This window comes from Ursus arctos, unplaced genomic scaffold, assembly GCF_023065955.2.
Source record: "Ursus arctos isolate Adak ecotype North America unplaced genomic scaffold, UrsArc2.0 scaffold_25, whole genome shotgun sequence".
In the NCBI taxonomy this organism is placed as follows: Eukaryota; Metazoa; Chordata; class Mammalia; order Carnivora; family Ursidae; genus Ursus; species Ursus arctos.
This window is the reverse complement of record NW_026622930.1, coordinates 31,152,892-31,274,787: the sequence shown is the minus strand read 5'-3', so window position 1 is coordinate 31,274,787 and position 121,896 is coordinate 31,152,892. Positions and strand designations below refer to the sequence as shown.

At 53.9% G+C, this 121,896-nt stretch overlaps 1 protein-coding gene across 3 annotated transcripts; it reads right to left on the bottom strand.

Annotated features, from left to right (window-relative positions):
* Positions 1-13,386: 13,386 nt before the first annotated feature.
* Positions 13,387-106,159, bottom strand: ACTN1 (actinin alpha 1). Of its 3 annotated transcripts, XM_026519667.4 has the most exons (22): positions 105,664-106,030; positions 55,384-55,498; positions 51,157-51,276; positions 43,863-43,949; positions 41,894-41,981; positions 41,247-41,325; positions 38,529-38,610; positions 37,144-37,229; positions 29,614-29,706; positions 28,070-28,300; positions 26,182-26,329; positions 23,072-23,222; positions 22,488-22,596; positions 22,024-22,164; positions 21,043-21,225; positions 20,625-20,759; positions 19,306-19,485; positions 18,464-18,610; positions 17,401-17,481; positions 16,868-16,933; positions 15,536-15,694; positions 13,387-14,121 (listed from the first exon to the last, which is right to left on the bottom strand). In XM_026519667.4, exons 1-22 carry the CDS (start codon positions 105,766-105,768, stop codon positions 13,963-13,965), a joined length of 2,745 nt encoding a protein of 914 aa, XP_026375452.1. In that variant the 5' UTR covers positions 105,769-106,030; the 3' UTR covers positions 13,387-13,962. The 3 variants fall into 3 exon arrangements, with proteins under 3 accessions (XP_026375452.1, XP_026375453.1, XP_026375455.1); XM_026519668.4 differs by lacking the exon at positions 16,868-16,933 and having other exon boundaries at positions 105,664-106,159; XM_026519670.4 differs by lacking the exon at positions 17,401-17,481 and having other exon boundaries at positions 105,664-106,051.
* Positions 106,160-121,896: the final 15,737 nt, after the last annotated feature.

Below are 121,896 nucleotides of genomic sequence, written 5' to 3'. Positions count from 1 at the left end.
GTTCAGGGCAACATCGGGTTTCTATATTAAGTCCAGTTTCACAGCAGGGTGGCCACTGGGGAGCACAGGCGCCATCTGCTGGCCCAAAACAGGATTGCGGCAAGGTCCTCCCAGCTGGGCTTGATTTTTCTCATTTTAAAAGCCCGGTAACAACAGTGATGTGTAATTTATTGGCCCCCCACGTACGTTAATTGTGTGATTTCCAGGTGTGGAGAGACTTAAAAGGTGCCAGACACAAGCGCATCAACTTGTATACATTAAATATCCACAGCTTTCTAATTATCAATCAGACCTCAATAAAGCAGTGTTTTTAAAAAGCCCCAGGCACCCGATTTATAAACCTTAGGCAATGAAAAGATTATGTATTTGCATTCACACATATACAAATATGCTGACATCTAATTGGTGATGATCCCTACCACTTCATATATCAAATTAGTTATGCAGCTTTTATCCTATTAGATTGTCTTAAGCTCATCTTTAAACAAATGGGGTCTCAGGGCACCTGGGTGGCTCAGTGAGTTAACTGTCTGCCTCCGGCTTAGGGCATGATCCCAAAGGGTCCTGGGATTGAGCCCCCCTTTCTGACACCCTGCTCAGCGGGCAGTCTGCTACTCCCTCTCCCTCTACCCCTCCCCTCCAACTCGTGTTCTCTCTTGTTCACTCTGCCCTCTCTCGAATAAAAATAAATTTTTAAAAAATCCAAAAAATAGACGTAATCAAATGAGCTCTCTCAAACATTAAGGTAAGAACATAAATGAAAGGTAATTTCCAGCCTATCAAATTATAAAAGCGCAATCTCATCAATACAGCAATCCCATTACTGGTAATGAGCCTAACAGACACATCCACATTCACGGGTATAAAGATAATGTTCAGGGGTTTCCTCTGTAGCCTCATTCATAACAGCAACACACCGGGAAGTGTCCATCTAATTCCAAAACTCCAACTCTGCAATTAAAAAAAAAATCCTATTGTACATTTTCCAAAGAAAACCACTTTTCTCGGTGTCCAAGTACCCAGAGTAAACTGGGGTCGGGGTTAGGGTTTCAGAGTACACTGAGGAGCTCGACGATTGGTCGATAGGTTTTGGAATGCAGATATGACTTTCATACAGAAACCTACCAACTATTTCGCCAAGATATCTCAAAACAACAACAACAAATCTTTGGAAACCAATTTTGGCATCATAGCCATCAGCCTCACCTTAAGAGTGTAGCAAAAGGGAAGTAAGTCGTGAGTTGTGCATTAAAAGAAGACATTTGACGGGACAGAGAGCTGAAGGGGAAGCCAAATCGGGACGTGTGCCCGGGTGGCATCAGGCTCAGAGACTGCCACATGCCGGAACCAGCCCCTGGGGGACACATGGTTAGCATTGCAGCTCGAGGGAGCCTGTGGCCTGTCTCACTGCGTCCTACACTTCTGCATGCCACAGCTGGGAGCAATCAGACCGGCCTGTCAGCCTCCCAAAAGATGGGACACCCATGGGGACCAACATCCACAGCCCTGGGAGGACAGAAAGTCCTGGACACAGTGCGAGCCACTGCAGACCCTGACTTCCTGGGCCCCTTGAAACCGAAAGGACGCACATCCCCCACCCCCAAGCTCCAGTGGTGGGAGGGCAGCAGCATATGCAAGGGAAAGAGAGGGCAAGAGGATCGGAAACTGTCTTCAGCCAGGCGGGGGGCGGGGTGCTCAGTGAGGGGTTATGACACTCTACAATATTCCAGAGGCAGAAAAGTCCAGAAGCATAAAAATCACAAATGAGAAGGAAAAAAAAAAAAAAAAAAAAAAGAACTACAGCATGTCTTCAGTGCTAAGGGGTACTTTTTTTCACATTTTATTATCTCTGAAATCTGGATATGTCTTACAATTGATGGCAGGTCGGTTTATTTGGCAGCTTTGTTTTCTTTCTTAGAAGAGCATAAAATAAAGATGATTTTATTTATTTATTTATTTTTAAAGATTTTATTTATTTATTTGACAGAGATAGAGACAGCCAGTGAGAGAGGGAACACAAGCAGGGGGAGTGGGAGAGGGAGAAGCAGGCTCATAGCGGAGGAGCCTGATGTGGGGCTCGATCCCATAATGCTGGGATCACACCCTGAGCCAAAGGCAGACGCCCAACGAGGTGCCCCAGATGATTTTATTTTTTAATTGAAGTAGAACTGACAAATAACATGGTGAGATATGTAAAGTGTGCAAGATACATGTTGTAAAAGCATTCTCCCCCAAAAGGTGCCTCTTAAAATTCGTGGCATTCAATAATATCTCAATAAACTGAGAAATAAAAATTGATGACATGTTAGATTCAGTGAAATCCGGTATTACTTACTGAACCCTAATCATATTGCTGGCACCGTGTTGGTCAGCTGGCATACGTTATTATACAACCCCAGGAGCCTCACCTCACAGGTGAGGAATGAGACCCAGCGTGAACAGCCTTCCCAAGGTCACAAAGCTAGTAAGCAGCAGAAGTAGGATTCAAACCCAGGTTCGCTGGCCCTATGCTTCCCACTGTGTCGTCCGAGTCTCTCGCCTTCTAGAGAAGGTGAGGGGGGCAAGACCAAAGCCAGTTTGTCCTTTCTGTCCTCGGGCCCAGGCTAATTCCCCAGAGTAGGTAGGTCATTCTCATCTGCTCTATTTGAATCCTTAATCTTCAGCTCCAAGCTCAGAAGCTTCTAGAAGGCCTGGTTCATGGCTCCCAGCTCACCTGGTTCTGCAGCCACTCAGTGAACTTGGCCTCCCTGACCTATCTCTACCTCCCATCCTCCCAGCTCTCACTGTGGGTTCCCTGTTGCCTTCCCAGCCCTACTGGGTCTTTACTGACCCAGCTTGCTCCCCGCTTCTCTCACCAGGCTCTGGGGAAAGAGGCTGCAGGAGCTCGCAAAGGTAGCAGTTTGGGGAAAGACACGAATTGCAAGTTCTCTTGTCAGACTGGAACTGACTAACAGGATGGCCAAGTCAGGGCTCCCATGTTCAAAACAGCTGGTGGGCCACTGGCAGGCCTGCCTGGCTTCTGGCCTGGGGGGTTAGGGAGGGCCAGTGGGATAGCAGATCAAACCAGAGCCTCTGTCCCCCAGAGGCAGAGGGACACCTCTCCTTTCTCCTCCTCTATGCTGCAGTCACCTGCTTCCCAAAGTCCTGACATTCCCCCACATGCCCTTTAACCCCATTTGGGCTTTATTCTTGCTGACGCCTGGGTGTTCAGTTTCTCCCTGCCGGGTCTGGTGGATTCGAAATTTGTGCTCAGAGACTCAGGTCTCGGCCAGAAGACGACCTCCAGGCAGGCTTTGGCTCTGCCAGGCCCATGGGTCCCTTCTCCTCCGCCCAGACACACCTTTCTGGCAGCTGTTCTCAACTCTACTACCACTTTGCTCCTCTCATTGGCTCAAGATATATTGGTATCGAGGATGAGTGGGCGCTGCTGAGTGCTAAGACGACGGGACACCGCAGAGGGACGCGGAGCAGGGGCAGACACTTACAGTAGCGCGTGCTGGGTGTCACAGGGGTGGGGCCGTGCCGAGCCAGCTCACCCCACCCTGAGAGCCAGCAGCGGGCACCCCCTTTCTACGCTGTGGGCAGGGACATCAACTCCGTCGATGGACATCAGCCACGGTGGGAGTACTCACACCCAGAAATCAGCAAATACTGCAAACCAGAGCTTTGCGTATTTGCCAGTCAGCGAGATCTTACATGGAGACCAGCGTGCCACCAAAGGAGCAGCCTGCCAGGGGCTCGGGGCCCAGGGAGGGCCACCGGCTTGGTTTGCGTTTGCCCTAAAAACAGACCCTCAGTCAGGGATTTAAGAATGAGTGCTTTATTTGGAAGACAATGACAAGGGGCCGCAGAGGTAGGGCCCCCAACTGAGAGCAAGTTGGCCTCCCTCCTCCCAGCCTGCTGGGACTTGTCACGCTGCCCTTGCCCCTTGGCCTGCCACACAGGACCTCTTCCTCGCAGACGATGTGTCCTGGTTTGATGGCGCTCTGCGGGCAGCCCCACAGTGACCAGGACTTGGCTCCCACCTGCCCCTCCCCAGGGCTTGTCCCAGGGATTAGCTCCTCCAGATCCCAGGACTGATGCCCCCCGGTGACCCATGCGGCCGCTGCTCCCTAGGCCTGGCAACGCCTCCCCAAGCCTGCTCCTGGCAGCTGGGGCATTTTGGCACAACAGCACTACCTGCACTTACTCTGGGCCCCTGCCAGACGATGCAAATGTCCCCAGCAACATCAAGGTGCTTAATTTCCACGGGGGTGTAGGGGAAGGAAAGAAAACCTTTTTTTTCCTCTACTCATCTCAGGTTCATTGGCTGGGGCACTGTCAATTAGACTAACAAAAGACAGATTTCAGAAGTATTTTCCACTTTATCTAGAACTACTTCCATAATAGCAAATGTAATATTAGACCAAAAATTTTCTTCTGAGTTTTGTTTCCGTAGGTATTTGGGCTCAGATTCTCGAGAAAAAAAATTAACAAATAATTTCACAAATTTGGGGGAAAAAAAAGGTTAACAAATAGTAGATCTTCTAGAATGATTCAGATATTTGTCTATTTATTTATTTATTTATTTATTTATTTATTATCTTAAATCAGCTCTATGCCCCATGTGGAGCCCAACATGGGGCTCGAACTCATGACCCTGAGATCAAGACTTGAGCCGAGATCAAGAGTCAGACTCTTAACCGATTTAAGCCTCCCAGGCACCCCTGTCTATTTTAAATGGTAGCTCTTCCTTAAATCAGATGGATGATTATTGACCCAAGCCATATTTCTCTGTGAAAATCATAAATCTAAAATAATGATCATTGTACTTCAGAGGAAAAGCCTCAAAACAGAAGGAAGTCACTTACTGCTTTAAGAGGTAGATAAAGAAAATTGAGATAATTTTTAATCTTCATTAACTTTTTAATATACCAAGTTATCCTTCATTTTGAAGTACCAAATGAGGTAAACGTCAGTTAATGACAAAAGGTGGAGTTTTGATGAAAAAAGGACAGATCAACAAGCGAAAAACAGAAGTTTTTTGACACGTTCCTCCCACATTCGCACAGGAGTGCTGAGTTGAATAACTCAAAAGGGTGGTTAGAACTTGGGCTTATACAGCATCTCGACAGAAGAACAATACGTTTTTAGAGAAACAGCACGACAAAAAAAAAAAAAAAAAAAAAGACTGAGTTTCTAGGGCAGCAAATTGTGGGAAGGCAAACGGGGAAATGAATGCTAACAAAGGGCCGGTTTTAGCAAGGTTTGTAATGCGGGTTCCTCCGGTGCCATCGTGGGCTGATATGGGGATAGAGTTCTCTCTGGTGACCAACTTCTGTCTTCCCTGTAGAAAGGGGAGAAGGGGACGCTTTCACAATTGCGTGTCCCGCTTTCCAGCAAATAGGAGGAGAACAGGGAGCCTTTCTTATATCTGCTTCTCAGTCACCTTCAGTTCAAGATAATCCCTATGCAGCAATGGCCTATTTTGGAGGGCATCACAGGAGACCCACTGTAAACACAGAGTGGAATGCTGACTGAAAGGAACCTCCAAGTAGAAGAAAGTGGGGGGGGGGTTGTTCCCTCTTGGGAGGCATCGTCATCTGCGCAATGGGGACACGGAGCCCCCAGAGTTACCAGGGAGGGGGCTGAGACCATGTTCGTGAGAGCACCTATCAAAATGCTTGGCATGCAGACATGAATCGAATCCGCATACATGACTAGAAAGTTCTTTCTTGGGGCACCTGGGTGGCTCAGTCAGTTGAGCATCTGCCTTCAGCTCAGGTTATGATCTCAGGGTCCTGGGATAGAGCCCCTTGGCGGGCTCCCTGCCCCGTGGAGAGTCTGCTGCTCTCTCTCCCTCTGCCCCTCCACCCTGCTCATTCTCTCTCTCTCTCAAATAAATAAATAAAATCTTAAACAAACAAACAAAAAAAAGGAAGTGCTTTCTCGTATCACCCTCCTGGCAATGATGAGATTTTACTTCGGTGTTTCCTAAAGTGTGGCCCGTGAACCTGCTTGGAGTACTTGCCGGGTTCTACCCGGAATGTCCTAAGGACAGACGCTCAGGTGTCTTTGCTCCTCTTAGACCCACTCCATCACATTCTCAGGGGACAGAGCCCTGGATCTGCATCCTTGACAAACTTCCAGAACAATTCTTGAGCCCAGCAGGGTCTGAGAACCACTAATAAGGTGAAAGAAATGCAGTTTCTGCTTCTGGGGATTAGAGGGACCTGGGTTCAAATCCCGGTCACTAACTTAAGATTTCTGTGCCTTGGTTTCCTGGTTTTTAAAGGGATAATAATAGTCTGTGTGAAGACTGAATGCACATAAATGGCTTAAGACTTGGGCCAAAGGAAGTGCTCAACAAATGTTAGCCCTTGTTTTTCTCCTGCTAAGCGTGCCCGGCTGCTCCCGCCGTCCCTCTGTGGCACAGGCCAAGGGCCCTCGCCATCCCAGAAATTCCCTGGTTGAGACACGTTGGTAGCGGAGCAAATGGAAGCAGGGCAGGATGTCGCGGTGAGAGCTCTGGTTTTGCTCCCTGCCACTCTCCCCCCGCCACACGCTGTTAGGACGCGCTTGGCCGCTGGAGGGCAACATCCACCCAGCTCGTTTTAAGACCGGCCTTCTCCAATGGCATTTTCAGGTGGTGGGTGAGGAGGGTGGGGGGGCTTACTGGGCTCTGGGTTAGTAACCCAACGTCAGACCTCCTCCGGGCAGCACTTCATGGATATAAGTGTCGTAAATATAACATACAGTGAAAAGTTTTGCATACAGAACTGTTTTCCCATTGCCTTGAATTATGGGAATTTTGCTCCTAAGCCTGGAGTCTCCCACAGGTGCCCAGGGACAGTTTTCTGAGTGCCCACGGGCCTGACACCAGGATGCCCCACTCCTCTGCAAGCCCACCGGAGGCACCTTATTTTCCTGGCCACCAGCTGCCAGCTGCACGTGAAGAAATACGGGCCTGCGGCCCAGAGAGAGGAGGCTGCCCCCTCCCGGCACGCTTGGTGTTTCCTTCTCAACGGGCCGCAGGCGGAGACTCTTCAACCAGCAGGTCCACGTGTTCTAGGACGGTGTTTGGACGGGGCCTGGGACTCCCCTGGGACGCATCTCAAGGGTCTGGATGGAGGCTCTCAGGGGGTCACTCTGGGGCACTTCCCTGCGAATGGGCTGTGTGCTCATGTGGGGTATCCCCAGAGCCACCTCCCGGGGCTGCCTGTGCCCTAAGCTCCATGGGCAGCTGGGCTTAATCCTGTTGGGATAACGCTGTGAAACCGTGCCAAGCCTGAGCCTCCCAGTAATGTCATCTGAGGGGGGAGGGAGCTGGCACACATTCTCCCTAGAAGCTGCCTCAAGTGGCCTGCTCATCCTCGGGCAGGGTGGCCTTCGGTGGCTCTGGGAGGAAAGTTCCCGGGCACAGAGGTGCAAGAACGGGAGGTGGAAGTTGGCTGCGTATGAGCAGGGCGGTGAGGGCAGCGGCCTGTGATGTGGTACCGGCTGGCCATCGTGCCAGCCCCAATTCCCCTTGCCTCCAGCCACAGCCCCTGACCTGCGCGAGGACTCCGTTCCTTCCCGCTGTCGTGGAGGATGTCGTTTGTTGGCTGGCCAGCATCAGCTTCTGGAGAGCCCACCCCTTACGTGAGTTTTGTGGGGAGGCAGCGTCTTGTGGGTCGCTTGCCAGAAAGGGCCCTGCCACCCCCACTGCACGTCCAGGTGGCCTGGCGGGGGGCTGCACCCTCCCCTCTAGGGTGCACACACAGGCCAAACGCAGCCAGGGAGCAACCCCGTGGCCCTGGCTGAGGCCACCATATTGCACACCTCCGGGGGATGTTGCTCGCTCCTCGAGTCTCTTTGCTAGACTCGAAATTGCAAGGTGGTGAGCCTGGAGCCCCTGGCTGTTTCGCCCCCTGGGAGGGAGAGCCTACATGAGAATGGGGTCAATCCAGAGAAACCATGTCCTGCTGGCGTCGTGGGAGCCCCTGCTTCAGGCACCTGGGCAGCCAGCAGGAGCCCGCACACTTCGGTTATCCAAGCCGGTAAAACCAGCCTTCTGGCTTCAGCCGTGCAGCTTGCGTTTTGTGACTCCGGCAACTCACTACAAGTGTCCTAATCAGTACATGCCTAGTAGCGACCGAGCTTCATCCACAAATGACACCGGGTTGGGTAACGAGTTATTACATCTGATGATCTCAGGCTGATTGTGTATGAAAACGAAATATCCTCCTCTCTCTTTCTCTTCCTGTCTCTCTCTCCTCCCACCTACCTTGGCTCCAACTTGGCTGTTCTGCACAGAGCACTGGGCTGTGAGTCAGGAGACCTGGATTCTCCCGCAGCTCTGCCTCAACCTGCCTCTGCGACCTCGAGCAAGCGTTGCTCTCAGGCTGTAGTCTTCTCTGTCACATGGAAAGATTGGACTCCATGACCTCAACCGTTTTCTGACACTAACATTCTGTGGACATTCTTGTCCTTCGTCCCACATTTAGCCCGTCACGGAGGCCCATGTAAGCTTCCCGGGAAATGGTTCACCCATCCCTTCTGCACTCCCCACGCTATTACCTTGTCATGAGAATGGCTCCTTCCTCTCTTCCTGAAATGCTACGCTCACCACCGGGTCTAAATTTGGAACTAAAAAGAATTTTGCAGTGAGTAGAGACTGGGAGGGTCAGAAAATTCTGAAAGGACAAGGGGACATCTCCATTAGGTCTGACCCACAGAGACTGAAAATGAAATAAAACCTCAGCTCCTGATGTTCTCAAACAACTTAGTGGCCTAGGTTGTGTCCTGCCTGCAGCCCTCAGCCCCTCAGCCATGCTGCTAACCAGCTCCCCAGTCTCCTGCAGGCCCAGCCATTCTGGCCCTTTTGGAGTTTCAGGCTGTAGCTTCCATCTCCCTTCTCTGTGGGCTAGCATGTCTAGGGCTGGGGCTCTGGTCCGACAGCCGTGGCGGCCTCCCAAGCACCAACATTGCCAACTTAGGCCTTTGAAGCTGGAGCGGTTTCTCCAGAGCCTCAGGCCTCTAACCTGGGCCACTGACATCAGGGAAGCAGCCAGACTTCCCAGAGGCCTGGACGATGGAGCGTATTAGTTTCCTGCGGCTGACACAATAAATTACCACACACGTCGTAGCCGAAGACAACACGGATTTATTATCTTCTACGGGCATCTAGCTCGGAGCTATTGCAGATTCCATTCCCCACCACCGCAACAGAGCAGACATCGCAGTAAAGCAAGCCAGGGGCGCCCGGGTGGCTCAGGTCATGATCCCAGGGTGCTGGGATCGAGCCCCACATCGAGCTCCTGGCTCAGCGGGGAACCTGCTTCTCCCTCTGCTTCTCCACCTGCTCGTGCCTTCTCTGTGTCTCAAATGAATAAATAAAAGCTTTTAAAAACAATAAAAAAATAAAGCGAGCCAAAGGGAGTTCTTGGTCCCCCACTGCAGGTAAAAGTTGTGTTGGCACTATACCACGGCCTATTACATGCGCGATAACATTGTGTCTAAAAGAAAAAAGAAAAAAAAAAAACAATGCATGGGCCTTAATTTTAAAATACTTTATTGGCACAGAGACATAAAGTGAGCAAATGTTGTTAGAAAAATGGCACCAAGACTTGCTCCACTCAGGGTGGCCACAAACCTTCAATTTGTAAGAAACACGTGATCTACCAAGTGCTACGTGAAACCAGGTGTGCCTGTGGTTCTGGAGGCCAGGAAGCCAAAGTCAGTCAGCAGGGCTGCCTTTCTTCTGGAGGCTCTAGGGGAGACTCCGTGCCCTTGCCTGTTCTAACTTCTGCAGGCCGTTCGCATGCCTCGGCTGACGGCCTACAGCGCTCCAACCTCTACCTCCATCACTTCTTCTTCTCTGACTTTCACACTCTGGCCTACCTCTTTATGAAGGCCCACCCAGATCATCCAGAATCATCTCCCCATCTCCAGATCCTTAATTACATCTGCAAAGTCCCATCTGCCACGTAAAGTAATCGCAGGCTCCAGGCGTTAGGGCGTGGACTGTGGGGACCAGTATTCAGCCCACCACAGAACTCAAATACGGGAAGAGGACTCCCCTTACCAGTATTTTTCTAGAGTCAGGCCTTTTTGCCTTAAGAATATATTTTTTTAAAGATTTTATTTATTTATTTGACAGAGATAGAGACAGCCAGCGAGAGAGGGAACACAAGCAGGGGGAGTGGGAGAGGAAGAAACAGGCTCATAGCGGAGGAGCCTGATGTGGGGCTCGATCCCAGATCGCCGGGATCACACACTGAGCTGAGGGCAGACGCTTAACCGCTGTGCCACCCAGGCGCCTCTTGCCTTAAGAATATTTAAAATAGCTTAACAAAGCATGGCTAATTAAAAAAGAAACTGTATTAATACTTATTGTCCCCTATTAACTGCCTACAACGTGCCAGCACAGATGTGGCATTGGTGACGCCATGTAGGGAGGTGATGTGCCCAGCTGGGAAGTTGCAGGGCACACCTGAGCCCACGTGTCTCCCTTGAAAGGCACTGATGTCGCGAGAGGTTGTATTTCTTCCCTAGTGACAGGAAGGCAGACCCTAGTCCTGGGCTGGGTTTAGATGGGGCAGCTCAGAGGCACTCCCCACCACGCACGCCACCCTGGGACACCGTCCATGCCACAGCCCCGCCCTGTGGCACAGGCCAAAGAACTGACAAAGCCTCTGATGTCCTTACAACCTAAGGAAATCTTATCTGTTCTCAGTTCTGGTAACTCACTCACCCTACTGACTGTACCCTTCGGGCACTGGTCCTTATCCAGGGACAGTTCTGAGTGGGCCCAGGGACAGAGGACACAGAGGTTCCTGAGACAGGCCTGGGATTTGCAATGGTCGTAGGATTTCACCAAAGGCTTGACAGGCCAGAGAAAGAGGAGCTGTATTTCCAGACTGGCTTTCATCAGGCTGTCAGCAAATGCCCTCCAAAGGTATGGGCAGACGCAGATGAGAATACAAGAGGAACGCATGCCCTAGCTGGGCAAGAAAGAGACTCGATGCGTTCCTCCCACGGATGCAGGAACAATCAACTGCCCCCTTCGTCAGGGTAGAAAATTCCACGTACCCAATCATTTAGAGCAAACTGGAGTGGTTCACGATGAAGAGCGGCCCACGGTGAGATACAAAGGATGACCAGCAAGGGAGTGAGGCGACGGGCTGCTGACAAAGCCCCAGAGGAGGGGCCTGGGCCCAGGGACCCTGGTGACAAAGCAAACAATGCTGGACTCTGGAGTCCACGCCATGAGCTCCCCGGTGCCTTGGGTGGAACCTGGAAGCGGGTGAGCACCTCATCCTGGGTCCTGGTTCGGACTCCCCACTGATGCATGTCACAGTTCTCAACCTGTGACCCGAAAACCCAGCAATGAGTGACAGGGGGACTTGAGATCAGCTATGTAGAAAGAAGTGCATGGATGAAGGAAAACCAACTCTCAGTATGAAGATTTTGGGGGTGTTCAGCGGGTTTATACGCATGACAACCTGTGGATTAATTTAAGGACCTTGAACTCGTAAGACAATCTGGCATATATTCGCTTGGGGGTTTTTATCTGGAATGTGAAATTGAGATGAGATGTGTGATTTTCATTTGGGAGGCGGAAGAGAACTGTTAGTAAACAGCTTTGAACTGCTCCAGAGACTCTGATTTACATTTCTAATAGTTCAATTGTTTTGTGCTGAGCAAGAATTTGCAGCCTCGATTTGAATTCGCCTCAGTGGGGAGTCTGATGTACCAGAAAGAATTATTAAAATCTGTCAATATGTTTAAAATATTTACAGGAACTTAATTATTTTGGGAGATTTAAATGGGGTTGTTTGGGATGGTTAACTGTTACATGTATGAATGATTAGGACAAGCAAGAGTGTTTTTATTTTTACAGAAAAAATGACGTTATCAATATAGTAAGACGTGTGTGATCACCTAAATAGCTTCAAGAATAGATTTTAAAATGCTTTCTCTTTAGCAGATTGAAAATTTAAAGCAACTATCGTCATCTGCAGACAAACAAGCACACTTGAATATTGAGACTATCAAATAAGGACATTGTCTACAGGACGTGCAGTTAGTAAGCGTACTGTGGTTCAAATGACTCTTACCCTTTTCTAATGTGAGCAGTGGAAAGGTCGATTGATACCTCTAGAAACTGCGGTATGGTAAAGTGCTGGCACCTTGGGTTTGGGAAACTTTCTGCTTGGAACAATTTCCCCTCTCCTCGACTCCTGTACCACCACGCCCTCGGCTCGACTTGCATGTCAATAGCGAAAACAGGGTATCCTGTGCCCTACCCTCTGTCAAAGGACTTGACCCTCTGAGACGAGGCTCTGGCCTTGTTCCACGGTTTTCCCCCTTGGAGCTGCACCCACTACAGACCCACACCGAGCATTTACTGGACTTTTCACCAGCCGGTGGTAAATCCTACAGGAATGTTTCCAAAGCAAATGCCGACCTCTACCCCATGTCCTTCCTTCTGAACAGTCCTCTTGCCTCTTTCCTGGGCAGTGAGTATTCTAGAACGTTCTAGGATTCTAGGAGCTCTACGTGTTGCCGCACTGGCTTTCCAATAGCACTGTTATTGCCACGTAATAGCTAAGGGAACTCTGGTGCAGTTTCCCCACTTTGGAAATGGCAGTCTATGGGGATCTTATTAAGATGCAGATTCTGAAAGTCTGGGGTGGGGCCTGAGACTCTGCATTTCCAGCAAGCTCCCAGGTGATGCTGGAGAGCTGCTTTCTGCAGGACACTGTTTTGTTTTCTTTTTTTAAGATTTTATTTATTTGAGAGACAGAGAGCACAAACAGGGGGAAGGGCAGAGGGAGGGGCAGAGGGACAGGGAGAAACAGACTTGGGGCTCGATCCCAGGACCCCGAGCTAAAGGCAGACGCTTAACTGACTGAGCCACCCAGGCGCCCCAACTGCAGGACATTTTGAGTAGCAAGGGGGGGGCACACAGATGCTACAGAGCTGTCTGATGCCATTGAGAACAAAGGTAGGACTTATTACAGAGTGCCTTCCTTACACGTCTGTGACCTTATCTTCAACTCATACGAGCCTTCTGAGGAAACCACCTTTCCTTTTTTAAAATAAAGATAGTGAAGTGTAGGAGGACGGCATTGTGCCAGGGTCGAAAACCTATTAAGGTTGGGTACAGGTGGCCCCCATCGTCCTTGACCTCAGGCACCCTTCTGGAAAACAGTAAGCAAGGAGCAGGCCAAGACTAGTCATGGGAGTGCTGTTGCTTTAATATGATGTGTGACAAGTATTATCAAAATTGTCCACACTCTCCAATCTTGTTCGTTTTTAATCGGCAATAGTAAAACTAAAGGAAAAAAAACTGTGCTAACCACACCTCTAGACTTATAACCGAGAAGACAAGACACATAAATTCTCTTCCTTAAAAAACAGCCATTTCAAAAGATTTTCTTTAATATCATAAAATATTTTCATGGACAAGTGAGCTAGCAAACACACATGCACCAATGTGCCTTCTGACGAGATACCCCCCTACCCCACCCCCCCAACTCCCACATCAAGGTGGACATGAGATTGGAGAAATGAATACAGCAGATGATACAGAGAGAAAAAAAATCGATAAAAAGTACAGAATAGAACATTGTGCTTGGTTATTGTCCTATGTCACAACAAAACAAAACATTTTGGTGCAAACAGTTAATTTTTCCTCTTTTCCATTTAAGTCTGGTGGAGAAAAAAATACTTTTTCTATAATAAAATATGTGGTTTTTTGGTTGTTTTTTTTTTTTTTTACTTTTTTTAACGTAACTTTTTTTTTTCTTTTTTGCAGAAAATAATTTTGTAAACTGTCACTTTGCGGGCAGGGAGGCTCGATGCCACGTGGGTCCCGGCTCGCCCGGTTGGAGCCTGAGCGAGGAGACCAAACCTGGGCGGGAGATGGGGCAGCAGGGGGCGCAGGGCAGGGGATGCACAGCGGGCAGGGCGAGGGCGCTGGCCTGGGCGGGCGGGTTAGAGGTCGCTCTCGCCGTACAGCGCCGTGGAGAAGGACATGTAGTCCAGAGCACCCGGCACGGCGTCGTGGCCGGTGTAGGGGGCCATCCGAGCGATGCAGTACTCGGCCTGGTCGGGCGGCAGCTCTCGGCGCAGCTCGTCCACCGTGATGTAGTTCTGCAGAGAGAGCGGGGCAGGGGGGCCGGGATGTCACTGGGGGCGGCAACACCCCGCTCCGTCCCCTCCCTCCTGCTTCTGGATACAGACACGTGCACAGGCATACGTACCCACATGTGTATCATGTATACGTACGGATACACGCACGTGTGCATATACAAAATACACGTTCATTTCCGATCTCCTGTTTGCCATTTCCATAACTACTCTGGCCTGTTTCCATGCTAATTCAAGTGCTAACTGCACCTGTAATTTCATGGATCGCTCTTGACTGCAGGCACCACGGGCTGGAGCAAAACCAGCAGGGGGTCTGGTAACAAAGTGGGACCCTCGCCCGCTCAAGCGAGCGCTCTGCAGGTCATGTAACTTCAGCCAATACAGTGAGCACCCAGGTGTGACGTGGCTGTGGCTGACAGCTATCTCTACCACATTTGCAAGACGTGGGTCTGCCCCCCCCGCCCACGCCTGGTTCCCAGCCCAGGTCTCTGGGTGCCTGTGACAGGTCTACTGGGAAGCTGCTTCTTTTGGGGGTTTTAGGCTCCAGAACAGCTCACTTGGAGGCTCTGACCCACAAGGCAGGCCCCCAGCCCCATGCCCTACCTCTGCCAGAGTCCCCTAGGAACTGTTTCGAGGAGGGCGGGGTCACCCCCAGGTCACTCCGAAAGTCAGGAGCCCAGGCCCCTTTCTGGACCTCAGAGACCCAGAGTCACTTCAAGTGACAAGATGCTAGGACTCTAATAGGGTGTCCTTAAACTTTAGGAACCGACCTTTAGGAACCTCTGTGGGCTCAGTCTTTTTCCCTTATAGACCGAGACATTTCAGAAATTATGCTCCCCATTGGCTTTGGCTTTTTATAACTCAAATCTTTTCAGTCTGAAGGAAGGATGGCAGAAGGATTATCCTATGGATTTTATAGAAAAGAAATCTGGCCTCCAGACATCCCCCTCTCTGCCAGTTCCCCCTCGTGCTCCCACTGTTCCATTGCCAGGCAGGGCATTGCAGGGAACTTGGGAAATTTGGAAACCAGAACTGACTGCTGCCCAGGGTAGACCGAAACGTGCTTGCCTCCCACTCCCTGCCCACGCTCTGCGCCTGCGCCCAGAGTGATGTAACGGTGAAAGTCTAAGTTCTCAGCTGGCCCTTTCATCACTCAGCCACACCCCCCACCCCACTCTACCCGTCTCTACCACTCATCACTCTTGCCCAAGTGCTAAGGAGTCCCACGCCCTGGCAGGAGACCCCCTTAAGCTCATATTGTGTCCTAACACCTTAGCTGATCCCAAAGCATTACAGAAATAGGTAGAGATGGACAGCAGGGGGAGCTCCAGTGGGAGGAAGGGGCCACAGGGTGCAAGTGACCTCCCCTCCAGATCGGAGTGGCCCCGGCACAGTGCCCACAGCATAGCAGACCCACCTTGTCCCCAGCCAGGATCTTGAAGGAGGCCATGACTTGGTCTGCTGTGTCTGTGTCGGCCGTCTCCCGAGACATAAAGTCGATGAAGGCCTGGAATGTCACTACCCCCAGGCGGTTGGGATCCACGATGCTCATGATACGGGCAAATTCTGCCTCTCCCTGGAGAGAAGAGCCAACCCCAGGCCTGTCAGCCTCTCAGCCACAGGCTGCTGGGAATGTCTCATACGGACCAGAAGGCCCTGGGGGCTCAGAGTGGCCTGAGGCTGTTAGAGGGGGGCACAACGGCCCCCTGACCTAAACTGGGCTGTCCTAAGAGCATCACAGGGACATCACACCCAAGAGCGAAGACCCAGTTCAGGCTTCCCACACCCCACAGTTTCCCGTCGAAGCAAACGGCGACAATGCTGACAACAGTCGTCATGGCTGAGAGCACGGGGCAGGTACTCTTCTAACGGCTGGATGCATTTCACCTCATTTCACCCTCCCCACCACCATATGGCACAGGTTGTTATTATTTCCATCTGGATTCCAGAAGGGCAACCGGAGGCCCAGACAGGCTTGGTGACTTGCTCAAGGTCACACAGCCAGCAGGTAATAGAGTTGGGATTTGAACTTGGTCTGGCTCCACAACCTGTGTTCTCCCCACCACACCGTACTTTCCCTGTGTCAGACCCGTGCACAACACTCACAGAAGCTCCTTCTGCAGGGGTCCCCTCACCTCATCCTGGGCCCCAAGTTGCTGATGGCAGAGCTGGGATTTGCTCCTGGGCTCCCTGCGTCTAGAGCCCTTGCCCTTCACGGGGCAGCCCACAAGCTCTGCCCTTTGTGCCGTGGCCCGGGAGCTGCCTGGCTGCCCAGCTTAGGCCCCCGCTCTACTCAGAAGGCCTGCATGAGGGCACACAACTGGGAAGGCTGGGAAGGCCAAGGGACGACAGGCGTGGCTGGAGCCACCAACAGGGCGAGGCAAAAATCTCTGCGCTTCCTGAGAGATGAAACCCAACCCAGGAAGTCCAAACCTCCAGTCCTTCCTGCTAGCCTTGGGGTCAGCCCCACCATCCACCATGGGAGTGAAAAAGCCCCTCTCCACAGTAAGTACCAAAAAATACGCCAGCACAGAGACCGAGGTGAGAAGGCCAGACCTCTGGGACACACACGCGCCATGAGGCTGGGCCCAGCCATCAGGGCGCCATCTTCCCCACGGACGGGAACTGTGAGGCCCCTCCAGGGAGAGCAGCCCCCAGCCTGAGGCCTCGCAGCCTGCCCTGGCCAGGCCTCGGCTTCTCTGGCCAGCTGGCGGGCCCTCGTCAGAACAGAGGGCGGGGTTTACATTACCATGTTGTAACCCATGGAGATAAGGCAGGCGCGGAAATCATCCGTGTCCATCATGCCTGTCTTCTTCTGTGGGGGCAGTGGCACCAAGACACAGGAGGGTCAGAGGCCGGAGGAGGAAGGGCCGGCCCGGGGCCAGGAAGACAGGGCGCAGACGGCCAGAAGAGGAGGTCGAGGGGTACGGTTGGGGGGTCAGGAAGGGAAGAGGAGCACAGAGGAGACACGTCCACGGGGAGGAGAGAGAACAGGGATAGGCCAAAGTCCATCCACAGGATGGAGAGAGACGAGGAGAGAGGAAGGGGGGCCCCGAGCAGGTTCCCATGAAAGATGACCGAGGGCAGAGGGCAGAGGTTGGAGCAGTGGGAAGAGGAGCCCGACGTGGGCCAGGCAGGGACAGCAGGAGAGGACGAGCCCCGAGGCCCACAGGAAAGGGGAGACAGGGAGAGCCAGACAGAGAGAGAAAAGAAAAAGGAGAAACGCGTTATTTCTCGCCCCGGACGCCACCCCTGAGCGTGCTGCGTGCAGGAGGCGAGTACCTGCGGGTCGTTGCCAATATCATAACCCAAGCTGATGAGGCAGGCTTTGAACTCCTCGGGACCCAGCGTGCCGGAGTGATCCTGGGGCCGACGTGTGCCAGGCAGCCAGCCATGCGGTGCCAGGGAGGTGGAGGCCGTGAGGGGAGGGGGGTGGGCCATGCCCCGGGTGGAGGGTGGCGTGTGTGGGGAGACACGGGGACGAAGGCATGCGGAGGGAGAGGGTGGAGGGTGGAAGGGGCAGGGGAGGAGGGGAAATAAAAGTGCACACAGTTAGACACACAGACGAGGTCCAGAGGGTGCCCTCTCCCTGGCACACGCAGCTCTGCTCCGGGAAGCAGGCCAGAGGGGGACACGGTGAGCCACGGGGGTGAGAAGCTCCCCCAGAAGGGCCCGGCCCACCCAGCCCCAAGGCCCCGACCCGGCTTTCCCAGAGGGCTTCACACACCCAGGAGGCTGGAGGACAGGGAAGCAGGCAGGGTGGTGGGCAGCACCAAACCCCATGCTCCCACCCCTCTGGCTACCCAGAGGCCCCAGGGCACCGGGAGGGATGGCCCATGTACAGCCCAGCCCGTCCCAGAGCTAGGATGAGAACCCAGGGTGAACAACGCTGACGCCCCCACAGAGTCTCCCAAAGGCTGCTGGGGGTGGGGTGGGGAGGGAGCCTTTGCTCCTCTGTCCTGAGACAGAGGCGAGCAATAGTCCCCACAGCCAGGGGACAGCAGGCCGGCCCCTGAGGCTACGGTAGCCTTGCTCCCAAGGGCTGAGTCCTCGTGGCAGGAGAGCAAGTGTCAGGGGCCAGAGATCCTCTCTCCGCTCGCTACATGAGCTCTTGCTCCAGAAAAGCAGGGAAGCTCACAGCACACCGGGACAGGCTTTCTAAGGCCAGCCGTGAGGTGCGGAAAGTCAGGGCAGGCTGACTTCCTGCTCTCCCTCCTCCTCTTCCTCCTCCTCCTCCCTTGCCCAGGAACTGGCCCAGCATGGCTGCCCACCTCCTAGGCAGTGCCCCCCAGGGCCCTGGGACAGGGGTGGGGACTGCTCTAGGTGCGGGGGGTGGGGCTCTCACCCGGTCAAAGTGGTTGAAGGAGGCCCGGAACTCATTCATCTGCTCCTGGCTGATGCCCTTGGCATCTCGGGTCAGGATCTGGTTCTCCACTTCGTTGATGGTCCTGGCGATGGTGGTGAGCAGCTGCTCCCAGCCCACACGGATGTGCTGGGGGGGGGATGAGGAGCCTGTCAGCAAAGGGGCACCACGCCTGGGCCTTGGCTGCTCCTGGCTACTCCTTCCCGCAACTATCGAAACGGCCCAAGTAATCAGATCTGGACTTTGAGCCAGACTGACAGCATCACAGGACAAGGACAAAACACCAGGACAGAGGACCCAGATGATGAAAGGGAAGCACAGGAGGGCGTGGCCTCCACGGGGGGGGGGGGGGGGCAGCAAAGACCAGAACTAACGCACGGCGTGAGTCAGGCCAGGAAGGAGGGCCCTGCACACCCTGTTCTCACGCCACATGCACACACCCTCATGGTCCAGACCATTCACCACCTGGAAAGCAGGTGCCTAAGCCCGTGTCTGGAGACCACCTGCCTCTGAATCACCAGGGCGCTGGTTCAAAATTTAGATTCCTCGGCCTCATCCCAGACCTAGTGAATCAAACCCTGGAGCTGGAGCCTGGACGTCTGCATTGTCCACAAGCTCCCTGGGAAATTCAGAAGGGCCCGAGGACCCGGAGCTCCGGAGCGGAGCGGCAGCGAGTACCCCCTCACTCCCAAGTGAGTTTGTCCTCCCACTCTGAGCACTTTCCTGGGGAGACTGGTAACTGGCCCTGTGCCAGCCCCAGGGGGTGGGGAGCAGAAGGGGCTCCGGGGCGCCCCTCCTGGAGAAGCAAGGTCGGCGCCGCCCACCTCCATGGTGTAGTTGGTGTGCTTGTTGTCGAAGATGAGCGCCTCCTGGATGAGCTGGTGGTCGCCCTCCAGCTGGTCGATCTTGGGCTTGTAGTTGACGATGCTCTTCTCGTACTGCCGCAGGTGGCTAAGCTGGTCCTCCAGGGTCCCGTGCATCTCAATGGAGATGCGCCCGATCTCCTGCTCGGGGAGGAAGCCCTTGTCAGACCGCCCCACTCCGTCCCTGGGGTAGGGACTGGGGCACCCAGGTCATCATCGTCAGCCCCTCAGATGATTCTCGGTTCCCATCCCAGCACCAGGGACCCCATCAGTGGTCATCAGTCAACCGAGAACAAGACACATTCAGCAGGGACACACCTTGGTATGGAAACAGCACCATAAAGGGGTATGAGAAGCACCGTCACCACCAGACGACATACCTCCCGTCCCCCGGGTGCCTCTCAGCCTCAGAAAGGGGCTGGAAGGTCAGTCCCCAACCTAAATGTCCACTCCTCTGCTTGCCATTCAAACTCCCAGCCCAGGTCTTGTTCCCAACTACCCCCCACCTCAGGGACTCTCCGCTCACAGAGCCAGCTTCCTCACAGCCTCACGGCACCAGACGTGCCTCCTCGGTGGCCATGCACCTGCCGCCCTGCCCCCAGGGTGCCTGCCCCAGCCTGCCTCAGTCCCACCTGCCCCACGGGCCAGGCCTCATCCCCCCCTTTCTGTCTGTACTTCATCTCTGGAAACAAACCTTGTTTGTAAAAGCCTTTTCTGTGCGCTCAACTGACCCAGCAAGTCTTTCTTAAGCAGCTACTATGCACAGTGTGCCAAGCAGGTGGGGGTGGGGTGCAGGAGACACACAAACACAAGCTCGAGCGAATGGTCTCTGCCCTCAAGGAGCTCAGAGGGACACCATGCCCAACAATTCAACAAAAAAACTCCACTCTTGTCCGAGACTCAGTTCTCTCTCTCTGGAAAGATCCTCCTTTTTGACAAAGCTCTCTGCTCGGGAGGAAGGGAGACCTGGTCAGGCAAATAAGCCACAGGATAAATAAGCTAGTCAGTTCCCGGGCACTCATCCTTCTGTGGGACTTTCTCATGTGGCTCTTTAATGACCCCTGGGTGGGTCTTTGCTCGCAAACCAGAGATGGGGATCAACCCACTGGCCTTCCCTGACAGGCTCCACGCCCTCTGTAGGGCAGCAGACCAATCGTGGGCTTGGAACCAGCATTCCTCCCGGGGTCCCACCTGGGAGGAGACAGGGCAAGCCTGACTGGCTGGGACGGTGCTGGGAAGGGGTGGAAGCCCCCATCCCTGCCTCCCGTGAGGGGACCCACCTCCATCTTGGTCTGAATCCAGGGCCCGATGACGTTGGCCTGGGCTGCGAACTGCTTACGTAGCCTCTCGTTGTGCTGTTGGCGGGCGTGCTCCTCCGTCAGGGCCTGGTCCCTCCGTGGCACCAACTGTCGCACCTGGGGTGGGGACGATCATGGACATGGGGAACGGGCCAGTCACCTGCCCCGTACTTCACATGAGGAAATGGAGGAGGCATGAAGGGAAGGGGCCAGTCAGTTACAGAACAGGAGTGAACATGGACCTGTTCCAGAAACTCCATCGTTCATTAACTGGACAGATGAGTGCTTACCGTGTGATGATGAAAAAAATAAAATCAATGAAAATCAATAAAAATCAACCTAAAAGGGGGATAAAACTTTCAACGGCCCAGCCAACGCCCCACCCAGCCCTTGGACTCACATGGTCCCATTTGCCATTGATCTCCTGAGGAGTGATGGTTGTGTAGGGGTTGGTGCCCGCCATGTTGACGTGGTAGGTCTGGACAATCTTGGACACCTCATTATGGATACCCAGGATGGCCAGGCGCTCCTTGTCGGCATCAGGGAGGGTGGCCTTGAACTGCTCGTGGGCTGTGGTCAGTCCCTGGATGCAAGAGAAGCATGGTGACTGGTGCCTCCTGTGGGCAAGACGAACTAAGGGAGCCCTACAGGTCCCAGGGTGGGGGGGCACGGGAGGGCCCCTGAAGGCCTGGCCCCACACCAGCTGGGAGACCCAGAGGCATCAAGCCAGGATGCTCATGGCTGAGAACCAGGAGGCCGGGGCTGGCCGTGGGGAGGTGAAGGCAGGGCCATCTAAGCAAGAGCTTCACGCTGAGGGCTGGTGAAACCAGGAGCAACCGCCCTAGAGGGTACACCACCCCACAGCCAGGTCGGGGACAAACGGTGCCCCAGGTCTGCTCCCCAGGTGACCTTCCCCAACCCAGGCTTCCTTGGCAAAATCTTTTAAATCAAATTCCCTGCAGCTGTATAGAACGAGGCAGCTGTTTATTGCAATGCATGAGCTCCAAAATATTAGTTAAAAACAAGGGTTCAGAATACAGTATATAATAAGAGCTGTTTTTCGTGTTATAAAGGGGTATGGGGAAGAACCACATTAATAAATAAATATCTTAGCCTGCATATGCAGAGCCAGCGCGGGCATACTGCTTCCCTCTGGGGAAGGCACTAGGGTAGGAGGGAGAATTTACAGCATGTCCTTTTTATCCTCTAGATTTTATGCCATCTGCATCTATTACCTAATCAAAATACATAAAATGTAATTCGTTCAAATGTAGAAAATCCTTGGCTGCTCTCCCCACCCCCACAGAGCAGCCCTGCAGGAGTGCGGTTTGCACAGGGGCCTGGGGGAGCAGGCCTCCGGCGTGAGGGGTCTGCAGCACACCTGGATCTCCTCGATGGTGTGCACGATGAAGGTGTCCTGCAAATCTTCCATGGCCCCCTCCATCCAGTTGTTGAAGGGTGCGGCCCGCTTGGCATACTCCAAGTACAGCTGGTCAATGGTCTCCAGCAGTTTCTCTGTCCGCTGGGAGTGACAATTGAGGGGAAGGGGCGGATACAGGGAGGTATTCAGCAGAGTCCTATCTGGAATCACCACTCCCTGCCCACCGCCCCTCGTCCCGAACCTCCAAGGTCCTCCTGGCCAGCCACAAGGGGTCTAGGTCTGGAAGCACCGGACTGAGTCAGACAGAAAGAATAGGCTTTCTCTGGGACACCGGTTCTTAACGTGGGATCTACAGACCGTCCCACACTGGAATCCCCCAGCCTGGCCCCCAGTCTGATCTGTGGAGTAGGAAAGTCCTCCAATGGCCGCTCGAGGCAGGCCTCCATCCCCCCAGGGGCCCTCACCTCCAGAGCCTCCCTCCGCTTCTGGGTCAGGGCTCCCAGACTGTCCCACTGGTCACAGATCTTCTGGCACCGGGCGTTCACATTGGGGGAGTCGTAATAGTCCAGCTCACTAGAAGGGAGGAGACAGGAAGGTCTGGTGACCCGGGTTACCTCCAGGGCCTGCTCTCCTCTCCCCGGGGCTGGGGCGCGCGTGGTACAGGGAGACCAGGTGTGCTCCCTTCTTCGAGACCTCCAGGTGCCCCTCCCACCCCCAACGCCTTGGCTTCCAGAAGACTGCTGGGAGACAGATGAAAGCCAGTTCTCGCCACACCTCGGCCGGAGGCGATGCCAGTCTTGACCCCAATGCCCCATGGCAGGGAGCCTCTGAGGCCCAGCGAGAGCTCGGGGTCCTGCACTAGTTACAGGGAAGGACCGGATGCCCTCAGCAGGAGGGTCACGGGCCCATTCTCCTCCCGGGGCGACGCTCGCAGTCTTCTGTACGGACGCCGTTCCCGCCCGGGCGCCCGCTGTACCCACCTTCCTCGCTTTTCACAGCTACACCCCACTTCCCACCGCAGCCCCAGCCCTCTCGGGGCCACGCCTACTTGAGCTCCTGCGCGATGGCTGCGATCTGCTCCACGCGGTCCTGGTGGGCAGCCAGGTCGCTCTCAAAGGCCTCGTGCTTCTTGAGCAGGGCCTTGATCTCCGAGAGGGTGGCGGTCTCATAGTCCTTCTGCCGTAGCATAGCCTCTTTGCCTGGGTTCGGAGAGAGGGGAGACAAGGCTGAGCAGAAGCCAGAGGCCCCATCTTCTCGGCCCTGACCGGCCACCCCCAGGGCCCCAAGAGCCCCATTTCCGGGGGCTCGTCCCCAGATGTCCACCATACAGCGATCCATCATCTGCAGTTTGAGAAAGCGGACGTGCAGCCGGAATGTCCACAACGAGGTCGGGTCAGGGAAGTTACGACTTTCCACGGAACACGTACGGGGACACGAGGAGTGATTCCGTACAAAGGCTACATAGGGCTCTGCCCCGTGGAATAGCCAGGAAAGAGCCAGCCAAGCGCCTCACAGGTACCCCTTCTTTAGAGCTTCTCCAGCTATTGCTGCTAGCCCCCTGCAGCCCTGCAGGGACCCCTCCCCTTAATTACTCTCACTGTGGTCAGCAAGTCCAGTGCACTCTACACAGAATCCATTGGTGGCCAGAACCTTCTCTGACGGTCAGGGGCACCGCCGTCTCTTTAAGAGTGGGGTGGGGCTGGCATGTCTTGGATTTCGGTTTCCCAGGAGGAAATGGGATGAGAACCGAACCTCCTGGGACTATTATTACATGACGTCTGCCAGCGGTCTCGTGAAGTGCCTGGTACGGGACAGGGGCTGCCCTGGCCTGGCCACACGCCCACCCTCCGCGTCTGGGCCCGTCAGGGATGCTCAGCCCTGCTCAGCAGATGAAGGCCGGGCTGCGGAGGCTGACAGACGGTGCCCAATGTGGCCTTTCTTTCCTGCCCTCTACTTCTATTTTTTTTTTTTAAGATTTAATTTTTAACTTATCTCTACACTCAAGGTGAGGCTCAAACTCACGACCCCAAGATCAAGAGTCCCATGCTCTTCTGAGCCAACCAGGTGCCCCCCTATTTTTTAAGTCAGAGTGATAATATGACACGTTTATGGGGAGAAAAAATTACAGTTAAGCCTACTTATCTACTCCTTTTCAGTCTTTCCTTATACGGATGCTGTTTACAACCATCGGGTATACAGAAACTGTGTTTCCTGCTCTTCAAACATTCAGCAGCACGTCATCAGAGGCTCTGCTCTGGCTCCAGTTCCCACGTGTGTCCCCTCCGGTGGCTGAGCCACCACTGGCGTGACCACCTGCCACCCTACTGTGGGGGTCCAGGCCCCTCAGCTTGCACTATTAGAGACAGTCTCATGGCAAATCTCTCCAGGCGTGTGATTTCCCCCCGTTTAGGGTTAATTCTGTAGACAGTCCCAAGAATCCCTGGGCGGCAGGCAGTCTGGGCCCCAAGGCTGTGCCAGCGTCTACTGCCCGCATGCCAGCAACTCTCACGTCCGTGCTGGTGGCGGGCTGGCTGACGGTGCTGGTCCCTGCTCCGTACCTTCCTGCGAGCTGTGTCTGGGCCCTGGAGAGGACGTGATCGAAGCATGTGGGTGAGCGGGTGCAAGCTCTCACTCTGCACCAGGCACAGCTAGGTAAACAGCCTCATAGGCTTGCGGCTGGCGGGGGGGACAAACAGCAACCTCGCATCGCTGTGCACTCACAGACGTGGGGCTGAACCCGACCCCCTCAGGCCGAGTCAAGCACACTCCCACCCCCCACCACGCCAAGCTGTTCCCGAGTAACCACAGGGTACGGCCGTTCCTGATCGTCTCCAGCCCAAGAGCTGAGGAGCACAAGGAAGCCAAATGGGGGAGTGTGGAGACCCTACGCTCCACCAGCCAGCGGGGTCTGCCCCAGGGGCCCCAGCTGAAGCGGCTGCAGGACCCTAGGAAACGGCAGTGTGGGTCCCCCTCTAGCCCTGACCCAGGTTCTGAGGAAAAGACTATTCCAGGTGTGATTTTTCTTTCTTTGGAGTTAATTTCAGCTGCCAACAAGCAGACACCAGACATGGCCCCAAGTGCCTCCAATCTGGAGAAATGGAGACACATGTGTTAACACGGCAAGGGCTCTGGTCACTAGAATTGGAGGCCGGAAACAGGAAGAGGGAAGGCAGTGGAGGAAAAATATCCAGGGCTATCCTTTACAGAGCGTGCTCTACCCACCAGGAACTCAGCTAAGCATAAAACGTCCTTACGACGTTTACTCCTACAACACCACTAGGAGGAGGCATGCTGAATTTGAACAGTATCCCCCCAAACTCAGGTCCACCCAGAACCTCAGAATCTGACCTTAACTGAAAATAGGGTCTTTGTAGATGCAATTAGTTAAGATGAGGTCATAGGAGACTAGGGAGGGCCCAAATCCAACGACTGGAGTCTTGATTAGAAAAGGAAGGAGAGACCCAGAAGCAGCCATGGGGGGCTGGAGGCAGAAACTGAACTAAGCCAGTGACACCAAGGGTGACCAGCAACCAGCAGACGCCAGGAAGAAGCAGGGACAGCCCCATCCTCAGAGCCTCCAGAAGGAGCCAACCCTGCCGACCCTTCCGCTTCTGACTCCTCCTGACCTGGGACAGAGCACGTTTCTGTTGTGTGAAGCCACCCAGCGTCTGGTCCTTTTTCTGGTGGCCCTAGGAAGCTAACGCAGGAGAGGGCGCATGGTCATCTCTGTGTCACAGATGAGGGAATGACACCTGGGGGCTAAGTCACTGGTCCAAACTTACTCTGCTTCTAGGCGGCAGAGTCGGGATGGGAACCCCAGCCTAACGGACTCAGGGAAGGAGACATCATCACGGTGACCAAAACCAACAATGAATTACACATACACAGCATCGTCCTATGCCAGGAATTCTCAGTGCTTCAGAGGTATTCATTCATTCCATTCCCTAAACCGACGAACTTGTCACTGGGATTATCGCTACTTTACAGACGAGGAAGCAGAGACACCCAAAAGGCTAATGAACTTATCTAACGACAAGGAACTAGTAAGAGGCAAGGCAAAACAAGCAGCCAAAGAGAAAGGAGCTAGGGCTGGCGTTTCAGCTGATGGAGCAAGAAAGCCAGCACCCTCGGGGAAACGGGAGGCTAGGCTGGCCTTACCATCCGTCCAGGCCTCGTGGATGGAGGCCTTCTGCCGGAACTTCTCTGCCAGGTGGTCGAGCCGCTCCAGCCTCCGGATCTCGTTCAGCAGCCACTCCTCGTAGCCCTTCTCCGCCTGCTCTAGGCAGCCCCAGGCATTGTTGATGTCCTGTAGTGATGGGAGGCACAGGGTCAGCCCCTCCTGAGACCCCCACAGCCGCCCCACGCCTTCTAGAAGAAGCCCCTTCCCCGTCTCAGCCACACCCACCCAGCCCCACACTGGCATTTCCTGGGCTCCTGGGCACCAGGCCTCCTGAGCAGGAAGTGAGGCCCAAGTCCACGTGGGCCCCCCAGCTAGAGGGGTTTGCATGTGCAGCCCTGTGGGGAAAGAGCCTAAGGCCCTCTGTGGCCCAGGATGCTGACCGATCACAGAGGATGTAGGGCCAACCAGGGGGAAAGAACAATAATGGAACAAGGCAAGCAGGCATGGGAGCCTCCCAGGCGCCCCCATCTCTGGATCTGCTCATGGGCTCTGGGCAGCAGCCTGAACCCGGCAGGGACCCCGGTCTGGGCAAGCTGGCCAAGCATCTGAGAACAGTGACAGCTGCTGAGCACAAACCACAGCCCTTCAAACAGGGAGCCACCCACAGGGTCGCTCCTACGATTGGCATAGGGTGTCCGCTGGGCCGATAGGGGCTGAACTGGCCTGCATGCCACCTGCGTGCCCAGAGGACAGGCTGCAACCACCCGGAGAAGGGGGCACTTCTAACCCACGCAGAGCACCCTCCAGTTAGCAGGGGCTCTAGCCACCTAAAAGCTGCTGTTTCAGCCTGAAATCTGTAAAAAAGACTGCAATTTCCAAAGCGTAGAAACAATGGCCGGGGCCTCTTTCCTCTCCTCCAGTGTCCCCTGGGATCCTGCCTCCTTCCAACTTGATTTGCCTGCTTCGGTCGTCCCCTGCCCTTCCCGCCTTATACGCGCACGACTTCTCGTGACTTCTCATCTTAAAGGGCAAAAGCTCTATCTTGGCGAATTTTTAAATTTTCTTTTGCACGTTTCTCTGGCTCATAACATTTCCTCCCAAGTCTGAGGATAGGGTCAGTGGGAAGCAGAAATAACGTTAAGTAACCTAAATGAAGAGAATTTAACAACTCGGGAAGCCATTCACAATATAATTTTTAGTTTTTTTAAAAAGCAGCTTATTAAATAAAACATGCTTTAGGATTTCCTTAAAAATTATTTTTACGTAGACTAAGAGAATCTTTTCCAAAAAACTTTTTTTCTTCTTAAGTAGGCTCCAGGCCCAGCGTGGAGCCCAACGCAGGGTTTGAACTTACGACCCTGAGATCCAGACCGGAGCTGAGATCAACAGTTGGATACCCAACCAACTGAGCCCCCCAGCGCCCCTAAAAAACACCTTTTAAGCTGATATTGGGTAATTCAGATTATGAGTACTTTCGGTTTTCTGCATTTTGCCTATTCGTATCATTGAAATATCCTACCAAAAAAAAAAATAAGTCCATTACATTTTTTGTATGGTAATACATTTTTTTTAAGTACTTAATAGGTAATACTTTTTTTTTTTTTAAGTGCTTAAAAAAGATTCCACAGCAGTAAAAAATTATCCTAACTGCTACCGAATCATGCCCTGTTTGGTTCAGTATGTCAAGAGGCATTTTGTTCGCAAGGATGATTTTCCAGGCCTCGTGGATCGAGGGGAGAAGGGGGTGCTGGGAGGTCCAGGTGCATATTCTGGGGTCTGGCAGGGCGAGTCTGGCCTGGGACAGTGGGAGGGGTGGGCTCGAGCCTGGGGGGGGGGGTGCAGGCGGGGGAGGACATGTCCTGCCCCGAGCAGGAGCAGAGCGGGGAGGCAGGCAGTCAGGCGGGGCCCACGCTCCCTGGCACTCACCGAGACCATCCTGCCCTCGGAGGGCATGAAGGCGGGCCGGTTGCTGAGGCGCAGCTTGGTCTGCAGCGTGTTGAAGTTGATCTCCAGCTGGCACTTCTCCTGCACCTTGGGCGGCTTGTGCAGGCGCCGGTAGTCCCGGAAGTCCTCCAGCTTCTGCTGCATGGCGTGCATGGTGTTCTCCGGCGCCCGGTTCTCCAGCCACGGGATGGTGCGGCGGATCCACTCCAACAGCTGGAGGGGGGAAGGGGCGAGGCTGCTGGGAGCAGGGCGAGGGCTGCTTCCCTCTCCTCCTGAGGGGCCTTTTGGCCCTTCCCACACTGGGGGAGCCGGTGGAGGGCCCTCCTGACAGCACACTGTGTCCCCAACTCCCACTCCCCGGCCATGAGGCCAGGTTCTGGGGTGTTTCTTCATGCAGCCTGGCCACCAGCCTCCTCTCCACCAGGGGAGGAGGGTAACTCCACCTCCCTGCCCTGCCAGACCTGGTGGGAAGTCAGCTCAGCTAGGAGCAGACCCGCCCTCTGGTTCTAGCTCGACCACCCGGCTGGGCCTCCGTGTCCTCATCCCTACCAAGGAGGGGGTTCACGGTTGTTTCCTGAGGCCCCATCACCTGGCCATCTAGAATTCTAGAAGCAGGATCTCAGATTCTAAAGGGAAGACGCCAGCTTCAGGGACACAGGCAGAGAAGAGCCTGGATGAGGTGATGATGGAAGAGAAGGTGGAGGGGGAGTGCTGGTGGTCACAGCAAATAGCATGAGCGCCTGCAAGGTGCCAGCCTGGCCCCCAAACGAACTCACTGGCATAATGATGGGAACCCCATGGAGTTAGGTGCTGTGATTCTTCCCCAGGTTGCAGAGGGGTGACCGAGGCACCGTGAGGTTATGTGACCTGCCAAGGTGAGCAAGCTGGACTAAGCCTGGCACCTGGGTTCTTATTATGCTGGATGGCAGATCCACCAAGAGGCCAGGCTAAGTGGTTCAGAAGGCTGAGTTCTTTTAAGGAAGAAGTACAGCCTTCACCCAAATATAGTCAAAGGCAGAACAGCAGACCCAGCGCTGTCTCCTCCTGTCCCCTGAGTGGGCCCAGCTGCTACGCTAGCTTGAGCCAACGCTGGTCCATCTCCAGTTCACATCCTCTCAGAACCAGGTGTCCTCCTTTTCTAGGCCAAGCCACTCACAGAACAACAGTATACCAGGCTAGAAAGGCCCCTGAGATCTCTTGGCTTAGCTCTCACTTGACAAGTGAAAAAAACCAAGACCCAGAGAGGTGCAGAGTTTGCCAGGCTTACTGTTTGTTGGTGAGAGAAAAAGCTGGGGACTTGGCTCTCTGGAGCCTGGATATCGGGCCCGCCTCTGCCTTCTGGGAGAACGGGAGAAGAGCTGAAGCTTCCCTAGATCTGCTGTGCTGGGACTAAGGACGACACCCAGCCTCAGACTGCACCCCAGGGATGGGTTTGGAGGTACAGGTTCTGGGGGCTCCGTCTTCCCCCAGGGTGGGGTAGCAGAGCCTTGCTCGAGTGAGGCCAGGAGAACCCAGGAGGTACCCACATCGCTGGCCAGCTTCTCATAGTCTTCCATGAGCTGCTCATTCTCCTGGTTGACGGCCAACACCTTGCAGATGCGATTGGCTGCTGTCTCCGCCTGGCAAGAAGAAAGGGGGCGGGAGGGGGTGGTCACAGTCAGCCCTGGGTAGCAGGAGCTCCCACCCCTGCAGCTCCCAAGGCTTCGAATCCACTTTCTCCTCGCCAGCCTCTGCCAGCCCATGCTGGGTCCCACAGATCAAGTGAGCCCAAAGAGAGATCTTGCAGCTGAACCAGGGGCCCCTGGAGAAGGATCTGAGTTTGAGGCCTACCATGCACGTTGGGAAGACACCAATGTGATGACTGAGACAATCAAAATGTTCGGCTCAGGCAAAGGTGTGAGAAAATTCACACCCAGTCTAGAATCCCAAGTGGAGCCCCTGGGATTCCCAAGGCTCAATTCAAACTGGGAGTCTGGAATAAGGTGCCGACTGAGAAGCAGCAGGGCCTCTCGAGGTCCCTACAGAATCTGCTCCCGGCCCAAGGAACATCAGAGAAGACGTGGAGACCCTCTACGGTGTGAAGGGCAAACTTAAGGATCAACCCAGCACGGGCAGAATGTCCAGGAAGCTGGGCACCGGCGCCTGGGGGAAAGCTAAGTGCGGGTCTTGGCGCTGAGTGACTGCTGGGCTAGCAGACGCCCGACACGGGTCCTGGCGACAAGAGGAATGAGGGCACTGACTGGAAATCAGAGGCAAAGGCCCAGAAACTCCAAGAGACACTGCCTTCTTGGGCCATGGAGGGCACTGTGGACCCAACGCCAGCAAGGGCCACACGGCCACAGCACCAGGCACTCGGTGATTTTTAAATCCATCTTTTTGCACCATGACCCAACTCCAAGGGGAGGGGAACTAAGGAGGGGAACTAAGGTCCTAAGGAGGGGAACTCAAGCCTTTTTGGGGTCCCGGGATAGAAACACAGCCTAGGGGTGGGAGCAGATAATGCTGTTGAAAAGACAGATATGCATTCTGGGGCCCTAGAGAAGGGTGACCCTGCCGATGGCAAGGGTTTAAGGGATAGAAAGATGACATCTCAAAACTGGTTGACGAACTAGACAAAATGAGTTTTTATTGCAGCAAGATACACTGAGGCTAGGCATAAGAAGAACTGTCTGAGAATGAGGGTGCTTTGAACTGAAAAGAAATAATTAAGATGCAAATGTTTTTTCTTTGCAGAACTTTTCAAATAGGACACACGCCCACCGAATCGTGTGCGTGGGAGGGCCTGCTGGGATGTGTGTGTGTGAGGGCGCAGAAGGAGATCAGCATAAAGGTCCTTTCAAGCTCAAAGTCAAGAGACTGCACCCTCCAGGGTGAGGTGTCAGAGCAAGGAGGCCTCCACCAGGTCCGACTGTGGAAAGGGCCAGAGGGCCTCCGAGATGGGATTGGTGCTTGAGTCCCAGGTCTCAAGACACTGAGGCAAGGAGACACATCCTTGGACCCTCCCCCTCTGCCCTCCAGCCTAACTGCCCTGGAGATGCCGTGGCCACGTCTCACCTGGAACTCCTGATTGATCAACCTTCCTCTTAAGAACCAACAGGTAACCACAGGGAACCCCCAAGAGGTGACAAGGAGGGAAATTCCTTCCCTGTGGGGCCCTGGAAAGGGCAAGGTCATAGGAAATGGGCCGATGTGCCAAGGACGGCTGGGGAGGGGGACCGGGAGGAGGGCAGCAGTCTCCGTACTGACATAGGTAAGCTATGTCCAGCACGCTGACCGAGGGGGTAAGAATCCGAGATTCTGCAGTGCCTCACGGGCAAACCAGCAGCTACCACTGTGAGGTTTCCCAGATAAAGCTCTCCTTGGCCTTGTTACCCCCCACTTCATCTTGAAATCCTGGACTCAGGGGTCCTAAGTTTTTTTTTTTTTTTTTTTTTTTAAAGATTTTATTTATTTATGTGACAGAGAGACAGCCAGCTAGAGAGGGAACACAGCAGGGGAGTGGGAGAGGAAGAAGCAGGCTCCCAGCGGAGGAGCCTGATGTGGGGCTCGATCCCGGAACGCAGGGATCACGCCCTGAGCCAAAGGCAGACGCTTAACGACTGCGCTACCCAGGCGCCCCTCAGGGGTCCTAAGCTTTGACTTGTGTGTCCATCTGTCAAACCAGCAGACTGAATGAGGCCTGTGTTCGTGGGATTTTAGGAGACAGATCCTGGGGGCCTCCCTCGGGCCCCGCCGCCCCCCGGAGCCTGCTGCCTGTTCAGGGTCAACGGAGGCTCCTTTCGGATGAAGTCCGGAGGAGCTCCCCAGTGGGCCTCCTGGGCACCTTTCACAAAGACCTGCCTCTTTCCCAGGCCCGCAACTCGGCCTGCCCAGGCCCAGGTGGCCTCACCCAGAGAGACTGAGAAAACCGGTCATTATCACCAGGAAATCTGCCTTCGGAAAGAGAGCGCAGACATCGCGGAAGAAGAGGACTTTCTTTAGAAATGGCAATGGCCCGTCTGCAAACTCCGCGGGGGCGCCTCCGCCCTCGAGGGACAGACCCGCTCCCACGGTTCCCTTTAGCAAAGAAGCAGGTTCCCAGAATCCAGATTTGGTTTTAGAGAAAAAAAAAAAAAAAAAAAAAGGACAGGTAGCAAGTTCAAGACCTTGACCCGTTTCTTTCGCTCACTGCGAACCCCGCCCCCCCCCCCAAGCCTACGAGATGACACTTGCTCCTACGCTGGTCCCTTTGCAAAGAAGTTTCAGTCATCCACCACCCCTAGTCCGGGAGGCCACAGAGGCCACACAGGGAAGTAAGGCGTGTGGGACAGAATCGCTGCGGTGGGAAGCGAGTGAGACCCCTGAGGCTGGGACCAAGGCCTAGCCTCGTTGTCCCACTTTCTAGTTTTCTAGAAACTGTTTCTCCCGTGGCTACAAGAACTCCATCACTATGGGGGACTTAGGAGAGAGGTACTCAGCACCACCAAGTCATAAAGACTGCTCAAAGGAGAGATTTGCTCTAGCGGAGGAAAGATTCATTCCCTGAAAGAAACAGAAACTGAAGCGCCATCAGAACACCAACCCTGGGAGAGTCCTGGCCTCGGGCTCTTCCCGCAAGAGGAGATGGGCTGCTTTGGAACCCAAGAAGCCAAACCAGATCGCCCAGGCCTTTCTGATGTTGACAGAATTTGCATGAGATAAGGAACATCAGCACAAATATCTTCAACGGGCTGAGAAAATATTTTATTACACTGGGCAAAAGGATTACTTCTAAATGCCAAAGGAAGACTTTTATCAATTTGTGTTTACCTTCCCTTGGTTTATTCTTTCATGCCTTACTCTAAGTTGTATTATTATACAGCTTTACAAGGAACAATCTGTTTGGTTTCGTATTAGAGTTATTTTTTGTAAGTCAGGGCCTATTATTCCCGGAGTACTGACAACTTCGCTACCCCACACGAAGCTTAGCTATCCCGAGCCAGACGGCCGCTCTAAAAAGCAACATTGAATTCGCTGGTCCAGGTAGTTAATTAAGGTGACAAATGTAGCCAAATGACGCACAATGGCTCTGCCACCCACAATCTACAGGGATTCATGTGAATGCTACCAAAATGTCATCTGTGACCTTTGTAGTCAAAAATTTCCCAAATCTACCTAGAATGGCCCATTTCCTTCCTTCCACAGCTCAGCCCTTCCCCGTGTCTAAATCAGCACCCAGGCCCGGTGTCCCCACCAGTGGGGCCCTCAGGTAAAGGGGCTCAGGACACTCCCCAGTGCCATCTCCGGCTTCCCCTGGGTGCCTCGCTCTGCGCAGTGGGAGAGACCTGGCCACCAGGGCTAACTCGCCCTCCCCTCGCAGGCTACACTATCACACCTCCAACTGTCACACACGCTGTGACTGCCTTCCCCACCCTTGCCACATCTTCACTTGAGGACCCCTACTCAACCTCGAAGGCCCCCAAGCTCAAGGGCCTCCTGTTCAAGAAAGCACTGTGTTGTGCAGCCCTGCAGCCCTCCGGCCTGCCTCTCCCCTGCTCAAGTCTGTAGCAGAGTGGCCACTGATCAGTCCACAGCCACTGTTGGCTTCTAGGTGTAGGGCTCCCCCAGATGGACCGTGAATCCCTTGGGGGCAGGAGTGGTGTTTCTCTCCTGTAGGAGATTCATAATGTGAAAAAAAGCAACCGACAGGCCAAACGGATAGATGCAAACATCACCATCTACTCCTGAAAGCATCCAGAAACACCTACAGCAGAGCTAGTCTGTGCCTTAGCGGGTTATTTCTCACAATCATGCCCAATAGACCATCAACTTTAAGGCACAAACTACATAAACAAAACCTGTTGCGTTCTGTTGATTCTCAATCGACACGGGGGAAGGGAAGGGGAAAAGAAAACTGAGAAAGAATCAGAACCCAAACCAACATGGCAAGCAGAAGCTGGCCCTCGTCCAACAGGGAAAACCAGTGATGTGCACTTGCGCACCGTACGCTTGTGTGGGCACGCGGACTGCTCGACACACGCGTGCGCACATGCACGGGTCACGTGCTGCCTTTCTAGTTCCTCCATCCAAGGCTTGACAAGAGAAAGACAGTGGAGGGGATGGAGAGCACTGGGCATGGGTTTCGGGATATGTCCCCCCACTGGCACGAGACACGGAGACAGTCAAGACAAGAAGAGTGTGTGGGTCTGAAAGAATCCTCCTTCTTCCATAGGAGAGGGCAAAGCTTCCCCTTCCCCTGGCCCGCTTGGCTCTAAGCAGTTGTCTGAATCCTAAGAAGTGGTTAGGGACAACTCTGGGAGGGGCTCCCGACCCAGGACATGAGGGGCACACCACCCTTACCTCACCCTGGCCCTACACTGGTGACCTTGTCCTTGAATGTGGACAAAAGGAGCATGAAATGGTTGCAACAAGGATGAGAGGGAGGCAGGAGGGCATGGGGGGAGGTGGCAGGAGGTCTGGGAGGGGGAGAAGCAGGCCGCTACATGCACACGCACATACGCACGTGCACACGCACACTCTTGCACGCACCTGTCCAAGCATTATCATCAGCCAGGACACAGGGAAGGCCAGTGGCAGCAGGCATGAAGCCCAGGAGAGAACCCCTGGAGGAGCAGGGGAGAGAGGGGAAGAGCTGGAAAGAGGAAAATCCCACAGCAGAGCGCCCTCTAGCTATGGACACAGGCAAGCGGGGAGGGGGAGGGGGAGGGGGAGGGCGGGCCTCTGCGGTTATTAGGGCTGGGGGCCCACCCAGGAAGTAGACAGATGCTGCTCACACGCTGGCTGAAAGGTTGGGGACTCAGAGGGGCCAGAAAATCTTGGCAAGAGAGCAGTAGCGGAGGTGGGACAGAGAGAAACAGGAAGCAAGAGGCAGACCAGAGAAGAGGCTGGAAGGGGCTGGGGATCCTGGGAGGGCCAGGACACCTGTGAGGAAGCCTCCACACGGGACAGCTCTCCTGTCTCCGTGCCAAGGAGGCAAGGCCTGGAAGGCAGGCGAGGAGGGTTCTGGGTGCCTATGCAGCCAGGGAACAGGGCTGCTGCTAGCCCATATGGTGCTTCTGTGGGATGGGTTAAAGCCGCCTCTTCCCAAGGCGCTTCTAGTGGAAAGCTATCACACTGATATGTTCGAGCCCGTTCTTCCTGCCAGCTGCAGGACTGCTTCAGTAACAACTATTCAGATCCCCATGGTCCACGGGGCACCCACGGCACCCCTGGGGAGTGTGCAGCCTGCACCACGCCCATGGCAGGCCTGGCTGGGAAGGGCGCTGAGCCTCCAGCCTGGATACCAGAGAGAAGGCAGGAAGATTTCTCCCTGCCCTGTCTGCTGGGTGATTTGCGGGGATGGTCTTGCCTAAGTGGGAAGGAGAGAAAACGAAGGGGTCCTGAGTGTTTCAGGGAACGGTCAGGAAGCGCAGCCAGGAGCTGTACCACTTCAGGAAAGGGCTCCTGACTCAGGGTCCAGGGAAGGCACTGAAACCACAAGCTTCCTTCCCATCTGTGGCCTCCACTAAGCCCAGGGTGTACGGACAGAGACACGGGGGCCAGCCTGAGGCTGGGGCTCTCTGGTGCCTTCAGGTATCCTGGCCAAGGTTCAGAGAGCACAAGAGGCAGGGGCCTCCGCTAGTCCCTCCCGTCACTGCAGGGGCTGCGCCCCACGGGACTGTTGCTGGAGCATCCCGGGAGGACGGAAGAGCTGGGCGGAGGGCGGCAGGGAGAGCGGGCGAGGCCGAGGGAGAGCTCACCTTCTGCGCACCCAGGAAGGCGTGGCAGTGACCTGACACACTAGGTCACATGGCCTTCCCATCCGGCCTTAGCGAGCCTACACATCTGCACAGAGAAGGAGAAGAGGTTGAGAGGAGAGAGGAGGGCGGCAGCGGCACAGAGCAAACCCAAACAGCGTGGTGGACAGAGAGAACACAGGACAGTCGCAGAGACAGCGAGTGAGGGAACGGGCAGAGACAGGAGCAATGAGATGGTGGGAGGAGAAGGGGGCAGGGAGGGGAGAGAGCACAGGCTGAGACAGGGAAGGGGGAGAGAGAGCAGAGGGGAAGGCTGGGCAGAGGTGGGGGGAGCACCCCCATCATGCACGTGGAGATAGGTCACTCAGACTCCATGCGGACGGTGGGAAATTTGCCTGAGCACATCCACGTGATGGGATAGGTGCACAGCCCGAAACCATGAAGGCCCAGCCTGTGGTCTGTGGTTGTGTTGACCTGCATATTGTGTTTCCAGGGTCCTGCCTGTGAGAGGGGTCTAGAAGAGGGGCTTCTGCCGCCTGAGCTAAGCCTAGTAAAAAAAAAATCTTCCAATCTTCAAATCGGCAGTGTGAATGGTGCTCTTTAGGCGTGGTACCCTTGTGCAGTGTGGAACCTGCACAACTGGACTTTAAACTCAGGCCTCCCTGAGCAAAACTGAGCCAGGGCATTTGAAGGGGCTCACAGACGCCTACCTCCTCCCTCCCCACCCACCCCCCCACTACTCCAAGGGGTTGTGCTTATGTCTGCGAATACAGAGTGCAGAGTGATCCCACATGTGGGTCCCAGGCAGGATATAGAAGGATATAAAAGGCACCAGGACCCAAAAAAGCTATGGACAGATCTGCTAAATCATGCCCGTGAATGGGAAAAAGGTGGGGGCTTCATGACAGCTTTGTAAGACAGGTCAGTGAAGACAGGCAATACCCCCCGGGGAGCCTCATGGCTCTGTGAAAGCCCACAGTTCCAACAGAGGTGGGCACGGAGGGGCTGCTGGCCACTGCGCCTTCCAGGCGTCCAGAACCCCCAGCCTGATCTCACACATGCAGCTCTTCCTGCTTAAGCCAGCCTTCCGGGTCCCAGAAGGCGAGCTCTAGCCCAGTCTTCTCAGACTGTGGAGGAAGAGGAGAGGAGGGGCGGAGATGCAGGGCAGGAGAGAGCCGAGCAAGAGCAGCACGCCACGTTGGCACTGGGAGCTAACTCTACCAAAGAGACAGACCATCCGGACCCCGCTGCCAGGGAGAGGTGGGTAGGGTGGGGGGGCGCATGGTTTGGGGCCCAGCATGAGGTGTGCTGCGCGAGGATGGAGCAGGGGGCCCCAGGTACCTTCTGGGCTCCAGAGAAGGCATGGTAGAAACTGGACACGTAAGTCATGATGGCTTTCTCATCCGGCCGGGCGGTTCCGACGATGTCTGTCAAGAAAAATCTGGAGTTAAAAGCCAGCTGGCGAACACATGATGCACTTCCTGATGTGATGCGGAAGGAAGCTTACAGAAACTCTAAGTCTCCTTGCCCAAGTGCCAAGCCTGAATCCTACCTGCTTCTGGCATCAACCTCCACTTCCAGGAATAGGAGAGGTAGAGGGAGCAGAGAAACCGTGTCCCCAGGAAGCAAACAACAAACCCAGAATAAGGAACGTTCCATGAGCAGCTGGCCCTGTTTCTGCAATGAGCTCAATGGCAGGAATAAAAAGGAATGGAGGGAGGAGGAGGGCGCTTACAGATAGGAAAGGACAGAAGAAAGAGGACAACTAAATGCCACGTGCAGACCTTATCTGGATCCTGGTTAAAACAAGCCAACCCTCAAAAGAAACAATCAGGGAAATTTGATTTTGAATTGGACAGTAAATATACCAAGGAATTACAGTCACCTTGCTAAGTATGAAATTTGTTTTACGGCTGCATAAGAAGATATCCATATTTTTAAGGTGTGTATTCTGAAGTATGCAGTGGTGAAATGCTGCGATGTCTGGAATTTGTTTTAAAATATTTCAACTAAGAAAACAAAGGGGAAAAAAAAGTGGCAAAATCTAATTGTTTCTTCGGGACGATGCGCCTGTGGAAGTTCTTATACTACTCTTCCTGCTTTTGCATAGACTGGAAAACGGTCCCAGACAGACATTGTCACCAACCCTCACCTCTCCCTCCCAGTCTCCTAAGGGCCCAGTCATCTTTTTAAAAAGTCACTTGCTTTTCCATAAATGCCGGTTGGCCCCTCTCTTTCCCCTACAAGTTAGGTGTGGGTATAGACCCCAAACCCCTCACCACCCCTGTGAAGTACCCATCACTGACAGCTCTCTGTGAATTCACATGTCAACAGACTTCTGTTTGCTTTTCTGTGAATCTGTCTTTTGCCGGTCTAACTTAGAGGATCCCAGCAGGAGTGCCTAAGAGGGTAGGGGCAGAGTTTTTCCATCCCCTACAGCAACGAGGGAACGCTGTGCTCCCCCCCAGCGCCCACTGCCCCAGCCCCAAGACAGAGACGAGAACAGGCAGGTGCTGCAGACCAGCTTCCAAGACACCAGCTGGCCTCCCCTCCCAAACCGCAGGCAATGAGGAATCCCCGACAGGCAGGTGCCCCTGGGCTCCCCAGATGAGATCGCAGAGCCAGGCCTCTTCCCCTCCCACCTCAGGCTGCTGGGGCCCACCCATCTCAGCCACCGGCGGGCAGGTGAGAGAAGAGCCACTGAAACAGAAGGAAACACCTTTTACCTTCCGCATCCAACATCTTGGGGATGTCCAGGTACTTCTCGGCCACATCGAAGGCTGTGTTCAGATTTGTGAGTGGGTCGTCCTAGAGGAAGAAGAGGATGAAGGCATGGGGGGCCCAAGAAGTCACTGGTCACCCACATCTGAGTGATCAAAGACAGGGGTGCAGGGAGGACGTCTATGGTCCCCTGGGCTTGGTCCCCAGGGCCCAGCTCTGGGTGTACAAGGCCGGCTTCACCTCTAGAGCTTGCTGGGTGGGTGTTTAAAGGGCCATTTGTCCTCCTCAAGCCTCAGTTTGTCAGAGAAAGAGGGCGAAGAATGCTGGCCTGCAGCCCAAGAAAGAATGGCTAAGAAGTACACGCCAAGAGCAGATCACTGCCTGGGCGCCGCTCGTCTTGGCTTCTGGCTTCGGCTCTGCCAGCAGCCGGTGCGACGGCTCAGCGACCCACCCTCGGTTTCCCCTCCGCTATCGAGGAGTTGGACTAGGAGCCTGCTCGCATCCCATGAAATTTGGGGGCTCCTTCAAAAGCCACAATTTGACTACTCTGACTTCTGCTACCATCTCCTGGGGACTGGGGAGGATGTGGAGAAAGCGGGGCCCATGGGCGCCATGGGTGGGAGTGCAGACTGGGGCAGCTGCTGGGAGCACAGCATGCAGGGCCCTCAACCAGTTAAATCTAGGACCTGCCATATGACTCAGCAGTCCCGCCTCTGGGTATACAGCCCAAAGTACCGAAAGCAGGGACTCAAATCCCTATGCGCATGCCCATATTCCTAGCAGCATTATTCACAAGAGCCACGAGGCTAAAATAACACAGCTGCCCATTACCAGGCGAGCACACAAACCAAAGTGGTGTCCGTACAACGGACTATTATCCTGCCTTCGAAAGGACGGAGACTGACACCTGCTACCACCTGGGCCAGCCTTGAAAACATTCACTCGGGGAAGTAAGCCAGACACAAATACTGCAGGATTCACGTATATGAGGCATTTACAGCAGTCCGAGTCATTGCGTCAGAAAGCAGATGGTGGCTGCCGGGGGAGCGGAGAGCGGGGTGTGATGGTTTCCTGGGTGCAGGGTCTCAGTTGTGCGGGACCAAGAGCACTGGAGACATGTCCCCGCCACCACCCCGTGCACCTCAGCACGGCTCAAACGTTTAGATCATACATGTTTTGTGTTCTTATGTATGTTACATTTTATGTTATGTACGTTTTACCACAATTAAAAGAATTTTTTTAACGTGGGTAGGAAACCACCACACAGCAATGGGAGTTCCTTGCTGGTCCTTCCACACTATGTCCTGGTTCCCCAGACTAACCTAAAGCAACCTGGTTTTGTCAGTGTCCCCATTTGCTAAGACAAGAAGCACAAAGTTACAAAGAAATAAATACATTCATCCAGGATGCTTTCAGGAGGAAACTGCTCAAAATAGAGAAGGTGGAGTCCTTCTGGGAAAGTTTTTTTACAGCTTTCAGAATGATAAAAAAAAAAAACAAAACAATGCCAAGCAGTGAAAGTCACTTCCGTCCAGGGCCTCCAGCAGCCGTCAGGCCCCGGGCCACACCCGCTGGCCACACTCAATTTCTAGGGACAGCCAGGCTCTCACACCCAGCTAAGGCCACAGCGGGAAGGAAGAGCTTCCCAGCCAGAGCCCCAGGGCTGTCCCCTATGTCCAAACAGCAGCTGGCTCTGGCAACCTGTGCTTCCTGGAAAGCATCCACGGTTCAGTGGGACCAGGTCTGGGCTAGGATTTGGGCTGGATTTTACTGATGCTACTGAATTAAGGAGAGGAGACAGATACAGTGAAACAGGGAGACAAGACAAGACACGTGGGGGTAGGCAGCTGGCCGGGTAGCAGACAAAGGGCCCTAGGCTCTCACCTCCCAGAGGCCAAGACCGCCGCAGTCTGTGGCACGGGGCAAGGGACTGGACAGCCACAGTCAGCAGGGCCCCACTTTATACGGAGTGGCAAACGGCTGTGGATTAACTGGCTGTCCCCCCAGCACACAGACGCAGGGACAGACACACACCTATCACTGAGGCGCGTCAGGCAAACACTAAGGAGGTATGTGATGATGTCTCTGAAAGAAAATTCGCCACCTCTAGGGTTTCCTGCCTCGGCTCTGTTTGATTTGGCCACACAGCTTTCGGGAAGTCAGGGGTTCTCGACCTGATTTTCTTCCTTGTGAGGCAGCTGAGTGAGAGTGTAGGGACCCTCCCACCCACCAAGATGGTGGACCCCTGACTAAAGACACATGCAGGGCCAGGCCGCCGGCTTCAGCCTGGCTTCAAGCACTGGAGGATATGGGAGTCTACTCCTTTTCTCCCCCACGCCCTGGAAACTGAGGCCCTGACACCAATAGCTTCAATTATGGAAGGATCACATCCAATTTATAAACCCCAGGAAACAGCAGGGGAAATGTCAGTGGGGTCCCATCACCCCGACAACATGCTGCGGTGCTTCTGACGCGCTGTGGGCTGTTCCGTCAGCGAGGACTCTGTGCCGTGCACACGGGGTGCCCACGTAGCCCCCTGGTGAAGGTCTTTTTCTCTAACTTCTACAGGCTGTCTCCGGGGCCAGTCTGAGGGGAATGACACCCCTGACCATGGCCATGGGCTCTCAGAAGAGGGCCCCAGTCCCACCTGTCCACCTCCCCGCTACCCAGCAGGGACCTGGCAGCCAAGAGCTGGCCACAGAGAGTCGGGTAAGTGCACGTACCTTCCGCAGCTTCCCATAGTCAATCAGCTCAGGCCGGTGTCGGTGGATCAAGGCACAGAAGCCGAGGCCGTCCTTCCAGCTGCCCGAGGGGGAGAGAAGGTGGGGGGCAAGCTGCTGAGTGGGGCCAGGCACTAACTAAGGAGAAAGCTCTAAACAAGGACTGGGAGGAGGTCCTCCTTTTTTCCAGAGAGGAACACATAGTGCTTCGGAGCAGGAGTGAGGAGAAGACAGGATGGGAAGCAGCATTTCTTCTTGCCATAATCCCAGGCACCGGGGTCAAGATTTTGTGGGGCCTGGCAAGTTGAGACACCTACCACATGCAACTCTACCCTCCACTGAGGTCTCTGTTCCCCCTCCTTCCCCGCTCTGTTCCAGTGCCCCAGGCCGGAACTTTCTGGACACCTCCTTGGGGAGCTCCCCAGTGGCTTGAGCATTAACTAAAGGCATAGGTAGCAGCAGCCACATCAAAGGCACCACTGGGAGGGAAGGTGGCTTCAGAGGGTGTGTGGCATCCCCTAGAGAGAAACTTCTTCCCCAGGGAGCTCTGCTGTGTTCTAGAGCTGAGACTAAGCCAGCCAAAGGGGGCCGAGGGGTCTTGGGGAAACAGCCCAGGCTCTGCAAGAGCCCCTCAGCCCCCAGCCACTCACCTTATGTGGAAGTTCTGGATGTTGACGTTTTTGTAAGGGGCTGTCTTTCTCTGACACCACAAGAGCAGCCCTTCCTTCGCAGAGGTCTCTGTGAGGAGGGGGACGACGGGCGGAGAGGTCAGTGGGCTGGCTCAGTGCAGAGAGGGGTGCTGACTCACGGGAAGCCCCACTGTGACCACGGGGTCCATGCTCATTCACATGAGGGGTCCAAAGACCCCTAGATTCCAACCCTGGGGCTACCAGGCCACTAAGTCTGTTTCCTCAACAAAGTTTGAGCAGTCATTTGAGAAACAAAGAAGCAAGTGAGGCAGCTTTTACAAGCCAGCCACATAACACACTTACATACTGATACAATGGCCTTTTAAACTTTCCGAATATCTCCTCCATCATTCCCTTTTATTCAAAGACATGTAGCATTACAAAGTCAATCAGCAACTTATGTCAGGTCTACGTTTGATTGGTCTATGAAATCTAAAGTCCTGGGATCTCCACGTAGGGGCACTCAGGCCGTGCAGAGTGCACAGAAGCGTTAGAATTATCTAAAAAATAAAGTTTCCTTATATTTAATGCATGGATTGACACCATTGCCAGATGTGTGAAGCCGACACACGTCTGTAAGTTAAAGCAGGCAGGTGTCAGAGGAGGCCCCAGGAGCTCCCAGCACAGAAGGGTTGCAAACCACACTGCCCCCATGTGCTCGCATCTGTGAATTGCAGAAATGGTACCCAGCGAAGAGGCTTCATGGGTGATCTCATTTACTCTCAGTTCACAAAATGGACTTTAAAATGACATTAAATGATTTCTGCAAAGATATTTCAAGCACAATTTTAAAAAATCAGCAAAGCTAATGCTTCCACTCAGCTCAAGTTCATCAGCGATATTACAAGATTAAAACAATGACAATTTAACCACAGCTGACAAGAAATCAGCCCCTAAAGAATCAAACTGATCTCATCAAGAAGGCGATTTGAGCGGATTTATATCCCCCATCACTAACGAGAACCATGTTCGAACTGACTACTGTGGACACCTTCTTAACTGCTTCAGCCCTAAATACCAAGCATCTATAAGTCAAATGTAGGCCTTCACATGGCTGTATCATCATGTGTCAAACCAAAATTTCCATAAGAAAGCTATTTATTCCACATTCCTCCCATCAAAATAATTACTTTGAATAAAAATCTTTATAAGATTCCTGGGTCACGAAAATGAATAAAAATATATTTTGTAAAGAATATGCATTTATTTATTTTTTCAGTAATCTTTGCACCCAGTGTGGGGCTCGAACTCACAACCCCAAGATCAAGAGTCGCACGCTCTGCTGTCTGAGCCAGCCAGGCGCCCCATGAATAAAAAATATTTTTAAAATATTATCTCCATCTCACCTTTTTAAAATTTGTTTCGGTATGTGTGTTTCATAATACGAATATCAACACATAAATACAATTTATTACAAAATAAATACACACATATCAGATGTAAAGCTCAAAAAATGCTCGAGTGTGGAACCAAAAGTTGAACAAGATCACAAGATCGCGGCCCCAGACTAGAGGGGCCTCTTGAAGATCTGTGAAGTGGCCACCAGAGGGCGCTATGGGAACAAAGTGGAGGACCTCGGGTCCCCTTGAAATCCTGCCACGCCACCTTCTGGCTGCTAAGCTTTTCCCTGCCCTTTTGGCTTTAACAACCCAAGAGCCAATAGGTCCCCACAGCACCCCTGGGCAGTCCCAAAGTGAGTGGGATTCCCTGGGGCCAACATACCAGCGGGAACCAGCACCTAAACAGTTCTTATTTCTCTACAAACCAGGAGGGAAGGCAGATACCCGTGATGGGTCAGAAGCCCAGGATGTGGCCCACGATCAGGCCCCCACTGCCAGGGGTCGGGGGTTCTCCAGGCTGAGCTCAGGGAGGAAGACGTGATGGTGAGGGCAGGGACTTGGGGACTAATGAAACAGAACAGGACACCCACCTTCCACAGAGATGTCCTGGATGGCAAAACGGAGGATGATGGTCCAGATCATGCCCAGGGTCATTTTCACATTCCCATCCACGATTTCTATGGAAATGGCATCGGGACATGTTAGGATGGCTGTTAGTAGGGGCAGAGTTAAAATTCCCGGAGGGCCCACATCACTGTGTGTACCACGTAGGAAATCAAAGACCACACAGCTCCACTGCCAGGAAAAAGTTAAGTATGTTCTTAGAAGTACAATGAGGTATCACAGGTGCCAGGACAGAAGTCTATTTGGGGGTGACCCGGGACACGAGGGAGGTGTGATCAATTCCCCTGGGTGCATCAGGGAAGCCAAGAGAGACTGACAGAAGAGGGACAGGTTTCTAAATCATCACAAACGGTCTGGCAACTCTCAGTTGGGGAAGTCTGGGCAATCACAGCTCTCAAAATAGCCATCCACGCCCAAAAAGCCACTGTAGGCAACAGAAAGAAATCAATCCAACAAAGATTTATAAACTGACATCCTGAAGGATGTACCAACTCACAAATCAACTGCATGCTATGACGGGTATCAAAATGTGTATTTTTTAAAAAATCAAACAACAGCTTCAAGATCATGATTAAGCGCTAACCCACTAAACTCAGTCTAAGCAACACTTTTTAGACTTTTAAAAAATGCTATAAATTCTATTAAGTAATTCTTTTTTTCCCCCTGTACCAGGCCCGGAGGCAAGGACTACAAACATAAACACCTGTCTAAGGAGCCTAAGACATGGAGCCGTAGGGGGCTGAACCCGTGACAAACAGACTCCTCACCCTCACCTGCTTCCAAACCAGGAGACAGTAACCCAGCCCCGTGGCAAGGTACTGTCAGCTAACAGTCTGGCATCCAAAGAATATCTTATTTTTTCCAACCTGATAAACTGACTAAGGAAAAACCTAACAAGACCATGAGAAGGGGTAATTTCCAGGAACTCCCAATATCCTGAGCCCATGTCCACTAGGGTCTGCTTCCCACAAACTGGTTAAGCAAGAGTGGATTCCACTAAGGAAATCACATTCTAAGATCTTATCGCCTTCCTCAAAAGGGAGGGCAAAACTGCGGGCCGCTGTGGGCCCAACAAGGTGCAGAGCGCGGCTGCTAATTCCCGGCAGGGCAGGCGACTCTGCTGAGCCTGCATCAGGGAGCGGAGGGGGGAACAGCGTCCATGTCGGGCAGGGGACAGGATGTCACTCTTCCTGCTAACAAGGGCCTTCCATGCCCCTCCCAGAGCCACAGACACCAGTGGGACGCAGACCCGAGTCGGAGGGCCTGGGTGAGAGACGGAGAACTCAGGAGCATACAGCCATGTGCTTTCAGGAGTAAAACAGCCAGCCAGCACCGTGCAGAGCACGCTGGGGGACACGGAGACACTCCATCAGTGAAGAACCAGTTCATAAAGATCTGGTGTTTAAAAAACGCCCTTTCATTTGCGATTTCCAATGGTTTCATCTGTATAACATTTAAAGAATTTATATAAATAGATAAGGAAAAAAGTCTAAGTTCACAACAAGCAAAAGACCTGAATAAATACTTCACAAAAACATGAAATACAACCAATTTCCAAGTATGTCAATCTCCCTTATAATTAAGGAAGAGAACAGTTTCCCAGCTGTTATACCAGCAAAGTTAAAAAACAAGGAACACACACCTTGATGTGTGTTGATGGTAGCAAGGCTACCTACCGCACTGTGGCTAAAAGTGTAAATTGGTTTTAAAAAAATTCTTTCTGGGGAGCCTGGGTGGCACACTTGGTTAGGCGTCCAACTCCTGGTTTCGGCTCAGGTTGTGATCTCCCAGTCGTGAGACTGAGCCCCAGGTTGGGCTCCACGCTCAGCACAGCATCTGCTCTAGATTCTCTCTCCCTCTGCCCCTCCCGCTCACGCTCTCACTCGTCCTCTCTCTCTCTCTCTCGAACAAGTAAGTCTTAAGGGGCGCCTGGGTAACGCAGTTGTTAAGCGTCTGCCTTCGGCTCAGGGCGTGATCCCGGCGTTCTGGGATCGAGTCCCACATTGGGTTCCTCCGCTGGGAGCCTGCTTCTTCCTCTCCCACTCCCCCTGCTTGTGTTCCCTCTCTCGCTGGCTGTCTCTCTGTCACATAAATAAATAAAATCTTTAAAAAATAAAAAAAAAACAACAAATAAATCTTAAAAAAAGGAAATACTTTCTGGGAAATAATTTGGCAACAGGATCAAGCATCTTGAAGTTGTTCAACATTTTTTTTTTTTAAGATTTTGTTTATTTATTTGACAGAGAGAGAGAGCACAAGCAGGGGGAGCAGCCAGCAGAGGGAGAAGCAGGCTTCCCGCTGAGCAGGGAGCCCAATGCAGGACTCGACCCCAGGACCCCAGGATCATGACCTGAGCTGAAGGCAGATGCTTAACCGACTGAGCCACCCAGGAGCCCCAAAATCATTAGACTTTTTGTCAGTGAAATCTCCCTCTAGGAATCGCTGCCTAGTCGATGATCTGACAGGCAGAGTTAAGGCTGCCGTACGGGGAGCCTGCGGTAGGGTCATTTATCACGGCCCCAAGCTGGAAAGCGAGAATATACCCAGTACAAGATGTGATGGAGTAAATGCCCTGCCCGTCACCCATCTGCTCAGAACCTCCACGGCTTCCCACCTGACTGGGAGTCAAAGCCAGTGGCCAGTGAGGCCCTGACAGTCTCCCACCCGCTCCAGTCACACGGCCCCCTCATAGCTCTCTCCTCCCTGGATATCCACGTGACTTGTCCCTCACCTCCCTCCATCTCTGCTTCATCTTCTCCTGGAAACCTCCCACTTTACTCCCTGCTTGATTTTTCTCCATCTGACACGTGTGTGTGTGTGTGTGTGTGTGTGTGTGCATGTGTGTGTGTGTTTTCTCTCTTCCCCCTTCCGGAACATAAGGTCCACAAGGGGAACAATTTTTCCATTTTGCATCACTGCTTAGAGCCCAGCAGAGTGCCCAGCACAGAGAAAGCCCTCCATCGTTTGTTGAATGAATGAATGAATGAATGAATGAGTACTGGAGGGCACTACACACATGCGGGTGAATGGGCAGAGGTTACCCAGGCCTGTGGGTGGGAGAACGGAAGGGCACTCAGGCTCCCCCAGGGCAGGACCCAGGTCTAGAACAGAGCGTAGCTGTGCTCAACGATTCACATAGCCACTAAAAATTACACTCATGAGTTTTTAATGACCTGGAGAAATCTTTATAATATGGAAAGTGGAAAAAGCAAGTGTGAAATTTCACGGACAGTGTTTCAAATACAGGGGATGTTTTTTTAACGTCTAGAAGAGGCTCCGGTGGTAAGAGGCCTCCACTCTTGACCTTTCCAAGAGCGGGGGCTGCAGCACCGGCCCCCACCTCTGCCCCATCCTATAGCCCCCTCTTGCACCCTTCTTGTGAAGGCCGAATACCTGGGCCTCCTGTGGCTCAAGTTCAGTGCCCTCCCAGCACCCAGGAAGACAAGAGTGGCTTCTTTTTTGGGTCTTGCCTACTTATTCTTCTTTCCCTTCCCCAGAAACCCCCAGGATTTTTGCTCTCTGAATTCTCACTCATACCAGATCCTTCAGGAAACAGGAGAGCCAAGTACAGGCAAAAAGAGTCAGGTGTATTGATACCCCATGCACCACCCCAGCCTCAGGGACTACTGGCTCCCTGCCCACCCCCAGAGAGTAGCCCCCCCCAGAGGGCCCCCAGAACAAATCCTTTCCCAGGCATCTGTATGTCTGTATCAAGGATGCCCCATCTCACCAGCAGCTTTATGTCAGGGGGCTGCCAGCCATGCTGGGTCCCGAAGGAGGGTCCCAAGGCCACAAGTGGGCCCTGTGGACAAAACATGACGATAGACTATAATGTCTGCTGTAGATGCGGGAAGAAGCGGGGGCATGTGTCTGCCACTCCTGGTCTACAGCCAGCCAAGAAGCGGTTCGCATCCTGCACTGACCCCTGCCCACACTCCAGGGATGCAGTCACCCGGGCGTGATTCAGAGTAGGAGGAAGACATGCCACGTGACAGAAACTAGACCCCTGGGGATCACCAGCTCCCAGACCAATGCTTCAGCTACTGCACCCACCGCCCCCTCCACCCCGAGGACAGGTGATCAATCATCAAGACCACGCAGGCTCTTGGCACCCAAAGCCATCAAGCTTTCCTCCCCCAAAGATCATAAGATTAAAAATCCTTCCGGGCCCTCTCACCTGGTTAAATCCCAACCACTCCCCTAGGTCAAGCCTCAACGGCATGAAGTCTAGACATTCTAAATCAAGTACTGGAAACCGTAAGGATCTATTCTAATCCCTCCTGGATGTACGGACATCCCCTGCTTTCAGCCTCCATCTGAACACCTTCGGGGACAGGGACCATATACCCCTCCAGAGCACCCACTCCATTGCCACAGGGCCTCCCGGGCCTGGGTCTGCCCCTCAGAGGTTCACCAGAGTCTAGTCCTGCACCATGTGATAATCCTTTAAAGTTCTGGGGTCTCGCCCACGCTGGGCCTGCCCCCCTCCGCCCAGGATGCTCCTCGGGGTAACCGGCAACATCTCCCCAGCCCTGCCCCCACGAGCGCTCCTCTCGGGGATCTGCTGCCCCGCCTTGTATTTACAGTCTACGGCAATAACCGCACTTCATTAAAATAAACAAAACCCATTTGTGGCCTCATCCAGTTTCCTGGCACAGCACAGCAGCCATCCCAGCATGATCTTAGCGCTCAGTCTGGAACAGGAGAGCTCATTTCAAAGCGGAAGGCTCAGCCTGAAGCACGACTCCCTAGGGCAGCGAGGAGGTCAGGGTGAGCTCACTCTAGAGCAGCCTTTCAAAATCTTCAGAGAAGTGAGGCCTGCGTGAAAAAACCTGGAAATCCGTGGCCAGCTAGGCTGACTTCGCGGAAGGTCGGAGGGGCGGGGTGGAGTTTATGCCCGAGCCTGTCTCTGCTCCTCGCCGTCCTCCGGGGCAGGCACGGGAACCTGACCCAGCCCTCCGTAGGTGGGGAAAAGCAGGCAGGGAAGTGCTGTCCTCGGTCCCCACGCACCATGTCTGGAGCCATGGGAAGAGGTTCAGATCTCGGCTCTGGAGCCCACACTCCATGGCTCAACCTGGCTCTGCCACATGGAAGGAGTCTGGCCCAGAGCCCGTGCTCAACCACACCGCAGGCTTCCACCCTAGCAACTTTTCTCAGCCTCAGTTGCCTTGACTATAAAATGTGGCTGGTGATACCCACCATACAGGCCTGCTCACAGGCAGAAGGGGAGAGCCCAACAAAGCATCCTGTTAGCCAGACAAAGAGCTGAAACCAAGTGCTTTTCTCTCCCATCTTCCCCTTTCCTCCTCCCCTTCGGACCTCAGAATTATTTAAAAAAAAAAATTGTTAAGTAGCTGTTTAATTCTTCTTTCTAAAAATCTGGATTTCTGGCTTCTGCTGAAAAATTGGAACACCTGGCCATGCTGGACCTGCATCCCCACACAGCGACAAATGATTAGAGGTGCCTGGCAGGTGCCCCGCTTAGAAGGACATGCCTCCCCCAGTTCTCCACAATCCCCACCCATCCCTCCCGTCACCCCTGGCCCTTACACATCCTTTACTTCCCTGGGGCTTGCGCCAGACCAGCGGACTGCTCTGTCTCTGGTTTCCCAGCCCTGCTTAGTTGAAACTTTTTCTGCCAAGCCTTTAATCTTCCCTAAGAGAGCGAACTACTGTTAAGAAGCAGAGAGTATGTTCCCACTCACAAAACAAAGCACCCTGCTAGGTGCGAGTCCTTCGCACCCTTCCTGAGCACCTGCTGTGTGCGTCACAGGGTGAAGGGCTGGCGCCACACGGATGCAGAGACGTGCTCTTTGCTTCACAGCCGAAGGTGTGCTGGGCCCATGAGGCAGCACCCACGAGTGCTCAAGCATCAGCCTGAGTCCCCAGTAAGGCAGGGCTTGGCGAAATTTTTCTGCAAAAGGCTGATAGGAAATATTTTCAGCTTTGCAGGCCATACGGTCTCTGCCACAGCTATTCTGCCAATTGTAGCAGGACAGCAGACACAGAGGGTATATAAACAGACAGGTGTGGCTGGGTTCCAGTATTTACAAAAACCCGTGTCATCCGGATTTGACACCGGGGACTGTGGTTTGTCGATACTGTGCTAAAATTCGTGTTTGATGTAGCAATACAAAATCCCTCAATTTCTAGAAAGAAAGGGGGGCGGGGAGGCCTTTAAACTCATCCACCAGAAAAGAGATGCACTCCTATGATTTCCTGGAGCAAATACCCCACCCTCTTCCAGAAAAGGCCATGCTCTAAGGGGACTTCTCTGACAAGGATCTGGTCTGAGTTCTGGCTTTGCCACTTACTGACATCGGGACCTTCAGGAGGCTAAGTCATCTCATTAGGCATCTGGTTCCTTCTCATCAAAGGAGGATAATATCGAGAGCCAGCAGAAAGGCTGTGGGAGAGATCAGTGAGATCCCCGGCGGGCTCTGGCACAGTCCCCACCAGGGCGCGTGTGCTCGGGGAGCACGGCCGAGCACGTACGTCAAATGATGAACGAATAGATGGAAACCTTTCCTGTCTTTAGATTTCTGGTGCCGCACAGCAGGTGCCCAGGGAGTCCAGGCTGGATCCATGGGGCGCAGTGCCGACACGGCCCGGGTATGGTGTTCCGTTCTCCTCCACCCTCCCCAAATCCTTCCGGGCCACCACAGTGCGCACAAGAAACTGCACTACCTCTTTTAAACCATTAAGAACAAACGAATAACAATTTATACTGAGCTTAAAATGAAGAAAAAAGAGTCAAGAAGCTAATCTGCAGAGAAATGCTATTAGGAATGTTCCTGAAGGCTTCTGGACATCAGTCTTCCAAGGGCTCCATGGGGCCTCTGGGCAGCCTTCACCCACCACCCAGCCCGTGTCTGACACTCTCCAGGCAACAGAATTCTCTGCCTTAGGCAGCAAAGTGCAGGCAGGCCTGTGGGTGAGGGAGGTGGCATTCCACTGTTACAGGACCTCATGGCACCAGGATTCAGCTGGTGGGTTGGCTGGGAGCATCAAAGTCAGGACCAGGGAGCAGGCCCTTGGTTTTCCAGGGGGCAGAGCTGGATGTGGAGGGTGCTGAGACTGGATGGAAAGTGTAGCTGTTACACGAAGAATCCACAGGTCGACCAGATGGAGGTGCTGGCAGCCCCACTTCCCAATGCACCCAGCGGTGTGGGAACCCGGGAGTCGGGGCCAAAAAGGCCAAGAGAACAGGGAACAGAAAATCAGGCTCCAGAGAGCAGCCAGACGGCAGGCCTCACTCACCTTCAGCTCCAATGGACACGAGCTTGACCCCCTTGCTGGCTATGAAATCCAGGGCCTTGTTGACGTTGGAGATCTTGTGCACCCTCATTTTGCCTCTCTCCGGCTTGGCCAAGCGCTCCCCTGAATGCAGACCAAGAGGGAGGGCAGGGAGGGTCAGATGCTATTTCCTAGGAGCAGGGCTGCTCTCATGACACCCTTGCCCAGGAGTGGTGAGGACCACCCTCGCAGGGAATGACAAGGAGAGTGGACCCTGCCTCTTTTCTGCCACTTCTCAGACCTCAACTGCTTGCCTCCACCCAACAGTAAGCCCCGTATGTCTGGGAGGTGGTTGGGCGCTATGAACACAGGGGCGAACAAAACAGTTTCCTGCCTCCGTGCAGTTCTGGACCAGGAGGTGACAGACCTTCAACAGAGAAACACACGAATACATGCAAATGAACAAACACCAAGAAGGATAAATGCTTAAAAAGAGGGTGCATAGGAGGGCAGGTGGGGGATGAAGGAGTTATGGGATAGTCAGGAAAGGCCTCCAAGTGGGAGGGCAGCCAGGCCGCGACAGCGTGCAGTGATTATCAAGGCAGAAGGAACAGCACGTGCAAAGGCCCCGAACCCCTTCTAGTCTATACTGTTTGGCCCAGGAACATGTGTGGGCACTTTAGAATATTCTGAAAAAGTCCCCTAGTGTTTAAACAGAGCTGCCCACAGTGTTCCGATCTCGCTTGAGAACCGCTGCTTCTCGTGGGCATCCTTGGCTCAGCTCCAAGCCACCTGCCCACCCTCAGCCCACCGACTCCTCCAACGCAGGTTCCAGGGTCCGAAGCTGCGGGGAAAGAGCTGGTTCTCCAAACACCCCATTAAGAGCAGTTTCAGCTCAGAACAGAGGCACTCGCGGACCTCTTTAAGTTAAAACTCAAAATTGAAATGTATAACATGCATGCCCATACCGGGGGAAGGGCACCTAGCTTTAGAGTCTCTAAAAGCCCAGGGACCCCAAAAGGCTGAGAACCACCATCCTAGAGCCCAAAACTCGGGGCCCTTGCACCTGCCATGGTCTCCAGCCCTGCCCAGCTATACATCCCCCCCCCACTACACCTAGCACATTAGCAGCCTGGCCGAGAGGGCTCAAGGAGGGGGGCAGGCGCAGTGTGGGAGCAGCACTTCTCCAGGGGGCCTCCCAGCCCCCCAGCTTCTAGAGAGCAGACTTCCTGCCGCAGATATGATTAGGCCTGGCAGCTCCCAGGGAAGCACAGCTGGGTTTTTATGATTAAATTAAGACTTTCCACTTGGGGCTCTCCAAGGCTATAACCACTTCTCAGCCTCCCCAGCTAGGTACCCCACTATCCCCCTGGGCAGACCAAATGCCCTGGGGTTCCCTCCCATAGGATGAATGAGGCAGTGCCCCATCCCACCCTCAGCCCTGAAGCCTCTCCTGCTAAAACCCCAGCCCTTAGGTCCTGCCGAGCCTGGGCTCCCCAGCCAGGCCCCCAGCCGTGCACACTGGCTGGAACAGGACTTCTCCATCGGGATAGTGAAGGCAGCAAGGCCAGCAGTTCTCGCACTTCTGATGCCCAGTCCCCTTCCCCTGCCTCCTAAAGTTTCTAATTTTGGAAGTCTGGGATGTGCCTGGGAATCTGCATGTGGACAAGCAGTCCTGCAGATTCTGAGGTGGGTGGTCTGGGCATGCTACTTAGAGGACCTCTGGGGGCACCAGCCCCTTCCTTCTGTCCCTCTACTCACCTCACGATGCTCAAGGAGGAAAAGGCAGTGTCTCAGTGACTCGATGTTCCCCACTCCAGGCAAGGAGATAAGCCCACTTCACAGAGGTGCCTGGGTCCCCCTTGGGCACAGGCCTACCCATTTGGTGGGGAAAACGGTGCTGGTTATGCAGAAAAGCCCGGGGCAGGGCGTCTGGTCACGCTATTTGTTGAGCAGCACATGCATGCCAAGTACCATTCTGAGCACTTGGGACACAGAGATGAGACCATCCCTGCCCCAAGCCACTCAGGGTGGGACAGGGAAAAGCACAAGTGGGCCAAAAATGATCATGCCACGGGGAAACGGACATGACGGAGGGATGAATGGGGTGTGACAGGGGCCCTGAGGAGGACAGCCACTCATACGGCGAAAGCCTTCCTGGAGGGAAACTCTGGGCTGAGTTTTAAAGAATGAAGAAGAATACCACCAGGTTTGCGTAAACTAAGAAATGTTGGAAGAGGAGGCAGGGAAGGACAGTCTAAAAGGCAGTTAGAGGAAAACAGTACGGTGGTTCCTTAAAAAAATTAAACACAGAATTACCATATGATCCAGCAACTCCACTTCTGGGTATTTATCCCAAAGAATTGAAAACAGGGACTCACACAGGTATCTGTACCCCCATGTTCACAGCAGCGCTAGTCGCCACAGCCAAAAGATAAAAGCAATCCCAACATGCCTCAGAGGATGAATGGACACACAGAAAGCGGTGCGTACGCGCGATGGAATGCTAGCCTTAAAAAGAGAGTCTGACACATGGATGAACCTGGAAGGCATTCCAATGAAATAAACCACAGAAGGACATATACTGTCTGATTCCACTAACACGAGGTGCTGAGAACAGTCACGCTCACAGAGACTAAGAGAAGGGTGACTGCCAGGGGGCTCCGGAGATGGGAACGGGGGGCCAGTGTTTAATGGACATGGGGTCTCAGTGTGGGATGACGGAGGAGTCTGCAGATGGATGCTGGGGTGTCTGCACAAGAAGGGGAGTGTACGAAATACTCAATGAAACTGAAAATATTCGAAAGCTAAATCTTCCGTTCTGCAGATTGTACTGCACACGCACAATCCCCCAGCCCCCCCCCCCACGACACACAGACTGCACCTGCAAGAGGAAACAAGTCAGTCAGAGCTTGTGCAGAAGCAGAGAGAGCAGTGAGCCTGTCCTTGGTGAGGACTGCGTGTCTCTTGGGTGGCACAGGGTCTGAGGTCTGATACCTTTTTGGGAAGTTAGTTGAAAACAAAACAGGTGCCAGCTTACAAAGGATCCTGCAAGCTATGCTAAGGAATGTGGGCTGCAGGCTTCGAGCCCTGGGGAGGCGCTGAAGGGTTCTGAGCAGGGAACAGCGAGACCATATCTGGGCCGTCAGATGGCCCCTCTGGCTGCCGCGTGGGGGATGGACTACGGCGGTGGGGAAGGAGCCAGGAGAGGGTCGAAGGCCTCTGAGGATCATCTAGGTGAGATCTGACGCAGGCCCACGCTGACAACACCATAGCAGAGGTTAAAAGGCTAACAGAAGGGGTGCCTGGGTGGCACAGCGGTTAAGCGTCTGCCTTCAGCTCAGGGCGTGATCCCGGCGTTATGGGATCAAGCCCCACATCAGGCTCCTCCGCTATGAGCCTGCTTCTTCCTCTCCCACTCCCCCTGCTTGTGTTCCCTCTCTCGCTGGCTGTCTCTATCTCTGTAGAATAAATAAATAAAATCTTAAAAAAAAAAAAAAAGGCTAACGGAAGAAGGAGACAGAATGAATGGAACTTGAATGCCAAGCTGGAACGTGAAGCAAAGGAAGAGCTGTCTGATTCCTACATTAGGTTCAGGAGAGCAAGATGGAGATCATAGGAGGAAGGAGGTCAGGCAGGGCCAGGGGTAGTCCACACAGCCTTGGGCACGCTGAGGCGTCGCTGGGGGCCATCTGGGCGAAGATGGGGCCTGAGGGAAAAGACAGGACTGACACCAGGTCTGGGACTCACTGGTGTAGAAGGTAAGGTGAAGAGAGTAGCTAAGATTACCCAGTGTATAAAGCAAGGCGAGACTGTGGGAAGCGCCAAGCTCTAAGGCACGGGGAGGAAAGGTATTCATGAGAAAGTGGAGCTCTGCATTCCAGGAGCCGTCCCTCCAGATCTCTGGACATCCAAACTCTGCACTGGGGGCTGGGCGAGGGAGCGGGACCATCTGGATATAGGTGGAGAGGTACTAGGGGAGCCAAGGTTTGGCAATGGTCAGCCATGGTGGACCCTTCTTTGCAAACGAGGGTGCCGAGGCAGAAAGGCAGGGACGTGTCCAAGGACACGTGGCTGGTCGGCCGCAGAGCCGGGACCAAACCCAATCTCCTCCGCGGCGCCCCCAACGTCTTTCAAGAGACCCAAAGGTCACCGCGAGCAAAGGCAGAGCAGAAGCTGAGGAGTCTGGGCAGCACCCCCAAGCGGCCGAACCCAGCAGGCGGCATCCTCGGCCAGGGCGGCCCACCTCACCTGAGATGACCTCCAGCAGCAGCATGAGCTTCAGCCCGTCCCGGAAGTCCTCCTCGATGTTCTCGATCTGCGTCCCCGCCTTGCGCAGGTGGGAGTTGCACCAGGCCGTGAATGTCTGCGCGAAGGAGAGACGAGCAAGCGGTCAGGCTCCGCACGCGTCACAGGCTCTCTGCGACCCTCACGGGGGCCTCAGTGAGTCCCCAGCACCCGCCCGCCTCATGCCCTCTCCGGCTGCTGTGGAAGGAAGGCGTGAGTGGGCACCGTGGGATGGGCCACGCAGCGCCCCGCTTTAATGCCCCCCACCCGCGCTCAGAAAGGTGACACAGCAAGCCTTAATTAATTAACCGGGCAAATGAGTTTATTAAATCTTTGTCTACTTGGCAGCTGCCTAAGGGAAAGAATCAGTAAATCTTGTTGGGTTCAGAGGCGCGGCATCAGGACAAGGAGAGAAAGGTGAGGACCCCAATGCACGTGTGTGTGTGTGTTTGTGTGTGTGTGTGTGTGTGTGTGTGTGTGTGTGTCTGGCGTCAGGGTGTGAGTCACCTCAAGCTGCAAAACTGTGAGGAAGAATTCCAGAAGGGAATCTAAGGAGACTCAACGAAAGACTATCTCTATTGTGATTTTCTAGTCTGCGGGGGGCGGGGTGGGGGAGCAGCAACACTGAAGCGACCCCCCCCCATCAACCAAGCCGTCCTGCACTGACAGCACTACCTTGAGGCTCAGACAAGGGACAAGCTGAGCCATGAACAGAAACAGAAGCCTGTGCTTCCACTTCCCAGGCCCGCCCAAAATGGGGGCAGGGGTCTCTCCCCAGCTGTCACATTCCATGGGAAACAGAAAGAACAGCTCTCCGGCTTCAGGTCCAACATACTTCTCGGCAACTCCAGAATTCTAAGCACCAAATGGCACCCTCAACTATATGGGGGCTCGAGCGCCCATGTCCAGCACCCCCCAGCAGCGCCAGTCAGCTCCCCTCCCACCCACCCTGCAAAGTTGCAATGGTGAGCAGTGTGTTACTCAACCAGTAACAGCCACACCAGAACCACCCCTCCTCCTAAGAAAGGTCACCAGACTCATGACCCCCTTCCCCCACCACTTCCTCTTGCCCCGGGGAACAAAGGGAAGTGGCGAGGAACAGGCCGAAGGGAGGAATGCCACCCCAGTGATCATTAGGGGAAAAGAAATGGCTGCTTAGGTTTATAAGCAAGCGCTGAAGAGCTGTGAGCAAGAAGGGATGGTCAGTCCACACAGGTGAGCAGGAGGAGGCAGCATTAGGACACCCCCAAGTCCGGGCCTCATCTTTAAATCAGGCCTCACGAGGCAACTGCTCTCTCCCTACAAACACGGCTCCACTCTGCAGGCCAGTGTGCTCCCGTGACAGAGAAGAGGGTCGTGGATGCTACCCAAAACCTTTGGGAAACCTGGCACACAGACGAGGGTGGGCAGGGGATATATTCTGATCCTCGGCCTGGAATGTCCTCCATATCACGCTTGGCTAGCTCACCCTCATCTTCCAAGATCAGGCTAAGCTATCACCTCCTCCAGGAAGCCTTCCTGACAGCCAGCCCACTGCCACATCTGAGTTGGGGCACAGAGCCCAAAGCACCCTGCACCACCCCATCATTGCCCATATCCCAGTGCACGGTCCTCGCCCGGCCACTTGTCGGAATGGGAGCTCCTGAAGGTGTAGCCTCGATGCTCTGCCTAGAGTCCCAGGGCACAGCGTCAGGGACACCGCAGTGACCACAAGAGCGAAAACCCCTGTCCTGTGCAGCGGACATTCTAGGGGATGTGAAAACTGGACAACTGGGTGAAGGAGCCAGTGAGGAGCTCACGCAAAGTTGGGAGGGGGGGGTTCTAGAAGACCCAACTGCACCTGTGGATGATGCCAGATGGTATCAGGGCAGGGGGCTGACGGGCCAAACAGCGCCCTCGGGGACCCTCCGGAAATGTAAGACACCTTACGGGAGGCCTGTTTACTGGGGGCCCTGCCTCTAGTGTTGGCACCGCAACCTGGCAGGAGCCCAGAGGGTACTTGGCCTCTTTTTTCACTTTGTTAAAACTTTTTTTATAGTAAAACATATTAGAGAATTTTTTCATCTTGAAGAGAATTTATCTTGTGCTTCCTAATTCTCTCCTAGCTGTGACCTGTCTATACACTCCTGCCCCGGGTGTCATCACACAGAACGTATCTGTGGGGAGGGCAGCTTTTTTTCATTTACCACCATCTAGAATTTCCACTGCGCCTTGCTCTCATCTCCCTTCCAGGCCCACACTCAGCCTCCGCCTGGGGTTTTCTACAGACTCAAGGGGGCGAGGGGACGGGATCCCCCCAGTAGGGGACAGTATCAGGTCCAATGTGGCCAGGGTCCTGGTGGGAATCACCCACACCGACACAGCTGGGGGCTGTGAAATCTGTTTATCGCTCAGTTGTGGAGAGGGGTTGGGGACGAGAGGAAGAAGAGGCTGGTTTTGAAAGAAAAAAAAAAAAATACTGCTTTTGCAAGAGGAAAATGCTGTTGAAAGCAGCCAGCCCCATTTCCTGGGGAAGCCAGGCTCCGAGCCCTGGGACAGAAATGCACCTGTGTTTGCTCAGGGCTCCCACACAAGGCCCGGGTTCGGAGGCCTCCGGGGCTGCACTGCCCTGGGAGACCCTCAGTCTCCCATCCCGGGCCCCACAGGTGACTGCCTCGAAGGGGCGCCTGAGCACCTCCCAAATAAGGAAAGTTCCACCAATAAGCAGCACCTCTCACGCCTCTCAGGCCGAGGCAGGGAAGGGTGGAGGTCACCCTGTGACTGAGACCATGCATGTGGGGGTGTACCACATCTGGGTTTGACGCTCTTTTCCAGCTGTGTGACTTTGAGATTACCCTCCCTAAACTCTAGTTCCCTAACCAGTAAAAGCGAGATAGTGACAGCACTTTATAAAGTCAGGAGGATTAACTAGAAAACACTTATAAAGTGCCTGTCACTAGCGTGCCATCAGTGGTAAGAAGGAAAAGAAAAAGCAGCTCCCCCTGAAACCTCCCGGTGGACTCAGCCACTCTGTGCCCCCAGCCTGCAGCCTCCCCCTGCCCTCAGCCACCAAACTGTCCGGGTCCCACCCCGAAAGTGCTGCCCTGAGTTCCCGAGATGACACCAGGGGTGTCTGAGAACTCTGATGTGTTAAGGGAAAGGACTAACATTGTGGTGTGGGGTGCAGAAAGCCTGTGACTAGGACAGTGGCCTTGCAGGTCCTCACCAGAGAAGAAACCAATGGGGCAAAGGAGTGGGGAAGACAACGTGGGCTTCCAGGCACACCATGCATCCACATTCTCTCTTCCGGCATATAACCGACCTCTCGTGTCTGAGACCGAAGATTCACGGTTCCCTGGCCAGGGCAGCGCTCCAGGAGCTCCTTAGTCAAGGACTTATGAAACTGGATTCAAAGCACAGAGCTCAAGTAACTTCCACTAGACACACAAAGGGTGGAGACGTCCCAGTTGCTGGGGAAGACGCACAAACAGACCTTGGTCCTGAAGCTCAAGCTCCAACATTATGACAAAGGAGGACACCTGCCCCTTAGCAGTGCCCCAGGGGTCCAGCAAGGAGGAATCGCCAACAACCACAAGTGATGCCCGTGGCTAGAGACCCGGGGCCCCACGGCCTCCGGCCCAGACGCCCCAGCGTGGTGAGCAGTAGCACCCCAGCAGGGCGATGGTCCAGCCTCACTCAAATGAAGGGCAGGGATCATTTTATTGCCTTAGTCCCAACCCCGCCTCACCCTGTCGGACCTTCCCATTGCTCCAAGAGCCCTACCACTGGGTCCATCTTCAGCTCACTATATAAACAGATAGAAGCTGCTGATGGCGGGGTGGGGGTGGGGGCACCTGGGTGGCTCAGTCAGTTAAGCATCTGCCTTCGGCTCAGGTCATGATCCCAGGGTCCTGGGGTTGAGCCCCACATCAAGCTCCCTGCTCAGTGAGGGTCTGCTTCTCCCTCTCCCTCTGCCCCTCCCTTTGCTCATGCTCTCTCTCTCTCAAATAAATAAATAAAATCTTAAAAAAAAAAAAAAAGGAAAGAAGCTGCTGGTGGGCCTTTAGTGGACGCACTCCGCTGCAGAAATGGGCTCAGGGATGCAGGGTGGTCTCAGGAAATGGGCGAGGGGCCCCGTGCTGGAAGTGCTCACGGGTTCCCTTTCACGCCCCCGACAGCTGCAGCCTCTGAGGGTGCTGAGAGTGAGGGAGGGGCTGGCAGAGAACCCGGACCCCCATTCAACCTCTCTCCGACCTTGAATTAACTACCCATATCCAATCTGCATATCTAACCCTACCTAATGAACAGCGCTGAAAGTCAGGGCTATGAGTAGGCCTGGCCAGGCCCCAAGTTGGGGAGGGGAGGGAGGACAGATGGACACATCGCGACAGGGGAGAAGAAGGAGGGTGCTCGAGCCCAGGCTGAGTTCCACGGAGCTGGCCATGGAGAAGCATCTTTGTCTACCTTCTCTATGGGTCGCACAGCCCTGCTGTCACAGAGAATCCTCTAATACCTTTCCATTAGATCTTTACCAAGTATGTATTTCCCTTAAAACGTGCTGAGAAAGTAAATGGCTTTTGAGAACATGCTGTCCCCCACTCCCAGCTCAGATGCACTAGAATGTGACTCGAGCCACACAGGCCTCTTTGAGCCTCCGTATTCAAATCTGTAAAATGGGGACGCATCTACCAGGCAGAACTGTGATGCAAATTAAATAAGATAAAATCAGACAATAAAAAAATTAGAAAAAAGATAATATAACCTTAATATTGCTAATTTATGTTAATAATGATAATATATTACTAATATATGTTTGAACTACAGTAAATGTGTAAGGAAGAGTCACTATCATCATCAATTTTTTTTAAAAGATTTTATTTATTCATTTGAGAGAGAGAGAGACAGCGAGAGAGGGAACACAAGCAGGGGGAGTGGGAGAGGAAGAAGCAGGCTCCCAGCAGAAGAGCCCGACGTGGGGCTCGATCCCAGAACGCTGGGATCACGCCCTGAGCCGAAGGCAGAGGCTCAACGACTGAGCCACCCAGGCGCCCCTATCATCGTCATTTTTGTCTCTATTTTAGATTCTAAAAGAATATCTGCATAATCACATTCAGCTGGGATCTGGGGTACAGAGGATCACTCCATAAGCACAAGTCACAGACCAAGCCTTTAAAGTCAAGTGGCGTTCAGAGCCTTCATCTTGGTGGGGGAAGGGAGTGGTCAAACGCAGAGATGCTGAAACACAGCAAGGTCAGGGCACGTGCTCAGGATCACTCTGGAGAACAAGCATCCGAGACACTGGAAGGATTCTCTCTAACGAAGACAATGCAAACCCCAGGTCCAACCACTTCTGGTCAACTGGTGACCGTGGGTAAGCGACTCAACATGGCTCTGCTCAAGGCACTCATCTGTAGAGTGGGGGTAATACGATGAGGGTAATAACAGCATGGGGTCAGGGGATTCCGTAAGACGATCCATTTAAAACACTGAAAAGAGCCTGGGACCGAGCGGCTGGCCAATAATTACCTATTATTACTGCTACCACAATAATCAGAACTATAGTTATTATAAGTTCTTGCTGCTCGACACATTCCATCGAAGAAATGTTAGAGCTGGAAGCAATACCAACAGCACCCAAGTCAAAGGCCATGACCAGAGAAGACAAGTGGCTTTTCCCAGGCCACAAAATCAGGTATGATCACAACCCAGCCTCCTGACTCCCGGTTCCACACACCTTCGGTTCCACCGGGACACTGAACTTCAGGTGCAGATATGGGCAGGCTGAATCTTACGGAGCATCAGTGAAAATGGGTCACTGTGAAGTGACACCACCAACCGATGGAATCTGGGTGACTCCGGTCAGCACTGGCACAGTCTGAGCTGATGGAGTATCAGTAGCGCTGGTGTGGGACGGGCAGCCTCGCTGAGGGCAGTGTGGTGGAGAGAGGCGACGGGAACAGAGCCAGGAAGCAGGCAGGCGGTTACTGAGACAGGGGAGAGCATTCTGGATGGTGAGCAGTTCAGAAACATGTCTTTGTGGGGAACTCTGAGAACTGGGTCTCTTTGACCAGAGGACAGAAGAGAGGACTGAGGAACTCACCTCAAAGATTTGAAAGACCTTTCCGTGGATGAGCAAATAAGCTTGTTGGGTGCAGCCCCAAGCAGGACAAGGCAGGAAGCAAAGTGAGGAATACAGATTCTAGAGCCACGCCGACCCGGATCCACACCCAGCTCTGCCCCCAAGTGATCTTGGACAAGTGACTTCACTTCTCCCACCCTCGATCTCCACATCTGTAAAATGGGTATAAGAATAAAACCCACCTCAAAGAATGGTGGGGATCAATGCAGCAAATACATGGCAACCACTAAGCACAACGACCCATGCCCAAGGTTCAAAGCATGGTGGCTACTGTTACCAGGATGGAGGACAGGAGGGTGCCAGGAAGGCTGGAGTTCAATGTCATAATGCACCAAATGTCAAATGTACAGTGTGCTACCTGCCAACGGTATGTCCTTGGTAAGCGTGCCGGGAAGGAATCCACACAGCCCCGGGGACTGAGTGAAGTAAGGTCCCTTTGATGCTGATTCTTTGAGAGACCAAGGCAGTCCCTGAAAATGTTTCTCTAGAGATGTGTTTAAAGAGCTCAGTTACCAAGAGTCACACTTAAACGTGTGAGCAGGGCTTCTCAACCTCCGTACTATTGATACTTGGGGTTGGTTTCTTGTCAGGGGTCGGGGGGCCTGTCCTATGCCTCATAGGACGTTCAGCAGCATTCCTGGGCCCTCCCATGAGATGCCACTAACATCTCCCCATTTCGAGTGGTGACAGCCAAAGAGCACCCCCAGCTGAGAACTTAGAGGAGACAAACATATGCCCTAAATAATAGCAATATTAGCGGCTAACATCTACTAAGCACGTACTATGTACTAGACCCTCTTCTGAGTGTTTTGCCCCCTTCAACTCATACATCCTCACAACACCTGGCTGGCTCAGTTGATAGAGTGAGTGACTCTTGATCGTGGGGTTGTGAGTTGGAGTCCTATGCCGGGTGTAGAGATTACTTAGAAATAAAATATTTAAAATTTTAAAAAACCAACAACACTCCTCGGGTCTCTGGCTCCTCCTAGCACCGCAGCTGATGCCAGCCATCTAGGGATTTGGTAGCAAAAGCTGACAGGACTTCCTGACAGGGGCCACGGGGGCTCCCCTCACTTGGGCTTGATCGTGGACTCATACCTGTCACCAGGGATGATAGTGAGAGGTACCACACACACGGCCATACTTGGTGCTTGAATCAAAGGTGCCGATTTTCATTCGTTCCCTTTGCAAAAACAAGTTTCTGCTAATTCCCATGGCAGGGTGGGTACCGTGACAAGGCCCGCAACACGTCATGGCAGGCAGGCTGACATCACGGCGTCACGGCAGGCAGGGTGACGTCACGGCAGGCGGGCTGATGCGTACGCCTCCTGGGGAAAGCTCCTCACCCCAGGGAACTAAAATGCTCACAAGCCCTAGCCCAGAGCCGGGGCGCTATTCTGGGCAAACACTGCTAAATAAAGGCCATGAGTATGAAAATGTTCTTGTCAGCGTTACTCGAGAGGAAAAAATTAGAAATGGCCCCAAATTACATTAATAAAGTATCAGTAAAGTAAATTATGATTCATCCACTTAATGGAACATTACACGGCCAAAATGAGAGGTTCTGAAACCATCTATTATTATGGGAAGAACCCTTAGATGTAATTAACAAAAAAGCAGGATACAGAACTATATGTACTGCAGGTTCAAAGCCAAGTGAGTGATCACAGGAACACGAAAAGCACCTGAACAAGCCCCACCCACACGTGACCAGCGCCCCTGCTCCAGGAAGCGCGTGTCCGTGACTTCCCCTGCTTCCCTTGATCAGGCATCTGCAAATATGGCCGGTGTCCACGATCTGCTCCCTCACCCTTCTCCCGGCTAGCACTTTCCTTTTTGATGTTTACTCGCCTCCCAGCACAATCCAGGCCGTCCGCTCTTGGCTGACCTCACCAGAGACGCCTCCGTTGACAAAGGTGCCTTTTCTACTGGTTGCACAACAGAGTAAACAAGATAACCCACCTACAGCCAAATTAAGATGGCTTGGCAGTGGTAGGGGGACAGCAGCGCCACCTCACCCAGCCACCACAGGCCCCAGGCTCACGTACTGACCACACCTCTCCCAGGCACATCGTCCCACTCCTCTGGGATCATTCCAGGGGAGCTATTGTTCAGAGGATAGGGGTCAGGGAACCTGGTGTGCGTGTGAGCCCAGATAAGTCACCTCGACCCCTTGCAGCTATAGAACCCCAAATAAGTCTCACACCTTGCAGGCTGGAATCCAGCCACTTTTCCCATCATAAGGTGCCTAATTCAAAGAAGCACAGGTGGGAGCTACACTTGTGGGGAGCATAGTATAATGTACAGAATTGTCGAGAATCACTATTGTACACCTAAAAGCAATGCAATGCTGTGCATCAACTATACTTCAAAAAAAAAAAAAAAAAGGCACAAGCGAATAGAGCATGCAGGGGCAATCTTTTGTTCCCTGTAGGGCTGATTCTGATTGGTAGGCTCTGCTCATTTTCCAAAGAGGGCAATAAATAGGAAGAGTTTCACGTCAATGAACTCAAAGTATGATCAGTGTTTCAGTCTTGAGACTGACAGCTCCCTCCCTCACAACCAGACACCTGTTAGTAGTTTACTGGACCACCTACAGAAGCTGTATGCCAGGGGGCGCCTGGGTGGCACAGTCGTTAAGCATCTGCCTTCGGCTCAGGGCGTGATCCCGGCGATCTGGGATCGAGCCCCACATCAGGCTCTTCCGCTGGGAGCCTGCTTCTTCCTCTCCCACTCCCCCTGCTTGTGCTCCCTCTCTTGCTGGCTGTCTCTCTCTCTCAAAGAAATAAATAAAATCTTAAGAAAAAAAAAAAAAGAAGCTGTATGCCAGAACACTCCTGGAAGGACACACAGGGACTTGAGACAGTGGCTGTCCCCAGGGAGGGGAGCTGGGGCCTCCTGACAAAGGAGGGAAGGACATTTGCTTTTGACAGAATACCCTTCTGTTTCTTTTGAATTTCATACCACATACAGTCATTACCTATTTTAAAAAAAAAAAGCTATGCAAATGTAAAAAAAATTCCGCCTGCAAGCATATACGCTTATCTAAGTCAGACCTCTGGGATGGGATATAGAGACTTCCCATTTCTCTGGGAATTTTTTTGTGGGGGTGAAGGATCCGTGCTCATGTATAATCGGGGGGGGGGGGAAGCAGATGTTTCCAAAATAAAAAAGAACAATAAAAAAGGAAAAAACTGTCCTATCTACTTAAAAGAATTAGTAAGAGAATCAAATTAAGATATTACATAGAGAAAGGGTTTTGAAAAACTTTAAAGTGCCTTATCAGTGTAGAATATTCCAAAGAAAGTCATAGTTAGGGGCCAGGACAGGAGAATGAGCCAGCAATCACACACGCATATTCACCCCAATAGTTAGTAAACGGCTAACCATGGGGGAAGATGAAGGGCAGCACCCCCTGGCCAGGAGGCTCCAGAAAAACCCAAGTCTAGCTTCTCAGCCTCTTTGGTACCTGGCTGCTCAATCCCAGTGCCCCTCCCTGGAGTAGAGCAACCAGGGACCTGGTCTTGTTCTCCGGCCCCCAGCCCCCGACCCCCCCCAAGGGGGAGTTCCGCCACGGCTGCCGGTCAGAGCGCACCCCTCCCGTGCCGCCCTCGGCCGCAGTGGGTGGGCATCGGGCCAGGTGCCCCCCACAGGGCCAGGCCAGCATGGGTGTGCGGGGTCGAGTTCTCAGTGGCATCTGTTGGCACAGCCAGGGTGCCTTCTCTCTCCCGCGGGCCACCCTGGAGACCCTCTGGTCCCCACACGGCCAGTCTAGCCAGGGTGTGGGCACGGGGTGGTTTGTGCAGGCAAAGAGCTGCCCAGAAGTGATCTCAGATGCCCGCTGCTCTCGTAACATAAACAGGAGTATCTGGTTCACTTATCAAGGGCATGCTGCCAGCCTTTCAAAGCAAACTGTCAGCTGGCTTGCTCAAAGATGAAAAGCAGAGTCCTCAAGAACATCTCCACCCAGATCTATTTACTTTCCCCCAACCTGGGAGTGGCTGCTGACAAAGTTGAGAACCGCCAGGCAGTTTCCTCTGTCTGGAAAGGGTATCTCTCTCACAGCTTGCCCCCCCAGGCCATGCAAATGTTAGGATCTTGGAAACTCAGGGTGAAGGTGGCTGGGGCACCCGAGGGAGCTGGACTGTGGAACCGGGCAGAGCTGGGGCTGCAGTCCCAGCCTATACCTCTCACTAGCTCTCTTTGGACAGGATTCTCAGTCTCGGCCTCAGGATGCCCACCTGTAAAATGGGGATAACAAGATCTACACAGCAGGACGCCTGGGTGGCTCAGTAGGTTAAGCGCCTGCCTTCAGCTCAGGGCATGATCCCAGGGTCCCGCGATCAAGCCCCAGTCAGGCCCCCCATCGGGCTCCTTTCTCAGTGGGGAGCCTGCTTCTCCCTCTGCCGCCACTCACCCTACTTATGCTCTCTTTCTGACCAAAAAAAACCAAAACCAAAAACAAAAACCACCCACAAGACCTACACAGCACAGCATCAGAAAGGACCAAATTAGATCTTATGTACTTAATCAAAGGCGGCCTGGTGCTGTGTCCACAGCAGATACTTAAAAAATCTTAATCCAGCACGCCTCTGTCCCTCACTGGCTGTGGGACCCTAATTAACCTGTCTTGGCCTTCATCCCCTCATCTGACTAATGGGGTTACATACTCTCCCTACTCTGCAGGCTGCTGTCAAAATGAGGCCAATGGAAGCAAACACAACAGAGCGGGAGCCCATAAACATCGGAGGTCATTCTGCTCTCGTTTCCCATCCCTTTCTGTTTAATCAAGGTTAATCATTCACAGAGCTCTACAGGCTGGAAAGGAAGACGTCCTGTTATGGTTTTCCCCCCACTGATGAGGAAACCTCGAGACCAGCCTCCCAGCCAGGGTGGGGACTAGGAAGGGGACCAGGAGCCTGTAGGTCTCCTCCTTTATGTCCACCTGCAGCCACGCTGGGGGACAAAGAAGATGGGCCGAATGGCTCATCCTGGCAGGTGGTGTGACCTGATGAACGCGCCCGGCTTGGAGAGCGCTCCTGCGGCCTCGATGAGGCCCTCGGAAAGCAGACGGAGGCCTGGGCAGCTCAGCGCCTTCCTGCCAGCGTTGGTGGAACTGCTGGCTCCTGGGAGAACTGGGTACCATTTTAAAAGACAGGTGGCACGTGATCCCTGTGAAGAAGCAAAGGCTGTCCCAGCAGCTCCCGGCCAGTGAGAGCGGCCTCCACCATCCCCACCGCAAGCAGCCGGAGACCAAATAAGGACGCCGCCGCCGTCGGCAGGCTCTGGCGGCCTTTCTGATCCAGATCCACGGGGCCCCGGCTGTCACATCAGGAAGAGAAACACGAGCCTCTATTCCACACGGTGGTGCTGCGGGAGGGTGTGCGGGAGTAATGCAAAGGGCTGAGCCCAGTGCCGGACGCAGATTAAGTGCTCGCTAGGTGTCAAAAACCAAAAACCTGTCTACAGAGACAGAAAGTGAGTCCTGGTTGCTTAGGGCTGGAAGCAGGGGACAAAGCGGGTTAAGCTCAGGGGCGCCGGGATGGCTCAGTCGGTGAAGCGTCTGCCTTCGGCTCAGGTCATGATCTCAGGGTCCTGGGGTCGAGCCCTGCGTCGGGCTCCCTGCTCAGGGGGAGTCTGCTTCTCCCTCTGCCTGCCGCTGCCCTGCTTGTGCGCTCCCCCGACCCACACTCTGTCAAATAAATAAATAAAATCTTGAAGGAAAAAAAAATGTTCTCAAACGGACTGTGAGGACGTTGCACAGCTGTGAGAACACTAACCACCTTCCAACCGTACCCTTTAAATGGGTGACCTGTATGTAAATTATATCTCAAAAAAGCTGTTACCAAAAAAGACCAAACACTAAATTAACTTCTGTTCCAGGACCCGACTAAGCCTTTGACCTCGGTTTTGTTGTTGTTGCTTACCCATGAGTCCCACTGGCAAGAAACCAGCCACAAAAGCAGGCCCTGGACCCTCCCCTCATCCAGGCCCCAAGGGCACGGACTGAACTAGCCAGCTACTGACTGTGGCCGGAAAGCAAGCTCACAGGAGGATTCTCAGGTGACGGGCACTGGTCTCATCTTTGGCCACACGTAGCAGCGGTGCCAGGCCTGAACCCTGAGCTGCAGGTACCACTGGCCTTCTCGATGCCTCCCCCAGGAGTGGCTACTCTGCAGGGCAGCTCCCAGCCCAGAGGGCCACACCTCACACCACCCAGCAGCAGGGCGACACCTTGCCCTGGAGACCAGTGTGAGAAAGGCCTGCCCCCCACGGCTGAGCCTGAGCTGGTCCCGCCTGTGACACCTCCCCCACGTCTGCAGTCCAATTCTGGCCCCTGCAGGTCTGACGGCACACAGGCCTCGGCAGGCTGGAGCTCACAGGAGTAGCCCACACATTCCTTTTCCAAAGAAGGAAAAGCCACCCAAAAGTGAGGTCATTTGGTTTTTCTGGCACCGATGCTTACAGCTATGGGCCACTCAGTTCCACAGAAAGGTTCCCCGGATGACAAGGAGTTGGCCCAGCCTCGTATTCATGAAATATGGGGATCTGTGGTCTGGATGACTCAACCCTAACTGGACTTCCCTGTGTAGCTGAGGTGTGACCCTCAATTTGACCTCTCGAAGCCTCCGTCTGTGAAATCACACTCTGCAGAAACAGGCCTGCAAGAGGCCGTGAAGTGTGTGCAAAAGGTCAGTGGGCACCCTGTGGGAGTCAGGGAGGTGGCCCCGGTGCCACATGTGTCCCTGAGTCTGATCCGCGTGTTCCGGCAGGTTCTGTGACCCAGCTCCTCCGGCCCAAGGACACATGACCGACAGGCCCTCAGCTCATGGCCCAGACTGAAGCCAACGCCATGATGCCTCCCACCCTCCCTCCTGAGGGGACTGCCACCCAGCAGCCACATGAACTCCCACCAAATGGAGGTAGAAACACGGCCTCGAAAGGGAAAGCTCAAAGCTCCAGGAAACCCACAGACGCCCCAAGCAGAAAGCAGGGGTGGCAGTGCCAGCTCAGAGTCCAACACCCTGGAAGCATCACAAGCCAGGAGGAGTCACCCTGGTGACTGGCGCCCTGGGGGGTGGGGTGAAGCGCAAACTTCGTAAACGGCAACAACAGACTGCAGCTATGAACTGCCACCACCCAGGGCACGGGGCTTTCTGCAGAAGATCTCCGTGCCTCTCCTCTGTGACAGCAATTACCCTGTACCTAAGAGGAAGTCTCTGGTTCCTGGAGAGCTGGCTGGAGGAAGGGAAGGAGAGGCGTGGCACGTGGAGTGCCTCCTGAGTTGCCTATAAAGCAGTAACTGGCCCTTCACAACTAAGAGACTGGTCGAGGGAAACGGGGGCTCTTATGCCCTGCTGGAGAGCAGACGGCGCGGCCCTTCTGGAGCGCAACCCAGCACTAGAGGGTCAACCGCAACGTGCACCTGCTCGGCTACCCAGCAATGCTCGCCGGAAGGCCCCTCCCAGAGAACTCCTCCCGCGGTGAAGGCCGGGTACGTGGGGGAATGTTCAGCATCCCGTCAGCTGTGCTGGCAGGGGAGGGGGTGGGGACGATTCGCATGACCACTGTAGGAAGACGGTGGGGTAAAAAGGTGACAGACGCGCAGTGACCGGACTGGACATGGACCTGCAGTGACCGGAGGCGTGAGCTGAGGGCCTCATTAGGTCAGTTCTCCTCACCTGAGGTCCAGGAAGATCAAGTTTCTTCTCTCAAAACCCAAACACAGATCAGCACATTATAAAACAACACAGAAGCCCCCAAATCCCCCTACTAAGGACCCAAAGACAACCTGTGAGCCAAGGAAAAGCCCACCCAGGCCTAGGCCGATGGAACCCCACGCCAGCACTGCCCGCCCGGCCCGGCCACCAGGGCTGTCAGGAGGATGGGGCGTTGGCAGCCAGCGCAGTGGGTGGGCCTGTTGGCCAGGGGGCCAGCCCGGCTCGAGGGACAGGGCGGCAAAGGGATCGGACGCCGGAAGCAGGAGGCTGAGGAACAGGGATGTGTCTGCAGGATCGCCCACATTTTCAGAGGGTGAGAAGTACGGCTGCAGGTGGATCTGGCCAGGACCCTCTGCTGGGACCCGGCAGGACGCGGGGCTCCTGTCTGTGGGGGAGTGTGTTCACAGCCTCCTCAAAGCTGCGAGAGCCACATCCGCTCTGTCCCCCAGCGCTGGGCTTCACCTCAGAAAGGTGCAGAGAGCAGGGGCAGCCGGAGGCCACCACAGCCTCCCCCAAACCTCAGTCCAGAGGAAAATACAGTGTCAAGCCCCCGCAAAGGGGGCTCTAAGGGAATGTGGACCTCTGGCCCCGAGGAGGGGGGCAGAGAGGGAATGAGATCAAAGATGTTGGCTATCCTTCCCACTCTGCGAGGTTTCCACCACCTCAGCAAATCTGCTCAACAACCCTAGGCCAGAGGAAGAAACCGAGGGCCAGACGTGTTCGACAACCTTCCCAGGCACACAACTAGGGAGCGGCAGCACTGAAATCTGAACCGGGGTCCCAGGGACACCAAAGCCCGAGCCCTGTCCACTATGCTGGGGCTGAGGCCCCTCCAGGGAAACCCTCTCCCTTCACTCAGGGTGGGAAATAAATGAGGAATCAGCCAGCACCACCCGCTCCAACCACGCAGCTCTGCCCGCCATCCTGCCCCAGCCCTGCGTCTGTCTAGAACTACACGGGCACCTGGGCAGCCATCCTCAGGCCGTCCCTGGGCCTGGACCAAGGAGGGTAGCTAAAGGCCGGCCCAGGACACCAGGCTAAGGGTCACCCCCAGCGCTCACATCCAGCCACGAGACAAGGTCCCAGACCTGGTGGCTCCCTGGGGATGCAGAATGGGCCAGGCAGGCTTTTCTTCTGACTCTCAGTTTTAGGGAGGTGGAGAGGGGGTTTGAGCTCTGGCCTCTTTTGGCTTTCTGAACACAAAGCCCATTGAGAGAGATCAGGAATAATTAAAGGGGCAGCCAAGTCGGGGGTGTGTATGCCAGAGTGTGGGCAACTGGCTTGTTTGGGCTTGGACTGGCCTGATGTCAGCAGCCTCCCCCACAGCGGTCCACTGCAGATGCTCCTGCCTCGCCCAAGCCCCAGGATCCCCCCCGTGAGCCGGGAGCCAGATTCACACGGGGCCTGGGGTCACATGCTGGGCTCCTAAGTCAAGGAGCCTTCTGTCTGCCGGGGATGACAAACAGTAATCAAAGACTCATAAGTGACTGTATATTTGCAAACTGAGTTTAAATGCATAAAGGAAAAATTCCAGAAGGTCTGAGGCCAAAACAGGGCCCTAACCTGGTTGTGTGTGTAGGAGTACACATGCACACCCACACGTGACTACAGCCCTGAGGAAGTCAGTGAGTTTTTTTCTTTTTAAGATTTATTTATTTATTTTAGAGAGCAAGAGAGCACAAGTGGGAGGGGCTGAGGGAGAGAGAGAATCTCAAGTAGACCCCCCCGCCCCCCGAGCAGGGAGCCTGACACCCGGCTGGATCCAACGACCCTGAGATCAGGATCTGAACCAAAACCAAGAGTCGGACACTTACCTGACACGCCAACCAGGCATGCCAGTCAGTGAATTTTTAAAGCTGAGGAGTTTTAATTAAACGAAAATACTGTAAATGTAAAGGGGGACCATCTAATTTATCATCCAAACCAGGGCACTTCAAAATAAAAGGAGCCGCTATTAATAATCACATCAGGGCATCCATCGATCGATGAATGGATAAAGAAGGTGTGGTATGTATATACAATGGAATATTACTCGGCCATCAAAAAAAGCCCCGAAATCTTGCCATTCACAATGACGCCCTGGGTGAACTAGAGGGTATTATGCTAAGCGAAGTAAGTCAGAGAAAAACAATTATCGTATGATTTCACTCATATGTGGAATTTAAGAAACAAAACAGGAGCACAGGGGGAGGGAAAAATTTTAAAAGATGAAATCAGAGAGGGAGACAAACCAAAAGAGACTCTAAACCACAGGAAACAAACTGAGGGTTGCTGGAGGGGAGCGGGGTGGGGGGATGGGGTAAGTGGGTGATAGACATTGAGGCGGGCATGTGATGGAATGAGCACTGGGCGTTATATGCAACTGATGAATCACTGAACTCTAACTCCGAAACTAATAACACACTATATGTTAACTGAATTTAAATTTTAAAAGATAATAATAATCACATCAGGGCAACAGGTGCAAACCAAGCCATACGGTCACCCTATGCGTGTGTGTGGGGCCAGGAGTGGCCAGGAGGCAATGCTGCCCGAGCAGAGGGAACGAAGTACCACAGTCCTCAGGCACAAAGCAATGAAGCCGTGCTCAAACCACTGGAAGATGGTGCAGGAGGAAGGCGAGGGGCAGAGGCTGAGCTCAGCAGGCCACGGGGGTTCGAGGCTCGGGCGGGAGGTTAGGATGGTCTCTTCTGAGAACAACGGAAGCCGCTGAAGAGGTCTGTCTGACTTCAGCTAAGGGTCAGGGGTGAGGACAAGGTGGGTGCAGGAATCAGGTGTTGGCTGACCCATAATTACACCTGCATCTTGGGAAGAGACTCCTAATTTTGGGGTGAAGAACAGATCAGAGGTGGACAAGAACGTCAGCAGAGAACAGTCAGGGGACCACGCAAAGGTCCAGGCAAGAGAGAAAAGTGGCTTAGACCACGGTGGTGGTGGTAGTGGTGGAGACAGAGAAGTGGGTGGACGCAAGTACACCTGAGGGTCAGGGAGGGATCAGAGGTCACCCTCAGATTTTGTACCTGAGCCAAGAGATGAAGGCATGAACGGCTGAAGGTGCCATCCAGCGAAGCCCGGCTTTCCACCACACTCCCCTGCCCACCCAGACACCTCCAGCGGCTCACCATGGCTCAGAGAAGGGTCTACAGCCCTTGGCCTGACAACCGAATGTGAAAGTCAAGAGGGAAAGGATCTGAGAGACCAGGATGCCCTCCAAGCCCACTGTCCAGTGCTCTGTCAGCGCCGGCACCATAATCCTCCCAATCTCCCTATGAGGTAGGGACTATCGTCAATCGCATTTTCCAGATGAGAAAGCACACACAGAGCTCACAAAGTCACTCAACGTCCCATCGAATAGCACAGGGAGGAGCCAGAATTCAGGCTGCAGAGCCCGTGCTTCTAACCGCAGGCTCGGTCAGCCCGGACCTCCTCTCTCCCGAGCACCCAACAGCAGGTGCCATCCACAGGCCCAGCATGAGGCTTCTCCCCTCTCACTGCCCCCGTCCCCCCAACCCAGGCCCATCACCCTCCAGGAGCGGAGCCCGCACAGGCGCACCTGAAGCTCCCCAGGGAAAGGCGATCCTACTTGCAGAAGGGATGGACAAGCTGGGCCTTAGAACCTAAGTCCGGTGCCTCCCTCCCCCGCCTGACCCTCCCCAAGCCTTTCCACCAAAACGCAGACACAATCAGGTTGAAATCATTAAGAGCCTCTTACAGGGAAACTGAAAAGGGAGGGCGGGGTACACAAAGAACCTGAAAGGGTTTTCCTTTCACGGACCAAGCCAACCTTGGGAATAAGGAAGCAGGGGAGGCAGTGGACCCCTGCCCCTGGCGGGGCCTGGAGATACCCATTCCTCACTTCCCGCACACTCCACCCTCCACCATCTGAGCTGGGGGGTTCGCCCTGCCTGTGCTTCTAGAAGGCTTCCCAGACCTAACCACAACAGGGGGAGGGGCAGGAGGAGTGGACACTAGCTACCCATGGGACTTCCAGGATTCCACCCTGAGACGGTGTCCGAGCCCTGTCCACCTGGCCCCTGCCGCCTCCCTACCCCCTTCCACCTGTGGATCTGCAGTGGCCCGGGACAAAGCCCACGGCTCACCACGCTCAGCTGGGCCCTGGCTTTCAGAAGGCACGCTGGGGAAGCTCCCGCCCGGCCGCCCGCTCACGAGGGCCGGTCTCCGCGGGCCTCCCTCAAGGGGCAGCAGCCACTGCTCCCCCTCTGCCACCACCGCAGCCATGATACTCACCTCCTTCCTGTCACCCCACCTCTCTCCATCCCCCACCTTTTCCATGCTTCAACAGAATGGTGGCACGCACAATGGACACATGGCACTGGGAGATCTGAGTTCTAATTCCGGTTCCACCGCGAGGGAGCACAGGGCCTGAGGCTGTCCTGGAATCCTTTCGGTCTCCTCACCTAGAAAGTCTTCCAGGTTAGGGGGGGCCATACCCGCCTCATAGCGGTCTCAGTGGGCTCTTGTGAAATCAAATCATACAGCCACTGGGACAGGACTCTGAGAGCAGCAAATGTGAGAGTTCCCAAAATTGGCCTCATTATAAAACATGCTGAAAATGCAGATCCCACCCCAACAACGGCCATTCTGGTTCAGAAGTTCAGAGGTGGGACCCATGAATCAGAATTGTAACAAGTAGTAAGTACCCCTAGTGAATCCTATAATCGAGCAAGTTGGGGCAAGGCAACTCCAGGTTCGAGGAGCGTGAAGAAAGTCTTTACCACTTCCCCTATGCAGAGAAGGGCAAGCAGGGTTTGCTAAAACGCTCCCTGGCTCTGTGCACACATAGGAAATAACAACCCCTGCCCACACTTAGGGAGCCCACCAGGCTCCTCTGGTTGACCTCCCTCCTCTCAGTTAGTCCTGGCAGTGACCCTGCAGGATAAATGGCAGGACACAGGACGAAGATAGCAGAGTTTCCCTTCACCCCAGAACTGCCGACACCAAAGCTGAGCCCTTCTCAACACACTGCAGCCTTGCAAGACGGACTCTCCTGCAGGCTAGGGCAGAAAGGAGGAGACAGGGGCGCCTGGGTGGCTCAGTCGTTAAGCGTCTGCCTTCGGCTCAGGGCGTGATCCCGGCGTTCTGGGATCGAGCCCCACATCAGGCTCCTCCGCTAGGAGCCTGCTTCTTCCTCTCCCACTCCCCCTGCTTGTGTTCCCTCTCTCGCTGGCTGTCTCTCTCTGTCAAATGAATAAATAAAATCTTTAAAAAAAATAAAAAAAAGAAAGGAGGAGACAGCAAGCAGGACTACCCACCTGTTCCCTCCCTTGCACCTGGACGTGACCCATGTACGGGTGGTCCCAATCATCCTATCCTGCAGGAGAAAGGGGCATTCCACTGCCTGGAGATGGAGGCTTCTATTTCCTGTCCCCAAATATGAGGGAGACAGGGGTCCTGGAGCCTGCAATCTAGGAAGGTAGGGGGGGACCCACCTAAGAAACAGTCATACGGCGACCCAACTTGGATAGAGTGCCGAGCCAGAATGCCTGGTGAGGGGTTCTAAGTGAAGGGTTCTAAGAGGGTCTGGCAGGAGAGGGTGCCGGGATCCAAGGATACATTGCATTGGAATGAAGCACAAGGAACCCTGGCCCCCTTCGTCCCGCAAACACGTAATCTCTGCTAGGCGAGCGGCAGCCAGCCCCACGACAGAGTGCACGGAGAGGAAGCTGCAGCCACCCAGCCAGAGAGCTTTACAGCGCCCCTTCCTCCTCTCATCCAGACTCTCCCGGGGGGCTCAGCCTGGGACCGGACAAAAAGCAGCAGAGGGAAAGCACAGGGCAGTCCGCAGATCTCGCCGTCCTGCACCAAGTCCTCGCCCAGGTCTGCTGGCTGGCAGCTCCCCTCCCACTGAGAGGGCACAGCGATGCCCACAGCTGACATTCAGTGACGCTCGCTCACCAAGCAAGCACTTTGTACGTGGACTCTTCCGCACAACCTTACAAGTTAGATTGTGACACCCCCCCATTTCAGAGGTGGAAAAACTGAGGCTCCAGAGGGTTAAGCACCCCAGCTGGCAAAGAACAAGACCTCACCCAAAACCCAGGAGTTCCCTAACACCCGACTCCAGAGTTCCTTCCCCTGCTTTGTGTCTCCCTCACTGAGCATCTCCTGAGGACAGGGGAGCAGACCAGCGACTACCAGCACGAGAGACGGCCCCACCCTCAGGGAGCAGCACGGAGCTGACGGATCACTACACGCGCTGCCAAGCGGGGCACCCAAGAGGGAATGACGCACAGATCCCTGCAGGGAGCCAGGGTCCTGGCTCGTGGTGGAGGTCCACACCAGCAAGCAGGCAGAAACCAATGCTCCGTGAGGGACTCCGGGGTGCAGCCGCATGTGAGCCCCGACCTGAGCCAGCGGCCAACCGCAGGTGCAGCAGACGTGGTGTGAGCAGGAATCGGGAGAGGAGATCCTGCTGTGTTACCAAGCAGCAGACAGAACTGTCTCCAGTTCCAAAGGAAGCTAGGAGATTTTACATTTGTCTCTGTAACTCACTGGCCAAAAATCTATCTCACAGTTACCCTCCAGGAGAGCCTCTGGCACAGAATCAGCCCGGGACAGGAAGAACAGGAGGGGGCCGGGGGGGTGGCCATGGGGAGAGTGGGGCCAGCTGGTTCTGGGGTCCCCACTCCTCCCCAGAATGCTCAAGAGGCTACAGTCCCCTTCCCTGTAGCAGGAGGAAGGCTGGGACCTGGCCCCAAAAGGCCCTTCTTCACCAGAAGATGCCAGAGCTTCTCATTAGCTCAGTGGCCCCAGACTTCCCCAGAGCTGTGCTGCAGCCAGCACGGGCCATGGCACCCCTGTGGTGACCCCGCTGGCCAGCCGGCCCACCTGTGCAGGCAGCTACTGGGGCAAGCCCAACGGACCAGGGACCTGGCCCGGGGGGAGGAGGAAAGAGGGCCGGTGTCCAGAGCCCTCTGCTGACCTATCAGTGCTGCCTTGGGGGCTCAAAGTGCCTGGAGAGCACAAGCAGTCAATCCATGAAATGTAGCCATTGCACTTCTGGGTAGATACAGAAAAGAATGGAAAGCAAGGAATCAAACAGATATTTGTACACCCACGTTCACAGCAGCATTATGCACCACAGCCAAGAGGTGGAAGCAATCCAAAAGTCCACCAAAGGATGAACGGGTCAACAGAACGTGGTGTATGCATACCCCGGAATACTGGTCAGCCATAAGAAGGAAGCAGGGCTGACACAGGTCACCACACAGATGAACCCGGAGGACGTGATGCGAAGCAAATAAGCCAGACACAAAAGGACAAACACTGGATGATTCCTCTTGAACGCGGTACTTAAAGGAGTCAAGTTCACAGAGAAGATAGAAGGGAGGTTGTCCTGGGCCGGGAGGATGGGGGAATGGGGAGTTCGCGTTTAACAGGTTCGGAGTTCCAGTTTTGCCAGATGACAAGAGTTCTGGAGACTGATCGCAGAGACAGTTGCATAACACTGTGAATGCACTTAATGTCATTGAACTACGCACTTAAAAATGGTAAAAATGGGGGGGGTGCCTGGGTGGGTCAATCAGTTAAAGCCTCTGCCTTCAGCTCAGGTCATGATCTCAGGGTCCTGGGATCGAGCTCCGCATTGGGCTCCTTGCTCAGCGGGGAGGCTGCTTCTTCCTCTGCCCATCCCCCCACGCGTGTGCATGCACTCTCTCTCAAATATTTTTTTAAAATGGTAAAAATGGTAAATCTTATGTTACGTATATTTTACCACAAATTCTCTCTATATATAAAAATAGAGAGAGATACAGATTAAACACAAAACCTTATGTGTGGCATAGAAAAAACAACCATATTACCTGAAGGGATTTTTTTTTTTTTTACCATGAGCAAGTTATACTCCCATAATAAAACAAAAAGAGACACTGAAGACTTATCAACTCAGAACATTTCAAATCGTGACCCATGCTAGTGTTTAAGAGCTGCCCACTCCACACACGATGGGGGCAATGCCATCGCCTGACACTCTCCTTGCCACCAGCGCCAGCCTGCCTGGCATCAAGGATGAGAAACACCCCCCCCCCCCCAGAAAGCAGTAAAGGCGGACTTGGGGTGGGGGCCAGCAATCATGCACAGGGCCTCCCCGGCCCTCCACCCTTCATTAAAACAGCAGCCGGGAAGTGCCCCCAGGGCCAGAGGCAAAGGGTAACTGGGGTGCTCCTCCCTGGGCTCTGACTCCAAGGTGACTCCGGCTTTGGGAGGAAATGAGCCAGTCTCCCCATTTCCCCTTCTAGGAAGGCACGAGGGAATGACTTAGCCCAGTCCCCGCATGGGGGGGCTCTGGGGAAACCGCCTCCCGTCCACCTCCACCTCAGGGCGATAGGAAGCTGCAGGGAAGAGGGAGACGGAGAAAACGTTCACCCGATGGAGGAAGACACAGGGTGGAGGAGGCACAAAGGACCAGACGGGCCTTTCCTCTTCCGACCCTCAGCCCCCACCCTGAGCAACCAGGAGGGCTGCAGACTCGGGCTCAGGTGCCCACCGTCGAGCTGTGTGGCCCTGCCCCTAGTTCCTCATCTGTCACCTGAAAGGCATGGAACGCCTGCTTTTGGCTCTGAAACCATGGGCTTACATACCAGCTGGGTGATATTCCAGAACGGGGAAAGGGCTGGGGAAGACAAGACATGGCCTTGGAACAAGGAGAGCCTCGCGACAGGGACCCATGCCCGGTATCCACCCCCACCGGAAGCAATGCTTCCAACGGGAGCACCCGCACCCCCACCCTCAGACCACACCACTCACTCATTTCATGTGTTCGAAGCTCTCGCCCTGTGCCAGGGGCCGTGCCAGTGCCGGGAAGCCGGCGAGCAGCCCAGCCTCGAGGCACTCGCGGCCTCCGCGCCCTCTCCACCCCACCGTCCCCGAGCCAGCCCTCAGACAGAGCAGAGCCTGCAAGAGTAATACAAACAGCAGGCAAAGGGGAAGCCATACGGGGCCCCGAAAAGAGCACCCAACCGAACTAGAGCCAGGAAAGTGTCGTTTGAATCCCGCGTCTGCCGCCGATTTGCTGCGTGACTTTGGACTAGCTTCTTCAGCCCTCTGGGCCTCAGTTTCCTGATCTGTCAAGAGGGGCCTGGGGCTGGTCTCTGTGGGACCCTCCAGCTCTGACAGCCTGGAACGCCTCTGGGATCCCGGGATCCCAGCAGCACCGCTGACCCCTGAGCATCCGGGACCCGTGGACCCCAGACAGCCGAGCTGACAGCCGGCCAACTCCGGGGAGTTCTGCGGCACCAGGGACAGAGCTCAGCCCCGCAATCCCAGCTGCTGGAGGCCGTCTGAGGGCGAACATCTGCTGTCACTTCAGGGATAAAATGGATGTCGGAGATTTCTCAAACTTGGAACTGTTTAGCTCAGGATGGGGTCACGGGACCAGAAGGGAGCTTTGTGCATTCTCGGTGCCCCAATGCCTAGTAGGGGAAAGTGGCGCCCCTCCCGCCCCATCTCTGCCGGATTTGAACCATAAACACAGCCCTTTTCTGAAGGGAAGGGCTTAACACAAACCAGATGTGGTAGGGACATTCCCCCACCCCCTCCTGGCCCTAAAATTAAACATTCAGTTCTCCTCTGCCAAATTCACTTGAAGGCCGAGCCTTAAAGAGCCAGCACCTCCGGTTCTCACCCTCACACGTTCTCAATCACATCCCTGCTTAAACAAAATGTCAAAGTCCCCAAATGGCAAGTGTGGATGGGGCGGCCCCCCAGGAGCGCCTGGCACCCATGCGGGCCAGGGACAGATTTAAAAGGAGAGGTCACTGGAGAAGAAATGCTGATCCTCCGCCACCAGCCCAGAAGGGACCAAAAGGCAGCCTTCCAGAGGTGGTCCCTGCGCTTGGGGATCTGCGCCTGGGAGGCGCGGGGAGGGCTTGCAAAGGCAGGGCAGCCAGCTCCTGGGGAGCACCAGCCCTGTCCCTAGAGGACTCTGGAGATTCCTAGAAGAGTCCATTTCCAGGACTAGAGTTTACCGTCTCCAAGGATGAGTAACAGGCATCTTCTTTATCTCTGATCTCATGCGCGGCTGTGAGGATCCAGACAGAGCTGGCTTGTGCTGGGCTGCCAGACTGGTTGCTCCCCTGACCTGAAAGCTCTCCTGGTCCTACAGATCCTCCTAACCCCAGCTGCAGGCCCAGCCCACCCACCTCCCCATGCCCCCCATCCGTGCTAGGGCCATGCCGCAGCACCTAGCTCTAATCAGCTGGGGCAGCGGGGACACATCCTCTCTCCCCAGCAAGGGGACACATCCCCTGCCCTTGAGCTCGTCCTATACCTTCTGTGCACTCCCCAGCACCCAACAGTACACGGCACACACTGAGCATGCTCAGAACAGATGGCAAGCCGTCACGGAGCCGCCATGACTCAAGCACAGGACAGGTGACAGCAAAAAAAGTCTTTGGAGAGGGATGGTGCTTCAGATAGAAATTACCTGACTTGCTGTAAAACTGAAATAGTATTTTTTCTTAAGAAGTATTTCATTCTGGGGTACCTGGGTGGCTCAGTCGGTTAAGCATCTACCTTCAGCTCAGGATCCTGGGATCAAGTCCTATGTCGGGCTCTTTGCTCAGCAGGAAGCCTGCTTCTCCCTCTCCCTCTGCCTGCCGCTCCCTCTGCTTGTGCTCTTTCTCTGTCAAATAAATAAAATCTTTTTTTTAAAAGATTTTATTTATTTGACAGAGAGAGAGAGACAGCCAGCGAGAGAGGGGGCACAAGCAGGGGGAGTGGGAGAGGAAGAAGCAGGCTCCCAGAAGAAGAGCCTGACGTGGGGCTCGATCCCAGAACTCCGGGATTACACCCTGAGCCGAAGACAGACACTTAACAACTGAGCCACCCAGGCGCCCCCAAATAAATAAAATCTTAAAAAAAAAATTTATTTCATCCTACAACCTCAACACATTTTCATTTTTGCTTATTATCTTTCTGTTTACACTAGTTTTGACGGTTGCAACTGAGTATAATGCACAGACCACACCGTGTTCTTTACCAGTCGACAGACTACTGAATATTTCATTTCTGTACGATCTTTATAAATGTCATTTTAAAGGCTGAAAAAATGTTCCAGCACTATCAGGTATCAGGAAGGTTTGTGAAATTCCTCCCCTAATGTTACTTAGGCATGGAAGCTTTTTTCCCAGATAGCACAGAGAATATTCTTAGGCATTTCTGTTTCAGCCAGACCGTTTTCTTCAGACAAAATCCTGGAGGCTGGGAGAGTAGAATGACCAGGCCAAAGGCTGTGAACATTTGCCTACCTTTGGCCCCCGCAGTACCACATCCCCCCTGAGAAACTCCTGACAGACAGACAGGCAGCCAAGGACTCCTTGACCTAGAGCCCCCGATATGACACCTGGGGATGTCAAACTGCCCAGTTCAACTGAGTCTCACAGGCCTTCTAGGCTCCCCATTGCCTGGGCCCATCTCCAGGGGCCAGGCTGAGTCTATGCCAACAGACTGCTGCTGGCAGCCCCCCGTCCCTCCCCCCGGCTGAAAAGACCCAGGAGCGTGACAACAAGGAGGCGTTCACAGTCCAGAGCCAAACCAAACCCCTGTGGTCACGCTGTTTGCATGAAAGCTAGAGCCCAGACAACAGCCCACAGTCAGAATCTGGCTCAGTGGACACTAGAGGGTCAGAGGTCAGTCACTAAGGTGGGACAGGGCAGGGTGCAGGGTGAGGCAGGATGCAGAACATTGAAAAGCCTTCTCTCCACCGGAAACCAAACAACAGAGTTGGACGGTCACTGAAGGACACAGATGCTTGTGCTCGGTGAGCAGGGAAGGCCACCTGTCTGGTAGAGAGGGCCCCTCAGAAAGCCCGGGACGAGAAAAGCATGGCCTCCACCATGAGCACGGCAGTATTGCTTTTTTTTCTTTTTTTCTTTTTTTAAGGTTTTATTTATTTACTTGACAGAGAGAGAGAGAGAGAGCGCACAAACAGGGGGAGCAAGAGATGGAAAAGCAGGCTCCCCGCCAGGCAGGGAGCCCCATGCGGGGCTCGATCCCAGGACCCCGGGATCACGATCCGCGTCGAAGGCAGACGCCCAGCTGACTGAGCCACCCAGGTGCCCCTGAAGTATTGCTTTAAAGCAGCCTTACAGGGGCGCGTGGCTGGCTCAGTCGGGAGAGCATGCCGACTCTTAATCTCAGGGTCATAAATTCAAGCCCCACATTGGGTGTGGAGCCTACTCCAAAAAAAAAAAAAAAAAAAGAATTGAATTTAAAAATATAATAAAACAGCCTTGCAGATAGCCAACTGGCCCAAAACAACGTACAGTCAGGGAAGCAAGAACAGATTTTCTTCCCTTTCCTTACTTCCCCTCTAACTAATGTGGGTTTAGGGTCCAACACTTCGTTCACATTTTTGGGATACTCCTACCATTCAGACTGAAGCAACAATATTCTCCAGGGAATCCTTCACAGAGGTCTCTAGCGTTACCCAAAAATTAAATAGGGAGCTGCTAGAAATGCAGATTCCTGGGCTCTGAGCCCAGGGCATTTGGTGCAGCAGGTCTGGCCAAGGCTCAAGAGGCTACAGCTCGTAGATGAACCCTAGGTGGGTTCGGAGTGAAACTCTCCGTGTGGGTGGCAGAGAGCGGACATGCCCACTGGAACCAGAAGACCTACAGGGAAGTTGCAGTCACCTGGAGTGGGTACTCAATTAATAAAGTGTAGGCAGGAGGCCTTCATTGTCCCCTGCCTCCACTCCTCAGAGCAAAGGAACCTCTCCTTCACAGAGCAAAGCACAAGTCTGCTGGCTCCTCAGGAGTCCCTGTCTCCTTCCCAATTACCATGTGTCTTCATTGGACCAGCCTTTATAGTTCCTTGTGGTTTTCTGGGTGGGGAGAGGCAAAGAGGGTAGAATGTCTAGCAAGCCAGACAGAACAAATCAATCCCAGCCCGTGCACATGGCCGCAAGCTGGAGCACCAGAAGGCCCTGACAGGGAGCTCTTTACCCGGACAAGCCGAACAGCAGCTGAGACATTCCAGTGGCTTCCCCCTTCGGTGCCCCCAAGGAAATGCCCCAACACCAAGAACCCCTCTGGTGAATCTCATGGCTCCAAAGTTCTGGTCCTCCACAGCCCCTGGACATTGGAAGACTGTCTGCAACCGTGTCGGAGGGGCTGGCCATAGCACACTCCGCATTAGGGACGCTCAGTATTAGCATCCCCTCAGTGCACCTCCGAGACAGCCCGAAAGTTCCACACGTGGGCACAGGGGCTTGGGTAACTCTAAGACGCCATCATGGAAGCGCTATCTCTTCCTCCCCCAAGAAACACCCATGGACCTCAGGTATGGTGCCCAGCCAGGTGCACCAACTCCACGTAGCTAGCGCTCGGTGACGATGAAAAACTGGGAGGGCCAGAGCTGCAGGAGAAAGGAATGTTCGTGCATTGCCTCTTACAGCTTGAAAACGCCGCGAACACCCAGCGGTGTCACTGGTGCGTGCGCAGACACCAAGCGCTCCCGAGGCATCACCCATGTGGGTATTTGAAGCCACCTGAGAAACCTTTCGTTGGCGCTTAGAGTTCCCAGGGACTGAGGCCTCACTCCCTATTGCAGGTCAAGTCATTTCATGAACAGTCAACTTCCTCTTCCCATCCCAGCATCTGGGAAATTCTGTCAGACACATAGCTGCTCAGGTGACCGTGGAGCTGCCCAGGGACAGAAGGAACACGGCAGGCTGGGGGTGCGGCCACCCTCAGCCCAGAACCAGCCCCCCGTCGAGAGGTCAGCGAGGGCCCGGCCAGCACGGGAAGCGGGCTCTCCTGCCCGGAGGCTTCCCTCCTGCAGATGGGGGAGCAGGAGAGCGGCGCCTGGGCCGGGGAAGTGGACGGGAGAAGTGAGAGCCGGTGCGGAGCCGGCCGCGTTAAGTTCTCATCTAGGACTTCTCCCACTTCCCTTCAATGTTACCAAACGCCCGGGTTCTTCTGACGAGCCTCACGGAGAGACAGGAACTTGGAGAATGTGGTCAGCAGCCAGGTCTGGGCAAAATCTTCCCCGACACGGATTCCATTTCTCAACCACTTCCCCCACATGCTCATATGCCTCATGCCCTCGTCCCCGAGGTCCCGCCCTGGCATGTGGCAGCTACTGAAGAGTCCGCTAGGTTGTCCCTGGGGGATAATATTTCACATCTTCCTCCCAAATATTTAAGTCCTGACAGTTTCTGAATCACCTTCTATGCATCTAACACTAGATGAAAATGTGAACAAGCCTTCAGATTAGCCCAGAGCCAGGCAGGTCAGTGGCTAAGATATTTTGGGTCAGAGGAAAATCGTGTGCGCCCCGCCCCCCACCAGATAGGGGACACCTAGGACAGCCATTAAGAGGGGACTGCCCTAGCTCCTACCCCGGCCTGACAAAGGACAGTGGGCTGGCTCTAGCAGCGCCCCAAACCAACATCTCCATACTCTCAGCATGGCAGAATTCCAGGTCATCTTTCTTCTCTTCCTTATACTTTGCTGTATTTTCCACAACAAGCATTACTTTCTTTTTTAATTAGTTAAAAAAAAAAAAATAGGTTGTGTATTGCCGGTGGCATAGTAAGTCGGTCCATCTTATAAAGGCAACTGATGAATATGTAAAATGGTCATCTCCCTTGGCCAATTAACTCAGATCCCAGATATTAACCTGAAATGCAGGAAGGTGTCCGCATGAAAGGAATACTTACAGAGGCATTAGCTAGGATAGCCAAAAACTGGAAAGCATGGAAACGTCCACCAGTGGGAGAATGAAGAGGAGAATATCTGTCCCTTCAGTGAGGAGTGAAGCAGCTGGTAAAGGTGCCATGCTAGGCCCAGCCCCAACGGGCAAGCCACTCTCTCCCCAGAAGACCTCATCCCTGATCCGCGGCAAGGAGCCTGGGCCAGAAGTGCCTGGCTGAGACATGGAGCAAATCCAAAAGTGCTTCTAGAGGACATCCTTGGCCTCCACCGCCTTCCTTCTGAAAACGTAGATGGGCCAAACTCTCGTTTTCCTAACAAAAGAGCAGCTTTGGTTCTCACATGCCTCGTACCTAAAGCAAACAGTTCTCTTCTCTGTAAAGGTCTCGGAAAACGTCTAATAAACACAGGGCCCAGGAGTCCGCACAGGCGGCTCTCCAGCCCTGGACGAACAGCTGCAAGTGAGGGTTTCTCGTGACAAGCATCTGCAAGGAGTGAGGCCTCGCCTAGGCTGAACCCCTAGAAGCAGCAGGATGAGATTTCATTATTCAGCTTCTCACAGAAATGCTTTCATTGAACTGTGACTTAACATCATGTCTCCTGGGGGTTGATTTAAGAACCAATATGCAGGGGGGCCTGGCTGGCTCAAGTGGGGCAGGTGACTCTTGATCTCAGGGTTGTAAGTTCAAGCCCCATGTTGGGTGTAGACGTTACTTAAGAATAAAAATCTTAAAAAAAAAAAAAAAAAAAAAGAACCACTATGCACGAAAAGAACCACTATTCCACGAAACCACTACTGACAGCATCGTCCGGCACACCACTCTCCTAAAATGGAAAAGCCCCTGGTATTCAGTACTCACAAAAAGTGTCTCTCCCATGAACTGATATACTTCCTTGTATTAGGAAACAAACGTATGATAAGTCCAATTTCCCTTTTTGCTTTGGCTACCAGGAAGCTCGGAACTAGGGTCAAGGCAAACTTACAAAAACTAACCTCTTATAACACTGTTTTCTCAACTACCTCGTCCTCACCCTGACAAAGCTCAGATCCTGCAACTTTAAAACTTTATTATACATGAGCCTTTTAATGTGCTCTCCTCAAATGCTTTTTGGAGAAAGGCAAAAAAAGTAGAAATAAAAAAATATTCATGAAATGAACTCTATACTTGGATCTCACTTTCTCCAGGGAAGGAACACAAAGACTGTGCAGCTATATATGAAAAAAAAAAAAAATCTTAGATAAAATGCCATGTGGAGAAATAAAAAAGCAGATACTAAACTGTATATACACTATGATTACCACTATCAAAACAATGCATGTATGAGGATGAAAACAAAAATAGGTTTCTGAAACTACAAATTGTGTGTTTAGGTAAAACAGTTAAAATGGTCATTTTCCCCCCCTGAAGTGTTTATCTTCTCGAATGGAAACAGAAACCTATGTGGGTGAAGGAAGCAGGCAAGCAGAAGCCAGAGCTCCCTGGCCTTTCCCATGTCACCCCCCAGGCTGCCACACTGGGGGCAGGGGACAGGCTACATGCTGTCTGGCTCCTCAGGGACTGGAACCCAGCGGGTGTGGTCTGGAAGTGTTAGGGTCCTGAGGAAGACGCCTGGTGCCTGAAAGCACAGCTGTGGGAGATTCTCGCCATCGGTCAGCAGCCATGTGCGAGCACGCCCTCGTAAGAGCACGGAACTAGACACCGGGACACACGGCTGTGGAGAGTGGCACGAGCCATCGGCCATGACCCCTGACCTACAAATGCTAGGACTTGACTGGCCAACTAGTGACCCCTCCGCCTTCCCACGTCAGATCAAGTGCCACTTCCTCCAGGAAGCCTTCCTCATCCGCCCCCAGAAACTGCCCTCACACCTGACGGACAGCCATTCACAAATGGCCTGCACGCCTCCGTCCACGCCCCCGGCACCTCTGCAATCACGTCGTCCGTGTCCGCCCAGCCCAGGGGACCGCGAGCCCAAGGCCAGCATAGTGCGGTTGGTGCCCGGGCCACAGGAGCCAAGTGGCCAGCGGCTGCCGGGGTGGTTCAGCCCCTGCTGAGGGCCGAGGTTTGGGCGAGTGGACTAGAGGCTTCCTCCTGACCCCAGTGGCTGCCGGCATGGCTGGCGGCCGCCTCTACTCTGTCCATCTCTTCTCCAGGGACGACAGCCCACATCGGGCAGAGAAGCCTCGCCCTGGGGAGCAAGTAGGAGGCTGACTCATCACCTCGCAGGTGGAGTGAGCTCATTCCCTTCCAGGGCATCCTCAGAACGAGAAACCCACGGCAGAGGTGGTTCCCATGGCAACCAGCCAGCCTCTCCTCCACTGCCGCTTCCCAGGGTACCCTCCACCCGTGCCAGGGTCACCTACCCCGCCCAGCCCAGCCTCAGCCCTGAGAACGGAGTGAGCGGGGACCGTGGGCGCCAGGCAAGGCAGAGCCCTGCTCCACCCCCACGGCTTCAACAGGTCTACCCAAACACACTCGAGACCAGGAAACTCATGACCCCACAGTTCACTCCTTCTCTGGAAAGTCTGACAATTAGAAATTCTGAGCTACACTCCATCTCCCACACAACTCCCACCAGTACTACTTCTCTCCCTCGGGCCTTGCAACGTGGCCTGGAGCCTTCTCTACACAGCCAGGTTCCACTACTCCTGACACAGCTCCCACCCTCCCCACCGGACCGTATGGGTCTCCAACCCTCTCAACGCGCAGTGTCCAGTTCAGACAGCCGAGTGCCGAGCGGGACTCAGGACAAGCCCAGAGCCCGCTGCTGCCCCGAAGATGGCCGTGCTTGTCCCTCTGCTGACTCACCCGGTACGCTGCCACCCACCCCCAGGCCTCTCTCTCCAGCTGCTCCCAGCCCACTCCTTCTCGCTCATCCCCTGCCCCGCCCTTCCCAGAGCTTGATACTCATCGCTCATGCCTTTGGTCGCATTCTTTGCCTGGCCCACCTCCCCACCCTTCACCACCACCCCCTGGCCTGACTCACCCAGACGTACTCCGGATTTGATTTTTAGCTCACTTTATCGCCTCCCCCGGGAACTCTTACCTGTCTCCTCTAAGGTGGGTTGAGGCCTTCCTTGGGCTCCCTTCCCTATACTACATGTGACGTCTTTTACTGTGACAAGGAAATGCCGGTTCCTAGGCCTGTCACCCACTGGCCTCTCAAGCACCGGACCCTGACCTGGAAAAAGCAAGTGCTTAATGTCTGTTAAATCTGGGTGCTGAGCACATCGGTCTTTGCTGTACTATTCTCCGTACTTGTTCTTAGATTTGAAATGGCATTTAAAAAAATGAAATGACCCACAGTAAATGTGACCCGAGTGCACAGACTACTGCTGGCTGCAGAGTATGTCTGACCACCCCAACTACCTGGCTGAACTCATCCTTCAGAGACTCCCCGCCCCCTGGGGCTGGAGCCGCGCCCTGTGGCCAGTGACCGAGTAGTTCAAGCTTGGAGAACTGCATCGCCCGTGCCTGGAACAGAGGTGACACAAGGGTGAGCCCCCTTTAGGGCTATAAGGTCATCTCATCTCCACTTGTCCTTTGCACACGTGAGAAGAGCAGTTCAGCGAGCACACTCATCTCACTGCAAACTAGCCCAGACGGCTAAATGTGACAGGGGGTTTCGCTGCTAAATGTTGAAGCTGGGTAATGGGTACAATGGGATTCATTAGACTATTCTCTACTCCTGTACTTGAATTTTCCATAAGTTTTTTTTAACTTATTCATGCAACTAACATTCCCTAAGTGCCTACCACATGCCAGGCAGGGTGGATAAAGAGAGAAATAAGGAACAACCCCCTCCAGCGGCCATGAGTTGAAAACTTGATTAAATTCTAAATTATTTGCTATCTAATCCCTCCTGGAAAATTCAACACCTGATGGCACGTGTGACATGAAGACAATGCTGATTTCCCCAAAGGGCAGAAGAGATAACAAGGGGCTTTGGGCGCTGTCTCTCCTGGGCTTGTCTCCCCAGCCCTGCCTCCTCCACCTGCCCTTGCCGTCTCCCCCATAAGGGGGCGGCACCCCATTTAGTAAGTGGCTGCAGGACACTATGGGTGGGCCTGGGGGCTGCTGCTGATGTCACAAGCCCACAGGAAGCCAGGCCAGGATTCCAGCAAAAGACAGTCTTCCCTCAAAGGGCAGGATCCAAAGACCCTTCATTCTATCATTACACCCTTTCCTAAAGCCTTCTCAGTTATCAGGCGCTAGGCCAGCTCTGGAGGTCGAAATAAAGGCCACGTGGAGGACCCTGACTTCAAGGGAATCAAGGTCCTATTGACTGGAAATCCTCGGATTCAAACCCTAGCTCTGCCACTCACTAGCTGCGCGAGAACCGGCGAATTACTAAACCTCTCTGGGCCTCGGTTTTCCCATGTATAAAAGGGGGATGCTAGCGCCCACCTTGCGGGGTGGTTGTGCGGACTGTATGGGTCAGTGCATGGAAAGTCCTTGTCCCCGTGCTTGAATGTGAAAAGCTAAGGACCGTGCCAGGCACACAGCATTGGAAGAGTTACTTCACGACTCCCGCATTAGTATTATTCACCAGGCTCCTACAGCCTATTAACAGGTCTAGGTGACGACGCAGTTTGAAATGCAAAGAACAAAATCCCAGAGGCAAGGCCAGATTCAAGAAACAGGCTCAGACTGGCTCTGGCTGTCCTTGCAGCAGTACGCTCGCCCGCTGCGGGAGCTCTCCTGAGCCATGGCCTAGCCACAACCCAATGGGTAAATGGTGCCTGCGAGCCCGTGGAAGCTTTCCGTCTGGCCAGCAGCACCCCTCTCCTCCCCAGCCTGCCCAGACCCAGATGCTGTAGCCAGGCTGAGCGCTGTTTCCTTGTTGTTTGGGGTTTGGGCTTTTGTCTTTTGGAGCCAGCTGCCAATTTCCGCTCACTCTGGGCCTTAGGCGGTGTGGACGCTTCAGCCCCCACAGACCTGGGTGCGAACCTCGGTCTGCAGCACGCGAGCCTCAGTATGTTATTTGACTACTCAGGGTTTTGATCCCCTCACCTGTAAATAGAGCTAATGCCTCCTGCCTTGTTGTGGGGATGAAACAGCCAACCCAGGGCCTACAACCACCACGACTGTGTCAGGGGGTGGGGCCTGGAGCACCTTCACAGACGCAGGGCCAGCCCAACCCCGACACGGCCAAGAAGGTGCCACACTCTGGGCTAGCCAGTAGAGGCATGGCCAGCACTCCTGTGCTCCCAGCACGGCAAGAGTTCCGCCACTCCCCAGAGGCAAGGCCCAGCACAACCTCATTCCCAAGACCAGCCTTGGGGATGGCCAGTGCCTGGCGTGCCACACAGGGCAAGAGGGAAAGAGAGAAGACATGGGGAAGAAGGGAAGAGGCCTAAAAGAAGCCCCCATCTCGCCCTGAGCTGCCCCCATGCCCACTGCTTGACACAGCACTGGGCCCTGGAGTGTCAGGGACCAGAACTCCAGCAGCATTGACAACAGGGCACCCCCCCATCCTATCACTCAGCCCACCCCCATGTTGCAGGCGAGGAGCAGGTGTGGCTCATCCAGCATCATGTGGCAGCCATGGGCAGCTCCAGGTTCCGCAGGAATGTGCAGGAATGTGTGCGTCAGCAGAGAGGTATTTGGGGCCCAAGGAGGGTGGAGACCCAGTTCTGTCTCCAGTGAGGGGCTTCCGGTCTCCGGTCAGGTCAGTGATGAGGTCTGTGGGCTCTGGCCAGGCAGCGCCGGGTTCAGAGGCTAGAACACCATTCAAGAGCTGTGTGGGTTGGGACAAATTATTTAATCTCACTGAAGCTCAACTTCTCGTGTAAAGTGGAGATGAAAATGCCCAGTATGGTTGTGAGGATTCATGGACACAAAACACATCACGGACTTTGCACAGGGCCAGGTGTGTGGGCGTGGTAGCTGTAAATAGCAGGACCACCACCACTAGTCCCCCCACGCGCCACCAGCCTCGACCCTTTGGCTCATTTCTCACTCCCTTCCTCACCTGCCAGAAACCAGTCCCAGGACCATCTGAGCGTATGGGCAGCCATACAAAGGACCCACCTGTCCTTCATCACCTCCAACGTGGCAGAGCACAGCTGGCGTCATGTGTGAAATCCACCTGAACTTGACCACCCACACGTGAGCCAGAACCCCAGCAGCTCCATCCCTCTGCCTTCAGAGCACAGGTCTGAGGCTGCCTGTCTGTCTGCAGGTGTTGGGAGCCCACCCACAAGCATGACCGCAGAAGATGGCGTGTGTGTGCTTGAACAAACAGTCCTTACCGAAACCAGCCCCACAAGGAATGAACCCACGGCAGAGCGTCCTTGGACAAGTCAGATCACCACGATGGACCTCAGTCTCTTCATCTGAGGGGGGAGGGCCAGGTGACAGTACAGTCCCCTTCTGGCCTTGCATTCTGTGGTTTGAGTTCTTCCCACTGCTACGAGGGAAAGAAGGGCTAGAGCTGGGTTCTGGAAGTAAACAAAGTGAAGGACGAGGCCGCCTACTGACACCCGTCCCTTGGGCAGATTCCAGGCTGAAATCCTGGCTCCCTGGCACAGGCTGCCGTTTCCCCTACCTCGCACCGGTCCTATGATGCAGCTAGCCTACACAAAAGCCGGATTATGAACACTGCACCTTGCAGTGGGCAGAGATGCTCTCCCCACCCCCGGACCACACCCGGAGCACCCGGGCTAGAAGGCCGGGCTAAGGGACGCTTCACCAATCCCAAATAAGGCTGCTTACCCTCCACAGGCACCAGGCTTCCCCCATGGCCACACCCCACGCAGGCATTTCCAGAATAAGGGTGATGCAGGGCCCAAAACACAGAGCACCACTGCAGCCATCAGGGAAACTCACCTGGCCCCACCCACGCCCTCCCTAGAGGCTGGGAACAAATTCCTGAAAGCTGAGGGCATGGAAGACTTCTAAAGATAAGAGTCTCCCTGTGTGGGCAGAATAGTCGTTTCAGGGCCAGGCTGGGAAGCCCAGGAATCAACCTCAAGATCACCTTTAGAAGTGCTTGGCTCTACCGAGCAACCCCCATCAAGAGGACAGACGCACGGAATGCTGGCACTGACCCAGGCCTTGAGATCATCTCCATGTGATAATCCAGGTAAGGCATTTACAACGCTCCACTCCCACCGACCTGTAACCCAGCCCCCTCGTGTTGTAGGTAAGGCTCGACGTGGCTTGTCCAGCATCACGCAGCAGCCATGGGTCCTGGTACACCCTGCATGCCTGTTCTCCTTATTCCCAGGGGACAGAACAGGGTCCACCCCAGCGCTCCCAAGCTCTCTGGACTGATAGGCCAAAAGAGGACGGTTTTCCACACCTACTCCTCTCCAAAATGCCACCCACCAGGGTCCCAACAGCAAGGGAGGCAGGTGGACCAAGGTCCTGCTGGACCCCACACGCTGGTGAGCGGCAGGGTCTGAAGCTTCTGTCAGGTTCCGCGCCCCAGGCTGCCGTGGCTAAAGACAGCAGGCTGCTGACGTCCATCGCTTGAGAGAACCCTCAGTGCCGGGGCTGGAAGGCGGTTTTACTTCCTTTGAGGCCCCCAAACCCACACAAGAGGATCAGAAACTCCCTAAGATTTTCTGAAGCAGGGGCCCTAGCCAAATGCAACAAGGGCAGGGAGCGGAGGGACGTGTCAGCATGGCCAGGACCTCGGGAGACGAATCCGAAGTGGGCCGATGGCCACAAGAGGAAAACACACAGCTGGACGGCCTAACAGGGAGCTGGGGGGGCAGGACAGGGGGGCACACAGGCTCCAGGCCGCCCTGCAGTCAAACACCCTGAGAGGGGGTGCAGAGCAGTGTAGCAGGCCAAGGCCATCCTAGGCTCGGATCCCATCTCAAGCTGAGGCTTCCCTGGTCTCTGGCTTCCTCCAGACTCCAGGGCACACCTCTGAGGCTGGGGAGCCAGCCCGGGCTCTGCTCTGGGACCTAGATTCAGCCCCATCCGTGCTGTGGCCCTTGGTGCCTTGGACCGTGGCCACCCAACATTCTGCCAGACATCTGCTGGATGTGGCCGTCACACCCCCTGCAAAGGCCCCACTGCCACCGCTCAGCACATGTAGTGTTTGGTGAGCACCTACTTGCGCCAGCAGGAGGCTCCTGAGGACTCACCCCGCTCAGGGAGCAGGAGCACCTCTCCCTCCCCAGGCCCGGGCCACCCAAACTTTCGCTTATTGTGGGGGGCGGGGGAGGGGGCAGGACGTAGTAAATATCAGCAAAGTCACCATCTCCGTCAAGACCTCTTCAGCCCTGCCTGTGTCTATGTCCTTTGCTCATAACTCTGAAGTGCCTGCTCACTTGCTCAACATGCAAATTTTCAGGCCCCACCCCAGACCCACATGCACCCTGAAGATGGCGTCCAACATTTGTACCTTAACAAGCCTTCTGGGTGATTCTGATGCCCGGTCACGTTTGAGAACCACCCTTCCAGGTTTCAAGGCTCTGGGACAAGGTGGTATAAGTGTGTCTGGATCACAGTGGCATAGCCTCCAGGAGGCCCAGATGACAAACCCCCTACTAGGGGGGCTCCTGAGACCACCCAGACCCACCTCCCGTCATCCAAGGAGCCCCAAGTCATTCATAGATCAGTGACATCCCCTGAGAACCCTCTGAATGTCCTCAGAGCCAAGAGTTTCACAATGCCCTAAGCGAGGATGACGAGGGCTGCCAAGAGGCTGCTGACACGCCTGTCCTTTCCAGCTCCCTCCTGCCCATCCTCTACCCAGGCGCTAAGTGAGCGAGGCAAGCGCTGAGTGGCCGAGAGCCAGCAGAGAAGGAAGAAAAGGCCAGAGCCAGGAAACCAGGCCGGGGCAGGGAGACATAACTGGAATCCCACCGGCTGCCCCTGGGGCCCAGCCAAGAAGGGCTCAGCTGTGCCTCCCCACCTCGGCCTCTTCCAAAACTCTACGTGCAGAGAACGACTAACTTCCCAATGTTGCAAGATGCCACTGTGAGACATAAAATGCAAACTCATTTAGAAGCATTCCCAAATCCACAGCAGCTTTCTGTCATTACATATTTGCTTCATCAAGAAGCAATAAAAGCACAACTGCTACTCTGGGAGGAGAAAAACCGGCAAAGCAGTGAGTCCCTAAGAAGCTGACTCTCAGAGGCCCTGGGGAAAGGAGGGCAGCGGGCAAGGGTGCAGTGCCCCCCAGGAAATCGGAGCCAGGTGCCCAAACACGTGTGGGAGGAAAGAAAAGAAGAAACTGAGGCTGGCTGCTCCTGCCCTCCCTCCTCAAACACCAGGGAGTCTTTGAACCCTGGCGGGGGGTGGGGGGCGCAGTAGCAGGTGTAACACAGACAGCAACCCTCAGAGGCAGGAAACCCAGCTTCTGGTCTCGCCTCCACCTGTAAGCCCCTGTGCGACCTGGACAAGTCCCTCAAGTCCTTCAGCCCCTCCGGGCCTCAGCTGCGGTCTCATCTGTGAAACGGGGTTAGGGGGTGGGCCAGGCCAACCTCGACAGCTCCAGGGCACAGGAAAGGTGGGAGCAGAAAGGACAGCGTGCATGCACGGTGCTGTCTTGGCTGTGACACCATTTAAAATACAGACGACAACGCAGACAGGACTGCATAATACAACATACGCTGAGGACAGAAAGCACCGAACACCAGACAGCTGTTAACTTCCAGGGAGGACGGGAACAGCACGGGGGGGGGAGGCACACCAGCACCTCACCTTCACTGGCCTCCTCACTACCACATGGAACCGCCTGAGCCTTTGCAGGCCTTTCTGAATTTCCTTACTTCCAGCTAAGTCATCTCAAAGGGTGCTGTAAAGACTAAATGAGGGGCGCCTGGGTGGCTCCGTCAGTTAAGCGTCTGCCTTCAGCTCAGGTCATGGTCCCAGGGTCCTGGGATCAAGCCCTGCATCAGGCTCCCTGCTCAGCAGGGAACCTGCTTCTCCCTCTTCCTCTCCCCCTGCCACTCCCCCTGCTTGTGTGCCCTTTCACTCAAATAAATAAAATCTTAAAAAAAAAAAAAAAGACTAAATGAATGAATAGCCGGGAAACCCTTGACCGTGCCTGGCCCACAGCACCCTACCAGGCTGGTGCACCGAAGTGGCGGGGGGGGGCGGATGCTCAGCTCCACATTCCCAGACACCTTCCCTGGGCCTGGGCCTACACCGGGCCTTCGGAACCAGCAGCTCCCGTGGAAAGGGGATCAGGGGCACGTCCCCGAGCCTGGCACCCCTGCACCCCACTGTGGCCTTTACCATGACAGGAGTTCCAGCCAGGCCCACTGAGCTGAGACCCCAGTGCAGCATTCCTGAATTTTTTTTAGTTAGTTACGCAGAGTGAACCTCTAAATTAACTACTGTTTAACTTAAACAAACAAAACAGCGGCTTTCACAGAGACTCACTCACATTTGGGGAAACATCTAAATTAAAAAGAGGCCTCAGGGTTTCATGCATGCAAAGATACCTCCGAACAGTCCCAGCCAGGATCCAGGATAAAGGGCAGGAAACCAGGGGTCTGGCCCCGCTTCCCTTGCTCCGGGAACGCAGGATTCACGAGCCGCCTCCTCCATCTCCCGGCTCCCAGAGCCAAGTCTGGAAAAGTACTTCGGGTTCCTGGAAAGAAAGGCCTTTCCGAAATATCGGGAACTCCACTGGAAAGTGCCATTCATTATATATTATCTGGAGGATGTCTGCGGTGTTTGAAAGGGAGCCACTCCTCTGCTGAAGTCAAGACCGTGGCCAAAATCAACACAGGGGCTTCTGAGCGCCAGAGAGACACACACGTGTGCCTGCACTCACACGTGTGCACGGCCTGCACGCTCACAGACCGCGACAGACACGGAGGTCAGGACCACAGCACCTCTGCTAAAGCTGATGCCCCCCCCCTGCAGACCCCACGCTGGTGGGCGGTGGGGATCCCATTTCCTGGTGTTGGGACTGAGGAGAATCGAAAGCCCCACTTCTCTCCATCCCCAAACCACAGACTGTGACGGTGGACAGTCCCCCATTGGACGTAACCAGAGAAGATAGTCTGACTGTAACGAGCCCCCAGCCACCCACGTGCAGGGCTTGCGGCCTGTCCTCCAAGATGGAAAGCCAAGTTCCACTCAGAGACCTGCGTGAAGGAGGCCACCCACCTCGACGTAGCCACCCCTCCTGTCTTCTCACCTACAGAGGATTTGAAAATAGAGCTCAGCACCCCTCCATTCTGTTCCCATCCGTTTATATCAGCTTTACAGATGGCTTTTAAAAATAAATCTTCAGGCCCATAAAAATGCTCCCTTGTGAGCCCTGGCCTGGCCTGTGTCTGCGCTCTGAACGGGCCCACGGTACCAAGCAGCAGGCAACAGGAAAAGCAAGGCAGAGAGAAGGCGACTTGTCACAGGCTCCCTTCCCCCACCGACCGCTCTTCCCCCAGCTGAACCACTTGGGGCCTCGGATTTACACCCTGAGTGGAAAGGTTCAAAACTGGGGGTCAGGCAGGGCACTGTCCTCCCCCCAGTGCTGGCCTGCAGCGCTTAAAAGCCTGAACTGACTCCCACCTAAGCCCCCCAACTTTCCCTCACCAACTTTCTTAACGGTCTCACAGCTTAACAGAGAACCTCCAGCTTTGGGTTTCTTTTAAAACCAAAATAAACAGTGAGCCTCAGCTACCAGGTTCAAAGCCTGTTCCCCAGGTGACCAAACAAAGGGAAAGACGAGCAGGTGAGGCTGAGCGACCCAGAACAAGAGAGGAGGACAGGGTTGAGTCCTAAAGCGGGAAAGCCAGTTCCCAAAAGCTGGGGTCAGCTCTACAGAGGCCACCAAGGACACGGGGGCCCTTCAGGCTCAGGGGACCTGAGTCTGTTCCTGTCAGTGACTCCTACTCAAAAGTGTGGAGAAATACAATTAGAATGCCCTCCTACCTTTTCAACCAAGAAAAGTCACTTTGGGTTGGCCCTGCTCCCCTGGCTTAGCCCCTCGGACCCTTCAGTCAAAGATCTGAATTCAAAACCAACTCTACCCCATTCAAGTTGAAAGAGACCCTGGTAAAGTCACTTAACTTTTCTGAGCCTTACTTGCCCTGTCTATAAAAAGGGAATAAGACCTCACAAGTTTGCTCATCATGATTAATGAAGAGAAAACTATGTGTGAAAGCATAAATGTTAAAAATCATGACTCATGGGGCACCTGGCTGGTTCGGTCACTACAGCATCAACTCTTGATCTCGGGGTCATGAGTTCGAGCCCCACATTGAGGATAGAGTTTACTTTAAAAAAAAAAAAACCCACAAATCCTGGGGCGCCTGGGTGGCTCAGTCAATTAAGCATCTGACTCTTGGTTGCGCTCAGGCTGCGATGTCAGGGTCATGAGATCAAGCCCCGAGTCTGGCTCCATACTCAACGGGGAGTCTGCTTGAGATTCTCTCTCCCTCTCTCTCTGTCTCTAAAATAAATAAATCTTTTTAAAACAAAACCCATGGATCCTATAATGAGTACTTGATTATAAACCATCTTTAGTTGTTCTTATGATTTCACTTATATAAGCCTTGTCTACAGAACAGCAAAAGGTTTGTCCCTACCCCTGCTTAAGAGTCGAATTCTGAGGTCAATCTGCCTGGGCTCCTTCATAACCAGCTTACCAGCTGGTTGATCCTGGGCAAGATACTTAACCTCTCTGAGCCTCAGTTTCCCTATCTGCAACAAGGAAAATAACAGGGCCTTCCTCAAAGGGTTGACAGATTTAGGTAATCCAAACCACACAACCCTCAAATAGTGTGAACCATCAGTCATTTTACTTATTTGAGGAACCAAGACGTTCTTAATAAATACTGGCTGGTTGGTATAAAGCAGAAAACGCTCCTTTTCAGCCTCCCCTCTCTCATCTTCTCTTCCCTCCCCAGGAGGTGGACAGTGTTTACATCACCTCCCAGATCTTGGGCTTGGGAAATGCTTTAAACCAAAAGGTTCCCCTTAAGGACTCAGGACATCAGCACCTTCCTTCCCAGGGGCTCCTCGCTCTGCAGCTGTCGAGCATGCTACTTTCTATCTCCCGGCCTGGGATTTTCATCTGTCAGGAGTAATCATCCCACGTCCCTTCCAAGGCTGCCACAGATGCTAAATGGGGCCACCGACAGAACATGTCTAATGTGCAAGAGGGGTTCCTCTGTATCCCCCACCCCCAGGCCTGGAGAGGACCCCACAACCTCTCAATGAAGAGCAGACCCCAGCCCCAAAGTAGCCTGCTACAGCCCAGGACCAAGCAGGCAGTTTCCAGGGTAACAGCATCCTCTGCATCTACTCCCGATTTCCATCCCCGGCTGCTTTTGATTCTCTTCCCGCCTCTGTAGTGGGCTAAGTCACCTCTTCCCACTATTGCTAGGCAACCCTGAGAGCAGAGCAGCTGCCTCCCGGGGGAGGACCCCGGCCCCCCTCCCCTTCCCAGGACTCAGGCCCTGGGGAAAGCTGCCCCCATTGGACACTCCCACCCCACCCCATTAACCCCAGGGATAGCGAAGGTGAGAAGCACTCCCAGACCAACAGGGTTTAGGGGTGCAGGTGCGGTGGGACTCGACCTTGGGGAAATGAGGAGAGCCACCCCCTCCTTCCCCGCCCCAGCCTTCTACTTGCCTGTGCTTATGTGTGATCTATTCTTAAGCAGTTTCCAAGCACAGGGTCAATCAAGCTTTTTATGAAAGATGCCCCTCTTGATTATCTTCCTCTTCTGCGGCTCTCCCGCTCACTCACCATGAACCTGGATCCCTGACCTTAGAGTAAACAGCGGGCAAGAGAGAACAGATAGACACAAATGAGGAAGAGGGGCAAGGAGGCAGAGAGCATGAGAAACTCTGCGAGCTGCTGAGCTCCGGAGGTGGGAGGACAGGCAATTGTCATTTTCTTCTCTGTATGACTTAGCATGTTCTCAGGTTTTTTAAATTAAGATAGAAGGATACCATAAAAGTCACCCGGGTTTTAGAACATTTATACATATAGAGTATATTTACATATATTTAGACTATATTTACATATATTTAGTGTATACATATTTTGAGCAAGTTCTAGTATATTTAGTACACAGTTTTTAGTGTCTTCACAAGGTTGTGCCACCATCACCACTGTCTAATTCCAGAATGTTTTCATCCCTGGGTTTTGTTTCATATATGTTTGCCTCTGGTCAAACGTCCCTAGATAACACAAGCATTTCTTCTGTAAGCTGCGAAGTGGTGAGGAGGCAAACAGCAGAGCCACACTGCCCGGCCTCGGGTCCAGGCGACCCCGTACCGGCTGTGTGATCTTGGGAGTCCGCAGCTGCTCTGAGCCCGCTCTGTCATCTGTGAAATGGGGATAAAGTGCCCGCCTCACAGGACGGGATGTGCTAATGCAACACACAGTCCCCAACACAGTGCCTGATACTTAGCCTGTGCCCAGAAGGGGGGGAGCCGCTATGACTATGACGAGACAAAGAATTTTTTTTAAGTACAGCTCTGCTCCCGGCTCTGGTCTGGGAAGATGACTGTGCCCAGGCTGTTGGGGACTGCCACCATTTTTTGCTGATTTGTCTGGGAGGGCTGAATGGGGCACACGGATGGGGCAGGTTGGGGTCATGAGTGTTGCCCATGGGGCTTTGGGGCCGACGCATCACTATACCAGACTCGAGGTGCCCAATGTGTTGGGAACCTGCCAGATAATCCCCAGCCAGGACACGGGAACAGGGGCTAGGGCAAGCAAGGCAGAGAAGAGAGCCCCTGACCAGCCCTCTCTGTAAGAATGTACCCCTACCCACTGAGAAGGAAGGCTTCTGGGAGCTTGGACTTGATGCCTAGCTTGGGTAACCAGGTGAGAAATCTTGATGTGTTAAGAGGAAGGTGGGGACGCCTGGCTGGTTCAGTCAGTGGAGCATGTGACTCTTGATCTCGGGGTTGTGAGTTCAAGCCCCATGTTGGGTATAGAGATTACCTAAAAATAAAATCTGTTAAAAAAAAAAAAAAAAAAAGAGGAAGGTGGGCTCCAGGCTGGCTCTGAGCCCTGATTTGCTGGGTCTCCTGCCCCTACCACTCCCAAGGCCCCTTGCCTCCAGCAGGACACTGGTGCCTCAGCAGGGAGACAACCCTGGGCCTGAATCAGGAGTCTGAGCGGGCTGACCAGTGCGGCCAGGACGAAGGAACCAGGCTAAGGGGTTTCCTCTGCCTAAGGCTTCTCAGCCACGACCTCTCTGGGGAGTTGCAGACTAACCCGTCCAAACCAGCTGGTGGGCTCTGGAACCTCTCCCATGTCGTTGGCAAGTTACTGAGCCCAGCTCCCCAGGCCCTTGCAGAGATGAGATGTGTGCCCCCCCCCTCCCGCCGAGCATACTCAGAGGGGAGAGAAGCAGGGCTGGTGGGGAAGGTGCCCTGAGACCACAGCCCACTGGCTCCACACCCCGTCCTAGGAAAAGCTTGGGTGGGTTACACATGGGGGCAGATCAGGTGGGGTTAACGTGCTGGGATGGTTCCCACAACACCTGCACAGCTGTGGGAACCATACCCCCACCTGTGAGCTATACAAACAGCCTGGCCTCTCAGAAAGGTGAGAGGTCGGCTCTGTGGGAGGGACAGTGAGGAGAACAATGGGAGCGGGTGTTGCCCGGCCTGCAGCCGCTTACACGTGGTTGCCCTCTGGTCTGCCCTCCCACATTTCTCCTGGCTCCCTCCTGCCCTGCCCTCCTTCGTACACACACACAGCCCAGCTGCCAGGGAAGGGGGAGGCTTCCAGGAGAATCTTCAAACGCCGCCTATCCTTCAAGATGCAGCTCAAATGCCAGCAGCTCTTCAGCCTCTCCACCAACGCAGGCAGGGAGCAGTGCTCGCTCCCGCCTGGCAGCAGCCACCACCACGCCTCTGGCCATTTTGGCGCTGCCTGGCGTGATGTTCTTTCTGCTTCCCTCTCCACCTAAACCATGATGGCACGACCCCAGATGGGTGGAGCGTCAGATACCTGACAGGGATTCAACCAGTGCTCACTGATGGACTCCGCCGGGAGAAACTGTTGGCGCTCTTACACTCAAAAGGGACTACAATAGTGGAACAGAGACACCGGCTCTTCTCTAGAGACACACAGCAGCAGATCTCAGGTCTCAGGCTTGGAACGCCCACGCTGGTTCCAAGAACCACAGGAGGCACCGGGTCTTGTGCGACAAGTCCTCAAGCCAGGCTTACAGTTTGTGGCCCCTGGCCAGGCGCCCAGCTCCGGGCCTGCCTGGAGGAGGAGAGGGGAGGCCCAAATCCCAACCACCAACAATGAACTACAGGATGCCCATTTGGTTTGACCTCCTCACCCTTAGAACCGCCTGCAAGCAAGGGCCCAGGGGTCCAGGGCTCCCCCCAGCCGCACCCCTACTGTGGTGAGCACAGCCTTGGTAATCCTCCTCGAGCAGACAGCTTCAGGAAACCACTTTCCTCCTTTTCCTTTGGTGACCACAGACCTTGCAGGAGCCTGCGGGCCTATCTCTCCTACAAGCCCAACTCCAGGGACCAACAGCCCCTCAAGATCTCATCATTCCTCAAAACTGGACAATCTGCTTCTAGTGGGCTCCGGGCCTTCTCGCATCTGTCCTGGGGAAGCCTAGGTGGCAGCCAGAGGCAGCCCCGATGCTGTGGGCCCCCGTCCAGCTCTCTTTCAGGCTTTGTTGATCAGCTTGCCAAACCGTGGGTCACGTGTTCTCAGAGCACCCACGTGAGACAGGTTTGGGAGAGGATGCGGCTGTGACCGGTCCGAGAGCAGAGCAGGGCTGGGAGGCACGGGCAGGGCCTCAAGAATGCCCTCAGCTACGTGACGGTGGGGCCTGAAGACACTCCGGGCTGTATCCGCTAGAGGAATTTCATACTCTGAGGTCATTTTACCTGCACTGGAACAGACCGACAAAGTGAGCACTTCACATCCATCTCTTCATCCTGGAGACCCAGCAGGTACGTAAAGGTGGGCAAGGGAGTCCACAGCACTCTACAGTGACAGGACTGAGCAATCAGAAAGGTCAAGTGACATGGAATGAGCCCGAGTTCACTTCAGGGCCCAAGGTCAAGGAGAACACAACTTCGCGCGATACTCAGAGCCAACTAGATGGGTCTATATACCCCTTCTCTCCAAGAATATACGGTAAAGGCCACACCAACTCTGGCTCCTCAAAGAGCTGACGTGTTTCTGAGCACTCCCTGTTAGGCGCTCTGCTAAATTCCCTCCACATATTGCTTGGTTTAAACCTCCACTCAACTCTATCAGGCAGGAATGATTAATTTCCTCATTTCCCCACTGGTATCGTCAGGCACAGAGCAGGTAGGTGACTCACTGAAGATCACACAGGAAGTCCACAGAGGGGCCAAGATTTGAACCCAGTGTGCCCAGAGCACGTCTCTCTGCAGAGGCTAGAGCCAGGATACAGCCCCAGGATGGGCTGGGTTGTCCGGAATGTCAAGTATTCCATCCCTATCTCCACCTCCCATCCCGGAGTTCGGAGCCAGGCGTGATGCTATGTTTCTTGACACCTTGTCCTGTACTAGGCACCGGGGATTCAGCAGAGAACAGAATAGGCTGGGCCCTGCGCCCACAGCCATGGGCACGGGGTGAAGCAGGCCGGAGTGCAGAACAGTGAGGGGCAGGAGGACTGAAATGAGAGTCAGTTCTCTCCTCCTGCATGTTTTACTTCCACCAGGCATCACTCTGGTTTTTGCAGCCCTAACCTTCAAGGCAGACGGATGTCCTGTTCCTCCCCAGGTAAACCCCTCCATAGCGGGCCTCCCCCTTGACCGGTGGCCTTGGCTAGCTCCTGCAATGGTCCTGCAGTCCAGCAGGGAGTGTAAACAAGAGGGCCCATCTTCCTGACGCCTGGCATGATGTGGGTGCAGGCTCGGGACCTGGGCCTACCGACAACCACCTTCATTCACCTGCCATGTGAACGCCTATTTCAACACCATTAGCTCAGCAAATATTGACTAAGCTCCTATATGTTAAAAAAAAAAAAAGAGGGCTGGCACCTGTGGGAATACCCATTAAACTCGAGCCTATGGGATTCAAGAGGGAAGAGGGAATAAAATTTAACAGCTGAAAGCTGCCATTTTACAAATCTTCGTCAACCCAGCAGGTGGGGGTATCAGCTCCTTTTTATAAATAAGGAATTGAAGGCTGAGAGGTTAAAGTGACTTGCCCAAGGTCACAAGCCTGCAAGTGTAGAGCCAGGGTGCTAGTCAGAGCCCATGCTCTCTCCAGCTGGCCTGGTGTCCGGGGACACACACGGGAGGGTGTGCAGAGATGCCCGTGAGGGAATAAACCGGGCGGGGGGGGGGGGGGGCTCCCGTCATCCTGCAAAGATGGGCATTCAGACCTGCTCCCTTCAAAAAGGCGGCTTGAGAGCTCAGCCTCGCAGGCCAGCAAACTCCCAAAGAACTCCCAAAGCCGCTGCATTTTGTGTCCGGAGGCAGGGGGTCCAGCCCCGTGAACTCCGCATGGAAGCATTCTTTGAAGACAGGACAAGCCACAGCCCACAGATGCGGGTTTCTTGAGTCATGCCTCCTGCCTGCACGGACTTCTACCTGCAGCTGCCTACGCCTAACCCGTCCCCAGGGAAGTACTTCCTACCACATCATTTCATCCGTGGCCTGTCGGAACCCGGAGGGATCGGCAGGGCAGGGCAGGACAGGAATGCAGCCCGTTTACAGAGGAGGAAACGGATGGGAAGCACCTGTCTCTAGCATTCAGGGCTCCAGCCCCAGCCCTTGGAACTGGGCCGGCCAGAGTCAGCGCTCAAAAAGCATCTGTTGAATACTCTCATAAAAGCTCAGAGAAATGAAATGGACTTGCCCGAAGTCTCTCAAACTGTGACTGCACCACAGCTAAAAACAGGGCCTTCTGCCTCCCACCCAGAGGCCCTTGTGTCCCACTGCACTGTGTCCTCCCACCACCCCCCAACCACCCACAGACACTCAGCCTCCTGCATCGGAATGGCCAGCCCCCTCTGTCCACTAGTCTGCTCTGATCACCCTCAGCCCTCACCTCCCACGCTCAGCAGAGAGGCTGCCAAAAGCAACACCCAGGTTGGGGCGTCAGGGGTAGCACAGTCGGGGAAGCGTCCCACTCTTGGTTTGGGCTCAGGTCGTGAGCTCAGTGTCATGAGATCGGGCCCCTGTCGGGCTCGGTGCTCAGCACGGAGTCAGCTTAAGATGCTCTCTTCCTAAGATGCTCTCTTCCTCGACCTCTGCCCCTCCCGCTTGCGCACGCTCTTTCAAATAAATAACTCTTTAAAAAAGAAGTTACTTTAGGTCTGATCTCCCACGTAACACCACTTCCTTATATCCCCACCACCCCACTGAGAACTCGGTGAAATTTTCAGACAAGAAAACAGGCCCATGCAAGGTAACGGAATGACCGGCAGGAAAAACAAAACAAACAAAAAACAACCCTTGGATTCTCAAAGTCAGGCCCAGAGCTTGCGCCATGCCCCCACCCCCTCCATCAACCCCACCAAAGCACAGGTTGGCTCCCCTTGGTCCAGAGATCCTGACAGCCTCTGGATGCCAAGCCCAACTTTCGTGCCTTCCTTACCACCCAGGGACAAGTGAGGGGAACCTTCCTGCCCCTAACATGGCTGCATTCCAGCCCTCCCCCCTGCACCATTTGGAACTCTGGACCTGTTACTTCTTCCTCTGCCCCTCATTTCCTCAACCTCTAGTGTGCCAGGTTCACATCCACCAGTGCCGGTTCCCGCACGCTGAGTTTACCCCCTAGACCACCAGATTTCCCAGACGACCCTGCTCCCACCTGGCTACACAGAGGCCTGGGACACACCCACCGCCACCCACGGCAGTTTTATGAGTCTACATACGTATATATACACACAGAGAAAGAGACAGAGACAATATAATTTTTGTCCCCAACTATATTTAATATATTCATTCATTCGTTTGATAACAGAATACTATATGCAGGTCCAGTGACCCACACTGAGGAGAAGAGATTTCTGCCCTCCCAGGAACTTCATCCCACAGTCCTGTCACTCCTGCCCCAACCAGGCATATAGTAGGTGCTCCGTGTCTCCTCTGCTCCCCATGGAAGATCCCAAGACATCCACCGCCCTAATCCCATCCCCTCCTATCCAATTTAAAATCTAGTCTCAAGAAGGCCTCACCCTGAATTTAAAAAAGCACCCCCCCCTTGACCCCTTGATAATCTCCAAATTACCCACTCCATTCTCAGCTCCACCAACACCCTAATTGTCCCAGGAAATAAGCCTGGTGAGTGAGGGACTGTCACAGCCTCTCCCCCAGATCCCCCCCAGGGGGGTGGGCAACAGGAAGTGGGGGAGGGATGTTTAAGGAACTGTCACACTGCAAGTAAGTCAGCTCCAAGCCATAGGGCCGGGTCCAGCAGAAGCCCGGGCCTGGGTCTCAGGTCGCTGGGCTTTGAGGAAGCCCTTTGTGCGTGTGTTTTAAATTACCTCTGCTTGTCTGATGAAGTGAGTAAAAGGGCGCCGATTCAGGGCTTAGGATTCCTGAGTGAGCTAATACAGGATGCCTTTGGCTGAAAAAAAACTTCAGTCGGCTCCCTAAACTCCCCCCCTTTTAAGTTTAAAAAAGGGAATGAATGTTACCATTTTTGGACATGAGCGTTCTCCCTCAAGCCCAGCCCTAACCGCACTATCCAAAGGGACGCGCCATCCTGTCCCCCCCATTCCCAGATCAGCGGGGGGTGGGGGGGGAGATGAAATGAGGAGGGACCGGATGGGAGCGGACAGCGGGGGGGGGGGGTGTTCAGGGTACGTGGCCGCCTGGGGCAAGAGCTCACAGCGCAGGCAGGAAGCAGAGGCAGGGTTGGGGCGCCCTCCCCTCCCTCCCCACAAGAGTGGTTTCTGACCTCTTCCTGCCACCGGCCACTATGCCCCGGTCCCACCGCCAGCTCCGAGCCAGACCCGGTGGCGGGGTGCGCACCCGGCACACCTCGTCTGGGACGCCTGGGGACGGTGGCTAAGCAGGGATTCCCCAATGACTGACCCAAATATCCCAGTAAACAACCTCTTGTCCTGGAGCCCTTCAACTCAGATCAAGTTGCCCAAATTCTCCTTCTCCCAGGAATAAGCGGGTGTCGGAGGGGCAGGACGCAGACGCAAACCCATCTCCGCCCGCAGCTGAGTTAAGCAATAAAACGGTTTGCCGTCCTGACCCCGCCCCCACAGGGCCGGCTGGGGAACCGGCTCTAGCCCCACTCCAGCAAGTCCACCTCCAGGCAGACCCGAAGGTGGCTGCCAATCCCCGCAGTGTCCGCTTTCCCCCCGGCCTGCGGGTTGGGGTTGGAAGGTGCAGGATCCCTCACTGCTCGCCCCCCGCAGGTACCAAGCCCAGGGCGGCCCAGGAAGCGCGCTGCCACCGCCATATGGAGAGGCGGCCAGGGGGCGGGGAAGGGAAGGGAAAATCGATCCGGAGCAAGCAGCCACCGCGCCAGCGGCTCAGCCCGAGCCTTCCAAGCACCGTCTCCCACCCCCTGCCCACGCGGGGACCGTGCGGCTGAGGCCGGGTGGCCTGAATCGCGGACCCCAAGGCGACCTGCCCGCCAGCGGCCCCACCTCCCCGCGCTCGGGCTCGGCGTTCGCGGGCTCTGGGAAAGGGGCTCTCCCCCTTCCGCCCGCGCCTGTAACCCAACACCCCACCTCGCAGCGGCCACGCATCCCCCGCCCCCGCTCGTGCGAGCCTGGAGCCCGTTCGGAGCCGGGAGCTGGGAGCGCGGCGGGCGGAGCTGCTCCGGCAGGGGGGCTGCGGCGGGCTGGGGAGGCTGCTGACCTTTCTCTGCTGCTTCTCCCATGCCGGGTCCAGGAGCAGGTCCCGATCCCAGTCCTCTTCCGGCTGCATGTAGTCGTTGGTTTGCTGGGAATCATAATGGTCCATGATGGTGCGCGCGTGCTACGAGCTGGATTTCTTCCTCCACCTTCTCTCCCGGCGGCGGCGGCTGCTGCTGCTCCTGCCCCGGCGTGGGGAGGGAGTCGGGCCGGGCTGGGCTGGGCTAGCGGGGCCGGGCTTGCTCCCCTGCGCCCGGTTCCGCCGCGGCACTGCTCGCGATAGCTGCTGCTGGAGGTGGCGGCGGCTGGAGCTCGCGGACTGCCTGCCTGGAACCTAATCTCCACGCACAGTGAGCGAGGCGGACACACTCGCGCTGCGGGAGCCGAGGCGGGCGGGGGCGGGGGGAAGGGGCAGAGCCCTCCCGAGGTTCTCCATTGGCCAGGCCGAGTTGCCCAAACTTCCCCCCATCGCCTTTCATTGGGAATTCCTGGCATCCGTCAGCCGGGCCGCGGCGCATATAGGTGGACTGGGCGGCCCCCTCCCGGCGCGCACGCCCCCGCCCACTCCCCGGGTTCCCACTCCCCCGCCGCTCATGTGACACCAGCTTAAGCTGAACGGGACCGAAGCCGGGGGACGCCTCCCCGAGCCCTGGGACCGAGCGGCAGCGCGCCCCGGAGCCTCAGTCGCCGCCGGGGACTGGACACGCTTCCCGCCCGCGGGAAGGCGGCGAACTCGGGCGCGCCGGCCTGACTGCGCCCCCCACGCGCTCCAAACCCCAGGGGGCCAGGGGCTGGAGAAGGGACGCAAGCAAACCCGGAAAGCATTTCATTTCTCCTTCGTAGGGTCCGGAGAAGTCAGCACCCAACGAAAGGGGGCAGGGAATGCCGGAATGGAAAGGAATTTCCTGGGAATTTCCTGACTCCATCCCTCCCGCCCCCGCCCGGCCCCGCCCGTCGCAGCCCAGCCGACCCCTGCCTTCTGAGAGCCCGGTGTCTGGCAGGCGAGCGGCGTTCGGGGGCCACAGAGCTTTCCCGCCTCGCCACAGGGTCCTTTCTGGCCCGACCTCCGACTCAGGGGACCGCTCTGCCTAAGGGCTTCCCGCAGGCGCCTACGTCGCCCGGCTTCCCGGGATCCCCTGCAGGTCCCCGCAGGCGGGCAGGCGGGATCTACCCTGTTACAAGCGCCAGCAGCACCCTGAAAACTGGAAGGGAGAGCCCTGAGTGGTCTACCTACTCCACGCCCCACCCCCAGCACACACGCCTGACAGATGGGTAAACTGAGGCTCAAAGAGTTGAGTTGGAAAAGGGATGTAGCAGGTTTTCAGGACTCCAAGGCCGAGCCTGTAACCTCAGGCCTGACAAACAAAGCCTGATTGTTACTGGAGGAGGAAGGAGGGCAAGATTGGCCAAACACCTCTGACTTCTAGGTGCCTGCCTGGGCTTCTTTCCCTAGGCCTAGGAAGGAGAGTGGAAATACACTGCCCAGCTGTGACAGATACCGGGAAGAGACAGGCCTGACCTCCTGGTGGGCTCCTCTAGGGGACTGTACTAAAGAACAGCCCTCCGACAGGTCGTGCACCCAGGAGTGCTTTTATATTTGTGCCCCGAAGGTTGGTGAGCCAACTGCAGAAACTCCAGCTTGTCAACCCGGAGGCAGGTGAAGGAGTGAGAAAAAGAGTGCATTGCCAGGAAGGGCCACCGATGTATAAGGTGAAGAAAGAGCCCCTGACTCTCTCGAGCGGATGCTGTTGTAAGCAGATATCTGGTGTCGCTCCCTGCATCATTAGTCAACCTCACATTGATGCAAGTGCTACCGTCAGTGCCCTGCGCGCCACAAGCCCCTGGCTGAGGAAGCACTGCCTCTGAGCCAGAGAGAGCAGATTTATGGACTATTTTATAACCATTTCTAAACTATGGCTCTAAACCTAACATAGAGGGTAATACGGTGCCGTGGCCATTCGTTCACTCAATAAATACTTGCTGCGCCCCGTCTGCCTGTCAGGGGACGTGCTAGATGTTATGTATACAGAGATGAAAAGACACAATTCCTTCCCCATGCAGCCCGGCAGAGACAGATGCGGAAACAAAAATATAGCGCAAGGGGACAGCTCCGGCGGGGAGCGCTCTGACCACTGAGCCCAGCCGCAGAGAGGAGGCTCCAGGTATAACTTTTTGGAGTAGGTGAAATTCAAGTGAGCCTTGAAAACAAGAGTCAGCCAGATGCAGAGTGTGGGAGGCTGTTCCAGGCAGAAGGATCAGTGTAAGTACATGGGGGCAGGAAACTGCCTGGTATAAAAGGAATGCCTCACATTTCAGCGTGGCTGGACTAGAAATTCAAGGCCAGGAGGGGCAAGAGATAGGGCCGCGGAGGTGGGCAGCAGCCAGACCACAAAGGCCTGGTGCGCCATGGGAAGTGTGGATCTGAGGGGACCCAGGCTGTGCAGAAGCTGAGAGCCAGGTGCAGAGCAGTCGCGATAATCCAGGTAGGAATGGTGTCTTGGTCCATCTGGGCCCCCAGCACACAGTACTGTCGGTCGGGTGGCTGACTTCTCACAGTTCTGGAGGCTGGGAAGTCCAAGGTTAGATTCGGTGTGGTGAGAGCCCTGCGGCCCAGTTGCTAGAAGCCGTCTTCTGCGTCCTCACATGGTGCAAGGGGCTCTGCCCTCATGACCTCCTCACCCTCCTAATACCATCACGCTGGGGGTTAGGCCTGCAACATAGGAATTTTTGCGGAACATGAACGTTCAGTCTATCGCAAACAGAGAAGAGTGGTTAGACGAGAAACAGAATACAAAACTGAGAGGCCTCAGAGTTTCAGTGTAGGACAAGGAGGAGTCATTGCTCCTCTCGCCCAATGCCCGCCCATATGGGACAGACCATGCACTTCAACTATATGATTTAGGGAAGCCCTACCTATGCGATGAGAACCGTCTCCACCTTACAGAGAAAACTGGCTAAGGCTTGGGGAGGTGGCTAACTAGTGCACGGCTGCACGGGATATGTGAGTCCTAAACCCATGCTTTGGACCCAGTGTTTCTCCACCCCGGGACAGTTTGACACCCTCTCCCCCAGGGGATATTTGGCAATGACTGGAGACATATTTTAGTTGTCACAACTGGTGGGTCACTACTGGCATGCAGTTGAGAGAGGCCAGAGAGGCCCACAGCTGCGAGTGGGAGGGACAGTCTCCCCACAGCAAAGAATGATCCAGCCCAAGAGAGCACCACCACCAGCGTTGAGAACGTCTGCCTTCACTGTTGGTTTCTAGTCGGGATCATCTGGTGAATGGCGGCAGTACAGCCAATTGAGATAAAGAGTTTCAGATTTGGGAGTAGAATCCTGGATTGAGTTTGAACACATCGAACTTGAAGTGCTCTGAGAATGTTCAGACTCGGTTGTCCAGCCATCAGTTGACCTCATGGCCCTGAACTCAGGGGAAACAGGTCTGGGAGTCAACAGTATACAGATGGTATTGACAACCATGAGACCACCCATGAAGGATGCCTAAGTGGGGCTGGGAAGGGGACCAAGGGTGGGACCTGGAGAAGCAGCACTTAGAAGGGAGTGTAAAGAACGAGATCCTCTGAAGGAGACAGAGAGGAAGAAATCAGCAGGAACACACAAAGCCTGGACCACGTGGCATCGTGAAAGTCAAAGATATGAAGTTTCAAAGTGAGGGGGGTCAGCAGCATCGGACGTATCAGGAAAATAAGGCCTCACAGGATTCTTGCATGTGATCATTGAAAATTCACTAGTGTCTTTGCCTGTGGAATTCTAGTAGTGTGGCCAAGCTGTGAATTTAAGAGACACTAGGCAGTGAATAAAGGACAACAGTGAATATAGAAGGGATAGAAGGGAGGGGCGCCTGGGTGGCGCAGTCGTTAAGCGTCTGCCTTCGGCTCAGGGCGTGATCCCGGCGACCCGGGATCGAGCCCCACATCGGGCTCCTCCGCTGGGAGCCTGCTTCTTCCTCTCCCACTCCCCTGCTATGTTCCCTCTCTCGCTGGCTGTCTCTCTGTCACATAAATAAAAATAAAATCTTTAAAAAAAAAAAAAGAAAAGTCATATGAAATGGACATGTTCCGGCTTCCCACCAGAACAAGCCCAAACCAAACAGCTCCCGTGAGGGTGCAAAGAGCTTCCCCAAACAATCATTCATGGACTATTTATTAAGCATCTACTATCTATTCTAAGAGGGACATGACCACTCTTGCATCTTTATCTAGCACGGTGCTGGGCATAGAGTAGTTGCTTCCTAAATAGCGAATACATTACATTTGGGGAAATTGATATCTTATGCATGTCATTGTCCCTTATCTCAAGCCCCATGTCAGGTGCCCCTCAAGCAGCTAATACATTAAGAATCAATTGCTATTAAAATGAGTGGCAGTGGGAATGGAAGGTTTTTATTCAAAAGGTTGGTAAGACTATGGCAAGATTAAACCCATAAAAAGAGACCACTCCTCACCCACTGTAATGGCTGAAATTTAGGGGAAAAAACTGACAACATCTGGTGGTAGGAGGCTGTGGAGCAACTGGATTTCTCACACCTGCTGCTGGAGAGTCAGTTGTTACGGCCAATTTGAAAAGCGTTTGGCAATATCTACTAAAAGGAAACACAGACCCACCCTATGGCCGAATGATCCCATTCCTAGGTATCTACCCAAGAGAAACGAATGCGTATGTTCACCGAAATGCACATAAAAGTGCTCACGGCAGGGACGCCTGGGAGGCTCAGTCAGTTAAGCATCTGACTCCCGATCTCAACTCAGGTCTTGATCTCGGGGTTGTGAGTTGAAGCCCCGACCTGGGCTCCATGCTGGGTGTGGAGCCTACTTTAAAAAAAAAAAAAAAAAAAAGAGTGTTCCTGGCAGCTTTATCCGTAGTGGCTCCAAACTGGGAACAAGGCAAGTGCCCATGAACAAGAGAGTGGGTGCGCCGCTCAGCACATACCCGTACGACGAAAGAGCACACGGCGAAAACAGAAAAGACAAATTAACTACCGAGACAAGCCGCAACAGAAGCAAATCTCATAGACATTAAACTGAGTGAAAATTCCAGAAACCAAGTGTATATACTGTGTGATTCCGTTTATATAAAGTTCAAAAACAAATAAGAACAATTATTGGCAGTAGGAAGTCAGAATATTGGTTTCCTATGTTGATTGTGAGTGAAGACTGGGGAGGGGCTTGAGAAACCTGAGGTGCTGAACATGGTTGATCTTGGTGTGGGTAATAGTTTCATGGGGGTGAACCCAGCTGAGCTGTATGCTGAACATTAGCACCCTTGGGGAAGGTGTTTTACTGTATGTTATACCCCATTTAAAAAAAAATATTTTTTTTAAGGAATCTCAGTATCCCTAAAGAATTAACCCGTTTAGTAATTCTGTTCTCTCTGTAGAAGGTGGTATTATATGGGACTAGTATCCCCAGTGCGATGGCCACTAGTGAGTCCTGGACGGCAAGACTGGTCAATTCATCACCTTCGGTCCATCCATCGGGGTCTCCTCCCTATTGAGAAGACTAAGATCATCAGTAATTGCTTCAACCCACTCCCTTACCCCCTTCCCATTCACTTATGGCACCCACGCCCATCCTCGGAACCCCTCCCCCCGCTCAGAACACCAGGGCCTTTCCTCTGTTTGTGGTTTTTTTTTTTAAGATTTTATTTTTAAATACTCTGTCCATCCAACAAAGGGCTTACACTCACACCCCCAAGATCAAGAGTCACATGCCCTACTGACCGAGCCAGCCAGGTGCCCCTCTTTCCTCTTTTTATTAGCCCGCCCTTTAGCCTGTGTCCCTGAATCCACATGGTCCTGTCTCCTCAAGAACTGTGCCATCTCTCACTTTTCTCTTGCTTGCCTTTTCAATTCTTTCCTCTCAACTGAATCCTTCCTTTCAGGCTGCAAACAGCTCAAGTTTCTCCTATTCAAAAAAAAAAAATTCCTCTTTTGGATCTCCTCTAGGAATGCCCTTATATATTTTTTCCCTTCTATCCCTTCTTTTTTTTTTTTTTTTTTAAGATTTATTTATTTATTTATTTATTAGACAGAGACAGCCAGCGAGAGAGGGAACACAAGCAGGGGGAGTGGGAGAGGAAGAAGCAGGCTCCTAGTGGAGGAGCCTGATGTGGGACTCGATCCTTTTCCATTCATCCTTTGCATTTATCTGGGTGCAGCTACAAAGGAACCAAGACTGTGGGCAGAGTTCTTGCCATTCTACAGGCCGGGGGGCAGGAAAGGGGGCCCAAGAAGTCTGCTCAAGTCAAGGCAGGGAAGACAGCATCGATGTCCCTTCAGGCCCCGGTCAGGCCTTTCCCTGGAGCTGCTCGAGGAAGGGAGAGGTCCTGACTCAGCAGCAGCAGGCCCTGAGACTAGCCCCATCCACCACCAGCCCCGCAGCCAGCTGTTTCTGCCCCAGTCCAGCCGGTACTGAGTCTCCCAGAAAGCCGTAGGTGCCTTGCTGGTGAAAGAACCTCGCTCTGGAGTAGCTAAGCCAGTTGCCTTAGAAAGAAGGAGGAATTCTCATGTCTATGAGTTCTGGGAGTACTGGTACCCACGCTGTGCCAGGCAGGATGCTAGGAGACACACAGAAGAGCCCAATTCCTCCCAAACCTTCTAGTGCAGCTGGGGCCAAACAATGGGCTTCCTCCCCTAGCACTCGTCATCTAACAGGTACTTAACCGACAGGCACAGGCCGAGAGACTGGGAACAAACTGGCCTGCCACATGAGGTGACATCAAGAATGTGGAGTGCCAGCCCTGTGCCTGGCATGCAGCAGACCACTTAGATGCTCAGAAGTTCCTTTTTCTTTCCCTACTATGTGTCACTGGCCTTTTGAGTCCCCGTGGGGAAAAAGTAGGAGCGGCAAGATTCTGGAAATTAAAAGTACCATGGATCTCCCAGCCCAAAGAGCTGGGGATTTCCTTCTTCGTGTCCTGAATCTCTAACCCTCCCCCCTAATGGTAATAGGCTCCTTCTCGGCTCTTCCTAGGAGAACTAAGGGCACTGGGGATCTGTAGAAGGCTGAAAGGAGGGAGGGAAAATCACCATGGTTTCTTGGGTCTCTAGCTCAGTTGATCAGAGACCTTAGTTTGGTTGCCAGTCCCAGTTGCAATCTAATTCATGACCACTTCTTCGCCTGAACTCCCATAGACACCCTTGATGACTGCGATAACCCCCTCTTCTTTATTGTGTTCCTTTGTCCTCATTTTCTTTCCTACTGTCCCTGTCTGGTCTCATCCCTCATCTTTCTCCCACACAGCCTAACACAGGGCCTGGAACACCGTAGGTGGTCCGGTTCAATCTTTGCTGAATGAAAAATGGCATTAGGCACATTCTATCTCTGTGCCTCAGTTTCTCTCATCAAGCTGTGGGAGGCCCTGGAAGGCTAGTCCTTTGACATAGTCCGTGTAAGCATTTCCTAGGTCTTCTGACCACCCAAGAAGCCAGTGCTGGAGACATTGACTTGGCCATCTTGCTCCCATGCCTCAGCCAGCAGCTCCCAGCCCTCACCAGGCCCATGTCTTCGCCACCAGTGAAAGGTTGTTTGCCTCTAGGCCCATTCCTGCCCCTCCCACCATAGGCTGCTCAGGGGAGGAGAGAACACAGTCAGTTTCCGTCTTGCAGGGTCTCTGGTAAGGGACTGGCCTGGAGCAGGCAGAAGTTTTTTTGGTTCCCAAGTTCTGCCCAGTTCTCCGGCCTTGGGTGTCAGGTGATGGAACTTCTGGCCTCTCTGGTGCCCTCTTTTTCATCTTTTTGCATATATCTCTACCCCAAATTCCAGGGGTCACATCCAAGCAGGGCCCTCCAAAATCTCCAGCTCAGACAGTTACCCTGAGGTCAGCTCCATGTGCAAGAGATAGTCATGCCTGATAGCTGCCCAACCTGAGTCCTCCTAGGAGGGCTGCGAGCTCTCCCGGCTATCTCCGTTTCCCGGCAAATACCAGAGCGAAACACCCAAATCACAGCTGGGAAATTCCTGGTGAGTAAGACACTCCCCTGCCCCGCTTCAGGAGCTGACAGGCAAACTGCAGGCCGGGGAATGAGTTGCAGGGGAGCCCAATTAACCTCAGCTTCCCCCTCTTAGCAGCTGGGTCCCACTGGTCTTCAGAAGCTCAAGCCCAGAGGCCTGCCCGGGGCACTTCCTAGAAGTGATAGAATATCTTGGGGTGGGGGTGGGGGTGGGCACCTGGCTGGCTCAGTCAGAGGACCATGCGACTCTTGATCTCCGGGTCATGAGTTTGAGCCCCATGTCACTGTAGAGATTATTTAAATAAACTATTAAAGAAAAAAATAAAGATATCTTCTGGAGGACAGGCATCCTTATCTGTCTGGCAGGATAACTTCAGAGAAAGACCCTTGGGATCAGGGGACCTGTCCCTGCGTCGGTTTATTCACCTGCACCATAAAAGGGCTTGATGGTCCTTAAGCCCTGAGCCCTGTCCTAAGAAGATCCTTCTCAAGCTGCTTCTCTCGGCCAATGACAAGAGGGCTTGGGTCTTCTGAAACCGCGCTTCTCAATCTCAAATAATAAGCCGGGTCCTCTGTAAAGGATACAAATTCTCACAAAGTTACTTAATTTTTGTTTTAATGTTTCTCAAATGTTTACGAACATAAAACTCGGTACAAACTTCCTAAGCTTTTAGGTTTACAATTAAAATCAAAACAAGCTTACAAATTCCTGTCTACAAGAAACTGTAAAACCACTAAGACTCAACGTAGCCACGTTAATTTGAACGTGATTGTTGCTATTTGCTGAAATGAAGCTGCCGGGCCCAGCGTGACTGCCGCGCTGTGATCGAGCAGGTGGCCGCCGGCATCACCACGTGCCAGGCGATGACTCAGTTCTCCTACTACTTTCTCAGTCTGAACCACAGCATCAGGGCACCATTTAACCTTCGCTTGGTGGGAACACACTGTAATGCGTTAAGTTCCCCTCTGCTGGGTTCTCATTAGCACTCAACAATTAAAGGTTTGGGTTTTTTTTTTTTTTTAACTTCTTTTTAATCTTTTTGCCAAGAGGATCTTTCTCTCATGCTTCAATATCCTGGGGTGGGGGATGGGCAAAATAGGTGAAGGGGAGGAAGAGGTACATGCTTCCCGTTACAAAATGAATAAATCACAGGGATGAAAAGTCCAGCATAGGGAATATAGGCAGTAATACCGTAATAACTTCGTGTGGTGACAGATGGTAGCTCTGCTATCATGCTGAGTACAGAGTAACGTCTGAAATTGTCGAGCCGTTATGTTGTACACCTGAACCTAATATAATGCTATATGTAAACTATGCATCAGTTAAAGTTTTTTTTTTAATTTTTGGGTGCCTTTCAGCCTCAGTCGGTAGAGCATACTACCCTTGATCTCAGGGTCAGGAGTTTGCGCCCCACGTTGGGGGTAGAGTTTACTTAGAAAAAAAATTTTTTTTTTAAGATTTTATTTATTTGACAGAGAGAACACAAGCAGGGGGAGCAGCAGAGGGAGAGGGAGAAGCAGGCTCTCCGCTGAGCAGAGAGCCCGACGCAGGGCTCCATCCCAGGACATCATGACCTGAGCCGAAGGCAGACACTTAACCTACTGAGCCACCAAGGCACCCCGAAAAAAAATTTTAATCTAAAAAAAGTTTCAGTGTCCTTATATATAAAAGAAGGAGTATCACCAGGGCGCCTAGGTGGCTCAGTCAATTAAGCCAACCCTTGATTTTGGCTCAGGTCATGACCTCAGGGCTGGAGCGATGGATCCCCACCTTGGGCTCCACACTCAGCAGGGAGTCTGCTGGAGATTCTTCCCTCGTGCACCCCCCACCCCCACCCACGCAGAAGTTCTCTCTCAAATAAATAAATACATCTTTAAAAAGAGAGAGAGAGAAGGAGGCTCACGTCGATTCTACCCACTTCACAGGATGACTGTGAACATTCATTCGTTCATCCTGTCATTATTTATTGAGTACCTACTATGTTCTAGACACACAGGGTATAGCAGTGACCAAAATGGACAAAAATCCCTGCCTTGTGGAGCTGACATTCCAGTGGGGAGACTGGTAATAAGATAAATTAGGAAAATAGTGTGATAGTATTAAGGAAAAAAACAAAGCAGGGAAGGGAACAGCGTATGGGCATCTGATAATGTGGGTTTTCCAACGTCACCAAGCAATTCCCTGACACCAGTGGGATGCCCGAAAATTTGCCTCCATTCCAACCCTGTCTACCCAGTGCTGGCATCAGGCCCCACTGGCTAGGTACCCACACCTGCAAGATTTCAGATGCTAATCCCAAGTCCAGGATGTCCCCTGTACTTTGGACGGACTGGCTATAGATCCCAGGTCCCCGCAGCCCCCTCCGTGGATTCGATTAATTTGCCAGAGAGGCTCAACAATCTCAGAGATGTGCTTTACTTACTAGATGAATGGTTTATTAGAAAAGGGTATTATTCAGGAACAGCCAGATGGAAGAGATGCCTATGGGGACAGGGTGCCATTCTCCTGGGTTCTCCACATGTTCACCAACCCAGAAGCTTGCCAAGCCCCATCCTTTTCTGGGTTTTTACGGAGGATTCATTGCACAGGCATGACTGATTAAATCACTGCCCACTAGCAATTGATCCAGCCTCTGATCCCTCTCTCTCCTAAAGGTCAGGGGGGTGGGACTGAAGGTTCTAACCCTCCATCACATGGTTGGCTCCCCTGGCAACCAGCGCCACTCAGCACTTTCCAAAAATCACCTCATTTACATAAACGCAGGTGTTGTTGAAAGGGGTTCAATAAGAGCACCTTGGTTGCTCTTATTCCATAGGAAATTTCAAGGGTTTTAGGAACTTGGTGCCAGAAATGGGCACAAAAACCAAATATTTATTTCTTATTATAAATCGCAATACCAGGGAACCTGGTCCGAAGAGCACATTACTCTTGATCTCGGGGTCGTGAGTTCAAGCCCCACACTGGGTGTAGAGATTACTTGCAAAACGAAACAAACAAACAAAAAAACACTTAAAAAATTACAATATCTCAGTGGAGAAGTAGAGGGAGGTTACATTTTTAACTGGCATATGTTCAGGGGAAGTTTCATTGAGTAGGTAACATCTAAGTCCTGGACGAGATGGAGGAAGCTAAAGCATTTGAGGAACAGCCCCCAGGAGGTCAGGTAGCTATTGTGGAATAACTCACAGCAGACACACAACACACACACACACACACACACACACACACACACACACACGAAAAGTACAATGCAAATGTGGGTGTAATAGACACCCATTGTTTCACTGCCCAGCAACCATTTCCCCTCCTGGCAACTGCACGGGTGACTTTCCTCTAGGGAGGCACCTCCCTTGCCCCAGGCCCCATCCTGCCCCAGGGTAGGGTGACCCCACCCCTAACCCCCCCTCCCAGGGCTGGGCAAATGATGGGCCTGGCCAATCAGAGCCCAACAATTGATTTAGGAATGGGCAGGGGACCCAACCAGAATCAACAACACACCCTTGGGAGAGAGACACATCTCTTCCCCTGGAGATCTTAGCTGTAAAGATGAGAGGAGCCTCGAGCTTTCAGGAGCCACCACACGGAACCTGAGAAAAGAGCCAATGCAGAGGAAGACAGATCTAGGGGCTGCAAAGAAATTGAATCCTGGAGACATATTTGGATTGTGATCCCCAGCATCAAGCGGTACCTACTTCAGGACGTCTCAGTCGATGTGCACCAATTAATTGCCTGTTTTGTTGCATAAGCTGAGGTGTTAGTTACCTATGGCTGCACAGTTACCGCAAATGCGGAGACTGAAAAGAACATCTCTCATCTCACACTTTCTGTAGGTCAGGGATTCGGGAATGCACTTAGCTGAGTGGTTCTGGCTCAGAGTCTCTCCGAGGATTTCAGTCTGGGTATTAGCAAGGACTCTGAAGGCCTGATTGGGCCTGAAGGTCGTGCTTTCCCAGTGGCTGGCCGCGTGGCTGGCCGTGGGAGCCCTCAGCTCCTTGTCCCATGGGCTCTCCAGAGGCTGATTGTGTGTCCTCACAACATGGCAGCTGACGCCCCCCGGGATGAGCTATCCAAGAGAGCAAGTGAGCAGTGCCTTTTGAGTTAGTCTCTGAAGTGCACGCTGTCACTCCCACTCACTCTGTTTGTTAGAAGTGAGTTAGGACCTTAGGCCTACACTAAAGGGGAGGGGAATCGGGCCTCGAAGGAAGGAAGGAAGATCAAAGAATTTGTGGACATATCTGAAAACCAGCACACCTAGTCTGATTTTGGTTTTCTGTCGCTTGCAACCAATAGAGGTCGGACAGTTACTGAGGAGTTTATCACCACTGTATTATTGCTGTTACAACATGGCTCCTGGTGAAACTACAAGCCAGCAGCCAATAAAGTGCTAGCAAAATATATCTTAAAAATGCCATTTTGATCCTGTCCTACCTAAGCTCAAAAACCTCCAATTGCCCTCGTTGTCCGAAAGTTCAGGTTTCTTTCCATCGGGCACCACAGCTTGTCCCCAGAGCCCTGTCCGCCCCTCTCCCACCAACTCCCTGCTTCAGACTCTTCAAGCTGCTTGCTCTTCTCTGAATATGCTGTGTGTCCGCATCTTCATGCCCTTGTCCAGGCCGTTCGGCCTAACTTCTGCCTGTAGAGCTCTGCTCAAAACCCAATTCAAATGTCCTGTGAAGGTTCTCCGACTTCGCCTCCAAACTGATGCTCCTACTTCGACGCCCCCTGAGCACCAGTCCCTTTGAATTTATCAGGTCCAAAGCACAGATCCATAAGCCTGACTTTATGGGCTCTTTATGTTATCCCAATGCACAGGTAAGAGGACTCGGGCCCCCCTGAAGAGGGTGAGGAGCTTGCTCGCCGTCCTCCGGCTGCTGAGCGGCAGAGCACTCCTTCCTCTGCTCGCAGACGCGGTGTCCCTGTGTAGTGCGCATGGTCGTTGATGGATCTGCCTCCCCTAGGAGACCAAGAGCTCCTTGGGGCCAGGCCCTCGTCTTATACAGCCACCTTTCATGGAGCACTCATGTGTGAGGCACAGGGGTTAATGTTGCCCATTTTCCAGATGAAAAAATCAAGGCTCAGAAGGATTAAAGGACCGAGGTCTGACTCCAGACTCTGTGCCCTCATCCCCCACATGGAACAGTGCATGAACTGCAGTAAGTGCTCGATATGCATTTGCTGGAAGGCCTGACTGGAGGGAATGCGGGGGGGGGGGGGGGTCAGGCTCCCCAACCCCCACATCTCCAGCTGGAGGCTTCAAGGCTGCAGCTTACTTGCCTCTGGTGGGGCGGGGGAGCTGCAGACAGGTGGAGTGGAAATACCCCGGCCAGAAGCCAAGGGCCCCAGCGTCTGGTCTTGGCTCAGCGTCTATCCAACTGGGTGACCTTGGGCGGGTCTTTGCAGTGCCAGGTGGGATCTGAGATGCCTCCAGATGAAAGGGGCAGCCGAGACTCCTGGGGGTCTAGCTGCTGCTTGGGAGGCGGGAGCCCAGGGCCCCTCTTCTGCGGGCAAGCTGCGTGTTCCGGTGACCACCGCGGCCACTGCCCTGAACTGGGCGAATGCCTCCTCCCTGTCAGGACTTACCTTGAACGGGCTCAGGTTCAATTTCAGCCGCCATCCTCGCCTGGGACACAGAGGAGACGGACTCCATCTGGAGCTTCTCACAGGCCTCGCGGCCCGGCCAGCTGAAACGTGTCTGGATCGACAACAAACTTCATCAGCTCATTTCCGCCTCCATCGCTCACTAAATGGATTAGGCAACAGGAGCCCCAGGGTTGACCTTTGCGGCATCCATTGTCATGGCTGTTATTGCAGACAGAAATAATAGCCAGGATAATAATTCGTGCTTAATGGTCCTTTAACCAGAGGGCTGGAGGGCTCTGGGAACATTACTTCATGGCCCTCTTGGCATGCCCTTCACAAGCCTTTTCTTCAATCCCTCTTTCATGCTCCTGCCTTCTGGAAGGCCTTCCCCCACCTTCCCTAACTTCATTGTGCTACAGTTTATGACACCCCCTCCCAGGTTCCAGCCTTGAGGAGAGGCCTCCCAGAGAACACTGTCCAGGCCTCAAAGATCTTCTTGTCTCCCGCCTCCGTCCACCCGCCTGAGCCATCCCCTTCGCCAACCTGTTTCTCTGTATGCTCAGAAGGAAGGAGAATTGATGTGCTGAAGTGTTTTTGAATAGGGTTGGGAAAAAAACCTGGGCAAATATAGTCTTGTGGTTGGTATACGGCTTGCGGTTGTGGGTACCCCCTGTTCCTGGTTGGCCAGAGGCTAAGTTATCTGCAAGTACAAGCTGTTCTTGCAGAATTATTACCATAATGTGCATATCAATTTGGCTGTTGGGTGTTGCTATTGGTTTCTTTCCTCTCCTTTGTTCTTCCGTTCTTTCCTTTCTTTCTACCATCTAAAACTCAGAATACATTTGCTGTAGCACAAAAATTACCCAGGCTGTGGCCAAGAAGAAGCTAATGTGCCACCTAGATTTTGGGAAGACACAGGGGGTCAAATGTATGGGCCTGCTGAACACCTTTTCCTGAGTTGTTTGGAAATAAATCCGCAGGCAGGAGGAGATTGTCTGAGTAAGAAAGGAATGTGTAAAGAGATGGGGAAAGAAATGGAGACCAGGCACAGTCTCCAGGAAATATAGCCTGCTCTCCAAAACAATGATGTGGCTTGACAACCAAATGGAATCATGTGGGTCCTGAAATATTTCCAACTGTTTAAAAAGGAAGTGACTGCAGAACCAGGGAAGGCCAGCAAGTGTGTTTTAACTCCCCCAGGAATACAGACTTGCTTCTGAAAGAAGCAGGGAAGAATCACAGATCCTAGATCCAGGCACAGCCTGGCCCAGCTGGGCAGAGAGATGGAGGTGGGGCTTCCATCTAGACAAGGTGAGCTGGATGCCCGGATGGAGAGAGGAGAGGAGGAGGAGAGTGGGGCTGGAGTGAGTGGGATCCAGATGGTGCTGCTAGAGAGGGCAGGGCAGTGTAGACCTGTGGGGGTGGGGCTTTTCTCCACGTATAAAATGGGAATATTAGCAATATCTGTGAGGCAAGGTACCTTGGTCAGGGTCTCTGGAGAAACAGGACCCATAGGATGTACAGAGAGAGAAAGAGGTTTATTATAAGGAATTGTCTCACCTGATTATAGAGGCAGGCAAGTCCCAGCCTCCGCAGGGTACACTGGTAAACTGGAGACTCGGGAGAGCCAGATGGTCCGTTCTAGTCTGAGTCTGAATGCCTGAGAAGCAGGAGAGCTGATACTGTAGTTCCAATGCTAAGGCCAACAGGCTCAGGACCCAGGAAAAGCCAGTGTTTCAGTTCAGTTCAAGTCCGAAGGCAGGAAAAAAGCTGACATCCCAGTTCAAAGGCCATCAGACAGAATGAATTCTCCCTTACTCAGCAGAGGGTCAGCCTTTTTGGCCTATGCACACCTTCAACTGATTGGTTGCGGCCCACCCACAGTAAGGAGAGCCATCAGCTTTACTCCATCTACTGATTTAAATGTTAATCTCCTCCAGAACCACCCAGCATAATGTCTGACCAAATACCTGGGCACTTGTGGCTCAGGCAAGCAGGCCCTAAAATTAACTATCACACAAAATCTCTGTGTCTGTGGAAGCCGTTCATTGGTATTCATGTAAATCCATGGTTGGCATTTGAGTAACCACGACAACTGTGCCTTGCTCTTGGCCTGAAATTCCCTCCTGTCCTTTCTCAGAATGTCCTTGACTTAAGGGAAGGGAATGGGGATAGCCATGGAGGGGAAATGGAAGGGGAGGAGCGGCCAGATAGGGGTTTCTGTTAGGAGCACAGAGCTCACAGAGAGGTGGGACCAGAGCATCTTGGGAGACTTTGGGATTAAGAAAAAAAGACCACTGGAGAGGCTGAAATAGAGGGGCTCTAGACAGAGGGACCAGGGAGGCAAGGCCTGGCTAGTGGGCAGACTCCCAGAGGAGCCGCGGTGGAGGCAACCCCAGCCCATCCCTGCCTTGGTTTCTTTAGGCCTGTTATTTCTATCAGGCTCGGGGCCAGGAGGCCAGCCCTCCTCATGTCCCCAGCTAAAGGTTACGGGGACTGATGCTACACTCAATCCCTGTAAGGCTAGGTTCAATCTTATCAGAAGAAAGGCCCTCAGAATTCTGGAGGGGGTGTGGGGGGTGTCTGCCTGCCCTCCACCCTGGGAGGTAAGATCTCACTGGAAAGTTGGATTTCTTACCCTATTGCAATGGAGCTTACATCATGGTTCCAGAGGAACCCAC

Coding starts and splice junctions, on each gene's coding strand:
- ACTN1 (XM_026519667.4), bottom strand. CDS start 105,768: ATGGACCATTATGATTCCCAGCAAACCAACGACTACATGCAGCCGGAA. Junction 26,330..28,069: donor CCGAGGGCAGGATGGTCTCG/GTGAGTGCCAGG, acceptor CCATCACTACAG/GACATCAACAATGCCTGGGG. Junction 17,482..18,463: donor CCTTCAACCACTTTGACCGG/GTGAGAGCCCCA, acceptor CGTCGGCCCCAG/GATCACTCCGGCACGCTGGG.